Below are 109,981 nucleotides of genomic sequence, written 5' to 3' on the forward strand. Positions count from 1 at the left end.
TGGGTAATAACTGGTGTTAAGTCTAAGTCTAGTATTTATGGGTAATAGCTGGTGTTAAGTCTAAGTCTAGTATTTATGGGTAATAACTGGTGTTAAGTCTAAGTCTAGTATTTATGGGTAATAACTGGTGTTAAGTCTAAGTCTAGTATGTATGGGTAATAACTGGTGTTAAGTCTAAGTCTAGTATTTATGGGTAATAGCTGGTGTTAAGTCTAAGTCTAGTAGATTATGGGTAATAACTGGTGTTAAGTCTAAGTCTAGTATTTATGGGTAATAGCTGGTGTTAAGTCTAAGTCTAGTAGATTATGGGTAATAACTGTGTTAGTGGATACAATTTGACTTCTTGATCACAGAAGATAGCCTTTTTAGCTTCGCACATTCAGCCACTTTCACATGATTTGCAAGGCACATGCAATGAACTCGACTTGCCCCAATAATCATCCCATTTTGCAACATGGATACAGAGAGGAATAGCTTTGGAAGCACTTAGATTGTACTTGTACATGCCCACCTGCAATAGGTACCCGAGGGAGAGTGTGGAAGGAGCCATGCAAGTTTAATGTTTCTGGTTTGTGCAGCAGAACAAAGCCCGCGGTGTTGGTTTTCATCTGTTCTCGGAGCGAGTGGAGCATGAGGAGAAGGTAGTGATAGGGAAGGTAGGTAAACACTTTGTGCCCAACTGGATCAGATGTGTTGGGAAACCACAGCGGCATCACACGGGTCACCCAGTAGGCTGTGAAATGACTTGTTGATCCTCAGCGTGCGTGCGTGTGTGTGTGTGTGTGTGTGTGTGTGTGTGTGTGTGTGTGTGTGTGTGTGTGTGTGTGTGTGTGTGTGTGTGTGTGTGTGTGTGTGTGTGTGTGTGTGTGTGTGTGTGTGTGTGTGTGTGTGTGTGTGTGTGTGTGTGTGTGTGTGTGTGTGTGTGTGTGTGTGTGTGGAAGATAGAGGCAGTGGTGCCTTTATCTGCAGGTCAGAGAAACCTTTTCAAGTCAGACCCCATTCTGAAATGGCCCTGCAGCGTCGCCGTGGAGAGTGATGAAGTAGAAGCACAGCAGGGGAAGGAAAACATAAAGAGAAAGACGATTTGAAGGTTCAGTGGAGTCTGAAAAGCAAGGAATTATCAGAAAAAGAGGATGCGAGGGCCCCCAGGAGCCACACACCACTGCCCAGATCTCTGCTGGACATGAAGATTGACTCAATGTTCTGCTCTGACGATGACAAATTAGATCAGAGGAAAGAGAAGTGAGTGCAGAATGAATGAAGAGAGGACCGAGTGCTGTCCCTTGCATGAAGGCAAATTAGCATGCACAGTATATCTCATTTGTAGCATTGGCGCTGTCCATTGAGCTGAAAATATGTGGCGACACAACGGATAATGTTCTACTTGGACGGCAAGAAGGAAGAGGGGATAAATCTCAGAGGAAAATTGAGATTTCAGAAAGCTATTCTCTCTGTGTTGGCCAACCTGGCAGGGACAGTGTGCTCTGCAAAGGTGCTCAGAGTGTTCTATTACCTCACATAACACATGACCAGCAGTTTTAACATCATCCAATTATCTCTTCTTTTTCTGGAAAATAATATTTTTGAAACTGATTAGTTAACTTATTATGCTCTAAATGTGTGTGTGTTATAGAAAACCTGCTATTGGGTATAGTGCAAGGGATGAGTACAATGATATAGATATGGCTAAGAGATTCTCCACTGAAATGCAGACAAACTAAAGTCAACTCTGAAAACTCATTTCGATATTGGATTGTCTATCTCACAAAAAATGATTCATCAAATGAATACGGGGAATATGTGATTGGTTGTAGTTTAATTTCTGAATGCACACATTACGGGCGAATTCTCCCTGGGACCTGAATAAAGCGGAAGGAAATGTTGAATTAAAATTCAACAAGAGGCATGCTCCGTGAGAGGTTAGATTATTGGCCGGCAGGCGCAGGAACACACACACACACACACACACACACACACACACACACACACACACACACACACACACACACACACACACACACACACACACACACACACACACACACACACACACACACACACACACACACACACACACACACACACACACACACACACACACACACACACACACACACCCTCTCACAGCTGGTGTGCCTTCCTCCAGCAGAGACTGACATAAGCGGGGCGACCGCTCTAAGCTGTGCGCGCTCATTTCTCCCCTCTCCACCAGCGCGCCTTTTATTGTTGACATTAAAAACTTTGAAGAGGTGAGAGCCGAAACATCAAAACGCCGACTAATCACCGTCGACAGCGCGCATCAAGAAATAAAAAAGGGGGCAAAGAAAAATACCCAGCAAGTCCGAGGAAAGCGGTGGAGCCGGGAGAAAGAGGGAGCTATGCCATCTCCCGCCGAGCAGAGCCCAGTCCTCCTGTGTTGTGTGTCGGAGCTGCAGCATGGTGTCTCTCTCTGGACTCTGGACCTACTGCCTCGCCCCCGGGAGACTTCCTCTCCTTTTCCTCTCCGCCAGACCGCTCCTGCTGCTTCTTTTATTCACGGTCTCTTCCTCCCCGGAGTCCTGCTTCCCGCACTCGCAGACGTGTCACATCCTCGCCCGGATCGGACACACCGTGCGCCTCGGTGCGCTCTTGCCGACCCGGCAGCCGGCACGGATACAAAACGCGCTCAACCGCGCCCTGGCTAGCCTCCGGCACCAGGGTGGAGGGGCAGACTCCTCCACGACACCCTCCCAGACACCCCCCCTGCTGCCCTACAACCTGAGCCTGGAGGTGGTGGCTCGCACGCCCGCGGGAGGCGACCCGGAGTCGCTGTCCCGCAGCGCCTGCCAGGACTTGGTGGTCAGGGGGGTGTCCGCGGTGCTCGCCTTCCCCCGCTCCAGAGAGGAGCTGATCCAGGTGGAGTTCCTCTCCTCTTTCCTGGAGATCCCTTTCATATCCATCCTGGAGGACACAGAGCCGCTTGTGACTAAGGTATGGATGGATGGTGTGCGTTCTGCTGGCTGCTGCACCTGTAGCAGTCATGTTTGAAAGGAACAGAAAACATAATAACAGAAGGTTATTTGGGGTTTTATCATTGTTTTCTTGCGTTCTGCTCTCTAATAAGCATCACCCTCTGGCCCAAAATATTTTCCTTTGGACTTTTATCAGAGGAACCTTTGCCTGACTCACTGCCTTGTGGCGAGGATTTTGGTGGCTGAGCTGGTCTCACTAGCTCGATTTTAAGTCAGGCTGAAGGCAAGGGAATAGTGTAAAGAAAGATAATTGGGACAGGGATAATACGATCCGTTATACTTGAGATTCATTTTAATAATACAATTAGCAATAATACAAATACAATAAGGACGAATGGAATAGAATAAAGGACCATTTAGTGTCTCAGACTAAGTGGAGCCGCTAAATGTCTTCTCCCAGTAAAGTCTGATGTGCAGATTGCTCCCTGCTGGTGGACCTGCAGGCCCTTCACATGCATCCTTCATATCTGATAGCTCTGCTTTCGTATTGGACTGAACCCTCCAGCCCGCAGCAGCAGAGGCTTAAACTGAAATGCTTTTTTTTTTAAGCTCTCATCTTGTGTATACGTGACTCCATATGAGCAAGAGTGTATATGTGTGCATGTGAGTGTGCATGTGTGATTGAAGACGGCTGTGTTGTGGCACCTCTCCGAGTGAATCATTCAAACAGCAGAGTGGCTGATGGATGCTGGGGAGAGGTGAGGGGCCCGCTGCTGCCGCTGGTGCTATTTGTGCATGGTCATGTATTTTTGTTTGGCTTGTTGCTCGATGTGAGAACATTTGTAAGTAAGCAATAAGTGTATGTGTGTGTGTGTGTGTCATGTTAGTATTTCCAGCGGCAGTCGAGCTGCTTGCCAGTCAGTCAATCCAACTCCAGTCATATCGGCCTCTATCCAACTGAGCAGCCAACTGCATCCCCCTGACACACACACACACACACACACACACACACACACACACACACACACACACACACACACACACACACACACACACACACACACACACACACACACACACACACACACACACACACACACACACACACACACACACACACACACACACACACACACACACACACACATATTTACAAAGTGCCAACCACCACACACACATAAGGACAGAGGACTTCAACTTTGCTTTCACCAGTGTCGCTAAGACTTAACACACACTCGGGGATACACCTGCCAGAGACATTGATTTCCTCTCCACCTTTTTTCTCTCACACACACACACACACACACACACACACACACACACACACACACACACACACACACACACACACACACACACACACACACACACACACACACACACACACACACACACACACACACACACACACACACACACACACACACACACACACACACACACACACACACACACACACACACATAGGCAGCGAGGAGAGAGAAGGAGAGAGGAACGATCCATAGTTTAAGTCTGAAATCTCTGTCCTGTCGCGTCTCTTTGTCAACAATGTATTTCTTATTCGATGTCAATAAAGCTTGCATGAATGAGAAGTCACACCACTTGACGAATGTGTCGGCAAAGCAAGGAGATAAGCAACAGAGAGCAGAAGGAAAGGGAGATGAGGGGGGAATGAGAGGAAGGGGTGAGCAGGGGAGGAAGAGAGGGCTTCTTCTCTTCCTTTCTTTTTTATTGTGGGAGGCCTTTCAGATCTTCAAAACTGTGCCAAGCCGTCCGTGGGCAAAAGGGAAAGGGCAACATCCCTCTCTTCCTCTGTGTCCCTCTGTTTCAGTAGTCATTTCAAGCAGATGTTGTGTTTTGAATGTGTGTTGTTTGTGCTACAGAAATGTTCTTCAGCCTAATATTAAATTCATGATGTTTTTTTCCCGTGTCAGGCTAGTGCTCCGTGCTTCATAGAAGGTGATGTGTTCAGGTGTGAGGCAGCAGCAACATCTGTTTGTTTGTAAGCCGTAGAGGGAAAGCAGGGCAGCTGCGATGAGGAGGAGCAGACGAATAAAATATAGGGACAGAAACTCAGGATTAAAACATGTTACATACTCAGTATAATGTGTAAGAAAAAAGTGCAGGAAGATCAGCCTAAGAAGAAACTTAAATTGACACTTTCATGAACTAAAACTCAAGTAGGATTCCTTTCTGTTCTTGTGGTTGCTTGGGTAAACCGTTTAGTGCTGAAACTGTTACTTGGTTAATTAATGTATCAACTCTAATCGTCCTATATTAAGCAAAACATTTCATTTTTCCATCGTGTGATAGTTAAAGATTTGCACCACTTTCCCATTTAGATATAATTGCTATTTTTTTTATTTTATTTATCCTTTATTTATCCAGGAATGTCCCATTGAGATACAAGATCTCTTCTTCCAGGGAGTCCTGACCAACACGGCACACAACAAGTTTCAACATAAAACAAGGGCATTAAACAAAAAAAAACTAGATATTTCCAATTTAAAGACCTCCCCAAGTGAGGGGCGTTTTTCAGCATTTACTAACATTTGAGTGAGTAAAATAATTTAGCAATTTATTACAATTGCTGTATCGAAACAGACAGAAATGATATCCTTAAAACCTTATTATTTTCAGTAAATTGCCAGTGAAGACAATGCATTTCCATTTCTCACACTCCAAGGTGATGTCAATAGACGGAGAGCCATGGAAGACATACAGGAGGCAGGTAGGGGGTGGGACAGGTTCCTATCACACTGAGAGGGCAGAGACGAGTGGGCTGGGTCAGGAAAGCAAATTGTTACCCGGTATACAAACCGGGAAACGTTTCTGTGCTGATAGCGAAACACACAACCAGAAGATATCATTCTAATTAGAAATGCTATTTACATTTTAGCATCAGTTGGGGAAGAGCACTCCTCAGAGGGGGGGGGGGGGCTGGAGAAATGCAGAGACAAAACAAACGATCCTGCCAAAAATGTGCCGGATCCGTCACAGATCCAAATAGAGGAGGTCTTTTTGTTCGTCTCTGGAGAGTATTCCTCCCTGGAGTGTCTGCAATTGTGGAGATTTTTCTGCAGGGTGTTGGGAACTGAGCCCATGTTTTTTTAGGTAAATGTTTCCCCCCTCTAGACATCAGCGAGAGGTAGACACAGAGAGGAAGAGAAACACCTGCAGCAGGAAGCTACCTTCTAACTTTATATTTAATTGATACACAGGAACCACGAAGAAATAAAAGGGGACTTGTTGAGTGATTATATTGGAGGTTCTTCAAGGTCAAAGAACGTGGCGACGAGTCTTTCAAGAATGAATTAGACTCTGGGTTATTTTTCTTTACCGTCAGCTAATTTCTCCCTTATTTCACGATTGTGATGCTAGATGTTTCCCAGACTGCCTTTCAGTTCCCCCCAAAAAACCCACTGCTTCATAAAGGGTTCCGATTATGACGAGTGAATTAATTTGAATTATCGCATTTAGGGATGTCCCGATCACCTTTTTTTGCTCCCGATCCCGATCATTTGATTTTGACAATCTGCCGATACCGATTTTTTCCGATCTTTATGCAATGCATTAAGAGAAAAAAAAGGTAACAGATAACGGCTGGTCTTCCAACGCGATGAAGTCAGCTATCTTGGCTGTTATTTCTGTTGGCCTTTTCACTGTTTCACGGGGCAGTTTCTCTTTCCTCTTAAAAGTCTCTGAAAGTGTCGGTTGCTTCAGTGCCGTTACCTGAGTGGCCGCTGTGTACTCGCCGTGTTGTTGTTGGTGTTTGTTTCTCAGGTGGCGTGTTAGATTGGTCGTGTTGAACGTAGCTCTGTTCTTTCCACCACGCGGAACCTCCGCCTTGCAAACATTGCATCTGGCTGTTACACTGCCTTCGCTTTCAATTTTATAATACTTCCAAACTGCTGACATTTTCTCTGTCCCGACTCCCGAGTCACCAGCTGAACGTAGCCTCTCGTTAGCGTACTGCTACTATTAGACACTGCGCCCACTCTGTTGCCAGATTTCAGAGGAATAAGCAACCAGGTCTGAAAACAAGCCCAAAGAAGCAACACATACATGATGTTGTGTAATTTTAAACCAAAACTAAGTCCTCAGGATGACTTTAAGACGTGAACATGGTCATTTTTGTTTTGTAACATTAAATAATAAAAATATTTTATAATTTTTTTTTTTTTTTTTTTTTAAATCCCGGTTCCCGATTTTTTTCTCCCCATTCCGATCTTTTGAAAATCACGTGATCGGCTCCTATCCCCGATCACGTGATCGGATCATCTCTAATCACATTCCTACTTTGCAATACTGGTGACATTTTGGGACACTAAAGGACGCAGACGGACGGAGGGACAGGAAGGCAGACGGAGACAGAGGTTGGTCGTCCGTCTGCGCCCCCCCCCTTTGCTTAGTCAGAAGGAGCTGTGGGACTTGGTGATGCATCTCGGAAAGGAAGTGCTTATTCCTCCCAACCTACTTAAGCTAATTAGAACCAGTGTGTGACCCCTAACTGTAAATCTCTCCTGTTCATCTATAGCAGGGAGGATGGGGAATGGGAGAAGGGAAAGGGGGACAGGCGGAAGGAAAAAGTAAATGGCTTTCTAACTCCCATCAGGGCCATTATGGACATGCAGGTAATTAGTTCATCAGTGTCTTCTCATGGCACATGGAGAAGGAATTCAATTGAGGGTATTTGACGTTTAATTAAAAATAATCACAAATAACATTTCGTAACCGCCCAAAAAGAATGATATGGGTTTAAACATTTGTATTCTGCCAGTATGCTAGGATGTGTTTGTGGAGTCATTATGGATGAAATAAATTGTTTGCCTGCCGACTTAATCGAAAAAGACGTGTAAGAAATCTCCGCACGTTTCCAATGCCTGTTTCAATTGGGTCTAACCAAACCATTTTCGATTCGCTGATGGTATCACAGAAAATGATATTGTATTGTATTCTATTCTATTCTGGAAATGCATTAGCAGGGAGGCCTGAAGAAAATGGATTTGCTGATTCCTGAATGTGATTAGGTGCGAGGTGGTGTGAATTCATTATTTGTCATTTCTAGTGGAAGCTTTGTTCCTCACTGACATTTTACTCCCAGACCCTCATTTTGTCTGCACATATATCCATAAAGCAAAATGCACAGGGCTGGATTTCAAAGATTCTAAATACCACGCACATAAATGTTCTCTCTGTTCAAAAGAGAAGAGCTTTCTACCCGTGTTTTCAGAGTCGAGTTCTTACCTGATTTGGCTTTTACCCAGACCTTGATCATATACACTACAAAGGCATGTGTTTACTTCCTGTTGGCACCTTGCACTTGTTACTCTGATATTAGTCTCTACTTCCTGTTTAGTTTCTTTCTCAAGTGCCTCTGAATCATGGCATTAGCTGAATGACTAAACTGCAGATGTCTTTGTCATCAACCTTTTCCCCTCAAATCAAGTCACCACTTAAATACGTCCATGTGTTGTGTTAGTCACGATCCTTTCAGAGATGCGGCGTAACCGTTATCGTTCTACTTCCCCCTCTGCAACCTATTCATCCTGCATTCTTTTATTAAGTCACTTCTTTTTCTTTTGCATGACATACCTCATTCTGCTTAGTGAAATGAAGATTAGTACACTAAGAAACCCAATTTGCGACTTTGAATGAAATTACATTTTAATCCAAGGACCCTGCTGAATAAGAAGCATTGTGGCTCTGAGCTAGCGCTGGTCTCCGAAGACACGCACACTGAACACACACACACACACACACACACACACACACACACACACACACACACACACACACACACACACACACACACACACACACACACACACACACACACACACACACACACACACACACACACACACACACCCACCCACCCATCTACGAATGTATGCAGAGAAACACATGCACAAGCCACACCAATCTATACCTGCATGTATGTCTCTCACTCACACACACACACACACACACACACACACACACACACACACACACACACACACACACACACACACACACACACACACACACACACACACACACACACACACACACACACACACACACACACACACACACACACACACACACACACACACACACACACACACACACACACACACACACACACACAATTCTTTTTTGTTCTTCTTGTGTGTCAGTCAGCCACACCAATCAGAAGTGCTGTGCTCCACATGAACCAGCCATTGTTAACCAATCAGAGGTGGCCCATGATAGAAGGTGATAGACAGATTGATCCAATCACCTGCCAAGTATTTCTGAAAGTGCCTGCCCTTTCCAAATGGCTTCCAATGGAGCTTTCCTAGATGGTGAAACCATCTGAGTCAGGTTAGTGATGCTCCATCACATGTTTCTATTACAGGGTGAGTCTGAAACTGAAGCTTGACTTTAAAGCAACCCAACGGAAGTTTCATGTACGTTTAGTTCTTTCACTCGTAGCTCGGGCTGCGGGGGTGCTAGAGACGGGAGTACGTTGATGCGACCTTCCTAGCCGGAGATATGGCCGCATTTTACGATAAACCTCCGTCGGGTCGCCTAAAAAAAATATATCGCAAATCGCAATATCTGTCAGAGAAATCGCAATTACATTATTTCCCTAAATCGTGCAGCCCGAACACACACACACACACACACACACACACACACACACACACACACACACACACACACACACACACACACACACACACACACACACACACACACACACACACACACACACACACACACACACACACACACACACACACACACACACACACACACACACACACACAGTGTGGAGTGTGTGGACTGTGTGCTCACTAAAGGTTATTAAGCCTAATGAGGCTTTACGAGGCGATGCTGCCTTTAGTGTTTTCTTTGAGATGATGAGGGGATTTGTGCGCCGACCACAGTGGAATAAGAGGGACAAAACTTTCTGCCAAGCCGGAGCCTCAGGGAAACTGACAGTTTGAGACACGCCGGCCACTTAATGCAAGCAGCTCAGAGCGCTTTCTTTATTAGTATTTTGATGACAGTTCGGCACCGTCTTGACTGAGCCAGATGAATTGAGCAGAGCAGAATCAGCGTAGTGTGTATCACCAAAAGGACTGTGGGCTTCTCTGAGCGGCTCAGTATGGCATTTGAGTTTCTGTTCTAATGTTTGGCTTGTGTTTTTGCCTCTGGTGAAGCAACTGTTTCCAGCAGCTCAACACCAGTATAATATTTCTCTATACTTCAAAAAATACAGCATCTTCTCAGCAGTGGTTTGAGGCAGAGTGTAATGTGCACGTACTGGATAGGGGAGAGAGGGAGTCATTATAGGGAGTTAATGGAGGGATTGAGAGAGGTATGTAGAGATCAGGGAATGAGGGATCAAGGAAGAAAGAAGGAATCAGTTCGTAGGGAATGCTAAAAGAAGGGATCAGGAAGGAAAGGGGGAATAGGGTGTTTGGGACGAAGGAAGAAACATGGGAGTATTCCAACAGTATCGAGAAAGGACGGAAAGATATCTGACACAGAATGTGGGGAAATGGATAGAGAAGGAAAGGAGGAATTGTATACAGTTATAGGGAACGATGGGAGAAGATCTAGGAAATAAGAAAGTGAGACATATGGGGAAATAGAGAAGGAGCAATAAAGCCAGGAAGAATTGGAGTTATGAATCGGGCGTGGGAGAAGTACAAATGGGATAGATTGAAGGCTGTGGGAATGGGAGAAGGGATGATGGAAGATGGTAGGAGATGAGGGATGACGGGCAGCCGGGGCCTTGTGCTTCGCTTCCCACTGGCAGTGGCAGTTTTATCTAAACGTTGCCAGTTCATTAGAGGATTAGCGAGTGATAACTTCCTGCTATCTGTGATTGGAAAAAACACCTACCTGCACACAGCCATACTGATAAGTGGATGCACACACACACACACACACACACACACACACACACACACACACACACACACACACACACACACACACACACACACACACACACACACACACACACACACACACACACACACACACACACACACACACACACACACACACACACACACACATACATTCTTTGTGGTACTTGCACACACTGTCTGCACCTAAGACTATAAGCAAACTTATTTCAAACATACTGATGAAAAGACCCATTTTGTCTTTAGAATACTTTTAAAAAGACTACTATTAGAGAAACTACTGCTATTGAATGGGCAGTAGTTGTGTGTGTATAAGTGTGTAATTGTGGTACTTTAGGAACTGAGGCATAACACCAGAAATCTAGGCCAGGTGGTCGTTAGTGATAGGGCAGGCTTGGAGACAACACGCATATAGGGCCCTATAGAAGCTCCCACAGGTCACAGGTGAAAGACGGGCAGACAGGAGGCGAGACAGGTGGGAGAAGGTGAGAGAGACATGTGCTGATGTGAGATTAAACAGATGCTGACAGATGGCTAAGAGACACGGTTGAATGAGTGCCAAGGTGACAGCTTCGCCAAACACCCGCGGGTGACGTCGAGGAAGTGGGGAAAACAACAAGAAAGGGGTAAGGCAAAGTAAAAAGTAGCAAAGGATAAAGAGTAAGCAAGATAAAGAACGTGGATGGAAACAGAATGACTGAGAGAGCGATTCAGAAAAGTTTCAAATAGGAAGATTAAACTGAGAGAGACAGCATGGTAAAGTGTGCATGCTAGTAAGAGATAAAGGAAGTGAAATTGGACCAGGAAGTGACAAAGAAAATGTGACGGAGCGAGAAGCCGTCAGAGATGAAGCCCTTTGAGAGGCGAGCGATGCGCAGACAGCAGGATTGAAAGATGGTAAACCCCAAGGTAACTTCTGTGTTACTTCTGGGATGTTTATGTTGGGAGTTGGCAAGGAAACAGGGATGATTTAGAGCCCATCTGGAGGGGCTTCAACACCAGCTGCCCACAGAGGAAAGGCTGGGGAGACACCAGTGTACCGGTGGCACTCACACACCAACGCACACCGATACATCGTTTACATGAGGCACATGTGTAGAAATGCAGCCATTTTCACACATGTGGCTCTCTGCCAGCTCGTTGGATGTGAAATTAAATAATCCTCATGATGTTGGTTCTGGCTTTTACGACATTGTAATGATTTAACCGCACGAGGCAGGCCACCAGGGAGTTCTTTTAGCAAAGCAAGAAGCAGAGAATTGAAGTAAAAAAGGCTCCAGCGACAAACAAAGTGTTTGCCTGTGTCCATGGGTCACCGGTTTTCTAAAAGATTACTTTGCTCAAAGTTGATTTATTTATTTTATATATTTATATATTTATTTGACAGGGACGGTGCACATTGATTGACATTTCTGTAAATGCGCCAGAGTTAGCTAACAGGCTATTTTTCGTCTGTAGTCTCTGGACAGATGTTGAAAGTCATCCTAAAAACAAAAATTCAATTCAAATAACAGGTAAATATTCAACAGAGATACTTATATTATGATAAAAGCATATATAAAAACTAAACTAAAATACATATTCACAAAGCAGACAGATAGCAACAGGTCAAGGCGCATAACAGAGCGTTATGAAGTACAGATTGTGACAGAGCTGACTTTCCACTAACCATGTTTTTAAGTTGGATTTAAATAAACTGCAGGTGTGTTGTTCTCTAATCTTTACTGGGATTGAGTTCCACTGTTGTGCAGTTTGTGCGGTTACACTTTTTCGCGCAAGCATAACATATTATTATCGGTCTACTCGAGCTATTATAGCACTCCATTAAGAAGAAAGGGCTGGCTTTGCTAGGAGACACGCTGCCACCTTCTGCGGCGTGCTGCTGACTGATGGCCGTCCACAGATCATTTAAACTGCGGGGGTTTCAGAGTCTGACACTGTAGACCCCCCCGCAGACAAACACCCTCTGTCTACTGAAATGTAAGAAAGTAAAGTAATGGAGAAAAGTGTGTATTCATGGTTTTTCACTCTAAATCAATATTTCTTTGAATTGGTAGATATTTTGTACGGCAGTTCCAACAGTAGAGTATAGTGATGCGATGGGGTTAGTTAGTTAGCTGTGATCTACATTAAAAGCCCCGTGTCGTTACAACATCTTTACATATTGGCAAACTGACACATTTAAGTTGTTTCTGTTCGCAATATACCTATAGAGACACTGAAACCATTTTACTGGATTACTTTGACGAATAAGAAACTATGATGATTATACAGAGCATCCTTTTTGTTATGATTCCTAGATGTATGGATCTTAATTTGTAATGCACCAAAAATAATCTTCGCTACCTGCTTTCTGCCTCAACTGAAACCCTTGTGAACAAATATAAATTCACAAGGCCTAATGCAGGAACACACACTTCTCCTGTAACACACACACACACACACACACACACACACACACACACACACACACACACACACACACACACACACACACACACACACACCACACACACACACACACACACACACACACACACACACACACACACACTCAGATATGATACTCACAGCTCTGTTTCCTCACCACACACAGCATGTGCGGTGCCGTACAGACAGATTGTATCCTGCAGCATCCATCATGAACACAAGCAGTTGTCATGTGTTGGGACGTCTTGTTTCTCTTTCATATTGCTCTCCCTCTATCTCTTTCCGAGTTGACCTCTGTGTTCTAGCCGCCTCCATAAAGCAGAGCAGAGCGGAACAACGGATAAATCCTGAGTGATATCCCGGGCTGAGTGCAGGGGAAACGAGACGACGTGATATTCATATGCATAACATCTAACACACAAACACTATTTATGGGCTGGAAGGAGAATTGGGGACACGGTTCCACTGATGGAGAGTCACGACGACGAGACACCGGGAGTAAGATTTAAAGAAGGGAAAGGATTGAAGGCAATGGATGGGTGAATCGGGCAAGGCGATAATAAATGAAAGCTCACGGTTATGGGGACACAGACAAAAAAGAAGATACATCAAATAAAGGGTAAAGAAGTGTGAGCGGAGAGAAACGGGATGTGATCAATTCCCCCTTCTCATTGCCCTTCCTACAAAGGACAGACTGTCCTGCAGATAGCGCTAAAGCAGTTTCCGACGCATCTGGTGCCAAGTCACGCAAGAGAGCGGAGCAATATTTCACAATAATTCAGGTTAGCATGCATATATCTCACATCCATCCCCCATTTACTCTGCTTTATTATAAGGAGAAACCAAGAACGCAGCGAAATTACGATTATTTATAACACTTTTGGAGATTTATTCAACGGCCGAGATCTGGACTATTTGGAAAGAGGATGACATCTGTGACGAATAGCATGAAACAGAAACAAATTACTTTTTTCTCAGGAGAGTATAATGCATTTACGGCTGATAGAAAACCAGTCCGTGCTGTATTGAACGACTTAACTTTTTAGTTGTGCTCTTGGGTTATTGATGTAATAATTGATGAAAAACACGAGTGTTGTGTTCCTGGTGTAAAGCAGAATCAATTAGTTCTGAACTACCTCAAGCGTGGAAAAACAGATTTTTTTAATTAAGGAAAGGGACAGGCATATAATTTTTAAAGGTAAAATGACTGGGTTGCAATGTTTATTTGTCTGTACGAGCAGTTGAGTGCACTAACACCAGGGTTTGTCAGGTTGATGTCAGGGCAGAGTGGACAGGCTCTGAAGCGTGGAGGTGGAATGGTTTGGTTGAAAAGTCCCTTCCAGCAGTAGATATATTGTTCATGCTGCCGGACTGCCGAGAGAGAATAGTATCAAATTGAACTAAAGAAGAGATCTCTCAGCTTTGGTCGAGATACGGCAGAAGAATGTCCTTAATTGAATTTCTTATGTAACATGGTTTCCATACAGCATGTGATAATGTAACAGCATTAGAAACCATAGAAACAGCTGCACTCTTAGTCTCACCCAGGTGGCTTTCTTCCCCCAGCGTCCTTTCAATGTAAAGTTTAAAACTGAAGTTATTCAGCCTTTAAAAACGGCACTTTGCACTTGCTTGATGTAGATAAATGTCATGTGGAAGGGAATAGAATTTAGACCTCTGTCTGTGACCGAAAAGTTCACTGGCAAGTCATGCTGGAATACCGTTATCTATCAGTAAATATAAATCAAATGCATGCTTGAAGGCGAAAAAAATAGTGCCAATAGTAGGCCTATATGACATTTTAGAGATGTATTGCACACGGACAAACTTGCTTAAATGTTGGAAAACCATCCCCAATTTCTTTAGCTGGAAATAGAAAATAGGATATTCTTTGATGGATTAGTTCACAGTGGTTCTCAACTGGTCAGGTCTCGGGACCCGCTTTTTACTTGGTCAATACATCGCGACCCAACATTTTGAAGCACTCAAATCTATTCAACAAAAAAACGTGCTGTAATATATACGCTTTTCAGCATACAATATTAATACAAGTGAAGTACAGTGCATATATCCCTTATATCCCTTCACAGAACTAAAGTATGCTTTTAAAAAGGTTTAATGAGATGATGGAATCAAAGCTGAACTATATAAAAAGGCACACATGCTGAAAACCCAACCCCAGCAGGGGGGTCTGGGGGGATTATCCCCCAGGAGATTTTTAGAAATACTAACATAAACTATGCATTCTGGTACTCTGAGAGGAAAATAAATAAATCTATTACTACCCGACATATTAATAATATTTTATGCCATTGTTTGTTTTCCACTTTGTTCTGACATCTTGCTGCGAGAAGAGTAAAGAGGAGATAGTCTGTGTGACTTACTTTAAATTGTGGGTAAGGGTAGATAGCCCCCATTGTTCTGTGACCTGTCAGTCATCAGACCGGGGGTCATATTTCATTATGTGTTCATTTGTATCTGAAGTTGTACCCATGGATGTATAAAGAATAGTTCAACCGCAAAGTTATTCTCCGTGGGGACTTCCGGCAACAATCTTGATTCTGATTGGCCAGAAGACTCGAAAAAACATCAGCAAAGATATTTTATTGGGAAGATGATCACTACGTGACAGAAGTTTTCAAACCCGTTTATGGTCTCCGGTACTTCCAGTCCAACGCCGACTGCATGCACAGCGTTAGAAAATCGGGCCTTCAAAATAAAAGTTTGACTCCCCCCCCCCCCCCCAAAAAAAATAAAAGAATTCCAATATATATTTTTTTCTTCACTCACACATCCGCGACCCACTCGAAACGGGTCCGCGACCCACTTTTGAGTTGAGAACCACTGGTTTAACATTCATTTGTGCTTTTATTTTTGTTAAATGTTCTGCTACAACTGAATTAATAGACAGGCTTAACATGTTCGTAAACTGGGAGCCTATGGACTGCTTCTTATCCGGCCACTGGTGTACATGATCATCCAGTTATGGGGCCATTTATTTGTTCCATACAGCATGTGATAATGTAACCGCATTAGAAACCATAGAAACAGCTGCACTGTTAGTCTCACCCAGGTGGCTTTCTTCCCCCAGCTGTCTAAAGCTATAAAATGTATTCAGCACAAAGTCTAAAACCTTCTTTGCCGTCCTTTTAATGTAAAGTTTAAAACGGAAGTTATTCAGCCTTTAAAAACTGCACTTTGCACTTGCTTGATGTAGATAAATGTCATGTTGAAGGGAATATAATTTAGACCTCTGTCTGTGAGCAAAAAGCTCACTGGCAAGTCAGGCTGGAATGCCGTTATCTATCAGTAAATATAAATCAAATGCATGCTTGAAGGCGAAAAAAATACAAAATCGAAGTGAAAAAGTGTTAATGTTATATAACATATTAGAAATGTATTACACAGGGACAAACTCGCTTAAATGTTGGGAAACAATCGCCAATTTCTTTAGCTGGCAATACAAAATAGGATATTATTTGATGGATTACTTGTTTAACATTAATTTGTGCTTTTATTTTATTTTATTATTACCTAAATGTTCTGCTCCAACTGAATTAATAGACAGGCTTTACATGTTCGTAAACTGGGAGCATATGGACTGCTTCTTATCCGGCCACTGGTGTGCACGATCATCCAGTTATAGTGCCATTTATTTGTTGGTTTGTTTGTTTGTTGGCATAAACAAAGCTGAGCTTATGACTCAGCAAAGCACTCGTTGTTTTTGGACATTCCGATGGCGGTCACTCACTCGCAGACTTTGTTTAATAGTGCTAATTTTCAAAATGGCAGCTTATTACAGTTACAGGATTCATTGGCATGCCTGTCAGCTCTGGTTATTAAAGGATGCTTGATAGACTAGGACGTGCCCAAAGGCTCCATTCCAGTTCTCTGTCAATTCTTTGTCAGTTTCAATCAGACGACGATGACAGGAGCAGAGCTGGGCTACATGTCCAATGCCAAGACTTTCCCAGCAGCAATGCAGCAATGCCAATGTTACGGTTGTGGGCATGTGTGTCTTTTGTTGTAGTGTTGGCTGTGAAAGAATGCTTTGTGTGTGTGTTTGAAAGTGTTCCAGTCATGTCTTCAATGGCTTAGTTCCTGATTTCTAGTCGGTGAAATACTTTGATTTATCAAGCAATGAGTGTCGCCCATTGGGGATCACATCTGGAAGGACTTTAGTAGCTGCGTTCATTTATATGGGGCCACCATTACAAAACCCAAATCCCAATGTTCTTATGTTAAAAAGTTGTTATGGTAGATGTTCTTCCAAGCTGCTACCTATCTACACATTCAGCAACATCAGCATAGGTCAAATATTTCTTCTTTTTGTACGTGTTTTCATCTCCTCCATACATACATACATTACATTGCATTTAGCTGAGGCTTTTATCCAAAGCGACTTACAATAAGTACATTCGACCAGGAAGACACAACCTTGAAGAAAACAGAATCATAAGTACATCAGGTTTCATAGAGCCAAGCATTTCAAGTGCTACACAACTGGCTTTAGATAAGCCAGTCCTTTATTAGTATATAAGTGCTCTGTTAGTAATTCTATCGCTCGAAGTGGAGTCGAAAGAGATGAGTTTTCCGTCTGCGCCGGAAGGTGTGTAAGCTATCTGCCGCCCTGATGTCAATGGGAGCTCATTCCACCATTTTGGAGCCAGGATAGCAAACCGACGTGTTTTTGCTGATGGGAACTTGGGTCCCCCTCGCAGCGAGGGTGCAGCGAGCCGTTTGGCTGATGCAGAGCGGAGCGCACGTGCTGGGGTGTACGGTTTAACCATGTCCTGGATGTAGGAAGGGCCAGATCCATTTGCATCATGGTACGCAAGTACCAGTGTCTTGAAGTGGATTCTAGCAGTTACCGGAAGCCAGTGGAGGGAGCGGAGGAGCGGCGTGGTGTGGGAACATTTAGGAAGGTTGAAGACCAGACGAGCCGCTGCATTCTGGATGAGCTGCAGAGGTCGGATGGCACATGCAGGTAGACCAGCCAGGAGGGAGTTGCAGTAGTCTAGGCGTGAGATGACGAGAGACATGTGTTGTTCGTAGGATACATGCTTCTCTCATCATCAACACTAGATATGTGCTGAGTTGTCGATCCTCTGTTTGGTGCTGGACGAGTAGGGCTGAGCTGGTTTACCAGACTTTATTTTGTAATATCGACTTTATAAACTGTGGCCTTAAATCCAAAACAAGAGATTCCCAAACCTTCCCTGGTCCAGTTGTGCGTGAACAAACGGCTTGAGTGAACGAAACACTGGTTCCCCATAAGGAGAGCTGGTCGGATGTAACTCCGTGCTGGCACTTAAAGGATGAGATATTGATCGCAACACACACAACTTATTCTCCTGCTCTTCGTAAATCACTTTGTGATTGACAGGTCCCGGACCTGGAGCTGTCCGTCCCATTGACTGTTGATGTCATCAGCATACCTTCATCCATTCAGGCATCCAGTGGGTTAACCCTGCTTTCAAATCAGCAGCTTCTCTGAGAGCATTTATTAACAGTGGGTATTTTCCGAAGCCTAATAATATCGCCGGTTGTCTTTCTATAGCATGCCTGAGATTGCACAAGCTTAAGTGATTAGTTTTGCAGTGGCCCAAATCGCTTGGAGGTAGATTGTCAGCAAAGAATGCAGAAGGTCCTCGGGAGGAAAGCATTCAGTCCTCTCGCAATTTAATTATGGGGGCGGCAGACCCCTGGGTGCACGGCTTCATTCTCCCACCACGGTGGCTCGCTAACAAACTCTGTTGAGTGCCTTTGATTGATCTGCAGCCATTTGAGGTGGCTGTGAAAAGACAAAGGCCGTAACAGAAGGAGGGAAGAGGAAAGGAGGGGGGAGAGAAGTGGGCAGGGAGGCTGGTAGAGGGATGGAGGGACGAGAGATGGAAGGAAAGAGAAGGGGACGGCGAGCTGCAGGGAGGGAAGCGTGAAGGCAGGGAGAGGGAATGAGGGATGGAGGGAAGCAAGGCGTGGATGAATGGCTGGAGGGAGGGAGGGGTGGGGGGGGGAGGCTGGCTCTTTCCTGCACACACAGCTACTTACCCTGGAGGAGCACTGAGCCGAGCGCACACAGACAAACAAACATATACACAAAAACACACTTGGCTAAAATGTTTCAGAGCTTCCACATGGGAGTGGAGATGTGGAAGTCTTTGCATAAATGGGGATTATACTCTGAGCCAGTGGACAGTAGCGATGGCTAAAGTAGATAAGATAAAACTTTCATTATCCCCGCCCCCACCCCTTTCCCACACACAACCTCTCCATTTACTGCTTCCTCTCTTTTTTTCGCTCGGGACAGAAACAGTCTCTCTTCCTCAGTCTCCTCCTCCTCGGTCTCCCGGGAAACACTCTTCCTGTATATTTGTTGTGCAGCTAACGTCCACCTTCCCTCCTTATCTGCCTTACTTAACTCCCGGCGTGAGAACTTTTTCAATTACCCCTGCCTCTTCCTCTGTGGGTTAGGGACGACGCAAGGCACTGTTTTGGCAGGATAAAGCGTCCGCAGAGGAAAGAGAGGGAGAAAAGGAGAAGGGTGGAGGCAGGACGGAGGGAGGGAATGAGAAGTTGAGGGAGAGATTCCGCAGTGACTCCGTTCCAACAAGTCATCTTTCATTTTTACGACTTCAATCAAGTGTCCTTGAAACCTAAATATACTCATCATGCTCTCTTTCCTTGGCGGGAAGCCTGGGATACCTTAAGGTATAATACCTGCTCTGCCCATTGTGCGCACACATTTTAATGACTGCCACTCTAATGCTGTTAGCAAACACTGTCCTGTCCCGGCTCGGTCTTGGCACAAAAACAAAACATTTCCTCTTGTTTTTTCTCGGCCATTGTCTCTCGCCGGTCAGTCCCTCTCCCTCTCTCCTTTATCCCCTCCCACACCTTTTACTCTTCACCTTTTCTTCCACCTTCACACACAGTCTCTCTATATTCCCTTTGGCAGGAGACCACTGCAGTTTGTCACACACTGAGCAATATGGTGCCGATTGGAATCACTAACTGTGTGTGTGTGTGCGTGCGTGTGTGTGTGTGTGTGTGTGTGTGTGTGTGTGTGTGTGCGTGTGTGTGTGTGTGTGTGTGTGTGTGTGTGTGTGTGTGTGTGTGTGCGTGCGTGCGTGCGTGTGTGAGATTGCTATGGATGTACTGTAACCTTGCCCAGAGATCTCTGGCTTCAGAAAGTCAGCTGTCGCCTTTGTGTGTGTTCCAGGACAGTTACAGAGTTATAGGAGTATGTACTTCCATCTGTGTAACTCACTGGGATGCGCTCTGTCTGTGTGTGTGTGTGTGTTGGTGTGTGTCAGGGAGTGCCCAGTGCACGACTGCCTCCTCGTCCCATTTCCATATTTATTTTTCTCATTAAGACTTGTCGTCCCTCTGTCTGTTTCTGTCCATTTCCTCATGTGTTTGTCTTCCTATGTTCCCCCTATCAATCTCCCTTTCTCTCCATTTTTGTTCCTCTCCCCCTTATCGCTTGTATTCCCTTCTACTTTCCTCCTACTCATTTTCCACCTGCATGGGATTGCTGTTCAGAGCCAGCGAGCGCGGCGCTTGCAATACCCTGACCAGAGTTATTTAGCCGCGTTATGACAGGTAGGGACATGAAATCACCACTTGGCTGTGTGCGTGTTTTTCTTTTCGTTCGCCTTTACTGTTTCTCCTTCCCGTTTATGAGACCCTGCTGCAGGGCTATTTTTAGTCGGCTGCCACCTTCTCAGTGGCTTGTGAAACCCAGCCGCCAGACGTTCACTTATGCAGAAATGTTTTATCGTGATTGCAGGATTGATGAATGATATTTTCTGCAGTTGTGCTTGGCATAATAACAACACTTTCCTCCCTGTTTTCTCTCTCCGTCTTTCCCGTCCTGCAAAGATGGTCCGTTGTATTTTCTCACTACTTTGATGAACGGTTCAAAATGTCAGTAAATCGGAGCAGACCTCCAGCCTGCTGTAGGCTAATGATGAATTGTTCATGATCGATACTCTGGGTCGTTCACTCACATGCACGTTAACTCCTTCTGTATGTGTTGAAGCCATGGCTGCAGCTTGGCTCTACTCTATGTGATAACGTCTGTATATCTGCACATAACTACGTTGGCCTAGCTTGGAGGATCTCAACAAGTATTGGACGGATTGCCATGAAATTCTTTACTGTCACATGTTACCCAGATGAATACAAATGAAACCTGTACAACTATTGGATGGTTTGCCATGACATTTGATACAAACAGTAGGACATACTTAGCAAACAGATACTTAAAGGTGGGGTAGGTAAGTTTGAGAAACCAGCTCGAGTGCGCTAGAATTTGAAAATACTAGGGCTGTCAAGTTAACGCGTTAATAACGCGTTAACGCAAAAAGAAATTAACGCCACTAATTATTTTAACGCGATTAACGCATGTGTATTTTTTTCCTCGGCCGCCCTGTAGTTTCAGATCGCATCGAGTTTAAAATACCATCTACAAGCTGATGCTGCTGACAGCCCCGCTCCTGCCGCCCGCTTGTGGCAGACCACACTTCCACGCTCACCGGCAGGCACCGACTGGCCATCGGGAGGACCGGGAGGGTGTGTGTGGCCCGAGCGAGCGAGAGAGAGACCTTACGTGCATTACCGTACCGCAGTGTGAACGCGGCTATTGTTGTTGTTAGCATCTGGTGCTAGCTAGCTGCGCTAACGGATATAAGGAGCTGTTTAAATGAAAACAGAGGAGCGCTCTATCCACACAACTGCGCCGAGCACTTGACTTTATGCAGGAAGCCAGACAGTGGGACATTGTACGATAAGTCAGCACACTCATGATTGCAGCGTCCAGGCAGCTCCCGTTCGAGCATATGCCTTGAGTTGCACATAGCTCCAACGATCACACACACACACACACACACACACACACACACACACACACACACACACACACACACACACACACACACACACACACACACACACACACACACACACACACACACACACACACGTACACACACACCAATTGTATTGTATGAGAGAGGTTCCAGGTTGTTGTGTTTAATATGCATGAGAATATTTGTCATTGTTCAAATGATAATAAACATTAGCATAAAGCATATTTGTCCACTCATATGTTGATAAGAGTATTACAAACTTGAAAAATATTCCTCAAGGTACATTTAGAACAGATAAAAAATGTGCGATTAATTTGCGATTAATCGCGATTAACTATGGACAATCATGCGATTAATCGCGATTAAATATTTTAATCGACTGACAGCCCTAGAAAATACACAACCGGAGAAAATCTGCCACTTCCTTACAGAGCCCCTCCTCCAACACACACGAACGCGCACACGACCAATGAGGGCACGAGATAAGTTTGTGCCCCGATGGTAGGCTGACAGGCAGGTAGGCCGACAGGCAGGTAGGCCATCCAGGTTGTACTTTTTACAGTATTACGGCTTCTCCAGGTGAATTTTTTTTATGGATTTTTTGTCAAAGCACTTCAGATATTCATTGCTATCGGGATGTTAAGAGCATTCCATGGAATATAACAAAAAGTGTATCTCGAGCCGGTTTCTGAAACTTACCTACCCCACCTTTAAATCATGGCATTTTAAATGTAAGACTAACTAGGGCTGTACAAATTGTAAAAAAATAACAAATTGGGATGATTCTTGACTGATCAACTGTAATTTATGATTGATCATTATTGAATACTTTGTACAAAAATATATTCAATTATCCTGTTTTTTTCAAGAGAAACTGTATCAAACACATGTGTTTTGTTAGGCGTGGGGAATACGATTGGTTGTCAAGGATACGATCTGCAGCTCCATAACGCTTCATTCAAAATGTGTTTTGACACATTAATATTATTTTGTTTCAACAAACACTTTGCTCCCTGTGAGTTGAATATTGCACCTGTCCAAAATGCAATTTGGTGACATTTAGATTTAGCTGTCCTAACATATTGCACGAAACGAATAATAATATATTATTTTGCTTAAAGAGTCATGAGCTCTGTGGTCTGTTGTGTTATACAGCACCTATAAATAACCATCAAAGAAAGCTCCTGATTGTACTCACAGATGTAGCTATGAGATTTAAAGGAGGACACTGTTGACGTTTTTTTATCCGTTTTAAAATATGTGTCTAAAACGGCTTCAGATAAGCCAGAAGCGGGGCTTTAGTGGGTGCAGCCAAAGGCCATTTGTCTCTCATGCTTTCCACCCTCTGATATTGTATCCTCATCCGTGGCTTCATGCACACAATTTGTAGAAAATGTTAAACTATTGTCCCCTTAACTCTCCCATGACTCCATGTTTTGTTACTTCCCCAAACAGAAAATGAACCAGTGGTGCCAGGTTTCTCGTATTTCATTCAAACATTTCACACTCTCTGAAAGAATCCCCATGCTGCGACCATAAAACTCCAATGTGGATCGATTTGCTCATGCGTCCGAAAGAAAGTGGGGGTAGTAGTGGTAGCCTAAAGGTTGGAGAAGCAGGGGGGGATGTCATGGTTGCTGCTGGGAAAATGCTTTTTAGGAAAAGGATGGAGGAAGGGTGGAAAAGTTCCTCATGAGAAGTGTGGTGAATATGACAAAGCTTCTTCACGGTTAGTTGATATTCACTGGGAAAAAATCTAGTTTCAAAGAAAGAAACTTTTCTGAAATGGCTCTTTCCGACGACAAAAACACTTTTTCTAGGATTCAGAAGAAGCCGGTATTACTTGAGAGCACACTATTTCCATCTGCGTGTTTCTTGCTTAGCTCAGGAGCCCAGCTCGGGTGACAGATCGGTCCCAAGGAAAGGACACGCTGGCTGGCTGATGTTCAAAAATGGAAGACGTGTGATATTCTGATCGGTAAAAGTCATTTTATCTTTTGGCTATCTTTCAAGAAATCATTCACTTGGTATCTCTCTTAAGGGTGTACTTTCCCCCACACACATTCCCTTTTACTCTCCCTCCCTCCCTCGTCTGTCAGATGCCTAATCTGATATTAAACATGCTCTCAAATGCTACACTACCCTTCAAAGATCCCTTTTACCGGTGAGACACATGTACACCTGCCAATGACATTCCCCTCTCTCAGTCTCTCTCAACTATGGGGACACACCTGCGGGAGACATTGATTTCTTCTCCATCTTTTACACACACACACACACACACACACACACACCGACCTGCCATTGCCACAAAGCACCTTCCCTCTGAGCAGCCGCCCTACAAATGTCAGGCAGGGGGTGAAGGAAGCGGAAGGAGGTTTGTTGGGGATTGAGTGAGAGATGCTTACATCAGACACGAGGAGGATTTTACTTTTGCGTGAAATCACGTTATCAGACCGGCACAGGGGATGCCAGCCGGGGAGAAGGAAGCAGGGGGAGGAGGGGCGGAGAGACAGGAGGGGGGAAGGACATGTTCTAGACACTGTGGGCTTTCATTGCATGCCTCCGAAATATAACACATATTGAGAATCAGAGAATTTATATTGATGAATTATAACTAGAGAGGCTCACATTCTTTGCCAAGGACTGTTTTTAAATGGTTCATTTGTATGTGGATGTGGACCGGCCAACAGGATTGGGTGTGCATTTCATGGTTACTTTGTCTTGTACACCAACCTAAGCTTCAAAGAAATGTCTTCGATAGAAAGAGGAGCGTATAATCGCCGACATAATACGCGCTCACGCATGCTCACGCATACTATACACAGAGTGTTGGCATAATCTCCCCTGCCTGGCATGTGGATTCTCACTCTGAAGCGCTCTCACTTTTATTCTATATTAGACACGGCATTTTAGTGTTCACATGCATGGGAATCAGACACTTGTTTTAAAAAGGAAGTAGCACACACACTCAAAACCTGCACACAAACACTTCCTGATATTTATTATGTTGTTATTTTTCATCTGTGGCTAATATTCATTATTCATTCTGTCTGTTTGCCCACAAGTTTCATCCCAGGAGATTAATCTGAAATGTATCTGTCCCTCTTCCTCCCCGGCGTGCTCACTCACGCCCTGCTGTACCTGACACTGAGCAAGAAGCCTATTTGCTATGCAGGGGAACCTCCGACAAGTCGTAGACCTAAAGTTGAGTTAATTAAACATTAGGCATTAATCAAAATCAGATCGTTAATCTCGACACGATTATCTCTTATATTTTGTAAATTATGTGTTCCGCCTCTAGCATACTGAGTGGAAGAAGGACGCACACTGGAGTGGGGCATGCACACAAGCTGACTGACGTATACACACACACAGTGAAGACAATTTACATAGCGCCGTGTGTGTGTGTGTGTGTGTGTGTGTGTGTGTGTGTGTGTGTGTGTGTGTGTGTGTGTGTGTGTGTGTGTGTGTGTGTGTGTGTGTGTGTGTGTGTGTGTGTGTGTGTGTGCTGACAAACTAGCTCTCATTGCTCTTTGATGCCCTTTACATGTTTCAATCAACGCTCAGAATTGCAGCTCTTCATTTTAATTGAGACTGAAATGCAGCTGCAGAGAGAGGGAGAGAAGAGAGGGGAGATTTGACAGATCAGTGAATATTGCTTTCATTCAGTTACAGTAGAACATAACAGGGTCAAATGTGACCGTACACCACAGCAACTTCGCCCACCCAATGCACACACACACACCCAGAAGTACACACTAATCATACTGGCTGACATCTGCTCCGTCCTAATTGAGGTATCGCACATTGCCGAGGTGTTTGCCAAAAGAGGAAATTAACTTTGGCTCCGAAAAGTCCCGCTACTTAGGAAGATGTGACGCATGCAATCTCTTTTATTAATCTAAATTGGAGGTGACTTTTGTTTAAAACTCTGAGCTGGCATTTACAGAAAGATTATTGCTTTTTCTTTATTCCCTTTTCTTTTCCTGCTCTTTAGCTTTGAGCAGCAGAACTGGAGCTATCGCTGGGTTTTCCAAGAGGCACGAGGTCTCTGGCTCCGAGGCAAGTCTGGGTTTTATCTCTGGCTGACTTTGTCTCTGGATATGTCTGTTGCATATTAGAGTACACGCCCGTACAGAAGCACACACGCTTCCACACACACAGTAGTGTTGATGCCCTTTTATACACGAACACAAACAATAATGTTCCTGCATTTTGTCCAGTGGTGGAAGAAGTACTCTGATCTTATACAGTACTGAAGTTAAAGTATACCGCAGTGTAGAAATACTCTGTTATACCGCCTGCATTCAAAATGTTAGTAAAAGTACCAAAGAATTAGCATCCTAAAATCTCAGTGACCATTTTGGGAATAATATATATCACTTGTTTATAATTAGCGATGTATTAATGTGTCTATCAATTTCAATTTTGCAAATAGTAGGATGAGATTAGTAACTTTTTTATACTGCCAGATATCTCCATCCAAAATAGTAGATTATAATGTATTAGTTGATTTATGTTTGGTTATAAATAATTCAAACCTGCAAAAGTAACTAGTAATGAATGTTGTCAAATAAATGAAAAAAGTACAATGTTTGCTGCCAAATTTGAGTGGAATAGAAGTATAAAGAAGCATACAAATGGAAATACTCAAGTAGAGTATGTGTACCTCAAAATGAACTTAATAACAAGACTTAAGTAAATGTACTTAACCAGTGATTTTGTCATACATGCATGACATGGTAACCTAATTGCTTCCCACACACTACCCATGTGTACATTCATCATGAGCACCAGAGAAGTTGCCATCTAATCCCTGCTGTATCCAGCAGACATAGTTCCTTCACTCTAAGTGGGCCACCCTTGTGCCTTTGTTGATGATAACACCAAGTTATTTTCCACGGCTATGAACTACTCCAATTACACCCCCTGGCTAGAAGCACTAATGGCAGATAAGTGATTAGGACCTAGTGCAGAGATTTGCCCCATTTATTTGATGCCGCAGTTAATACTGAATGCAGAGGTAACAGAGAGCCAGATTAGTGAATTATTACTCCTGCAGTCCAAAGGAAGGAAGCCAAGTAAGGTGTAGTGATTACATCAGCACGTAAATGGGGGGTCTTAAAGTCCTGTTGGCTTATAATCATGAAGATTCTGCCGAAACATCTGTTTTTTTAACTCTGCTAGTGGTGCACGATAATTATCGGCCCGATAATTATCGGTCCGATATTAGGAATTATGACGTCAACCCGATAAACCCGATAAAAGTATTAATAGCCCCGATAATATACAATATATTTTTTGGGTAAAAAAAAGAAAAGATACTGCGGGCATGGGTGTAGGAAGCATCCTGAAAGTGGGGGGGGACATTTTTAAAGGGGGAGGGGGGGGGAAATAGATTTCCTGTATTCTGGTGCATTTTAACAGGTGGTTTGATACTTTTATGTGGCTATACTAGCATGAGGAAAATGATGGGTACATTTTGTAATTTCATCCAGTCGTAAATAAAGGAAACATATTTGATTATTGATTCAGAGTAGGGCTGAACGATTAATCGATTTTTTTTTACAATCTTTTTTTTTTTTAATGTTTTTTTTTTTTTTTACAAGTTGTTTTCTTTTTTTCTTGTGTGTCAGTCATCCACACCAATCAGAAGCGCTGTGCTCCACATGTACCAGCCATTTTTAATCAATCAGAAGCGGCCATTGATAGAAGGTGATAGACAGATTGATCCAATCACCTGCCAAGTGAATTTGAAAGTGCCTGCCCTTTCCAAATGGCTTCCAATGGAGCTTTCCTAGATGGTTTGGTGAAACAAACCGTCTGAGTCAGGTTAGTAATGCTCCATCACATGTTTCTATTACAGTGAATCTTAAACTGAAGCTTGACTTTAAAGCAACCCAACGGAAGTTTCATGTAAGTTTAGTTCTTTCACTCGTAGCTCGGGCTGCGAGGGTGCTAGAGACGGGAGTACATTCATACGACCTTCCTAGCCGGAGTTATGGCCGCATTTTATAATAAACTTCCGTTGGGTCGCTTAAAAACAAATATCGCAATTCGAATCGCAATCGCAATATTTGTCAGAAAAATCGCAATTCAATTTTTTTCCAAAATCGTGCAGCCCTAATTCAGAGCCGTCTTTAATAAAAAGCAGTTTAAATGCCCATTTTTTGTATAATTATATACAACAATAAATATTTGTTAGTGCATTGAGAGATATTGTTGTGGAGAGTCATTTATGTATAAATCGCAAAATACATTTGTGAATCCTTCTGTGAGCATTTATTAATATTGAGACTGATCTGACTCCATACAGATGTTAAGTTCACCTAGGAACGGTATCATTGATTATCATGTTCAAATAAATGTTGCTCTTCTGTCTATATTGGTCACATGATGCCCCTTGACTGAAATGCTTCCTGTTCAATATCCCCACTGATTTCCTTAACATTCTTGGATGAGAGTCCACATCACAAATCACCTCAGCAATGAACTTCTCTCCACTGTCCCTGTGTTCTGCCTCTGACTCACTCTCAAGCGCCTAGATGTCAAGAGAGGTGGTGAAGTGATCATTATTTATTGAGCAGTATACTCTTTCACATTGAATCATAACAAGTCAAACTGAATGTAAATACAACTGACTCTAAAGTAAGTCCCAGTCTGTGACATTGGACATTTTGAAGACTCAAAGCCCCAAGCAGTAGAATATTAGCTAGTCTATGTAATGTGCACAGAACATAAATAGTTAACTGAATACTGGGATGGAAATTGCCTATAAGCACTCACTAAAACATAAACACACACAAGCTTCTGAATCACAAGTATAATTAAAACATAATGCACTTACAGAGAGATCGGGTTATTCATGTTCCCTGTTTACATGATAAATACTAGTAACCTGGCATTTCGATGCCTTTTCTCATCTAAACTATTCAGTATTTGTATCTCTCTATCATGACATAAAGACGAAACTCCTCTCCAGAAGTGAGACGCTTTTGCCGCCATCACTGTTAACTGATTAACTGCTGCCAGCTGAAGACTTACTTTCCTCTTCTTTGAATTTTTTTTTCTTATGTCCATGTTGTCTGGGGGAGAAAACATATCAAACCAAGAGATCGTCAGCTTTGATTTTCGCTGTATTAACCATTTCCTGAACATTTGGTGTGTGTGCCTTCCTCCGCTACCGGCATCGCTTCATACAACAGATCTGAGCTGTCCAACTATGACAACACTCCTTGAACATGCACGCGCTATGGGAGAATCTGCCTTGGTGCAAAGTAGCAGTGAAAACATGGTACGGAGTTTCATTGATTTGGGCATTCTCTCAATAAGCAAGTGGAATGGATTTGATAGTGAAGCACTGACACAGCGCTCTACAAAGTGCGGCGAGTGGTTAGACCAATTCACGGACTTTCCACATGGTAAAAGTGGGTTTGTCTAAACTAATCATTTGAGAAAGTGGGGGGGACTTGTCCCACCCTCATATAATGGCTGCGACGCCCATGGGTGTGGGTGGATTGGGATGAGGGGCGCTTGTTTTTCACTCGGCTCCTCCCGTTTTGCCAGTACTGTGGTATTAGTGGTTTAGGAAGAGGGGAGTTTTTCACAAATCCAGCGCTCCCTTCTCATGCCTGGCTGTGACGTAAATGGCGTGCGGCCATGAAGCCAGGACAGTAAACAAACATGTCGTCGGTAGTATGGGACTATTTCAAAGTTTCAGAGTTAGTTAGTTCGCTTGCTATTTGTATTAACAAATACAATGCAGAAGTTCCACGAGGAGGGAAAAAGGCAACGAGCTATAATACTTCCAACTTGATCAGTCACCTGAAACATCGCCATGGCTACGATGGTGTGTTAACAGCGTACGAAGACGCCTGCGCTGCTAAACTAGCGGCGAATCCAAAGCCAGCTGCAAAGGCATCGGGGCTTTTACCTATCGACGAGGCTTTTGAAAAAGGCAAGAAGTTTATTTGGGAAAATAAATATGGTCACTTTGAAGAGTCAAAACTGTTCTTGGCTTTGTTTTGTTCATAGTAGTAATGCTCAGGTCATTTGCTCACTACTAGTCTTTTTTTACAACCAGGTGTGCAAAAACTACAGGTACATTTAATATATATTATATTATTATCGGTTATCGGTATCGGTCTTGAGAAGCAGGAAGTTATCGGTATCGGTTTCAAAAAACCAATATCGTGCATCCCTAAACACAATGCAGCCTTACATCTTACCTCTGTAAGACGAAAGGAAACTGCGCGCTACTGGCTAAATCCTCCAGGGTGTCCGAATGCCCCAGGTAACTGTTTTCAATATTACTTTGTTTGTGTCAATTTCCCTCATGGCAAATTTGCATTACTAATAACATTTAAATAAAAACTAATACAGGTCATAAAGGGGCTCCCATTTGTATCAGTCTTTCGGTCCTCTTTCTTCAAAGGGCTCTTTGTGGAAATCTAGATGTAATACCTTCATTAATTAAATTGGTATTATGCCTACATGGTGGATATTTCTCAATTAATTATAGTTTATTCACTTTATTACCTAAACAGACTGACTAAGGGGAAGTGTAATGAAGCGAGTGTGAGCCTTCCATCTTGCTCCTTGGTCTGTGCCTTCAACTGTTACAAATCAGTGTTGCAAGGTTACATTTTTTTAATGTTATTTAGCCTTTATTTATACTGGTGTAAAATGTCATTGAGACACAAGATCTTATTTTCAAGAGAGACCTGTGTTCAGTGGTAACACTAACACACCAAGTTACAGACAGACAGGACACTAAACACAGAGGCAACACTCAAATACAACATCGTAAAAAGTAGTCAGATATAGCAGGTGCAAACACCCACAGATGATTTCTCCAGCTTTTTTAAAATGAGTTTAAAATCTGTGATGATCAAAGTGGTCAGCTTAAGTTCCTGCTGGAGTGTGTTCCAGGTCGAGGGGGCAGAGTACGATATGGCTTTTTTCCCAAGCACCGTGCGTACTGAGGGGACGGACAGAGTGATGTCGTTTTGAGATCGTAGTGTATAGTGTAGGGATTAATTTTGTCTTTACTCCTAGACATTTAACCTTATCTTGTGTGTTGACATGTACGACCATCCCTCAGTGTGAGAAAAAGTTTTTAGAGAGTACTTGTCCATGGACAAGTGAGTTTGGCAATTTACTTGTCCGAATACATTTTTCACTTGTCCAGAATTGACAAAAATTGGGGCCACTGGAATCTTCTTCCTCATCGTATTTTTTACATTTTCCCACAGTTTTTACAACACCGCTAACGTAAGTGAGCGGTAACATTTTACTGCATCACACATAGGGTTGGGTATCGTTTGGATTTTAACGATTCCGGTTCTGCTTTTCGATTCTGGTTATTTTCGGTTCTCGATTCCGGTTCTTTGAGAGGGTAAATCAGTCCCATGACAAACTGGGAGAAAAATATATTTATGAAAACATTAAGTCAAATCTGTATTCCTATTTACAAATCACTTCATACTGTTGAATTTCTTACGGTTATTGAATACAATTATATAAAAATAATCTCTGCATTGTTTAGTTAGTTCTAAGTGGTGCAGTTTGAGAATGTACAAAGACTCCAGCTCATTAAAAACTCTGCAGCTAGACTACTGACTAATACCAAAAGGAGGGAACACGTTAGTCCTGTCTTAGCTACTCTACACTGGCTTCCTGTAACTTTTAGAATTGATTTTAAGGTACTTCTCCTCATATACAAGGCTCTAAAAATGGACAAGGACCCAGCTACATTGCTGACTCTCTAATGAACTACACACCTGCCAGAACACTGCGATCATCAGATGCAGGTCTATTAGAGGTCACCAGAAAGAGTCATAAAAGAAGATCGGTGATGCAGCCTTTGTAAACTACGCCCCAAAACTGTGGAACATGTTACCCAACAATATTAGGGAAGCCAATACATTAGGCATTTTTAAAAGGCTTAATCTCTTTACCAAAGCATTTTACTGATTTTACACTATTATACTGCACTATTCTCTGTGATTGACATTGCACTATTTCTCTGTTTTATTCCCCATGTTTTTATTTTTAATTATTTTATCCCACTTTATGCTTTGCTCTTGCTGCTTGTTTTACACAGATGTTATGTCTTATTTTTTACTGATGTAAAGCACTTTGAACTGCAATCCCCTGTATGAAAGGTGCTATACAAATAAAGTTATTATTATTATTATTATTATTATATTTATAGCCTATAGGCCTAGCGCTTTTCTACAACTCAAAGACACTTGCACGCTTACACATGTCCTGCAATACACATGCTGCAGCTGCCCAGCTACTCACTGTTTGTAAAAGTTAATAAATAGTATAAATAGCATTTCAATAATGTACTTTCTATACCCTGCTTCATAAACAATACTGACATCCCTGTGCTCCTCCGAGCCTGGGGGTCCGGGGATGTGAGGACAGCGCGAGGACACAGACAGGGAGGCTGCTTCACTTCATAAAGGAAATGGTGGTCAATATTAACAACACAGGAGCTAAAACGCTTAATAACCTTCATTACGTGTTAGAGAGAGAACATAAGAACGTTTGACAAAGATGAGGCTGTCAAACAGGCAGCGGATCCGCTGTGTGTAGAAAGAGAGAGAGAGAGACGCTGAGCTGCACCATGCAGCGATCAGCTGATACGGAGCATAGAGAGAGAGCTGCAGTCCGCGGGGCTCGGCCTCCTGTCCTCACAACTCTTATTAATCCCGGTACCGGACAATTGTTATTTGTTCCTACTCGGAACCGAGTTTTGCTTCCCAACCCTGCCACGGTGCTACACTTCCCGCCCCGCCCCCGTCTAACTGTACAGAAAGCGGCGAGATGCATTTCCTTAGGAATCGACAAGCAGAACCGAAACTAACATTTCTAAACGAACAATGGCGGACACGGACAATTTGCGAATGAGTTCTGCCTTTTGTAAACTGAATGTATCAATAATTTGTCAATAAATCGGGGCGAAAAACATCACTTGTCCGCCGGACAAGTCAATTGAAAGATCTACTTGTCCGATATTGTAAATAACACGTCCCGGACGGTGGGACGTGTACTTTTTCGCACACTGTCCCTGCTTCTAATCTCCCGTAAGGAATGTGTTGACGCAGTCGTATGTTGATACTAGGTTTTACAGCTTGACCTACAGGGCATAGGGAGGTTTTGCGAGTGTGAGAATGCTGGCTTCTAAGCTCCAGAGATGTGAGAGACATCTCCTGTGTCTCCAGATGTTTACGCCCATCCCCAATATGTGGATTTGACTCTCTGTAAACTAGTTAAAGGGTCTACCAAGATGCGAGGCTGATCAGATTTGACATGGCAAACCACCCGTGCAGTCAGACCCTTTGACTGTGTGACTTGTGATGTGAATTTCTCCGGCCGATGCTTGTATTAAATCTCAGTGTTTGACATCAGAACTCCTGCTCGTCCCGTGTCTCCTTCGTGAGTCGGTGACTCCCACTGCATTGCTACACAGAAGTTTCCTCCTCATACAGTATAGCTGTACTTTTAATGTTTTAAATTTAAACGTAATTAATTTCTCCATGACATTTATGAGAGGGACTGCTCGAAAGTAGGATATTTGGGATATCCGTCGTAGCCAGGGTTTACGATCAGTTTTTAGGTGATTTGTACTGAGGAACAAGTATCACAGCACCGACGGGTGAAAAATAGTGTTTTGGTAACACGGGGTGTTCAGGTAACACTTAAAGACTTTGTTATGGAACGCAAAGCAGAGTAGGGGGCTAGTACACCCCCTGAGGGTCCGATTGTGGATGCCATGCAAGCATAACATGGTGAAAACAATCAGTCTAAATTAACAATCGGGACGGAAATGTTCGGATTTCCAAAGGGAGGTTCTGTGAATAAATAAAAAATCAAGAACCGAAATAATTGAACTATTCATATCTTAGACTGCACTGTAACTTGTATCTTTTAATGTTTCTTTTATTATCTTTTACTGCTTTTAAATGCCTTTATCTGAATGTCTTTCATTTTTGTAAAGCAGCTTGAATTGCCTGGTGCTGAAAGGTGCTATATAAATACACTTGCCTTGCCTTACTGTTTGTGTGATATGTAAGTGGAGATGTAGAGGGGCAGCAGTCCAAGCATAGCGGTATAGATGAGTTTGTACCAGTGCAGTGATCTGCGCATTGATAGCGATGTCCAGTTGACTAAAGAGTACAGCGTGCAATGGTGTGTGAGGGGTTTAGAGTTGGTTATGAACCTCAGAGCCCCATCAGCGTCCAGCAGTAAAATAACAAGTATAGGTTAAGATTAGAGATACATTGTGGTATTGGTTTGAATACTATTTTGTTAAATAAACCCTGTGAACTCTACACCTCTCAGCCTTATAGACAACACACAACCCTGGGGTCTTTCTTGGAAAATGATCATTCAGATACAAATAGATGAAAATTATTATTATGTATTTATTTCAACAAGCCCCATGCATACAAATACATTCATCTCAGAAAAGAGATTAATTAGACCAGATTTTAGCTAATATCTTATTTCCATCTGCACTCCAGGTAGGTACATAACAATCAACAAACTCTAAACACTTTGCATAATCTCTATCACACAAACAATTATAACAAATGATTTAAGTACAGGTCAATAAAATAATACATATAAATAAAATATAATATTACAATACAGTTCAAATGTAAAAACTCAGATTACAGTGTAATTAATGTTGGCATGACTGGTTGCTTAAAGGTGGGGTAGGTAATGTTGGAGAAACCGGCTCGAGTGCGCTAGAATTTGATAATACACAGTTGGAGAAAATCTGCCACTTCCTCACAGAGCCCCTCCTCCAACACACACGAACGCGCACATGACCAATGAGGGCACGAGATAAGTTTGTGCACAGATGGAAGGCTGACAGGCAGGTAGGCCATCCAGTTACTTTAGCCGGGCCGGCTCAGGTGATTGGTCGTGCTTTTTACAGCGCCACGGCTTCCACTGATGATATTTTTTTTATGGATTTATTGTCAAAGCATTTAATGTATTCATTGCTATCGGGATGTTAAGAGCATTCCATGGAATATAACAACAAGTGTTAGGGATGTCCCGATCACCTTTTTTTGCTCCCGATCCGATTCCGATCATTTGATTTTGACAATCTGCCGATACCGATTTTTCCCGATCCGATCTTTATGCAATGCATTAAGAGAAAAAAAAGGTAACAGATAACGGCTGGTCATCCAACGCGATGAAGTCAGCTATCTTGGCTGTTATTGTGTTGGCCTTTTCACTGTTCTGGGGCAGTTTCTCTTTCCTTTTCAAAGTCTCTGAAAGTGTCGGTTGTTTCAGTGCCGTTACCTGAGTGGCCGCTGTGTACTCGCCGTGTTGTTGTTGGTGTTTGTTTCTCAGGTGGCGTGTTAGATTGGTCGTGTTGAACGTAGCTCTGTTCTTTCCACCACGCGGAACCTCTGCCTTGCAAACATTGCATCTGGCTGTTACACTGCCTTCGCTTTCAATTTTATAATACTTCCAAACTCCTGACATTTTCTCTGTCCCGACTCCCGAGTCACCAGCTGAACGTAGCCTCTCGTTAGCTTGCTGCTACTATTAGACACTGCGCCCACTCTGTTGCCAGCTTTGAGAAGAATAAGCAACCAGGTCTGAAAACAAGCCCAAAGAAAGCAACACATACATGATGTTGTGTAATTTTAAACCAAAACGAAGTCCTCAGGATGACTTTAAGACGTGAACATGGTCATTTTTGTTTTGTAACATTAAATTAAAAAAAAATATTTTATAAAAAAAAAAAAAAAAATCCCGATCCCCGATCTTTTTTAAATCACGTGATCGGCTCCGATCCCCGATCACGTGATCGGATCGGGACATCTCTAACAAGTGTATCTCGAGCCGGTTTCTCAAACTTACCTACCCCACTGTGATGGGGCTCTATTTCTCCGTTCAAAACACTGGCCTAGTCGGTTGGGTTAAGCTCCAAAACTTTAATAACAGCAGCAAAAAAATAAAATAACGAACCAGCACAACTTAAACAGAATAAATAAATGTCCAAATCAAACGTCCATCACTCCCGGAGAGTAAACGTGTTCAGCTGTTGCCTTCTCTGCAACGATCTCTCGAACATGTCCCAGCTGTTGCCTTCTCTGCAACATTCCCCGAGTCCCCCTTCCAGGGCCAACCCCGTCCCTTATTAACCCGTAGCCCCTCCCACCAGGCTTACCGTCAACAGGTGACAACAATTACACTCCAAACCACATTTCAATATAACAATCCGACCCAAACATAAACAGGTTAACCACCTCTTAACATAATCATTTAACAAATTAACAAACACACAATAAATAATACATTGCATGGTTTCTTTTTAGGAAGAGAGCAGGAAATGTTTGGTGTGTGTGTCGGCTGTCAGTGGCGGAGTCAGTCACTCATGTGATCCGCTCCGTCACACCCACCTTTAATATAATTAGTTTTGCACCATAAGAGAATGAGTTAAAGTCAGTACAGGTTTTAAGTTCAACTGGAAGAGTATTCCAGTGTTTGATGGCCGTAAATTAAAATGCAGATTGTAACAGAGGGACGGTGATATCTGCATTTAGTGCAGATCTTGAGTTTCTGCATCTCTGCTCACGGCGAAGCTGAAAGAAGCTCCTTGTGTTGTAGCATTGTAAATCATCCTGAATACCAATCGAACTCTTGAAAGCAGCAATGAGGCTATGCTTTAGGATCTACCTTGTGTCTTGTGTTGGTGTCAACAATCCAAGATGGTGATCGCTAAAAAACCCATACAGAATTCAAAGAAACAAAGTCCACAAACCAGTGGATGAATCCAAAGGATGTTTGTTTTTAAACAAGTCTCACAAAGAGAGGGTTAAAAAGACTGCAGAAAATAAGTAAAGGCATAACCTTTGTGATGCCTCAACAGCCACAGGGAACCTTTAAAGGTTTCGAGACTTAGATCCCAAAATAGCTACGTGGTTAGATCTGGGGAAGAATTATGATCACGGTAGAAAGAAAGCAACAGTGACTGTCTGTCGGAAAATAGGAGTCGACAGTGATCTCCTGTCCTGTCAGACTGATGTTTCGCTGACCCATCTAACCACCCTGACCTCCTCCCTCTGCAGAGGTCTTGTCACTTGAACGTAAACATATTTCGCTACGGTGCATTTGCTGAAACAAGTGATGTTGTCATTTCCTTTGGATGATTGTCTCAGCCGTGTGTTGTTCCCTCTGGATTAAAAACAGGCACACGGCTCGTTTTTTCAGACCATGCCGAATGCATCAGCAACCAAAGTGCCAATAAACAGGGTCGGGTGCAATAACAGATGAGAATTGAAGCAGCAGTATTGACATTTTCCTCCAGGCAGGCAGCTTTATGTGTATGTTTGTTTCATTCTAGTGTTATTAATAGAAATAAAACAATGGTACCTTTGTGAAAACCCATATGCGTGGCTCCTTAAGGTTGCTTAAAGGTTACATCTGAAGGGAGAGGTTGCGGCATAACATTAGACCTCTGTATTGAGGGATGAATCATCAACATGACTAATGGCATATTTACAACGAGGGCTCAGGGGCTATGCTAAGTGCAGAGTTCCTGTAATATAACTTCCGATGTTGTAAATCTGTATCATCTCCCCCAGGGTATGTTCAGTACACTACGTTAGTCCTGAAAAACAATCCTAATGTTTATGTGATGTTCCTTGAGTGAGCACAACGACAGCGTATTATCCCGTCGAACTCATTAGATACATTCACCATTCATGCCTTTAGATGGAGCTCGAATGTGGTGGTGGTACTTACTGGAAAAAACTGCAAATGAGGAAGGGACTCACTGCTTTCCTCTTGATAGGGACGATAAATGCATGTTAAACTGTTTCTGAAATCTTGTTCTTTGGTTATCCGATAGGATCTGAAACCACTGGGGTCCGCGGCAAGCGATGTTATACTGCATCAGAAAGTTTGTTTCTTAACAACATCACCATGTTTAAATTGCATCAGGCATGCAGGTGAGCCTTATTCTGTAGTGGCGTGACTCTGAGATCAGCCAAGAGAGATCTGTCTTCCCTCTGTTCGGGTGAATAATCAAGCAACCTGCAAACAGAAATGCGGTTTACTTTTACCCATAGGAAATGAAAGGACACATTATTTTGATCCTGAGAGACTTTTTCTTCATTGTGAAATCTGCATTCGACAGCTGCACGGCCGTTGTTTGTGTTTTGTAGTTTCGGCTCTGATGAAAAACATAGTGAGAGGCATGCATAATCATAATGTAGCAGCTTATGGGACAAACAGCTGGCTGCCAAGGTCATTGGTTTGAATCCCACAACATGTTGGTGTGAAATAATAAGAATGAATGCACACTTTCCTTAAACATCCCCGGTACTGTCCTTGAGAGTAGCACTTACTCCTGACAAGGTTAAGAGGATGGGGTGTGCAGCTCACCTACCTCATTCACACCAACTGTGTTTCAGGACCGGTTCGGAGCTGGAGCTTGAAAAGCACCGGGTTTTCCTCTTCATACCGCAGCGGAGCAGCCTCTTAGCTCCGGAATCCGGTTCGTTTCAAGCACCAAAAAATTGTCCGGCCAGAGCAAAAGCACCGCATACGTCACGCTTACGTCGAGGCGGGGGCAGGGGCAGATCAACTCCTGAACAACAACAAAAAGCCCGCGTTGTATCCAGTTTGTACACAACGATGGAGAAACTTAACAAGAGTTTCAGTGTTTCTGCCATAGACTGTATATATAAAGGTTTCTGCTCATGGTGAAGCAATGTGTCTGCGTGTTAAGGTGGAACCTGAGCATTCACGTTGATCACCTCTCATTATAAATGTATAAAACTATAAATATTAAACTTTACTTCACGTGTTCATTTGAGAACAGCTGTTACATACCTGGGTGAAGGTTACAGTTCATTTAAATGAAAGATACAACGTTACTCCACACTCATGGTTCAGTCCACCTTAAGAAATAAGACCGACCTCGGAAGCAGTTGTGTTTTTAAAAAACCTTTATTGACACGAGTACACTTTTTTATAAGAATATAACTAAACCACAGAAATGACTCCGGAAAAGCTGCAGATAGAGCCATAAGAAATGAATGCAACTGATTTCATCCGCGAGGTTTGGCTTTATGAAGCAGGCACGCAAACGATGACGCAACGATTACCAGTCGGACTCTGGGCGGTGTGAAAAGAGCCAGAGCTAAACCGAAGAACTGGTTCTGAATCTGAAAAGCTCTAGCACGGAGCTTGAACCGGAGTTGCGTTGGTGTGAATGAGGTATCTGACTGCTCTCTGAGCAAAGTGTCAACCAGTCCGTGCTCTAAAAGAACATGCATGCTCAGCAAATCATCCCAGGAGAAAATAAGGTTTAAATATAGACATTACAATGGTTGATGTTGCGAAAAATTTCTACATTTATTTTTGAATTAGTGCTGCAGCAGCCACTGCAAGAGTGAAGATTATTAATTAGAATAACATTAGCACAGTTCACTGGCAGTCTGAGCTAAGGACAGGCACAGAGGCACAGGGTGTTTGAGGCCATGCGTCAATGTGTCTGGATGGGGAAGTAGAGGAGACTAGTCCAGTCTTTTTTAACACAACCTGGATCAATAGGTTCTCAGTTTGGAGAGTATCTCCCTGGATACACATGTTGTGACAGTTTACCTCTCAGTGAGGAATTGGTATCACTTTCTAGTGCTCTCACTTTAGGTTTTACTACATAACATGGTTACACCGTTGGTTTGGGTAAACACTTTTCCCAGATCTCAACAGTAACTTTGGCGAGTAGAATTGTATACATTTAAGAACAAGACCCAGTTTGTTCTAAACTTTAATTGTTTGTGCTCTCTGTATCTCAGTGCATCTGCTTGCATTTGTTCCTATTGTATCTAAATCCATGTCCTTGTCCCTGCTTTTCTAATATATCTCATGTCCTTAAGAATGACTTTCTCTGAAACGTTTTCTCAAGCCTTTTCCCCAAAAACCAAAGTTGACATTGAGAACAAATCAGTAATCTTAAAGTGATTCTCCTGCGGGGGGTGGGGTGCAGGGGTACGGCAGCAGAACACCGCAAGGACATTTTGCTGCAGGATTTAATTTCCTGCAAAAATGCTACGAATCTAGTAAACAAAACAATTTGCTAAAAGGTATTCAGATGACTCATGTTTCTAATAATAATTATACAAAATGTGCCTCGCATTGATTCCTGGTATCATTTTGAGAGTAAGCGTCATCACTTTTAGATGAGTTGATACTCCACTGTGGAATGAAACGCTCCATTTCTATATATTCTGCTCATTTCCTCCCCAGCAGCAGGAGGAGGCCAAACAACGTGTGTTGTTGTTCATCTGTGCCCCAAATCAACTCACCCCAAATGGCCCCGCAATCGACTGGAACTCACAGTCACATTAGAGAGGCACTTCTGGCATGAACAGGGTGCCGTTTGTCATACAAATGACCCCAGATTCAAATAGAGTCTAATAGTCTTTTTGTTCACTCTTTCCGTGTCCGTCGCTTTCGCTCCCACATTTGTTCCCTTGTCTCTAATTAGCCCCTTTTATGCCCGCGCTTGCACTTGAAACCGTTCACACTTTTCTTTGCAGTTTCATCTTATCGCCCTCTTCACGTCTGGCCCTCCATCTCTCCGTCATCTCCCTTTTATAGAGATGGACGGAAGGGGATATCAGGGAGTCTGGGCGAAGAGCTCAGCTGATAGGCTCAATCAAGGCAGGTCATTTACTCCCCTCCAACCTATCCATCCTTAAACCTGCACGTACCCACTCTTACCCTCACACACCCTCCACTCAACACTCTCTCCTTGCACAAACACACCACCCCTAAATGACTTCCATCCCTCTCGGTGTATTATTTCACTCCTGGGAAGTCGGGTCTGAGATTCAGTATTCAGTGCGACCGGCGCAAAGGGATGTTTTCCATTAAGAAGTTGTTCGGTCACACATATGAGCAGACGCGCTCACCAAAACAAACGCACACACACTTCAACAACATCACATATACTCAAACACACACCTGGAGCCAAAAGCTCTAGACGCCTCATTACGGGCATGGCGTGTTTTCACTGTGTGGGTGTTGTGAATAAATGCCCCCCCCTTGAAGTTCTTTCTGTTTGCCGCTATGCTCCCCGTGGACTGACTGTTAATGACATCACGCCACTCTGCGTCTGTACTTGGGGAACTATTGGTACCATTCCCATGGTAACTAAATAATATTGTCCAGCTTCCTGCTGGTCCAATTAGAACCCAGCAACAGGCCATTTTCCACCCTGACAGCCGCTGTGCCAGCCCTGGAATACCATAAACAGCTTATTTTACCCCCGACATGATGCTATGGTTACTGCAATGCTTGACGCCACCTCCAGCAGGTCGGCGAGAGAGGAAGATAAAACGGGGTTGTGCAGGAAAGGAGGGAGAGTTATGAGGCTGAAAATCGTTGTGGTAGAAACTCAGCAGCAAGTGTTTACAAAAGAACCGGCGGGCTGAGGCGCCATCGTGCTGTATTTGGTATTGACAGATGTGCGGCGTAATCAGAATCGGGCATGCATGTTCTCCTGTAGAGTGGATGGATGAGTCAGGAGAGAAAATGCGATTACACCGACAATCATAACTCAGATTAGCTTTCCACTGCACCTCTCTCCACTGTTTAACACGGGAATCAATCACCATCACATTGAGTACCCCGCCTCATATCACACACAGGGCCACACGAAAGGGACACATATTATTCTCCCCGGCAGAGAAAACAACATTGTCTACAGAGCAAGGACAACAATCGCTCTCTTTAATAAATAACAGCAGCTATTATGATCATAAATAATGAGAGGGCCATAGGCTGTGTGTAGGGGGAGGATGATGCATGAATCCATTCAGCATATTTCTGCTGTGGGCCTGTATCCCTGTAACGGAGGGGATCAAAGCATCTCCTGACAAAAGAGGCGCCGATGCAGCACGCTGAGATGACAGCCTTCACCTGTGCTAGCCGTGCACTCAGCACTAACATTGGCTGACTAGAGACCTGACTAACCAGTCCAGAACAGCACATTCAGCCCCCCCGCTGCTCCCTCTATCAGATTATTATTGATGACATCAGGATACTCTCGGGCCGTAGAGGCTCATTAAATCACAAGGCATCTGATAATGAAAGTGAACACTCTGCACTAGATGACTTCCTTGACTTTACTCTACAGAATAGTGGGGAACCATTACATGCTTTGATATGCATTTTGTTAATTACCCATGCTTTGCCTTTTCATTTAACTGTGTGACTTGGAATTGTGTAGCAAAAAAACTTCTTCATTTGACAAAGCCCAAAGCACTTGGCTGGTTTGAGTGTGTGATCAGTCAGTCAGTCTGGATGTGTGTTGTAATATTGAGTGTGTGTGTGTGTGTGTGTGTGTGTGTGTGTGTGTGTGTGTGTGTGTGTGTGTGTGTGTGTGTGTGTGTGTGTGTGTGTGTGTGCGTGCGTGCGTGCGCGCGTGCGTGCGTGCGTGCGTGTGTGTGTGTGTGTGTGTGTGTGTGTGTGTGTGTGTGTGTGTGTGTGTGCAGTAGCTATCTGGTACTCTCAGTTCTCCAGTAGCCTGCAGTGCTCCAGGCAGGAGAATGCTCTGCGTTTTGATCATTCAAATTAATTTGAAGCCACACTGAGAACAATATTCCATCAATTTGTAAATCACAGGCATTCACATTTACACACTCGGCACATAACATTCCTCTTGAAGACACTCTAACACTCATGGACAGACACACACTTTGTATTCACAAACACACACACACATCCACTTCGTTATGGTTGGTTTGACACCGATGTACAAAATGCGTGAATCTCATTTTCTCTCAGCCTCCCATTTGGAATGATCCCTATAAACTCTCAGCCCGGAGGAAAAGAGGAGACATGGCCTGTGAAGTGTTTCATGGCTTTTCCCACCATAGCTCAAGACGACAGCGGTGTTTTTACGATGTACCTGTTAACCCCCCAAACTCCCCACTCACCACTCCACCAGAGAAGCTAACAAGGTCCTTACGTATAATGGGCTCGACACACACACACGTCAAAGAGTTCCCACATTGTCACAGCAACGAGCCAACGCTTCCCTCCAATCAAATGTAATTCTTTGTGCTCTATACATTTTCCGCCCGCTGTTTCATCGCCCGCTCCCCCATGGGCTACAATCTCCCGCATGATATTCTGCTCCATCGTTGTATAGAGATGGTGGGCGGAATTTGATCGAGTCAAGGTATTTGCATATGTAATTTACCAGTTACAATCAAAGAGACACGGCTCCATCATCTGTTAACTGTGAAACGAGATTTAGCCACTTTTTCAATCTGCGGCCATTCCCGTGGCGGCGGCTAATAGTGTGTGTCTCACTGCTTATCACTGTTGCTGTGTTCCAACAGGCTGGTATGCTTAGATAACAGTCATCTGCTGTGTTAAGAAGTGGCTGATTGCTTCTCAGTTGGGTTCTCCGTGCAACTGCGAGTGTGTGGCATACTGTCATGCATGTGTAAGCACGTACATGTAATTGTCTGCCGATGCCCTTGTGTTTCTTGCAGTCTGGTGTGTGTGTGTGTGTGTGTGTGTGTGTGTGTGTGTGTGTGTGTGTGTGTGTGTGTGTGTGTGTGTGTGTGTGTGTGTGTGTGTGTGTGTTCGCCCTACTGTATGTGTGTTCGCCCTATGCTGCTCATGTGTGTAACAGAAGCAGCCTCTTTCCCCCCACAAAGCTTAGCTCCAGTCCCCGGCAGCATGGCTGAGTAAGATTAAAGTCACCCACATTACACTTAGCGCCAGGAGACGTAAGTAAATTAGGAGAAAATTAAACAATGCTATTTGCATACAATTACGCAACAGCACGGCAAACAAGCTTTGTTAGCCACAGCATGGTCAGCGCAAGTATTACTTATTTAACTCTGCAAACAAATCTGGCTGGACTTATTCAATCACGTCTGTTCATTTGATCTGCGAGAGAAAGTCAGAAGAAATTACACACGTTCAACAGTTTCTTTATTTATTATGAATGGGCAAATCCGAGTGGGCGAGTTGTTTAACTGCTTTGACAGAAGCCCGTTCTTCACTGCAGATTGAAATGATTTTTAGTCTCACTTTGTTACGATGTAGGCTCAGTGCTCATCACGGGTGTTTCAACTATAAGACTAAGACCCCCGCTGATGCGACTTTCACACCAGCGCTTTTCCCTTTCTAGCTCCGAGCGGGAGCTTTTCTGGTTCAGCTCCGGTTTCCCTTTTCTGCTCCCGCTCTGTTCACACCGCCCAGAGCTGCCGCTGCTGCGTCATGACGTATGGAAGGCACGACTTTACAAGGGACGACTTTACTTGGAACTTTACAAACATCACACGCAGGCATTTTGTTGTTGTTCAGGAGGTTGATCCCGCCCCTGCCCCTGCCCCTGCCCCCGCCTCGACGTAACGGCCCGTCCACACTACAGCTTCAAAAAAAGCTTGGAGCTGGGCGTGTCTGAAGCTCGACCAACAACCAATCACATGAATCTCCCGCCCCTGACACACAAGCAGCGGTTTGATTGGCTAGAGCTTGTACAGGCATATGATTTGATTGGCTGACGCTTCCGCCGAAAGCTTCAGAAGCTTCAAAAGTTGAACATTGCTCAACTTTTGCAGCCTGAAACGCCGGGAAAGCTCCGCTCTGCTTCCCACAATGCAGTTCGGCGAAAAGTGACGTCACCCCATTCAAAGTGAATGGGCAGAAGCGTTGGAAACCGTTTTTGAAGCTGTCGAAGCTGCAGTGTGGACGGGCCGTAAGAGAGACGTAAGCGACGCCGCCTCTTAGCTCCGAAGCTCTTGCGTCTAGACGGACAATTTTTTGGAGCTGGAAGTGAACCGGATTCCTGAGCTAAGAGGCTCTGCGGTGTGAACAGGAAAAAACAGTACTTTTCAGCTCCAGCTCCGAGCCGGAGCTGAAAACGCGTTGGTGTGAAAGGGGCATGAGAGAATCTTTCACATGCTTCCTCGAGCGACGGCAAACTGCCATCACCCCCTCCCCTGCTCTCGGCCACATTCAGATGCAAACCATCACCTTTTGCGTCCTTTCACAAATACGGATATTAAACCATGTATCAATTCCTTTCTCATCTTTCATCTCAAACACATATTCACACACCCATCTCCCTCCGTCTGTCTCTCTTCCTATCTCTGCATTCATCCTCCTGACACCCAGCCAACTCACCTGGTGAAATATTAATGTGTGCAGTGAAGTGTTCTTGTTTGGAGTGCTGCCCTGGCCGTGGGCTTTGTTTCTGGACAGAATGAGGATCTAAGCAGCCATTCAGAGGCTCAGGCAGAGGTCCACATGGCTGCAAGTAACAGCGAGGAGGACTCAGAAACATGCCCTCAACCGTCTCAACTGCGCCTTGCACAATGTAAACAATTCATGATGCAACGATAAGCCTGACCGGGGCAAGCTGCAGCGAGTTAGAGAGATCCATAGCCAGAACCTGTGGAGGACCGACTCGCTTTTCCACTAAAACACACACACACACACACACACACACACACACACACACACACACACACACACACACACACACACACACACACACACACACACACACACACACACACACACACACACACACGTCTCACATCTTTGTTTTCTGCTCTGTCTTGCTTCTAATAAGCTACTACGAAGCCGGTTCAACCTAACCTGGATATGTTTGAGTTAGCCGGTTGGCTTAATCCAAAACATACGCGCTCTCGCTAAACTGTACTACGACGCGGGTTATCAAGTGGATCGCTCAAGCCAGCCGTGGCCTTGATCTAGTTAGGTGCGCGTGCACAGGAAAGGGGTGGTATTTGGAGCATTCGACCAATCACAAGCATGGAGAAGCGTACTGACAGCGCAGCGTCATACTTCCTGAATGAAAAGTCAACTATATAATTAGACAAATATGAAGACGTTAAACTTTAAACATCCATGACTTAAACACTTTATCCAGGATCAAAGCCACAGAGCTGCACCTGCAAGGTGAATACAGCTGGCAAAAGAAAAAGTGTTTGAATGCGTACATTAACAGGTTTATGATATCACTGCCCGTCTAAAACACGATCTGACTTCAATTACATTTGTCTCGAGTGTTTCTTCAACTTAATGTGTTGCTTAAAATAATACTTCTGCATACAGTCTGTGACACTGTGAGTGTTGCACGGCCAGATACGGCTCAGCTGACTCAGATAAGGAGATATGTGATACATTATGAAGTGATATGCCGCGGACTGTACTTAATGTACTCTGATCCGGTTACTTATGTTGTGGCCGATATTTAAGTAAGCTTTCTTAACGCTAATGTTATAATAGTCAGATTGCTCTGAAGATGGAGGTGATATTCTATTCATGTTCACGTTCACACAGTCGGTGATTTTTGCCGGCCGTCTTTCCTGCGACGGCAGCTTTTCTGTATTTCCTTTCTCCTGTAATATGACTTGATCGCTTTAAACTCCGCACACTGAGCTCTGATTGGTCAGCAGGCGGTGCTTTCACTGAGTTGAGCTCTTAGCCTGCAACCTAACCTGGTCCCGACCAGGTTAGCCGCTAAGCATAAGTTACCATGGAGATCTAGCCTGCTAAAAAGAGAACCAGCTTCGTAGGACCGGAAAGCCGGAGTTTTCCCTGCATTTAGCCGGCTAAGCGAAAATCCTGCTTCGTAGTATACCCCCCGGCTGCTATTGTTTCTTCCGTGCCCTCTCCTTTGTACAGGGGGATCTTTTTTTCCTTTAGCATTGTGAACTTGCTTGCACACCCAAGTGTTGATGCTTTTCTTTCGGAGGCCTAAATAAGGAATGAGCTTAGTAACTGCGAGCTGCTCTCTCCTGTTCTGATTCAACACACTGCTGTCGGATTGCTTGCTCCACATTGCCCACAGATCCCTCTGGGTTTATGCTCGAGTATTCACACCATGTGTTTGTGCGTACTTGCACTGGTGCCTTCTGCATGTGCGTCTGTCTGCTGTCTGTGAGTTTCAGTGCATGCATTTGCACACATGCAATTCATTTGAAGGCGTGAAAGTCTTTGGGCCAGCGCATCAAACAGCACTCCGGATTTGTTTAGCAGAGGCAGAGGTTCAGTTCAAGGCTTCTAATGGGCAGATGTGTAAGAAGGGGTATGGATTTTATATCTCATACCTGAATAATGCTGACATCCCTTATCTTGCGTTCCTAGTTCAGAGCCTTTATAATCTCATGCATGCGGACGGAGCTTTTACCTGAGAAGAGAAAAAAAGATAAGGGCAGACAGACAAAATTACACATACGCACACTGGAGATCCTTACGGGTTCAAAATGTGTCACTGCTTAGAGAAAACAGCTATTACATTCCTAACCAAGCCTGAAAAAGACGTGTGCAAAAGATCAGGCTGGGTCTGTATTGGCCTGAGCAGCAGAGCTGGATTTACACAGCACCATGTCTGACAGCATCAAGTCTGTGTCTGTCAAGCTAGTCCCTGAATACTGTAAAAGAAAAATCATAGAAATACTTCTGTGTTTCAGGGGAAAACTGCCAATAGTTTGAAAACGTTCCAGTGGAAGACGGTACTGCCATCTTTTATCTTGTCTAGACTGTGACATCATGAAAAAACATCCAGCTTGCATTCCTCTCGAGAGCAAAACTCAAATAAGATTCCCGAAGGTCTGCTGGAAAACAAAATTACATTTTAAATTAAAATGACGGATAACTGCAGCAGCTAACTTGACCCCGACCCAAGGCAAAAGCACACACATTCTTGCAGACATCCTCAGCGGACTTGAAAATCCATCATAAGCATTCTCGCAAGTACTGAATACAAACATACACAAATACATTACATATACGTTTTATCCAGCATGGCACAGGGATACACACTGATGCTGCCGGCTTATTTTTAAGACATGCTGGATTAAGCTGGAGTGATGAGTGGCGGGGATTTCATTGTTCTTATGAAATACTTCAAGATGCTTCTATACTGTACATGTAGGGATTTGTCCTTGTTTGATTATAGATCATCCAGCCTGTTTTGAGAACGAGTGGCAGACGTTTCTTTATTTGTTTTCATAAAGAACAGTGATTGTATGTGTGTACAAGGAAAGAGCATTGACTATGGGATAATATAGAGGCTGGCTAGTTTGTAGCTTGTTAGGCTGCTTAGACGTTATTTTAAATTGGCGATCAAAGGCTAGCTGAACACGTGGCCTACTCAGCAGCGAGCCAACAAGAAATGTGGTCAAAAACATGCTTTTCAAATGTCTTGTTTGTGATTGGTCTAAAATGTACCAACCTAGAGATTGTCGGCTTAAGCATGCGTTCAGACTGAAAACAGCATTGTGTTAAATTCAGATACAATGGGGCTGCCTTGATGGGAGTGAGTTGTCAAAATTGCAAGTGGGACAATGAAATCAAATCCAGATCCAGTTTGGGTGACAGATGGATGTGTTGAAAGGATTACCAGATGCCTACGCGCAGCACCCGTTTATGACTGACAGAAATGGAAAGAATTTTGGAAAAGTATCACTACGGCAATCAGCAGAAAAGTTAAAAGAAAATTCAACTGACATGTATGAGGTAGTTTACTATTCTTTATTCAGTTCTGTTTTCACTTCTCAACACAACACACATAGGCAAACGAGCGTAGGATCTCTTAGTCCAACGGCAAAACTACACATGACTTCAAAGGGGTTTTTGTGTTTAGTGTCTCTACTGTGACATGTCTACATTCTTTAATATTCAAAAAGCACTTTATTTCTCTCATACATGCCTGTGCTGCAGCACCTCTTTTCACCCTCTGTCTGAAACCAGAGCCCAGTCTGCTCTGATTGGTTAGCTGGCCGGATCTGTTGTGATTGGTCAGCGGCTTAGAGATGTCCCGCCCCTTAGCCTACCACAAACAATAGGTGTGACGGAGCGTCCACACTACAGCTTCAAAAATAGCTTGGAGCTGGGCGTGTCTGGAGCTTGGGGATTTTATTCAAGCAACAGGACCAACAACCAATCACATGAATCTCCCGCCCCCGACATACAGAGCAAAAAACCCCGGGGATTTTATGGGAGCAATATATATATAAACTCCCCAAACAGGCGAAAACCTACCAGTTTCCCCCACTGTCTCTGCCACCTCCCTCCATGCCTGGTTCCTCCGGTTTGTATCCCGGTAGGTGAAGAGGGTCTGGTCATACAAAACCGGGTGATTTGCTACGGCGATAGTTAGTTTCTCCTCCGACTTTTTTTGAAATATAGAAATGAACGGCGGGATATCTCTCCCAGTTTAGACGCGGTTTGATTGGCTACGGCTTCAGCTGTCAGATTTTGGGAAACGGGATTTGATTGGCTGGCGCTGGCTACTCCGGCGTCAGAAGTTGAACATTGTTCAACTTCTGACGCCGGAGACGGCGGAGACGGACCGCTCTGCTACCCACAATTCAGTTCGGCGAAAAAGCGAGGCTACGTGACGTCACCCCATTGAAAGTGAATGGGCAGATTGGAGTTTTCGACGCTGTCGACGCTGTAGTGTAGACGGGCCGTAAGTGTTACATAGTGATTTTCACTTCATTTCAAGCCTTTATTTACCCAGGTGTATCCCTTGAGATCATTGATCTCTTTTTCAAGGGAGACCTGCTCAAGTAGGTTCCACATGAAACATAAAACAACAGAACAACACAAAGGACATCATACAGCATCATTACAGGGATTACAATTTACAATAACTATCCACATGAACAGGAACCAACAGCATCCGATTGAGTAGCATCCGACCGAGCTTTAAAAACCTTTAGTGGCACCAGGTTGCTCAGTGGAGCTGCGCATCTAAAAGCTGTCTTCCCTAAGACAGTCCTAGCAGTTGGCACATTTGATAAAACCACAGCATGCGATCTCAGGCAGTAGCCACTTACAATTCGCCGTGAGATCAGGGAGCAGATGTAGGATGGAAGTTTCCCTAACATGGCTTTGTGTATAAAAATGTACCAGTGATGTCACAGGCATTGGAGGAGTTTGCGGGAGAGATTTTACCCTTTGCAGACTATTTACAAAAACCTATATGACACACTACAGGAAAGGGAAAAGCCCCAAAAGCACAATAGGGCCCCTTTATTCCTAGTTGGAGCCGTATTCTAACATAGGTTGAAACTATAGTTGAAACATATTCCATACAATTCCAATGCACAGAACTATTGGTTTGTGTTAACTAGCTACATTTCATACTTTATGCTGTTTTTCATTATTATTAATGCACATCCCCCGGACAAGACTTTTTTACATCGCATTTGCACTTACAGTATAAGCACAGCAGAAAATGCTGTAATATATCAGGAGAATTAATTGTGCCAAAACCTTAAAATGCAGCCAAGAAGGGACTGCAAGGGACGGCAATAACTATCTCGTTTTTTATGTGCTTAAAAAAAAAAAAGAGTCCACTTTGGTGCTGGTCACGGTGGATTGCCCACAGAGACTCTGAACACACCCTCCGTCCTCTCGTCCTTTCCATCCTATGGGCGAGAACTGCCGTAGCTCCCTCCAGTAAATGAAACGAGGCTGAGGTCTTGATTAAATACGGGGTTTATTCTCTTGGGACCTATTCCAACCCGTGAGAACTGGGTTGTAAGACAACAAATATATAAAAGGTAAACAAAAAATAAATATGGAATATATGCATGTCATCACTGTTAATGCCGCTAAATAAAACAATAAACGGCACACATATCCCACACAGCATGTAGCACAAGCTAGCGCATAGCATACATACATATAACAACCCAGTCTCACGGCATTTCGTGTTCACCAACACGATTTTTAATCTATTGATTTGTGTTCACCATCACGATTTGCCCCTTTTTTTCGTGTTGCACAGCACGATTTTAAAAGCAATGTATTTCTACTGGTAATGTGTTTCGTGCCTGCAGGCTGCAGCACGTCTTTTTCTCCGGTCGGGTCGTGGAAGACCGGAAGCTGTGTGGTTCATAAAAACATGTTCTTACTCAAGATCAAGCCACAGTTATTGCTTTTATTTTAAATCGTATAATATCGGACTTTTGTTGCCGTCTGTGAGGAAAATAAATGGGGCTCAGAGCCTCTGGTTACTGAAATCTGTATTTTTTTAAATCTGTTTTTCCTTCTAATTTGTTATTCTTTTCAAAATAACACACTGTTATTTATTCACCAATAACACACAATTATCCATGCTTTTATTTATTGGTTTAATTCCATAATCTCGGGCTTTTTTGGTGTCCATCAGGAACTGAATTTCAAAATAAATATAACCGGAAACAGACGTAGGCATTTCGAGCGATTACCCAAGATCCTCAGCTATGGTTTTAAGCTCGCTGATTGGATGTGTTAGCCGCAATGCATGCTGGGATTTGGTGTTTATATTATATGTACCTTGTGTGCACCTCCTAGTGGTTAAAGCACGTTATTGAATTATTGTTTTTATGTGTTATATTTGATTAAAAAAATATTAAGAGTACATACTTTCATAGGGGGAAAGTATAAATATAGAAATATAGAATATAAAAAATCAAGAAGATACTATAAGTGATCTCTACAATAAAACAGTTTAGTGCAGGATGTACACAGATATTAATAGGAGGAGGTGCAAAACAGAACAACGGATTAACCTTTATTTAAACATTAAATAACAGATTAAGGTCAGATTAAGAAATGTGCAGAATATGACAGTTTAATGGTGGAGGTACACACATATTGATAGATGTCTTGTAATGCACTGTTGAGGAACCTGTGACCCAAGTTTTTCATTCATTGCATAACTACACCGTAGTTGTGTATGATATGTCAATAAACCTTTGAAAATCTTGAAAGGGATGTGCAAAATAGCCATAATATACAGTCTTTAATTAACTATTAGTAGAGAATAACGAGTAATGAATATACTTTATTACTCGTTTCCATTAATGTCAATTGCAGATACATGTTTAGTCTTCTCAAGCACCAACTATCAAATATCTCTCCTGATTGTTGGCACTTGACAATCACCTTACCTGAATTTTACTCAGGTGTAACTAAAGTCTGATTTAATGGTTGTTTATATTTCACATAATTAATCAGAATCTGCAAAGTAACTCAAATAAATGCAGTGGAGTAAAAATACCAGGTTAACCTCTGAATTGTCGTGGAGTAGAATTACAAAGTAACAATTAGCTGTCATGTGGGTATATATTAATGCTGCGCATTATGGACACAAGCGATTTTCACCCATTTATTAATTATATGTTTTACATTTGATAACACCAATGTGTTTAATACTGGCAACTTCTAATTGTGGGAAAAACGAAAACGTTCAGTAGAGACGTCTCATAGAACATTTTGCGAAACACAATAGCCAGCATGTGTAGTTCTGGGGGGGCGTTCGATTCCAGTTTTGGATAGTCTGGCGTGGTTTCGTTCCATTTCACAGAGCTGTTTGACGCTCTGCGTAACCTTACGGGGACTGTAGTCCTAAACGATAGCTGGGGATTCTGGGTAGTGTAGTGTCTTCGGCCATCCTAAACTCAGAAATGTTGACAATCGCAATGATGCTCGAAATGTCCCTTATAGGCCTACGTCTGTTTCCGGTTATTTTTATTTTGAAATTCAGTTCCTGATGGACACCAAAAAAGCCCGAGATTATGGAATTAAACCAATAAATAAAAGCAAGGATAATTGTGTGTTATTGGTGAGTAAATAACAGTGTGTTATTTTGAAAAGAATAACAAATTAGAAGGAAAAACAGATTTAAAAATACAGATTACAGTATCCTGAAGCTCTGAGCCCCATTTATTTTCCTCACAGACGACAACAAAAGTCCGAAAGTATACGATTTAAAATAAAAGCAATAACTGTGGCTTGATATTGAGTAAGAACATGTTTTTATGAACCACACAGCTTCCGGTCTTCCACGACCCGACCGGAGAAAAAGACGTGCTGCAGCCTGCAGGCACGAAACACATTACCAGTAGAAATACATTGCTTTTAAAATCGTGCTGTGCAACACGAAAAAAAGGGGCAAATCGTGTTGGTGAACACGAAATGCCGTGAGACTGGGTTGCATATAACCTGCAGCTCAACCACACACATTTAGACAAATAACCATCTCTTCACAATCACATCACAGCTCCCACATCTTCCTGCTGTATTCACTTTAATTTGCTTTCTCTTCTCCCAGCGGAAAATACAACTGCTGTTATTCTCAGGTTAGCTCTTATTATTATTCTCACGTCCCCCCACTCTTGAAGTAATTCTACCGTTGCTCATTGTGAGTCTCCCTGGATAAGGGCGCCGGCTAAATGCCTCAAATGTAAATGAAATTGTAAAAGAATCTCTCTAAAAGTCAAGCAAGTGAGCAGTAGTTGTCAGTGCAATAGAAATAATAAAATAGCGCCGGTTTGAAACAGCTGACATAGCTGTGGGACGTACCGCAGAGGATCATTATTACAATTAATTTGACAATGATATAATGCAATAATCCATCTCTGATTCTCTAACAAGCGGCATTCACTCTGAGCATGATTTACAGACACAAAATGACTCATTTGGGTGGTTTTTTTTCTTTAATGTATACTGTCTTCAGCAATATAACATCTCCATTTATTAATATGTGGCCAAGCAACTTAGAATAGAGTTGTGGCTGAACCCGTCTCTGCGGTCCTGCCTGACTCTCATCACTACTTTCCTGATGGCTCCCGCAGGATTGTTGACATCCTCCTGGATCCATCTTCCTATTATAGACACATGCATTTCCAAACATTTGGACTACCTATGTTGTAAATGTATTATCTATTGCACGTCTGTCCGTCCTGGGATAGGGATCCCTCCTCTTGCTCTCCCTGAGGTTTCTCCCATTTCCCCTTTAAACTGTGGGGTTTCTCTGGAAGTGTTTCCTTGTCCGATATGAGGGTCTAAGGCAGGGGGGTCAAACTCAATTTCTTCGCGGGCCACATCAGCATTATGGTTGCACTCAAAGGGCCGGTTGTAACTTTAAGACTATATCAAAATACATATATAAATATTTAATATATATAAAATAATGTATTATATGACATTATTGCCTCTGCATTGGCTTATTATCGGATAGGGTAATAACTTCAAAATTAACTACGTCTGAAAGCAGAAGTCTAGGGAAAATCATTGCAAGTCTCTTCAGTGAGAATGTCACAAAATGATTTTAAAAAAAATCTAATTCTGAGGGAAAAAAAATATTTTGAAGAAAAAAAGTGAAATTCTGAGAAAAAAGTCAAATTTGAGATGCATTGTGGGATATGTAGTTTATGGGCAACGAGCTTCTGTAAATTGGCATGTAACCATATAATAAACATATTATATTATTTGCAATCTCTTGAGGGGCCGCATGAAATGAAGTCGCGGGCCAGATTTGGCCCCCGGGCCTTGAGTTTGACACCCCTGGTCTAAAGACAGAGGGTGTCATATTGATATGTAACATTTGTGATATTGGGCTATATAAATAAACATTGATTGATTGATTGAGAATAAGTATGCTAGTTCCTCCAGCTGCTCTGTTGATCTGCTATCGTCACAATTCGAGCTCTTCGGCATCCTTTGTCAAAATAAGCATGATCACTCCTGACAGGGATATGGTGAATAACACTCGCACCTGTAGCTGCCACCTCCTTGGTATCTCTCTCTATCCCTCTCTACCACCTGCTGCCGTCTCATCAACAACCCTCTCCCCCACCCCATTACCTCCCTGGCCCCCCCGTCGAGTTCAAACGAAGAGGCCTATTTTCATTTGTCCCCTCACCCACATCCACCCTCTCTCGGGAAGATAAATACACACTGCATTAATTCAGCTGTGTCTTTGCAGACTTCAGTCAAATATTTTCTCTTTTTTTACTCTCTTTAGGGACTCGAGGACTTTCAGCAGAGGGTCCCTCTGCTTACTTTGTACTCCCGGGTGGGATATTTCCATTTGAATGAACGCGTACGGGTTGGGCTTAGATATCTCATCTTCAGACACACGTGTGTATTCCTGAAGTTTCTCTACCTGCATGGATTTTTGAACAGCAGATGTGCAGACTTCATTAAGCACTGTATGTGCATGCATCTGCATATGTTATGATGCTAAACATGTGTATGTGCCGGAGGGTATTTATGAGCGTAGTGTGTAATGCATACCTATCATCTCAGTTCAATGAGGTAGTGCCAGTCTTAAGTCTCTAAACTTTGGAGTCTCTATATAAAAGCAGACTCCGAGTCTCGACCTTGCCTGGAGCACTGATGGGATGAACAATGGATAGAGGTCCCAAAGGAAGCGGGGGGAAAGGTCCATCTGTGAGCTGCATTCAAGGACAACAGTGTTATTCATTTTGGAACAGCATGAAACAAGCCAGTGTTTTCAGTGGGGTTGTGGAAATGGAAGCTTCTGGATGAACTGTGGCTACCACTGTTGTCTTGCCAAGCCAACTGTGATGTTGCCGATTAGATGCGAATCATTGACTCCTTGTTGGTATCCGCGCGGCTCTTCTCATTCAGAGTGAGAGATAATGAACAAATGTGACTGATTGTTTTTGATCAGTATCGCGGTGAATTACTGCAGCAACAGGGATTGTTTTGCAGCTGCGTTTAATGTCATGTTATGTGATTCAGCCCGGAGGTGATGGGGTTTGGTTAAACCTATTAATCTCTGTTTTCTCTTCTTCACGTTTACCCCCTACGTTCTCCTTTCTTTCCTCTCTTGTAGAACCAGTTCAACCTGATGATGTCAGCCCGTGTCCCTCCGTCCACCCTGGGCAGTCTGCTGCTGGCGGTCCTGCAGGGCAGAGACGGGGACCGGGACAGAGGGGGCCGGGGGGACAGCGGCTTGGGAGGAGCTGCAGTGGTCTGCCCCGGATGGGAGGAGGGGGGTGAAGGGTTGCTGTCTCACCTGCAGAAGCACAGCGGTCCTAACTGGCATTTGTGGGACATCATCAACCTGACCCTCATCTCTGGGGGTGGGGACAGAAGGGTGGAGAGCGGGGAGGAGAAGAAGGAAGATCAGAGGGAAGAGGAGGCTTTTAAGATCCTATCTGGACGCTTCTTGCGCTCCCCCTCCCCTATCTCCTCCGTCCTCCTCCTGGGATCTGACCCCGAGTGTCTCTCCTCCGTCCTGCGGGCTGCTCAGCGGCTCGCTCCATCACTACCAGCGCTGCAGTGGATCATGGGATATCCCTTGTCTCCAGATTCGCTCCACACTCTGGGAGGTCCCCTTGGACTACTAGCCTACGGGGAGGTAGGCCGCAAGCCAATCAGCTTCTACATCAGGGATGCTTTGCAGTTGATTGGACGTGCGGTCACTGCGGCAACCATGGTGAAGCCGGACCTGGCGCTGATTCAGAACACGGTGAATTGTTACGACAAAAACCGGCATGAGCTCCCCTCTTCAGGACAATATCTGGCCAGGTAAATGCACACTCTACTCATTAATGGTCAGTCCACCCGCATTACAGGAAAACAGATGTTCTCCCTATAACCTCTGGCGGTATCTTCCTATGCAGATAATTTTTGTGAAACTCCAATTAAAAAGTGCAATTAAATCAAATGTTGCAATGAAAAAATCAGCATATGTTACGAAACCCTGTAGGCGTATGAATGCTGGTAATGGAAGCATCACTCTGCTGATGTATTGCTAATCGTTCGGTGCCGATGAAAGTAAAAGTTACAGAGCGACAGGCTTCCTGCTCATTACCAGAATACAAAAGATACAGAGAAGGAGAAAAAGTTAGGGGAGAAACAAAGACAAAGGCTGCAGGTGACACTAAATCTTTAAACAAAGAAAACAAAATATGCTTCCGAAGCTATCATATTACCACCGACTCACAACAGCTGACTGAAAGAAATGTAATCAAAACATCTGGCAGCATTTGTCGAAAGGAAACACACTCTAGCAAGTAGACAGTCAAATGAAATACGTTTGTTGCCGCCATAATGAAAAACTGAACCAGTTATACACGTACCAAACGACTGAGTTAACTTCTACAGAGACTTTGAGGAGGTCGGCTCAGTTTAAATCACAGCCTCCCCCCGGGCGCTTTCAAGAATCAGCTTTTATCAGCTTGGGTGGTAGATCAGAAAGAGCCGAAGGACCAGCTAAAGACGAGAGAGACCGGGGCGTAAATACTGGCGAGAGGTCCAGAGGCGTTAACCGTGGGGGGGGGGGGGATATCTACTGTGGAGAAGGCCGTGGCGAACCGTGTCTATCACAACTGGACCTTCTGTAGACACACACACCCCCCACCGCCGCCCCCCCGCGGCATTATAATGTCCGTCTTTTCACTGAATTGTCGTCTTGAAAACGGTACTCACAACAATTCCGCAACAACTTCATCTTCACCTGTTGCTCTTGCCATTTCAACATTGAAAACAATAAAACGGCATGAATTGCTTCGTCGCATTCGTTCTAGATCCTCTGTCTCGAGCCAGTTAACTAGCGGGCCTTCTAGAACACCCTGGAACCGAGGGGAACTCTGAAAGAACACGCCCATTGGCTACAAATCAATATATGATTGGCTGATCAAACTGTCAGTCCAAACGTACGCTCTCATTCAGTGCAACGGCCAGGGCATTCGATCAAGGATGTAGAATACCTTGTTGAAGGATATTCTACCCAGAGACCCAGAACAAGATCTGATTGGTTGCTTTCTTTTCTAACACAAAACCACTGAAATGCGTAGTGCATGGTCCGAGAAGGACAAACAAATCAACGTAACACTGTGATATTACAGATCAACAACACAGATACCATTCTCATTTATTCATTTTATTACATTTTATTTATATAATTAAATCGATTTTTATTTTTTTATTTTGAGTGTTCCAGGGTATTCTCTGAATACCTTGAAGGCCCTGACGGTTCGCCACTGGGAGAAGGTGGCATGTTAACTACACTGTTGAGAGACAGAACATAATGGGTAGAGGTGGGAAGTAGTGGAGTACAAATACTTCGTTACTGTACTTAAGTAAATAGTTTCTGGTATCAGTACTTTACTCCACTATTTTTTCTTTGACTTCTTACATTTTTAACTCAAATACCTGTACTTTCTACTTCTTACATTTCCAAAACCGGCTCGTTCCTTTAGTTTGAATGTGTGTTTGGTGGCATGATCAATATTATGTAGAGTCATTGCGTGCCTATTGATTTGAACACGATCCGTGTATCCATCATTTCCTGGTCTTCTCTAAAGAAGAGGGACCAATGGAAACGTTGTCATGTTGCCGTTGTTCAGCATGGAAACATTCATTAGCTAACAATGACATTATTGTTCTATTGATATAAAGGGAGGTCAGGTACTCTTTAAAACAGCTGCTAGCTATGGGTACGTTTTACTGAAGTACATTTCAAAGCCCATACTTCTTTACTTTTACTTGAGTAAAGAAGTTTAGTCAGTACTTCTACTTTTACCAGAGTATTTCTTAACACGAGTATCTGTACTTCTACTTGAGTAAAGGATGTGTGTGCTTTTGCCATCTCTGTATATGGGTATAATGTATGAGCATAAATAAGTTAAATTGTATTTATTTTTCTGACTTGAGTATTCTGTTCGCCCTACATCAGTGTTCTTAATTGTATTCTGTCCTGACTGACATATGAGCCTTTGCTCAGTGTTACTACATGACTATGCACATTACTCTTGTCATGTTTCGAATCACACAGTGATGTACTAAGTGCTGAGGTTACAGGTCTTTGTGCTCACTCAGTGACAGTCTGGTCACTTGCCATTATTCTGGCTGGACCCGTGAAGGAGAGACAGCTCAGGTTAGCTAGACTCCTTTGAATTATGTAGGGTGTGTCTGTGAAATATTAACTTCCACCCATCTACAATGGAGGTAAATACTTAAAATGTACTTAGTGTTGTCCCTGTATAATCAACAGTCCTTACTTCCCCACTTTTAGTATGTACATTTGCTTTTATAAAACCTACATTTTAAATGTAGTAACTGTGTACTTAAAGGTGGGGTAGGTAAGTTTGAGAAACCGTCTCGAGATACACTTTTTGTTATATTCCATGGAATGCTCTTAACATCCCGATAGCAATGAATATCTGAAGTGCTTTGACAAAAAATCCATAAAAAAATATCATCTGTGGAAGCCGTGGCGCTGTAAAAAGCACGACCAATCATCTGAGCCGGCCCGGCTAAAGTAACTGGATGGCCTACCTGCCTGTCAGCCTTCTCGTGCCCTCATTGGTCATGTGCGCGTTCGTGTGTGTTGGAGGAGGGGCTCTGTGAGGAAGTGGCAGATTTGTTCCGGTTGTGTATTTTCAAATTCTCGCGCACTCGAGCTGGTTTCTCCAAAATTACCTCCCCCACCTTTAAGATGAAGAGGGCCCTTCAATGCTTTATGATGTCTGCCCTTTCTTGTAGTGTGTGACGAATCACAACACAGCCGGCCAGCTAACCAATCAGAGCAGACTGGGCTCTGGTTTCAGACAGAGGGTGAAAAGAGGTGCTGCAGCACAGGCAGTATGAGAAAAATAAAGAGCTTTTTGAACATTGAAGCATGGAGACACGTCCCAGTAGAGACACAACATATAAATCTGACGAGCAAAATAGGCCCCCTTAAAACAGACCAATATTAGTTTTGTGGCACTTCTAAAGATCGGGAGGGATGTCCGCTTCAGAGTCGTACCCTGCAGCAGGGAGAGATTTGTGGATGTTAGAAAAAACATATTCCTCTTCCAAAAATGAAATACATAGCTTTAAGCCACATAGAATTGGTAGTGGCCTGATGGGGATTGGACCACAATTAATCTCTATAACCCCTGCAGCAACTAGGCCAAACGGTTTTTCTTCAATACCTCCTGGTCACGTAAAAATGCGTAGCTATTTAAGACACTGACAAACTACAATTAAATTCATCGCGTCACAACACTACGTTTCCTTTAAGCTCGTTAGCTTCCCGACTGACACATTGGCCTTTGTGTGAGGAGCTGCTGGCTCTACTTGTGGTACTGCATGCTCTGGATGCTGCCCTTGTCTGTCCTCTGCTCCACGGGGGTGGGTCTTTCTGAATAGCGCTGTCATCCTCGTTGTGGGGAGGAGGTCTTTATGGCATACAGATCCAAAGAGTGGCATCAGGGAGTTTTGTCTCTTCCTCTTCGTTCCTCTGCTGCTTCAATTCCTGCCGCTTTTAAAAAGGGTTCTGTCAAGGTGTGTTTTGTGATAACGCTTACACGCGCGCAGTAAAAAAAACACATTGAAATACCTATTAAACCATAAATATTGTCACTTAGAACAGAAATGATTTAATCCTGACATGTGTGCACAGTACAAATGGGGGGGGGGGGGGAACCCACTTGCATACATTACAACCCCTCCATGAGGCTGATATTGAGTGCAGCACAGAAGCCAAATGCCATAGACTCACTCCGGAGTATATCTCCTGCAGGTTGACATTGATATTGTATCGCTGTGCAAAGGATAAAACAGCATGTATCCGACTTTTGGTCACGTGGATCCGGTACGAGAAGGATTTGTGGTTTGAGCAAATATTGAACACACACACAGTGCCTGCCAGCTGAGAGCGATCATCAACACCACCCACATAATAACAAGCTGGGTTCTCACAGCCTTTCCTCCGTCTGCAGTTAACTTGCGCTCGGGGATGCCAAGACAATTTGGCATGGAGGTGCTATAGGCGGAAATAAGTGGAATGTGGTTACAAAGCAATATTATTGGACATTTATTATCCAAGTTTACACATCTTGATTAGCTTTAATGTGATTAAATTGCCCAATGTTGGCCATGCTAGCAAAGCACAGCCTAATGGATAGCAATGTCTGATCAGGTGGCGCAGATACAAACATTTTAAAAGCTCTTAGATGGATTGTTTTTTAATTGGAAGGACATTAATGGTCCCTAGAGGTTGAAGCTTACTATTTGGTAATCCGCTGACTTTTCCTGTCGCGCATTAACCTTAGGATGACCTTTAAAATGTGTTGGTAAAATGTCTTGATAGCTATTGACAGAATTGCCATGACATTTGATATTCAAGAGCAACACTGGGTGAATGGTATTAAGATTGTTTATCCCTTGACTTTCAATGTAGTGGCATCATCTGACAAAAGAAAATATTTATCAAAATAATTGGTTTTGACCAAATCAATTCAGATTGAACTTAATGATCTTCATTGAAGTGCATCTTTATGGTTGGGGCTAATCAGAAAATGTTTGCACGCTAATTTACTAATCCAAGAGATTATCCAAGGTGAATATAATATACCTGCTAAATATCGGTATCTAACATTGTCTTCATGAGCGTTTAAGAATGCCGATGTTAGCAAAAACATTACATTTTTTTTTTTTTTTTTTTTTATTAGCTTTTCTTTTTTAATGCTTAATGTCTTTCATTTTTTTTTGTAAAGCACTTTGAATTGCCTTGCGTTGAAAAGTGCTATATAAATAAACTTGCCTTGCCTTGCCTTACGCCCAAGTACGGCCTTACAGAGCAGTAAGTGTGGCTATACATTAAAGAACACAAAAGTAATGCTTTTAAATTCACTCAAACTTCCTGAGGACACGGTTGTGGGCCAATTAGTACGAGCCACAGAATAGACCATTTATTAAAGAGTCCTCCGCAATTTAGTGACCTTTGTTTCTGGCCTGTGAAAGACTGATAAAAAAGGTCGTTCTATCGCATTATTCATACGGGTCCAGTTAGAGTCCACCTCCTCCAGTGTACTGCCCGATCCTTATCCCACCCCTGCAACAGCCTGACATGCTTTTGCTCAGGAGAGCTCTGACAAAGGAAGTGAGCGACTTCCACAAGGAAAAGGCAATTAACAGCTCAATGCCGTAGGGACGGAGCGATGAAGGCAGGGAGGGAAAGAGGATGTCTGGAGATAGAAGGATGAGAGGAAGGTGAGAGCGCGAGCAAAAGCTGCACAATGGTACTGATTCAAAGCAGTGGACATAGGCGTTCGAGCCACAGTACAAATATGAGAAACTATCCACTTTTGATGTAGTTCTTCCGAATGTCCAGAACACAAACATCCCGAGGGGCCTATTCCCAAACAGAGAGAAAGTAGTCAAAGACAAACAGATGGATGAAAGACAAGGGAAGAAGGAAACAGCAAACGGAAAATAGCAATAAAGTCAAAGAAAAGGAAAAAGAAACTTGTGTGGGAAAGGATGTGAGGGAGGAGACGATGGTTGGAAATGGACGGGGGGTAGTTTATTATCAGAGTGAGATCTGCCAGTCAGTGCCATCTCACTCGACACATCTGCCAGCGCTGATTCCATCTCCCTCGAAGAGATTAAAAGCATCGAAACAAGCAAGCTTCCTATCATCCCCGGCAGACAGAGTAAACTTTCCTCCAAAGTGAAGGAGATGTAGTGATACGGGAGTGAGACACATGCCGGGGACTCTCTTATAGAGTCATCGTTTGCCGGGCCACTCATTTACTTCCTGTGTGTGTGTGTGTGTGTGTGTGTGTGTGTGTGTGTGTGTGTGTGTGTGTGTGTGTGTGTGTGTGTGTGTGTGTGTGTGTGTGTGTGTGTGTGTGTGTGTGTGTGTGTGTGTGTGTGTTGTGTGTGTGTGTGTGTGTGTGTGTGTGTGTGTGTGTGTGTGTGTGTGTGTGTGTGTGTGTGTGTGTGTGTGTGTGTGTGTGTGTGTGTGTGTGTGTGTGTGAGCCGGGGCCAGGTGTTGGTGAGAGGAAACCATCCCTCTCTGACACCACTCGGCTGACTTACCAGACCGCTTCATTCTTTAGATGCAGCCTCTGGCCCGATGCACCACAACAAAACCCCGTGACTAACAGGCGGCGCTTCTTGAAAGTGTGCGGCACTTCCCACACCCCTGCTCTGATGTCTGTATTATCTAGCACTCCTATCTCAAACTCTTATCTCCGGGCATGAATCCAAAAATGTGACAAATTGCAAGAGAAGGGGGCTTGGCACTTCTCTGCTCACATAAGAGATGTAAAGTGAAGGCTATGGGTAATTTTTTTGTGGCCAGCCGCAGCCATTACGGTCTAGTATATGAGTCTGGAGTGGGTCGGCTTGATGAATCTGCTGTCTGTGGGATATGATGATTCAGCCGCGCTATTACCATGAGTGATTTCAGCTCAAGGCAAGGCTAGCACTTCCGCTTTATGGTCACAGAGACAGACGGAGCTGCTGATGAGGAAACATAAGTTAGCGTGCAAACGGGATGACTTTCAAATCAGAGGCATTTTTTAATCAGCTCTTTAGAATGATGGTGCATTGAATGGGTTTGTAAATTGATACTGGGCTGTTGAAGTAAATCATAATGTAAAGGAAAAGGGTAATGATCAAAAGCATGAGTCGAATACTCAAAATTGTACATACTTTGACATGTTTTAAATTTGGCGCAGGCATGCTTTAGTCCAGCCTATGCTTGGAGGTGAAGTTAATGATCCTCATGATCGATGAAGTCTTTTTATTTCCCTCACATATCCCATATATGATGGGGAAAGTTCCCGTGCTCAATTCGCCCCATCAATTCAACATAACTTGGGCATGAAAGAGGGAGAAAAAGAAAAGTGCGACTAAAACAAAGAGAAAAAGGGAAATCTATGTTCCTGCTACGGATTTTCTATTAACAGGAAGAAAAAGTTGCCGTTCCTTTCCGTGACTCAGACATAATCAACAGTCGGTGCACGGATCAACTCCCGTACAGAATGCAGCGATCCCCGCATGCTTTAACATTTAAACATCTGATGCACAATGACCTCCTGACAATCCCCTACTAATCAAGACATGATCAAACAGTACTTGAAGGGATTCACGTGGAGACGACATCGCCTGGAGACGTCCGTATGATCAAATGCTAAGACGCGAGCTAACAATCCCAGCGCGGTTCAAGAGGCCAGGGCAGTTTTATGTGCGAACGGGAATTGCTCTTACTAATTTATTCCGCTGTGAGGTCCAATGTGGGGCCACCGGGCGAGTGAGACGAATGGCAATGACTGCCGGTATGGACTGGCAGATAGGAGCGCACCCTCACTGCACTGCATTAACTTTTAATTATGACTTTCTGTGAGACGCAATTACCCATCTGAGACCAGGCGAAAGCTCCATGACCAGATCATGATCCATCTGTAACATCATTTGTAACATTTTCCCAGCCTCTCCCCCATGTGTGTGTTTATTTTCCCGCCCTGATAGTTAAGTGTCGTCAGTGATGGAGGAAGATCCTTTACTTGAGTAAAAGTAGAAATACTATGGTTTTTAAATACATGTAAACTTAGTTATTCCTATAGTACAGTGTTTCTCAAACTTTTTCATACCAAGGACCACTTAACCAATACAAAAACACTCGCGGACCACCTAACTTCAAAAAGATCCCAAAACACATCGTTTTTCTAGAACAGATTACAAATTGCCTGAAAATTGAATACCAACATGTGTGAAGAAGGTATTGCGCTGGGCTATATCGTGCAATTGAAAGTGAAGCATAAGCTTGCTCCATTGCAGAGATATTCCCACCAGAGTGCGGAAAACTTTTATTTATTTATTTAAAATGTTACCAATATACTCACGGACCACTAGGGGGCGCTCCGCGGACCACACTTTGAGAAGCACTGCTATAGTCGTACAGAATTATTATTGCCGAAATGTACTTGAAGTATCAAAAGTAAAAGTACTCGATTTGAATGGCTGTAGTCAGAGTATTATACATGTATAGTGTTGTAATGTCAACAGGGATCCAGTTTTAAAATATTGGGTACATTAGTAGTACATTACATCACAGATTCAAATCACATCAGCATGGGTTTTGTATGTAAAAAGTAGCTAACGCCTATGAAGGTTATATTAATGTTGTGGAGTTAAAAGTAAAATATGTGCCTCCGAAATTCAGTGGAGTAGAAGTATGTAGCATTAAATGGAAATACGTAGGTGAGTAAAATTCCACCACTGAGCATTGTGTGTGACTGCAGCCTGTATTTCTTAATAAAACAACATGGATCTTTGTTGTCTCTTGCTTAGTGTCGGTTTTTCTCTCTGTCCCTTGAGGTTTCTCTCCAACACTTCCTTCACCGGGGCCACGGGTCTCATCCAGGTGGATCCTGGCCTCTCCAGGGTCCTCTCCTCGCAGCTGTTCCACGTGTGGAGCCTGAAGAGGGGCGCGCTCGGTCAGCCGGCCTGGGTGACAGTAGGCCATTGGACCCGGGGCAGACTGGAGCTGGAAGGGGGGATTCTGGGACTGGTGGGAGGGTTCGGGAGCAGCCAGGGCCAAGGCCTCGGAGCCGGGGTGAGGGGAGGGGACGGCCAGGGGGACAGTAGCGCTGGGGGTCGCTGGAGGCCGGGAGATTCGGTCGCGGGTCACCGTCTGAGGGTGGTGACGCTGGTGGAACACCCGTTTGTCTTCACGCGGGAGGTGGACGAGGACGGGTTGTGTCCAGCGGGTCAGCTCTGCCTGGACCCCAGAACCAACCGGTCCGACCTTATCCAGAACCTCTTCACTCAGCTGCACAACCCCAACGCCACCATCACAGACTGGGAGGGAGCAGGTGAGTTTTGCCGTGCCATTTATCCTTAAAATACCTTAGCGTTTAAGTAATGCTGAAACCTCCTGGAATACCTGTCCAAAACATATGTCAGCTTGAGGTATGAGGCACCAGTTATAATTTATGAAAACCTGAATCTTCTCTAATGTAAACTGTTAGATCTCTCTGCTTAGATCTCATTGATACATCGCTGTGAAATTCTGTACTGTTCCTACTCAAGATTGAAGTGGATTTCTTTAAAGAGAAATCAATAAGGGATCATGGCTGGTCAGTCGGGCTCAAAAATATACTAGGTGCAATGTCAAGGCTCAGCTCCGCCGCTACAGCTTAATTTCTAGGATTAAAGGCATTTTATAAATAAGTGATGAACACCATCGTGTCAAAGAAATACAAGGTTCTATATCTCTGAGTATTGGCAGTGCAAACAGGCAGTCTACCGTATAAGTAAACCGTAAAGTATAAGGCGTTTTTTTACTTTAATCGGCAAATGGAAGTTGGCTAATAAAACTTCTATTGAGGATGACATAGGAATTCACAAAATAACAGTCTCTGTGCCAAGTTTCAAGAGTAATTGGCAAACTGCTGAATTTTGATTGTCTGAGTTTGCGAAAAAGGTCTGCCAGAAAAATGTAAATGGCATAAAGTTTAAATATATATATATATTTTACAGCCTCTCTATCTTGCCAACTCTTTTTTTATTTTTATATATATACGTAGTTCAAAGGTTGTTGTACATTCTGTACATCTTCTCCTAGCCCAGTTTAAGAGTGATTTAGTGTGTGGTGTAAATAAAAGTGTCTTTTTTTTTTTTAAACTAATTTTACATGAGCGATAAACAACAATCAGCAGTAATTCTCAAATACTGTTCTTAAGTACAATTTTAAGGTGCTTGTACTTTAACTGAGTATTTTTATTTCATGCAGTTTACTCTTCTATATTTGAGAAGACAATATTGTGCTTTTGAATCCACTACATTCATTTGACCACTTGGTTACTTTCAGATTATTGCCTAATACTAAATATATATCATGTAATAAATAAACATTGATACATAATTATAGGTTAACATATTCAGCAGCAGTGTATACATTAATTACAATTAGCTCCACATTTACCAGCTGTGATGAGACTGATAAATGCATCCATTATTATAATCCAGTCATTTCCTTTCTATTATTCTGAAATGGGCCATTAGGTTTCACAGGTACTTTTGGTACTTCAGTATATTTTGATGCTTGTACTTCTTTGCTTTAACTGAATTATGATGTATACTTAACTGAGTATTTTTTTTACAGATTAGTATTCCTACTCTACTTAAAATATGAGTACTTCTTCCACCTCTAAACAGACATATCAGATTATTATCGTGTCTTTTCTGTCAGACCTACCGGAGGACCTGAGGAAGTGCTGCTACGGTTACTGCATCGACCTGTTGGAGAAACTGGCAGAGGACATGGGTTTCACCTTTGACCTTTACATTGTGGGAGACGGGAAGTACGGAGCAGTGGGCGGGGCGGGGCGCTGGACGGGGCTCGTCGGGGACCTGCTGGGGGGAACAGCAGACATGGCGGTCAGCTCCTTCTCCATCAACTCAGCCAGGAGCCGAGTCATCGACTTCACCTCGCCCTTCTACTCCACCAGCCTGGGCATTCTGGTACAGTCACTTGAAGTCATAACTACTTTGTTGCTTTTACATTTTTAAAGGCTCTATTGTGTGTTTGGGGGATTTCCTTTGCAGGTAGTGTGTTATATAGAACTGTGTGCATGTAAATGGTCTGCAAAGGCTAACATTCCCAAAGTGTATCTCCCACACAATCTGCCTGAAACACCTCGATTGGACCCCTTTGTTTACTCCCATAACATAGTGACATCACCATATCACTATCGCGCTTCTATTGGCTAGCGCTCTAACACATTGTACGTAATAGGCTAAGGGGCAAGTAGTTGACCAATCAGGGCAGACTGGGCTCTGGTTTCAGACAGAGGGTGAAAAGAGGTGCTGCAGCACAGGCAGTATGAGAAAAATAAAGAGCTTTTTGAACATCAAAGCATGGAGACACGTCCCAGTCGAGGCACACACAAAAATACACCTGAAAATCAGCATAATAGGGTCCCTTTAATGATTGTAGAAGACATGGGCTTTATCCTTAAAACATACTGCACTGTAAGTCAGTGGCAGCGCGGCAGTCTTCCCATTACTTTGATTTGTTAATATATCTCTCTCTGGCTGACAATTTCTGTATGATTGGACGATGTGGTCTCTAAGTGCTTCATTTCCCCCTAATGCGCGGCTCACACAGTCTTCTGGGGAGGAACACGGGATCATTAGTTTTGAATAATTAGGTTGTTACAGTTTCAGTTGACAATTATGAAAGTTCAGAATGAAAGGCACTTTTAAGAGTGTCTAATGAGTCTGAGAGGGATTTTGAGAAGCCGTCTTTGCAGAATCCTCAAACATGCTGCAGTTATCCTTTGATTTGTTAGCATCTCCCTCGGTGGCTGACAAACGGCAATGCATAATATGATCTGAGAATACGAAATGATGAATAGCCCAAAGTTAAAACAATGTATGCACTTGTTTTTCAAACTTAAGTATGCCTACGAGTGTTTAAGAAGAGTTTACTGACAAGATATTGCCACTGAAGGTTCAATTATTATCACGATGTAGCACAAAATGCAAACTTTTGAAGTTAAAAAGCCGGTCCCTTTTTCTTTCTGACCCTCCAGGTTCGCAGCCGGGACTCTGCAGCCCCCATCGGAGCCTTCATGTGGCCCCTCCACTGGTCCATGTGGGTGGGTATTTTTGTCACGCTGCACCTCACCGCGCTCTTCCTCACCTTGTACGAGTGGAACAGCCCCTTCGGCATGACGCCACATGGCAGGAACAGGCTGCGAGTCTTCTCTTACTCCTCCGCCCTCAATCTCTGCTACGCCATTCTGTTCGGACGTACCGTCGCCACCAAGGTACAGTAGCTTTCCTTTGTGTGATAAATAGGCATTGTGGGAATAGGAGAAAGGAGTGGAGGGGGGCAGTATTATTAAGAGTACACAAACAGTGAGTGGAAAGAGGAAGTGATAGGGGAAGACGATAGGAATGGCCAGGGAGGGGGAAAGATTGATAGGGGAGGGGTTAAGAAGGTAGGCAGTGATGAAGTAGAGAGGTGCAGGGAGGATAATGCCCATACAGAGAGGGAGAGGGGAAAGGGTAAGTGGGCCGAGAAAGATTGAAGGAGTTATGGCAGGGATGATGGGGATGGATGAAGGGGAGAAATGCGTGAGCGAGTACAGGTTAACTCCCCAAAGTAGTCAGATAGAAAGTTGAAAACAAGAAGGCAGGGGAAGAGGGCCAACGAGAAGAGGAAAGGTGAGAGTGCAAATTGGGAAATGGGCTTCAAAAAGAAAACATTAAGGATGTGGACAGAGAATTGTAAGACAGGGCTGAAAGGGTAAGTGGGCAAGCAGGGAGAAGCTTCAGAATGAGGGGGACATGGAGGTGGGCGGACAGAGGAGGGTGTAAGGGAGAGGGCATTGGGTTGGCATGATGGAGAGCCAGGCTGAATTCGAGAGAAATGTGAGAGAAAAAGTGACCGCCCGACGAAGACAAATGGAACTCGAGTTAGGCAAATCTGTCAATTTTAAAAATGTAGCAAGATGAAAAACGATGCATTGCCTTTTAAAGATGAAAAAAACTGTACTTTCTTGCAATTTGTTTAGCATGAATACGTTGGGAGATTAAATGTACCCTTGCGGGAACAGCAATCTTCAGAAACCTGTCACGTTTGACTGATGGCGTCACACCGCCGCACACCGCCGACCACCACGCCGATGGAAAACTGTCCTCTGCATGCTTTGTTTTATAAACAGCCATACACAGTGCCAACATATCCACCATTACGATAGCTTATACTTGCTGTCTAAATGTTCATGCGGCACATTCTGATAAATATCTCAAACGTCATTTGCTTAAATTATTCCCGTCTATCCCGGCTCCGCTAAGTAAGGACACTCCATTATGAAAGGTATTTAATCACACGTTGTCCCTAAAGACAACTTGAAACAGAAGTTATTAGGGCGACCTTCCCATAATTGAAAGGTCACGGGTTTGATCCTGGCAAACTGGCAATGTGTCAATTAACTGACTGGGACAATTTTCTTCAAGAGGGGGAGGGCAAGTAAATCATTTGCTCGACTGCTCACAGTAACGTATTTCCCAGGTGACACCTGTTCAAAGTCAAAGCAAACAAATCAAATGGAAAACTATTCTGGTCTAACGAAAGGCACACGAGCAAGAGCGAGGAATGGAGTGTTTCTCTTCAAATGTAGCAGTCGTACGCGTGTTGTCCGACCACTAGCTTACTTCCTATTGCACCGTCGCAGACAAAGGGAAGACAGATATTAAATATATGCACATTTTGACAGAACAGTAGCGAGAAACAAAAGAGTCTGGAGCGTGTCCGACTGCATGCACAGAGTATTACCTGGGTGTGTATGTCGGGGCTAATCATGATGAGTGGCAGCAGGTTGCCCAACTCTCACACACCTGTCTACAATTAGACACGCAGACACATAAGAGGGAGGGGGAGGGGCTGTTGGCTCGGTGGAAATAGAGGTAGAAATTGAGGTCGTGACACAAGGCCATGGAGCATATCATTATTTGTAATTGATTTATTTGAACGGCTTAAGACTCATTGGTTGGAAGCTGGTCCTGGATACGAGCAGAGGCGGACGAAGCAGCTTCGTCTCGTTACACATTACAGAAACCTTGAACTGTGTTAGCAGAAGTTGCTCTATTTGCCACTTGCGGTAGTGTTGGTCCTTGAAATTTGGTCTCTTTAAACGTTAAGATAAAACACTTAAACTGTGTGGAAATATGAAGACATGTGTAAGCTAAGCGGCAAAACCTGATTTAGCAAGAATGGATTAACAGTCTGATCTTAGCTTTTTCTCTTTTAAACAGCTTTGGTCTCAATATTTCAAGGAGCAGTGTGTAGGGCTTGCCTCGCCGTCCCTTTCCAAGCTTGTCAGAAAGATATGTTGGCATTTGGGTAACATGAAAGCCTATCTTAGAGCCACTGCTCTGCAACATAGCGCTGTGAAAACCTGCTGCCTGTGTAGACATGAAGGCAAGGCAAGGCAAGGCAAGTTTATTTATAGAGCACTTTTCAACGCAAGGCAATTCAAAGTGCTTTACAAAAAAAAAAAAAAAAAAAATGAAAGACATTAAGCATTAAAAAATGATGAATTTTGAAGGGCGAAGTATATGCTAAAAGAACACAATGACTATTATGTTCAAGGAATAATACACACGTGAACACACAGTTATGTTACATTCCCATTTTCCAATGAAGCCCCCCAATAATCCTACATCCTGGTCCTTTAAGGTTGATAGCATGTTCAGAATATAGTCAGCAAGTACTGTAAGACCCCTTTCAAACTAATCTGGGGTTGTTGATTCAGCATGCATAATTAAAAATGACAAGCCCTAAATTAGAAGCCTGTTTGTGTCGAGCCTGATCAAGTACTGTAGCGCAAAAAAGGAATCTTCAATTTCCCTTGGTACACAATAATGTGGTACAACACAGTCACTGAAGACGTTTAGCATATCGTGAATGCCATCCTCCCTTTCTCGCCTTTCAAATCACCGACTAATTATACAGAACGTTGAAAACATACCCAACACCCTCGTAATAATGGGTTACAACCTTGTTTGTATAATTAATGTCTCATTAATTCTGTACCTTTGAAACACTAGAAATCCGTCTCGTTTCCTCAGTTAAGTGGATTTTAATCGGTGGAATAACACTGCTCAGGTAGATCCTTTCCCCCAGGCAGGCAATTTCATGCAAAGATATTTCTGATGCGCCTCAAGAACAGTCACGCTTGCATTAGCTCCTGTTTTGATTGACTTGATAACTCTTATTTGGGTTCGGTTTTGAGGGGAATGAGAGGGGGGGCATAGAGCCTCGGCGGGTTCTCCATTTGTAAAGGCATCTTTTCCCACACAGTTGTATTTGTAATCAATTGCACCTCTCTTATCTCAGTTCTTATGTTGTTTCCTGGCATTCTGACACCTTGGTATTTTTAGATTAATTTGTCATCAAGATCTGCTATTTTTCTCTTCTCTGATCTGTGAAATGATTATTATAATTTGTTAAAAACCGAATCACCTAGTTTCGGCTCATCATTACCATCACTTCAGTCACATGCTGTTATCCCATGGCAATACTGATGATGAGGTAACATCTTGTATAATGTTTCTATAATTGTAATGCTATGGCGTTTTGTTTTTGGTCTTTGTACAGTGTGATTTTGGGTTATAATAAGACATTTAGATTTGAACACAAACATTAGATTCTCACCTAGTATGCTTCTCCACTCTGCAGACTCCTAAATGCTGGACGGGGCGCTTCCTGATGAACCTCTGGGCCATCTTCTGTTTGCTGGTGCTGTCCAGCTACACCGCTAACCTAGCCGCGGTCATGGTCGGGGAGAAGACCTTCGAGCAGGTGTCAGGAATTCATGACGACAAGGTCAGACTGCAAACAAGGACACAACACTTGCAACTGCATTGACCCCCAGCTACACACACACACACACACACACACACACACACACACACACACACACACACACACACACAGACCCCCAGCTACACAACCACACAAGCTAATCTCACACAAGGACGGTCTAATTAGTATGAGTGGAATTATTTGTGGAGGATTATCACTTTCCGTATCCCTAAACCCTGTAGGGCAGGGGTGTCAAACTCAAGGCCCGGGGGCCAAATCCGGCCCGCGACTTCATTTGATGTGGCCCGCAAGAGCTTGCAAAGAATATACTACGTTCTTATACGGTTACATGCCACTTTACAGACGACATGTCCCACAATGCATCGCGCACTGTGACATGCGCACTGAGGAGAGAATGATTTGCCCTGGACTTCTGCTTTCAGGTGTAGTTAATTACTAAGTTATTACCCTATCCGATAATAATCCAGTGCAGAGGCAATAATGTAATTATAATACATTATTTTGTATATATTATATATTTATACATGTATATTTATATGGTTACAACTGGCCCTTTGAGTGCAACCATAATGCTAATGTGGCCCGCGATGAATTTGAGTTTGACACCCCTGCGTAGGGACTTCAGGGTTGTCACATGAGCTCCATATCCTTTCCCCTTTTCTGTTTGTATCACAATCTTCACCTTTTGTCCGTCCATGTCTTCCTGTTTCATTTCCTCAGCTGCACCATCCGTCCATGGGCTTCCGCTTTGGGACGGTGAGGGAGAGCAGCGCTGAGGATTACATGAAGAAGAGCTTTCCGGAGATGCACGACTACATGAGGCGCTTCAACCAGCCCACCACCCCCGAAGGAGTACACATGCTGAAGTAAGACACACACGTATACGTGAACACAATGCACACAAACAAGTCAAATGTAAACCCAAAACAAATCCAGTCACATCTGTTTCCTGTGGTTGTCTCTGCACTTGCTTTCATGCGCACCCTGCATAACAATTGTGTTCCTGACAACAAGAACAAAGATTTACAGACAAGACTCCATTATATTAAAAAGGTCTTTTCCTTTATTATCCTAGTGAATATAACGCTGACATGATGTCAACTGGAGGTCATCCATAGACAGTGAATAAGGAACACCTATATTTTTACATCCTTCAATCAGATTTTGATCGGATATTTCAATCAAAACTTCTACAAGCACATGTTGATCGAATGTCGGTGTACTAAATCAAAAATGATACCCGACAACATCATCAGTTCAAATGTCTGGGTTCTCCTATTTCCAGGTCAGGAAGCCTGTCGATGGACATGCTGACTTTTCTATGTAGCATCAATGTCTCAGCAGCAGTTGTTTTTCCCCTTTGATATTTCCCCACCTGCAGTGATGTCGTGTCAAACCCGTCGGTTGATGATTTCTTATTATAGAGAACACGCCGTTTGCTTTTGCATCTGACTGAGATAGCATCACAAGTCATCACTTTGTGAGCTGCTTGTGTTAACACCCTGCACTAGTAAGAGCTTTCTCTCATCCATCCATAGACACTACCACATGTTGTCCGTGAGATGAAAGCCAATGAATACAATAAATTACTTTTGAAAATGTCCTCCCAATTGAAGGGTAAACATTTTTGTTTATTAAAAGTGTCGAATGTAGAGATGAGGGCCAGGGACAAAATGAATGGATGTCGAATGGGGATTGAGAGAAGATGAAAGTATTAGACGAGGCAAGTTTAGTTATATAACGCAATTATTCACAAAAGCAGTTTTTTTAACATAATGCATTAAACATTGAATTCCAAGCAAAACACACATTTAAGGGATTGAAACATTTCAAAAGATAAAAACAGACAAATAAATAGAAGGTTGTTCAGTATTTCTAGTTAGGGTTTATCAAAGGCAGTGGAGAAAATAAAAAGTATGAACCCTGCATGTTTCAAAGGTAATTCAAGTTGGGTTAAGTTTAACTGTAGTTTGTTCCCTCCCTAGTGCTCCAACACGTTGTACGTGATAGGCTTAGGGGCGGGACATCTCTAAGCTCTAAGTTCAATTCAATCTCACATCTCTAATTTTGTTTTGTTTTGTTTGTCTACCCTACCTCCCAAATGTAAAGCGTCTTTGGGTTCAAGAAAAGCGCAATAGAAATATAATTTATTATTATTATTATTATTATTATTATTATTAAGCGGTTGCCCAATCACAACAGAGCCGGCCAGCTAACCAATCAGAGCAGACTGGGCTCTGGTTTCAGACAGAGGGGGAAAAGAGGTGCTGCAGCACAGACATGAGAAAAATAAAGAGGTTTTTGAACATTAAAGCATGGAGACATGTCACAGATTACAAAATACAAATATGGACCTGAAAATGAGCACTCTGTCCTTTCTAACCAGCTCATTTGAGTTAGGTCACATGCACAGTATTCCTGTTGTGGATTTAATGAAAGTCTTATCTTGATTCTGATTATAATTTCGCAAATGATGTTTACTTGGAATTTAGTACAAGACAACAGCGCTCACAGATAAAGTCTTCTTATGTATTGTGTGCATACAAATCATGTTTCAGCCTGGAAGTGTCCTTAATAAAAACGGAATGTCCCAGACTGGAACAATATTACAAGAGACAGACCATGCAGATACATGTTTGAAAATACGCATGAATTTAATCAACGTTGTACATAATACAGAAAATGATCTAAATACATTGATATTAAGTCTGACATTTATTGAGGAATAACAGTAATGCAATTATTCCATGCTTAAAACTGTCTGAAATGGACTAATGAGTGCTCTGTGTCTAGGAAGTGCTCAAGGTTTCCACTTAATGCATACATCTCTGAAAACATATGTTATAATGGGGACTAATAGCATGCACCTGTGAAAAAATATTCAGTTTCAAAGATTAATCTATTTACTTTGAGCCCTCTATTATTAGTAGTAGTGCATTTTGAAAAGTTTCACGCTTTAACTAATTGCATTACTTTTTGCCCCTCAAGTTCATAATAATAAAGGTTTATTTTCGGTATTACATAATATAATTGATGTATCTGTTGGGTAAAGCGCTTGCCATGTGGGTCCAGTGTTGTGCATGCAGTATATATTACTCCTCAGCCTGTGACTTTCAGACTAACGCAGTCACACCTCCTTCATTAGGAGAGGCTGTGTCCGCTCATTCACGGATGGGTCCTTTTTATGCAATTATATTTCTCTTTTTATGGTTGTCTGAACCTAACCTCTGTATATAACTTAATGGTCTGAAGGTCTATCATCGCTGAAGATGGCCTCTAGCTGCGACGTGTTTGTTGCCCACCATAAATTAGAAGATTTGTATGTGTGTCTGCAGTGTTTTGAATCCTTGCCACTACTGTTCGCCATATATTTAGTATTTGGAGCCGTGTGCGCTGCTGCTTGTCAGAACTTTGAACATGCAACCTAATATTTCAGCTCCCTGTATACTCAAAACTGATATCATTCATGTTTCTGATTGTAATGGAAGACATGTGTATTAGTAACCTCAGGATCTGATGACTATCCCACTTTGGTGTCTGGCTGCCTGAACTCTAATGCCTCTAATGCTTTTCTCTTCGTGTGATCACCAGTAATGGAAGAAAAGAGCAGCAACAAAAGTATCCTGCACATATTCAGGCTACTCCAAAAGCTCAATTATAGGTACTCGTGTTCATGTTATTGATGCAGCATCTCGTGGATTCATCTATACTCCAGTGGTTTTTGCAGAGAGGGATGAGCAGCACATATAGAACCTGGTAGTTAAAGAAATGCAATATATTTTTTAGAACTTTTATGTCTTTTTCATTAAACTGAAATTAAAAGATCATGTTTTTATAGGCTCTTTTTAAATAACTTTAAAGGGCCCATGTCATGCTTTTCCGGTTATTACCCGTCCCCTTGTGTGTTATGAAGGTTTTTATGCATGTAAACGGTCTGCAGAAACCCTCAAAGTACACCCTGTAGCGAGTACAACTCTAACACAGAAAAGACCTGTCTGTGCTGTACCAAAACGCCTCTTTGGAGATTTCTCATTTTCCATTGTTTGCTTCCCGGGTTCTGTGACGTGTGAACACCCAAATCAACAACAAATTACCGGATTGGCCCAAATGGACCAATCCGCGGAGCGCCTCACACACCAGGATCCCTTGGCTAACTAACAGGGAGTCCCATTGACTTGCATAGAGCTCCCTGAACGCTGGTAATAGACGAGTTGGGATGGCGGAGAAATGCTCTCCGCAGACCCATTCTCACAGCGTTAGAAACCTTTTTCTTTCTCAATATCAAGCCACACTTATTGTTTTTACTTCGGCTGCGAGTGTTTGTGTGTGCTCAGGGTGAACACATGTGATTTATAATTATTATTAATATGAAGACTTTTTTTTTTTTTTTTTTTTTTAATATACAAATATTACCATGAATGTGGATAAACTGTATTATAACAATACGGTATTCTGTTTATCACATTTGTTATTTTTTAATCTGTTCGAAATAAAGACTGAAAGAAAGTTTCGCTTGTTCTCGCTGTATCGCCAACCCGGAAACCTGTCCGCTCCTCGCAGCAACGAGCCTCGCAACGTCCCGACCAATCAGAGAACACTGGGCTCACAGGGAGGGGGGGGGGGGGGGCAGGAGCTCCAACAAGCCGTGTAGGGCAGAGAGTGAATACACATACTATACAGAGACGCTATATGAGAAATCAATGGGATTTTGGAAAATTGCACAATTTAAATCTATTCTAGTCGACCTCAACAGTGGAAATATGATCAGTAGAAATGGCCATGACACGGGACCTTTAATAACTAGCTTAAATCACTTCAATGACACACATGGGTCATATGAACTGGTATATAAAACATTAAACTAACAATAGAGGAGCATTTTAATTCTTAACTACTTACTGCAACATCAAAACTATAAATACCATTGAATAAACTTCAGTGCTTGCATATGTTATATTATTACTTTTAATTATGTATTTGCATAAGGAACATTTTAAATGTAATAAATAACATGTTACCACTGTAATTCAGACGCGCTAACAGACATGTGTATTATCCTGGCTTATCCTTTGTTCCGACGCACACAGATATTCTGTACCACACACAGAAACACACACTCACAGCTATAACCACATTCGCCTCTCAGACACAATGCAGCGCCACAGAGCACCCGCAGAGATGCTGAGATACTGCATGTGCTGACTGTGTGATACAAGTAGGAAAATAGAAAAGCGCTTGTTCAGAGAAAGAGGACGAGTACAGGGAAGATGAAGGCGGCGTTTGTTTGCGTGCGAGGCAAAGCAGGAGTGGAGAAAAGTCACAGCAGTGCAGAGGGCCCGGGTGATAGAATGAAATACTGTGTTGGCAGAACTATCGACCCCAATACTGAGCTCAAGCCTTAGAGGAGAAATATCTCAAAAGCCTGGAGAGACAAAATGCCACATACACAGCTACACATCAGTGGTGAAAAGTAACTAAGGACATTTACTCAAGTACTGTGTTTAATAACAGTTTGATGGAATTGTTCTTTGCTTGAGTATTTCAATGTTTTGCTAATTTGCACTTCTACCAAATATCTTTAGTTACTTTGGATTTATGATAAGAAATAAAAACAACACTTAAATAGGACTTTAGTTCCACCTGAAGTAAATCCACAAGCTACCCTGCAGTATACAAAGTACTTAAAACCAGCTGCACCTTTACCAGCTTTGAGAACACTTTGATGATCGTTATAAAACACATCGTATATATTATCCTGAAACTGATCAATCTGCAGAATGAGCACTTTTACTTTTGTTAATTAAAATATATTTTGATGGTTATCAAATCAAATCAAGCTTTATTTATAGCACATTGATAAACGATTTTTGGTCGAGCCAAAGTGCTGTACATATAATAAAGATAGCCTACAGTAGAGTACTTTACAGCAAATACAACAACACAGATTGTTCAGAATATCAGTATGAGAAAAACGACACCCTCTGTCCTTAGACCCTCTGTCCTTAGACCCTCACACCGTACAAGGAAAAGCTTCCAGAGAAAACCCACAGTTTAAAGGGAACATGGGAGAAACCTCAGGGAGAGCAACAGAGGAGGCATCCCTCTCCCAGGACGGACAGACGTGCAATAGATGCCGTGTGTACATCCAAGAGATAATACATTTTACAGCATATAGACCGAATGTTAGGAAATGCATGTGTCTGTAATAAGAAGATGAATCCACGAGGATGTCGGCTACAATCCTGTGGAAGCCATCAGGGAAGCAGCAAGACGAGACCCAAGGCAGGACCGCAGAGACGGGTTCAGCCACGACCAGAACGTCCACGACTTAATCCAGAACTCAGGATAGAGGATCCAGGACACAGGACCACAGCAAGAGGATCAGCCTCGACTCCGGATCCCGGCGTAGATTTAGATACAAAACAAGAAAAAAGCTTTGGCTGGGTTAATCGGAACAAGAGAATACACAGACACAGAGGGAAAAGGTCATTGGATACAAGTTGTTCTTGATAACCCTCTAGAAAGATCTCATGAACTTCCCCACTCAATCTATCAAGACCCGAGCAGTTCTATCTATAGAGATAGGGAGCACAACAACATCTCTTCGTCAGATGCACTCCCCCGCTATACTTTTGTGTTAAGATTTTAATTGCAGGACTTTCACTTGTATCTGAGTTCTTCTTCCACCGCTGAATAATATACCTACACACTGCCCTATAGTCTAACCTGCACACTTTCATGCCTGTATTATACCTGTTCATGCTCACACACACACACACACACACACACACACACACACACACACACACACACACACACACACACACACACACACACAGGGGCGCCGCCAGGGATTTTGGGCCCCATGAAAATATATCACATTGGGCCGCCAACCAAGCACAATTGCTGTAACCACACCTCCAGAACCCAACCGACTCATTTATGCTTTAAATAACTCTACCTGTACAGACTTGCATCTATCTTGTAGTCCAATACTAACTGCACAATATTTACTGCAAATTCTACTGCAACATTCTGCTGCAGTAGAATTCACTATTTGATATAACACTAACATTCCTGACAATAGCCCTCAATAGTCATCTTTTATGGTGAAAATGCCTTTTTAATAACATGTTTTAATGGAACATTCATAAATTAAAAATATATATAACTTAAATATACATGACCTCAAATTAAAATAAAGTAAACATTAACACCAACATTGTCATTTATAAAATGCTATAACAAAAAAAATAACATAAGCAGCATATTTTTTTATTAAATATACCAACTACAAAATAAGGGGTATTAAAGTGTAAATGGACAACAAAACGGAAATGGAAGTGTAAAGGCGATGGTGGTGCTAAATCAAATCAAATCAAGTTTTAGTTTTTAAATCAGAGCCTATTACCTGTTCTCAGTCTTTTTCTCATCATGCATCTTCTGTGTAGTGATCCAATATCGTTACCATAGCCTTGCCCTTTAACAGTTATTACGAGCCCTTGCTCAGCCTTACTCACCAAGAGCCCAGCGCCTAGCCTTCTGCAAAGTCACTGATCAAGTCCTTGAAGTCCAGCTTTCTAGCCAACTGGCTTTCAATGGACAGCATGGCAAGACTGCAAAGCATTATGGGGGGACAGGGCTGCTGAGCCTAAATATGGATCTGTTGGTCCTGGCACCAGGGGAGACACAACTGATGTATTATGAATAGCTGCTAAAAATGTAACTGCATTTATTGAATGTCAGCTAAAAGAGGAGTGAAATGAAAAACCTCAGCATTTTCTGTGAAGATATTAACAATACTTAATGTCAGCAAAACATTAAAATTATTATTTACAATGGACTAGACTTAGCTAACAGACTAATTTCCCCCAGTCATGGACCACACCCACCTTTTCTTTTGAAAAACTGGGTGACATACTGTCGCCCTTTAGTCCCTCTCTCTTCTCTTTCTCTCCTTTCTTTTCTTTCTTGAAAGCCTGACTTTGTTAGTCGTTGAGACATCGTACACACGTAAATACTAGCATCCCTCCTCACATGCTCTCACTCTCTGCGAGAAAGTGCGGTGCCACACAGCGTTTGGAGGCAGGACCAAACCATTACATGTAAATAGAGGGGGTGTACAGAGGCTTTGGATAATTAACTTTTGGAAGAAAAAAAGTGAAATGAATTGTAAGTTTAGTGAGTACATTATCAATTTAACGTTATATTAATGTTAGTTGTTGATGATTGATGAAAGGTTACTTACATTTTTTTTCTTAATGTTCTAAAAATGTTTGGGCCCCCTTTCAGTCACGGGCCCTTAGAATCGTCCTAACTTTTCACCCCCTTACGGCGCCCCTGCACACACACACACACACACACACACACACACACACACACACCACTTTTATCCCTAGGCCTTCCCACCCTCTTTTATCCCAGATGAAGTAGTTCCTCTCTCTTTTCCTTCAACCTCGAATTTGACTGGCCTCGACAGAGAAAACCAGACGTTTCTGCTTTGCCAGCACAGACTTTGTAAAAGTCAACCTTTTTGTTTAGCAGTAAACGTCCTGAATAACAACAAGTCTCGGTAATTTGATCAGCCTTCTCTATTTTCTCCATTAAGCTGTCTATGTGCGGTTGTGCATTATTTCCCCAATTCATGCATTACAACGCCTGGTGATTCGTCTGCCGTCGAATTTGGTGTATGGGTGTGCTCAAATATCTTCATGTAATTTGTACACATTGGGCTGTCTGGGGAGTGTGTGTCAGGAAATGTGTATCTTTTTCTATTATAACAATTCGTTTGGGTGTAGGTATATCATTAAAATCCAGCGTGTTGTGCTCCATAGCCTGAAACGTATCTCCCGTCAGCGGCAGAGGCTGCACACAGAGGAACGGTCCAGAATTACGAGTCAATTAGGGTCAATGGGATCGATATAGCGGAGTAGGAGAGTCTTCAGCAGTGTGTGTAATGCTTATCAGTCCACAGCAGAGCCTGTTGGTTTAGGTAATGATGTATGTGTTTACTCAGTGTATTAGAATGCAGTTAATCTCATCCTGTGTTTAAATGACAGGAACAAAAACAAGAATCCTTCATGGCTTTAGGGTGTGTGAGAAAGTTTGGGATCTGATTTAAAGGTCCCTAAAGGTTTTAGTTGAGTTGTCTTCAATTAATGCTTTTCTCTTAAATCTGTGTGTGTGTTTGTGGTGAAGGACAGATCCTCCGGCCCTGGATGCCTTCATCATGGACAAAGCCCTTTTGGATTTTGAGGTCTCTATCGACGCTGAGTGCAAACTACTAACAGTGGGGAAGCCTTTCGCCATTGAAGGTAAGCATGAATACTTGTTTGTATTTCTTGTGAGGACATTGCATTGACTTGCAGGCATAGTAAAAAAAAAAACGTTTTAAACCTTACAACTAAATCGTTGGTTTTTACTTTTTTCATGTCTGTGTCTTTACTAACAGTTATTCTCTTCCTATGTGTGAAGCACTTTGTAACACATTCTATACAAATCAAGTTACACTTACCACTAAATGTCTGACCCCAAACCTTTACAAGAAGCTTAACCTAATAAAAGTTTAATTCTTCACCCTCAAATCACGTCTTAAAATCCCAAAATAAATTGAACTTGTGGGGACCTACTTTTTGTCTCGAGTTGGCCAGTGAGTCCCCACAGTGTGACAATGTACTCACACAGAAATACACACAAACCAAAAGTGATTCACACACATCTGCATTAGGGATGCCAGCGATTATTCGATTATTCGAACAGTTACAGTCAGTTACAGTCTCCATAATCGAATATTATTTTTAAAAATCGATTTTATTTATATATTTTTTTTTATTATTTATGTATTTTTTTTTTTCTGGCTTAGTTTCAACCAAAATATATATAAATATATATATGCTAATAATAGTAATAGTATTAATAATTGTAAATGGCCATTGGTCACACCACCAGTTTGTTTTACTGTAAACTTGGAGGAAGCCTGCGTGCAGAGCAGACTGCTGCTGCAGCACGCTACACACCGACCCCACCCCCCCTTTCCCTCACACGTGCGACTAAAGATGAACAAAGCGGCAGGTAAAAAGAGTTCCTCCTTGTGGAACTACATCGAACATACAAGTCCAAAGGAAGTTAAATGCAAGCTCTGCGAAAAGACGTTGGTCTATCACAACTCAACCTCAACAATGCGTTCGCATTTGAGTGCGAAGCCAGAGAGGTTACAGAGAAAGACGCAGCACAGCCGGCCATTACCAACTTCACTTCAAGGCCACGTCGTTGTGATGACATGCTTGTTTGTTGTTTGTACTGTTAAACATGTTACAGTAAAGAAAACAACGGAATTCCTTTTGTCTGAGTTTTTTTTTCTTTCCTTTTTTTTTCTTTTTCTCCCGCGGGGGGGGGGGGTCGAATAATCGATTATTATTCGCCAGGGCTGCCGAATAATCGATTTTGATCATGGTCAGTTTCTGGCAACCCTAATCTGCATACACACTTACAGCGCCAATGCTGTACCTGTATGGCAACCTGCGCTCTTGTTCATGCAACACAGAGAAAGAGGCTCACGTATATTCGATATTCACCTCAAAGCATGCACATCTACACACACTAAAAGAGATATATAGTACGCACATACTCACACACGCATTCAGTAAGGAGATCAAATACTGTTGTTGGCTACCTGACTGACAGAATAACACAGTGATTTACTGTATGAACTTTCAACGCTGCAGGGTTCAAGTATTCAACCATCTATTATTAACAACAGCATCCAGTCAGAAGACTTTGGACTCAACCCACACAGGTCAAATTAACTGCAGGAGAATCATGAAGTGTAAAGATGGATCCACTGCCGGTCAAAAAGCATCTAATGATCCACAGAGGGAGTTAGAATAATGATATGAGATCTACATGGCTTGACAAAGGAGTGAGCTTACATATGTGTGTGAGAGAACGGCAGCTTGTATTCTGTGTTCTGGTACTATTGTAAAAGAAAATTGTTTTCAGTGGGAAGGCAATGTTTCCAAAGTAAAGTCATTGCTCATTCTTCCATCAGAAAAATATGAGCCAAGGCAAGCAGGGACAAAATGAAAGCCATCAATTGAAGTCCAGAAGCTTGCGGAAAAACTTTTTACACTGCAGTTACATGTTTTCATGTTTAACAAGATATCCTTCCTTCTGCTCATAATCTTTTTTTCTACACCTATAACTTTTGGATGTTTACTGTCTATACCCAAACTACTTGAAAACAAGTTTATATGCATACATTAATAATAGCCTGTTGAAGAATGTGTTTAATATTACCGTAATATATATGCAGCGTGTAGTGGAACATGCTGACCTAAATGTTTTGACTACAATATCTTGCAAGCAGTGACATGAAATCCTATAAAACCTAATGCAGCATTTCTTTGTTGGTCGATACGCCTGTAACTCAATAACATCTTATTTCATTCTGTTTTGAGATGGGATATTGTGTTTACAAGACTAATTGCAATTGTGCTCAACAGCTAATGACAAATAACGAGTAATAAATCATGTTGTTTTTTTTAAGTAATTAATTGCTTGGTAGAACCACAATAGTTATACGAACATTATAATGACTATAGCTGCAGTAATGATGGTTGTAGAAGAGCAGTTTCCCTCGTGTGTGTGTGTGTGTGTGTGTGTGTGTGTGTGTGTGTGTGTGTGTGTGTGTGTGTGTGTGTGTGTGTGTGTGTGTGTGTGTGTGTGTGTGTGTGTGTGTGTGTGTGTGTGTGTGTGTGTGTGTGTGTGTGTGTGTGTGTGTGTGTGGTGTGTGTGTGTGTGTGTGTGTGTGTGTGTGTGTGTGTGTGTGTGTGTGTGTGTGTGTGTGTGTGTGTGCGTGTGTGCTATATGCTGCATATGAGCATTTATTTTTCCGAACAAGAGCAAATTGGATCATTTTTAAAATAAAGCCTGCTGACTACCTGTCAAATGAAATGATGTCTTAGTCCCAATAAAAGTCTGGTGCTCCCTTTCATTGAGGTGAATAAAGGCTCCAGCCATTACAGTGACTTTTATTGTATATATTATTACATGTCATGTGCACATACTCGCCTTCTGGAGGTGACTTTGGAGAGCACATGTATTGCATGTACCAAGCGTTTAACCTATAACCCAAACTCAGACTCACTTCGATGTTTCTTCAGCTATAGCAGGGGGGTCAAACTCAATTTCATCGCGGGCCACATTAGCATCATGCTTGCACTCAAAGAGCCGGTTAAGACAATATAAAAATACATATATAAATATTTAATATATATAAAATAATATATTTTATTATATTATTGCCTCTGCATTGGATTATTATCACATAGGGTAATAACTTCATAATTAACTACGTCTGAAAGCAGAAGTCTACGGCAAATAAGTGCAAGTCTCTTCGGTGAGAATGTCACAAAATTATTTAAAAAGAAAAGCCAAATTCTGAAAAAAATAATAAGTCAAAATCAAAAAAAGAAGTGACATTTTGAAAAGAAAGTAACACTTAAAAAAAAGGCAAATTCTGAGAAAAAGGCATATTTGAGGTGCATTGTGGGACATGTAGTTTATGGGCAACGTGCTTCTGTAAATCGGCATGTAACGTATAATAAACATTTTCTTTGCAAGGTCTTGTGGGGCCGCATGAAATGAAGTCACGGGCCGGATTTGGCCCCCGGGCCTTGAGTTTGACGCCCCTGAGCTATAGAATTAGTATGTGTCTGGCGCTGATGCATGTGTGTATTGTTTCGGTTCCCTTTCATCCCTCACCTCCGAGACAAACAGAGAAACAGTAAACATATACTTGTAAGAGTGCCACATAGGACCGAACACTTACTTTGATACAATTTCCCTGTCAATCAAAGCATAGCCTCCGAAAGACCCCACTCCCTTGTTCCCTGCTCACTATCTTGTTCACTGGAGATTGTCTCCTACTTTCTTCCCTGCATAAGAGAAAATAAGCAAAGAGACATCATCGTAGCGGCACTCGTGATTTTTAGGCTGAGAAAACGGGTCTCTTTGGTATGTACACAGGTTGAATACTGGATTCAGTGTCCACAACAAGAGGCAGTGGAAACATCCAAGCTGCTTCGGGTAGCTATTCAACCCCACGGCACGCGTGAGGAAGAATGAGATGGGAATGAATAACTCAATAAGTCTGAACGGTTGAGGAAGAAAGAACAGGAAATGACCCAGACAGGAAATGTGAGAGAGGAAATATACAGAAGGAGGAGGAGAGGATATAGGAGGAACCAGAAGACAGAACACGAGACGGGAAAAGTAAGAGGAAGAACGGGAGGGCCGGTGAGGGGGTGTGAGCGAGGTGGGAGTTGAGCACAAGAAGGAGATAGAGGGCTTTCATTTGCCCACTGCCAGTGTGCGCCTTTCTGCACAGCGAGTGATAAAAGAGGCAGCCAACAGAGTCTCCTAATCAAGACAAACCTTCACCCCAAGCAGATGGAGTGAGGGAGGGGGGAGGAGAGGACAGAGAGAGCGAGAGAAAGGATGGAAGAGGGAAAAGAGTGTTATATGCTCCATGTGAGGATGCGGGCAGGATTTATAGAGCGGTTTGTGGTGGCGAGATACAAGGAGCCGGAGGAATTGGGACTGGACACGCCGCCGCCGAAACCTTCTGGCTACTTAAGGGGGGGAGAGATGCGGGGCGACGTGGCTGTGCGTCTGTTTTCACTGAGTGCTGTTGGGAGATGTTTACGACAGCCGAGACACACCCCATTAATAATATTGCCATCGAACATGCAGCCACTCGCTGCTTATTTGTATGTGTGTGTGGTGTGTGTGTGTGTGTGTGTGTGTGTGTGTGTGTGTGTGTGTGTGTGTGTGTGTGTGTGTGTGTGTGTGTGTGTGTGTGTGTGTGTGTGTGTGTGTGTGTGTGTGTGTGTGTGCGTGCGTGTGTGTGTGTTCCTGTGGACATAAGTGTTCTACACACAAGCTCAGTGAAGCAGGACAGAGTGCGTCTGAAGATCAAAACGAGGCTGGCAGAAGAGTTTGTTGTGGGGGAGAGGCCGCTGTTGGTCAGGCAGCTCACGTCTGGCAGGAGTGACATCAGGACGCCCTGTACAGATATGTGTGTGTGTGTGTGTGTGTGTGTGTGTGTGTGTGTGTGTGTGTGTGTGTGTGTGTGTGTGTGTGTGTGTGTGTGTGTGTGTGTGTGTGTGTGTGTGTGTGTGTGTGTGTGTGTGTGTGTGTGTGTGTGTGTGTGTGTGGACTAGCATTGCTATACTTGTGGGGACCTACATCTGTTTACATAGTCACGTGTGGGGACTCGCCTCCCTTATGGGGACAAATTGGAGGTCCCCATGAGGGGGATCATTCATTTTAGGGTGAAGACTTGTTTAGGATTAGGTTAAGGGTAAGGCATGTGTTGGTTATGGTTAAGGTTAGGATAAGTCTCCAGGAAATGCATGTAAGTCAATGTAATGTCCCCTGAAGTGATGTATACATGGTGTGTGTGTGTGTGTGTGTGTGTGTGTGTGTGTGTGTGTGTGTGTGTGTGTGTGTGTGTGTGTGTGTGTGTGTGTGTGTGTGTGTGTGTGTGTGTGTGTGTGTGTGTGTGTGTGTGTGTGTGTGTGTGTGTGTGTGTGTGTGTGTGTGTGTGTGTGTGTGTGTGTGTGTGTGTGTGTGTGTGTGTGTGTGTGTGTGTGTGTGTGTGTGTGTGTGTGTGTGTGTGTGTGTGTGTGTGTGTGTGTGTGTGTGTGTGTGTGAGCATGAACAGGTATAATACAGGCATGAAAGTGTGCAGGTTAGACTATAGGGCAGTGTGTAGGTATATTATTCAGCGGTGGAAGAAGAACTCAGATACAAGTGAAAGTCCTGCAATTAAAATCTTAACACAAAAGTATAGCGGGGGAGTGCATCTGTGTTGTTTACAGTATATCTATAACTCAAACATACATCACAGCTTTAAAGGGACCCTTTTTGCAGTGTGTTATAGGTTTTGTGAATTTAAATATTCCGCAGAGTCTAAAATCCCAAAGTTCACGCCAGTTTCTCTCCCACACACTCGATGAGTTTAATACGTCCTCTCTAACTTCCTACATTTGACTTTTAATAAGTGGGTAATTATGAAATAACCTTTTAGAATTACGTCCCAAAACATTGAAGAAAGCAATAGTATTAGAACGTATAACATATTACATTATAACATAATACCTTACGCTCAGATAATACGTTCTTTGCTCAGAAACCACCTGTGATGCGTGTTTCAAAATGAAGCCTTTGTTACAAGTCTTTGAATTCAACTTGAAGTGCACAGATGTGTGGCTGTGAGCGAGGGAGTAGGTGTGTGGGGGGGTTGTAGTGACAGCTGTGGGACTTGTGATGGAACATGTGTATGCCTGGGGGAAAGAATCAGCACAATTGACAAGTAGCTGCCCACTTAAAGTTCACTATTTGACTGAGTGCTCTAAAGAAATGCGGACGGCGATAGGCCGATGACAGAAAAGTGCTGTCTGTCTGAGAGACGTACTGAGACAAAGCAAAGGACGGAAGAAGAGAAGAATGGAGTGTGGCAGAAATTGAAGGGATGATAGGGGGGAGGACTAGCAGAAGAAGAGACTAGCGGCAACGGTGGGAGAGAAAGGACCTCGGACAGGGAAAGAGGAGGGAGGAAGAATAATGAGGAGAAAAGGGAAAGGATGGCGAGAGCAGAGGGAGGGAGGCGTTGTCATGTGGGAAGCAGACGGTGACAGTTACGTGAACCTTTGCTATTCTCTGTGTGTGTCCCCGTCAGGTCACACACCTCGACAGCCAACACACACATAAACTCACTCACAAACAGCTGCCAAGAACGTGACAATCACACGCACACATCAGAGCGCTGTTGGCGTGACACCGTCTTTCACCGCAGTACAGATGAAATGAGAAAAAACAACCCCAGGAGGTCTTGTGTAGCGATAAATCTCTGAGAGGGTTCTTTGGTGTTCAGCTAAAGGACACATTTCTCTCGTTTTGTACCTGTCGTGACGTGGGGTGCAACGCAAAACAGATGCAGCTTAATCTGGGAGGGGAAGACAACATCGAGCTTCCAAGTTGCACTGACACATGAGGGTGCCACTGTGGAAAATGAAAGCCATGAATACCAGGGGGAAAGTACTTACATCTGCAGCTTAATTAAACATATTGTAGTTATATAATGTTATTGCTTTGTATGGTGTCGTTAGTTCTCCTACTCGCAGTGTTTACTTTTAACAAGAGGGAAATAAGGAAGTTTAACGCAGTCGCAATCAACTGTTGGGTGAAACTATTTCTACGAATCAAGCACGATTAATACTTAATGTGACTTAATGATTTGCATTACTGATTGCGCAATTTAAATATATTTCGAAGCTATTAAATCCATGTCAGTGACAGTTTAAATCTCTAATTGCACATCATATTTAATTGCATGTAAACATCAGCATGCAGAGGTATCAATACCAGCAGCTGTCCTTTTTTCAAATGGTAGATGTTTGAATGATCTCAAGGTTCAGTGGAAGAGGCCATATTATGCTTTTTGGAGTTTTCCTGTGCCTGAAGTTTGTTATCGGTTTGTGTGCATGTAAATGGTCTGCAAAGGCTAACATCCCAAAGCTCCCTACAGAGGGAGTTTCTCCTCCACGCTCCCTCCCTCCCTGCCAGAAACCCCTCCCCTTTGTTTACTTTTATAACATCGTGACATCACTATATAACACTCACCCTTCTAATGGCTAGCACTCCAACAAATTGTACGTGATAGACAAAGGGGCGGGACATCTCTAAGTGGTTGACCAATCACAACAGCTAACCAATCAGAGCAGACAGGGCTCTGGTTTCAGACAGAGGGTGAAAAGAGCTGCTGCAGCACAGGCAGTATGAGAAAAATAAAGAGCTTTTTGAGCATTAAAGCATGGAGACATGTAGAGACACTACATACTGATATACACCTGAACATCAGCAGGAGAGGACTCTTTAAAGTAGAGACACTACATACTGATATACACCTGAACATCAGCAGGAGAGGACTCTTTAAAGTAGAGACACTACATACTGATATACACCTGAACATCAGCAGGAGAGGACTCTTTAAAGTAGAGACACTACATACTGATATACACCTGAACATCAGCAGGAGAGGACTATTTAAAGTAGAGACACTACATACTGATATACACCTGAACATCAGCAGGAGAGGACTCTTTAAAGTAGAGACACTACATACTGATATACACCTGAACATCAGCAGGAGAGGACTCTTTAAAGTAGAGACACTACATACTGATATACACCTGAACATCAGCAGGAGAGGACTCTTTAAAGTAGAGACACTACATACTGATATACACCTGAACATCAGCAGGAGAGGACTCTTTAAAGTAGAGACACTACATTCTGATATACACCTGAACATCAGCAGGAGAGGACTCTTTAAAGTACAGACACTACATACTGATATACACCTGAACATCAGCAGGAGAGGACTCTTTAAAGTAGAGACACTACACACTGATATACACCTGAACATCAGCAGGAGAGGACTCTTTAAAGTAGAGACACTACATACTGATATACACCTGAACATCAGCAGGAGAGGACTCATTAAAGTAGAGACACTACATACTGATATGCACCTGAACATCAGCAGGAGAGGACTCTTTAAAGTAGAGACACTACATACTGATACACACCTGAACATCAGCAGGAGAGGACTCTTTAAAGTAGAGACACTACATACTGATATACACCTGAACATCAGCAGGAGAGGACTCTTTAAAGTAGAGACACTACATACTGATATACACCTGAACATCAGCAGGAGAGGACTCTTTAAAGTAGAGACACTACACACTGATATACACCTGAACATGAGCAGGAGAGGACTCTTTAAAGTAGAGACACTACATACTGATATACACCTGAACATCAGCAGGAGAGGACTCTTTAAAGTAGAGACACTACATACTGATATACACCTGAACATCAGCAGGAGAGGACTCTTTAAAGTAGAGATACTACATACTGATATACACCTGAACATCAGCAGGAGAGGACTCTTTAAAGTAGAGACACTACATACTGATATACACCTGAACATCAGCAGGAGAGGACTCTTTAAAGTAGAGACACTACATACTGATATACACCTTAACATCAGCAGGAGAGGACTCTTTAAAGTAGAGACACAACATACTGATATACACCTGAACATCAGCAGGAGAGGACTCTTTAAAGTAGAGACACTACATTCTGATATACACCTGAACATCAGCAGGAGAGGACTCTTTAAAGTAGAGACACTACATACTGATATACACCTGAACATCAGCAGGAGAGGACTCTTTAAAGTAGAGACACAACATACTGATATACACCTGAACATCAGCAGGAGAGGACTCTTTAAAGTAGAGACACTACATACTGATATACACCTGAACATCAGCAGGAGAGGACTCTTTAAAGTAGAGACACTACATACTGATATACACCTGAACATCAGCAGGAGAGGACTCTTTAAAGTAGAGACACTACATACTGATATACACCTGAACATCAGCAGGAGAGGACTCTTTAAAGTAGAGACACTACATACTGATATACACCTGAACATCAGCAGGAGAGGACTCTTTAAAGTAGAGACACTACATTCTGATATACACCTGAACATCAGCAGGAGAGGACTCTTTAAAGTACAGACACTACATACTGATATACACCTGAACATCAGCAGGAGAGGACTCTTTAAAGTAGAGACACTACACACTGATATACACCTGAACATCAGCAGGAGAGGACTCTTTAAAGTAGAGACACTACATACTGATATACACCTGAACATCAGCAGGAGAGGACTCTTTAAAGTAGAGACACTACATACTGATATGCACCTGAACATCAGCAGGAGAGGACTCTTTAAAGTAGAGACACTACATACTGATACACACCTGAACATCAGCAGGAGAGGACTCTTTAAAGTAGAGACACTACATACTGATATACACCTGAACATCAGCAGGAGAGGACTCTTTAAAGTAGAGACACTACATACTGATATACACCTGAACATCAGCAGGAGAGGACTCTTTAAAGTAGAGACACTACACACTGATATACACCTGAACATCAGCAGGAGAGGACTCTTTAAAGTCGAGACACTACATACTGAAAATGGGCATATCAGGGCCCCGTAAAACAAAAAAATGAAAAGCTAACTGTTACAATAATACAATGAGAGGCTCGCTTCCTTTTATATCACAGGAACGTACCAATTTCAAAACTAATGTGCAGAAAATAATACTTTACATGTCACTTGTTAGACGCTTTTATCCAAAGCGACTTACATACTCAATATGTGGACAATCCCCACAGGAGCACTTTGGGGTGAAGCGTCTCAGGGACACAACGACATGCTGACTGCAGTGGGGTTTGAACCTGTGACCCCCTGATCCCAACGCACAACCCACTGCACCACATGCCTCCCTAATAACACTGTATGCCACTATGATGCTTTAGACAACGTTGACTCAGTGTAGGATTACTGTCCATCACTCGCAGAATCTAGGTGCTTTTGTAGAAAAAGCCTTTTATACGAATGGATTTTGGAATCGATTCAGAGTCTTTGAAGATAAGAAACTCGATTCTCACGTGCATTTATTTTTCTCCACCCACCTTTAAGCGATGGTAAAAAATAATCCTCAGATATTAGATATCTAAAAGAAAGCCTCAAAGCATTTGTAGATGTGAACCATGCTTCCTATTAGTGTTGCATATCTTACATGTGTTAACAAAGTTATAATATAATAAACAAACAACACAACAATATGCTAAAAAAAAAAGTAGTAAGTTATAATATAATAAACAATATGCTAAAAAAAGATACAAAAGTTACATAATTTTCAAAAATACAGATCAAAAACAAATCAAACCTACAAATCAAATCCTGTAGCAGTTCTTAGGATTTAGCAGCCCGGTATATATTACAGTTATTAAAAATGGCATATTTTACGCCCCAGCAAAACCCTGGACAGGCTCCAACACGTCCAGAACTCTGCCGCCAGGCTTCTCACCCGCACCAAGCCATGGCACCACATCACCCCCACCCTCATCCACCTCCACTGGCTGCCGGTCAAGACCCGGATTCAATACAAAACACTCATCCTCACGTACAAGTCCCTCCATTCCCTCGCCCCCCAGTACTTATCGGACCTCCTCCATCCCTACACCCCTTCTCGGAGTCTGCGGTCCTCAGACACGGGCCTGCTCTCCATCCCCCGCTCTCGCCTCCGAACTGTTGGTGACAGGGCGTTCAGTGTTGCGGCCCCCACCCTCTGGAATGCACTTCCTGCCGAGACCCGTAATGCTGCCTCGCTGGACATCTTCAAATCATCACTAAAAACACACCTGTTCACCCCGGCCTTCGGGCCCGAGCCCTTTTCTGGTCCCCCGGCTTCCTTTATTTATTTATTTGGTTTGCCCGTTGATTGTCTGTTTGTTTTGTTTGTCCACCATGTACAGCGACCTTGGGTCCCTTGAAAGGCGCTATATAAATATCATTTATTATTATTATATGTATATAAAGTATATATTGCACATAAAGCACATAGTTTGACGGTATTTAACAACAAAGGTGTTTTTAAATTAAGGTAATACACCCTGCCTTAACACATTAACAGTATTTAACACCATCGACAGAGGAACAAGAATAAAGAAAAGAAAAATCTTTAAGTTTAAAAGGTTTCCCTGCAAATGGAGTGAAACTAATCTTTGTTTGGCCTTTGTACAAAACGGAGTCTTGTTTCTGTAACTGGAGGCGATGTGTGTGTAGTGAGCGGGGAGTGAATGCTATGAGTCACGCGCTACGATTAGCTACTGATGCGGTTTTATTCTATTATTATTTGATGATGCTTTTTTTGACAAAACAACATTTTCACCTGGAGAAGGGTGGTATTCTCTCTTTACACATTCAGATTTTTAAGTATGTCATAATACTGCCAGTAAAATAAATTAATGAAATGTCTATTATACGCTGATGGCTGCATAGAGTATCATATTCCTCTTAATACTTTCCAGGGATGCTTCAGGGAACACTGGCTAAAAACTCAAATGGAAATCTAACCATGTAACAAATTAAAAATAACCATGCACGCAGGAAATACAAAAAAACAATAACCATAATTGAAGGTGACAAAGCAATGGGGGATTGTGTACAGGTGAGAAAAGAGTCATTTAAGGCAATCAAACAAATTTCACTTAAAGGTGGGGTGGGTAAGTTTGAGAAACCGGCTCGAGATACACTTTTTGTTATATTCCATGGAATGCTCTTAACATCCCGATAGCAATGAATATCTGAAGTGCTTTGACAACAAATCCATAAAAAAAAAACATCTGTAGAAGCCGTAATACTGTAAAAAGCACGACCAATCATTTGAGCCGGCCCGGCTCAAGTAACTGGATGGCCTACCTGCCTGTCAGCCTTCCATCGGGGCACAAACTTATCTCGTGCCCTCATTGGTCATGTGCGCGTTCGTGTGTGTTGGAGGAGGGGCTCTGTGAGGAAGTGGCAGATTTTCTCCGGTTGTGTATTTTCAAATTCTAGCGATCTCGAGCTGGTTTCTCAAACTTACCTACCCCACCTTTAACATAAAATTGACATTAATGATATTGATATGGGAGGCTGTGGCTCAGTGGATAGTGTGCTGGACTATGAATCAGGGGATAACAAGTTCGAGTCCCACTGCAGTCAGCATGTCGTTGTGTCCCTGGGCGAGACACTTCACCCCAAATTGCTCCTGTGGGGCTTGCCCACAGTACTGTAAGTCGCTTTGGATAAAAGTGTCTAATAACACATGATGGTCCTGCACCCTCATCCCTCCCACATAGTGTTTTCATTTTCACAGAAGTAATTTATATTACACTAATAAATCACCACAAGGTGACCACAGCCATGGGAGTGCATATCCAAAGGGAACAGCCTGTAAGGAGCACAGACGGGTACTAGAGTGTGTCTGATCCACTAAAGAGATAAAGGGTTGAGTGGAACTTGATCCCACTACAACCTCAAAGACTACTCCATGTCAGCCCAACAATGTGATGGATGTGAAGTGTTGGAAATGGAAAAGAGTATCGGGCATGACAATTTGTCATTTTTATCATGTGAAGTGTTTCCATAATGTAGGACAACTCCAGTCTGGGTGTAGGATGCTTCACAAGGCTCCAGTGTGTCGTTTGACATAGTGTACAGCATGCTCCGTGATACTCAGGCATGCACTAATCCATCTTTTTCCACCCTGACACCAATTCCAATACCCCAACTCAAGGTACCGATAAGATACGAGTGCTCTCTTTTTAACAGCTTTAAAGATTTGTACAGTAAACCTCACTGCTTGAAACTCTCTGCACCATGTTTTGATGTGAGGTGACTTGAGGCCAGGGATGGCGTTGGCACTGAAAACCGATGTGACAGCCTGCTGTGATTAAATATAACTGATAGCGGAAACACTGCATTTTTTATAATGGCACTGACAAAGAAAGTGTATTAATATGGACGGGTCACATCTGGCCAATATCCGATCCACTTAGTAAGGACAATGTTGGCGTGATACCAATCGGACATCAACTTAGCAAGTCTTGTCTCATAAAAGACAGCAGGCTGATGTCCTCTACGCAGGGGACACCTCCGACGATCAGTGGGTTTGTGCTTTGTTTCACCACTCAAACACTAAACCAGGGGAAAGCCCGGGGCAATGTAGTTGCACTGCATATGCACTGGGAGAAAAGCAGTTGATCTTGATTCCCTCTGAAGCCTGAACCCTTCCCTTTTCCAGAGGGCATCAGCCCTTTGGCTAACCTCACCTGGCTGTGGTTAGTTATGCACGTTCGACAGTTTTTTCTCGTCTCTTCCTCAGGCCTGTTCTTCAGATTCTGTTACATCTAGCATATGTATTTACTCCTGTGTGTGTGTGTCTCCTATTTTAGGTTACGGCATCGGCCTGCCGCAGGGCTCTCCTCTAACCCGCAATGTGTCAGAGTTTCTGAGTCGCTACAAGTCTGACGGCTTCATGGACATGCTACATGACAAATGGTATAAGGTGGTCCCCTGCGGGAAGCGAGTCTTCGCCGTCACTGAGGTAAGTCATTGGTGGGAGAGTGTGCTCATGTGTTGTGTACGTGTGTGGTGTGTAAAGCAAAGCCTTGTGCTGCTGTACTCCTATAAATGAGTTTCCCTTTGGGACACAGGCTGGATTGCCTGCCAGCCAAGCACACATCCACTGAGACCCGTTCACATACACACACGGACAAATACCTATCACATCATCCCGGGCCTATTTACTGACCTTAACCTGAGTTACAGTCACCTGGTGTCGGAGTGTCGATACCTATTTGAGTGCTGCGACAGGGAACTCGTCGTTCTTGCCCTCCCTTTTTAAAGAACTGGGGATCTGTAAAAAGAGCCAACCATCTTTCTCTCTTGTTTGTAAATGGAGAAGCTCTTCAACTCCCTTTGGCCATGTCTTTTAAATCACACATAGTCATATCATCGCAACAAACAGTTACACAGTCATAGGTTTCTCCAGTGAAATGAAAACCTTAACTTCTCCCTGCATCAGGAACCTATTACTTTTCATCGCATTTGAAGCCCAGGGAGTGGACTGCTCTCGAAACAATGTAGGCATTAGTGCGATCTCGCCCTCTGGATTGGGAGCAAAAGGAGGTCAGTATTGTCGCTGATGAATTTGCCGAGTCAGCAAAGGGCTAATTGCCATCGGAGGCAATGCAGAAATGAGTCGGGTGAAGGAAACATTATTAGAGAGTATTGGAAAAGCTCCCCATTGTCTCTTCCACTTCCTCCAGGCACATAGAAATCCTCATGAGAGATAGACACAATGTCAAGGGGAATGTGGGCGACCCAAATGGGAACAAACTTCTCGTCAATTAGCCATCATCTCTTTTTACCGTCTCCCTCTTTACTGCTGTTCCTTTCTATTACCCTCACTTTTGCTTCCCCCTCAGCTCTATATGCTTTTCTGTTCTCCATGTCTTTTACGCTGCTGCCCTCTCCCCTTTGTGTTTGTTCTTATGGGCGTACACAGACAAACTAGATGCAGAACAGCAGAATATCAATTGCATATTCACAAAAAGTGGCCTCAATGGTAATTATGTAATTTCGGCTTAAGTCTTTACTAATCTGCGTTACTCCCCAAACCTCCCTCCCTCCCTCTCCCCTCTCTCTCTCTCCTCACCGCCCTCAGACTCTACAGATGGGGATCCAGCATTTTTCCGGTCTGTTCGTGCTGCTGTGTATGGGGGTGGTCGGAGCCCTGCTGACCTTGGCAGGTGAACACACCTTCTATCACCTGGTCATCCCTCACCTCCGACGCACACACTCTCTGCAGTACTGGCTGCACACCAGCCAGGTGAGTACAGACATCATGATTGGACACACACACACACACACACACACACACACACACACACACACACACACACACACCAATATACAGCTGTCCCCTAGTTAAGGCTTATTTAACAGGTAACCAACGCCCTCTACTGTTTAAAACTCATAACAGGAACAAGAACAGGACTATTATTTTATTTAAAACTGAATGCAATCATGTTTTAAACGACAATGTAACAATGATTTCTCATAAATATTAATAACCTGAAGCTAAATGTATTGCTAATTGTATACTTTGTTAATTAGCTCATTTGTTTTTTAATTGTGCTGCATAAAGTTACTTGGACAATTCTTGAATTAATATGTTAATTAAGTAAAAAGTTATTAAACTGTTCCCACTGGCAGTGCTGTATTCTTTTTTTATTCTATTCTAAGGCGAATCATTTATAAACATCTTACACGGATCATTTAATGTACGTTTTCATTCCATCTATTATCACTTTTTACTTATTTAAAATGGATTTAAATATCATAATAGAGGATTTAAAGAAAATTAAGATAATAAAAGACATACATGGAAGATTTACTTTTGCATTAGGGCCTCTAGAGCAGTGATTCTCAAATGGGGGTACGTGGACCCCTAGGGGTACGTTGGGGTACTGCAGGTGGTACGTGGACCCCTAGGGGTACGTTGGGGCACTGCAGGGGGTATGTGGACCCCTAGAGGTACGTTGGGGTACTGCAGGGGGTACGTGGACCCCTAGGGGTACGTTGGGCACTGCAGGTGGTACGTGGACCCCTAGAGGTACGTTGGGGTACTGCATGGGGTACGTGGACCCCTAGGGGTACGTTGGGGTACTGCAGGTGGTACGTGGACCCCTAGGGGTACGTTGGGGTACTGCAGGGGGTACGTAGATCCCTAGAGGTACGTTGGGGTACTGCAGGGGGTACGTGGACCCCTAGGGGTACGTTGGGGCACTGCAGGTTGTACGTGGACCCCTAGAGGTACGTTGGGGTACTGCAGGGAGTACGTGGACCCCTAGGGGTACGTTGGGGTACTGCAGGGGGTACGTGGACCCCTAGGGGTACGTTGGGGGTACTGCAGGTGGTACGTGGACCCCTAGGGGTACGTTGGGGTACTGCAGGGGGTACGTGAGATACAAAATAAAAAAAGTTAATTAAACAAATGGCATGCATGATTACAAAAATTATCTTAGTACAACAAGTTATATAGAAAACACAATTGTATATAAAATATTCCTAGAACCACCAAGGGGGTCCTCATATAAACATTCAAATGTGTGTATTGTATTTTATAGTTTTTCATAATATATCATTTCGATTCACTTCAATTGAAAAACTCCTTGGAAAAATCTGTTTTAAAAAAATGCATAATTGAGAAAATATCCTTAGTTTGTTGTAATTCATGCATTAAGGAGTTAATAGATCACACACTGATGGAACATCACTATTGTAATGATTTATATAGGCTTTTTCTATCAAAAATGTTGGGGTTCGGTCAGGGGGTACTTGGCTGAGAAGATGTTTCAAAGGGGGTACATTACTGAAAAACGTTTGAGAAGCACTGCTCTAGAGAACTGGTGTCTCGAATACGACGCATCACAGGAACCAGAAATTGGGGATTTAAAGGTCATATTGAGTTTAAGAAAGTCTAGCCATTCCCCCAAATGAGGTGCCTGTAGCAATATATTTGAGGCAGCAATGTATGTCAACACGCCTCCCATTAGTTTACTTCATCCTTCTGAAAGGGCAACCTTTCCCAGGCAGCCTTTAGCATTCATCACCAAGCTCCGTTATCTGAGAGGAGGACGTCTGAGTTAGTCCCTCAAGATAATCCCGACCTAGAGTGAGAGGCTGTTTCTCAATCTCGAGTCAGAGCCACTATTCCAAGCATACTACATCATCGAGTCCCGCCGAAGTACTGTTCCAATGTCCAGCATACTTGGAATTCTACCGAGCCCGCCGTACTTCGTTTGGAGATATTTCGAGGCTGCACATGTGTAGACTCCGCGGTCTTAAAATCCCCACAATGCTTTGCGCACGGACCAATTTCCCCAAATCTAAAATGTAAGGCGGGGCTTCTCATATGACGCACACCTGCACACTTGCTCGCCTGTTCCACTCTTCGTTTTCCGAATGCTAGGAAGTATTCTTGCCTAGCTTCTGAAGCAAGACGCTCGGAAGACGTGTGCTACCAAGCAAGCGTACTCGACATTGAGAAACACCCAGAGTCTCCCTTTCTCTCGACAACACATGTAGCTTAAAATAGCTTTGGAGCGATTGTTTTCAGTCTAACCAAAGCACTTTGGAACCAAAATGGGCTTTAGCAAAGACACATTAACCTAATAAAATGCTGTCTCTCTGAATATACAATAGTTTAGTTAAATCCTTCAGAAGAACACCACAGCATGATTTTTAGGCCCTATTGTGCTTTTTGGGCTTTTCCCTTTCCTGTAGTTGTATAGGTTTGTAAATGTAAATGGTCTGCGGAAGATAAAATCCCAAAGTTCCCTTTACGCAGCGTCCACACGGCGGCGTGCGTTGAAGCTTGCCGGCGGGCGTGTCTGAAACTCGCCCAACAACCAATCGCATGAATCTCCCGCCCTGGACACGAAAGCACGCGGTTTGATTGGCTAGAGCTTGTACTGGCATAGGATTCGATTGGCTGACGCTTCCGTCAAAGCTTCAAAAGTTGAACATTGCTCAACTTTTGAAGCGAGCAAAGCGAAGCGAGCAAAGCGAAGCGAGCAAAGCGAAGCGAGCAAAGCGAAGCGAGCAAAGCGAAGCGACGCTCCCACAATGCAGTTCGGCAAAGCTTGGGCAGAAGCGTTGAAGCTTCAACGCACGCCGCCGTGTGGACGGGCCGTTAGAGGGAGTTTCTCTTACACACACTTAGGCAGCATGAGAGAAATAGAGACCTTTTTGAACATTAAAGCATGTAATCACGTCACAGTGGAGGCACAAAATACAAACCTGAAAATGAACATAATATGTCCTCTTTAAATAATAGCTGTCACTGATGTTTTGTACTTAGTAGACTAATGGATGTTAGCAGCTCTAAGTAATCATCTTTCCTGCTCTATTTCACAGCTGATAAATTATTTCACATTATAATCGCTGGTTCTCTTTTCTTCTTTACTTCCAGAAAATTCACAGAGCCCTCCACACCACGTATGAGGATGTTGGGAAGGAGCTGACGGACCTTGACCAAAAGTAAATGACGTAATCTACTCACTTCATGTTCACCGTTCTCTTGAAACGGCTCGAATAAGCCAGTTCAGATGCATGCAGAGATATTTAAACAAGATACACCATTCATGTCGAGCGAGAAATAGCGTCTTTCAAGAAAAAGTCCTATTTTGACATTTTGAGAAACACACTTTCTGCTTTTTTCCTGATAGTAAGGTGATAAATAACTTTCATGTCTGTGCAGGAAAAATGAAGCAACAGCCAGAAACTGTCTAGCTAAGCAAAAATACCGGAAAACAGCTAGCCTGGCTCTGTCCGAGATAACATCTGCCTACCAGCACCTCTCTAATTAACACGTTATATCTCGTTTTTGTTCCAAGCTGCTGACAGTTTAATATTTACCGAACAGACTGTTATCGATCTTCTTATCAAACGCTCTGCAAGAAAGCGGATAAGCATATTTGTTAAATGTCAAACTGTTTCTTTAAAACAAGTCAATTAGTGTGATTTTTTCGCTTTTGTTAAAATTAGGATATCTTGCACTGACAGCCTCGTGTTAGATATAAAACGTGACTTATTTGTTTATATTTAACCCAGAGCAATTCTAATCTAAAACAAGTGATATTAAGAGGTTTGAGTCGGATAGCCCTGCTTACTGTGCATGTTATAAAACAGTATTGTGTGTTTGCATTCAGTTATAGGAGAATGTTTACTGCTGTACAGTATATCTCACTGGATATATGCCCTTTGCTGTGATCTTCCTCTCTTTCACTAGCCCCTCCTCTTGTATCTCAGAGAACTGCACCCTCCACAGGAAACACCATCAGCCTTCTCCCCCATCTCCTCCCACATCCCTCCCTGCTTCCACTACAGCTGGAGACACCTGCAACTCCTCTCCATCCCATGAGCCCAAGGAGAAACGCGTGCACTTTGACCTGGAAACCCTGCACAGCTACCGCCTGCACACACACACCGCCTCAGTGCGCGGCCGGCCCGGGATGGTGGGCCGTCCTGGACTCGGTGTAGGAGGGTGGGGGATGGGGGGTTTTACCGCCCCTCCGCCGATTAGCCTCCAAGCCAACGGAGGCCCTGTCTCCTCCCTGGCTTCCACAGGCTTGGTGCTCTCTCCTCTGGGGAGCAGGGTCGCTCAGACGAGCCTGTGGGAGGGGGAGCTCCAGGACCTGCAGGGGAAGATCGAGACGTTTCGCACCCAGCTGAGAGACGCCCTGGCCAGGAGGGCAGAGATCCAGAGCAGCCTGGAGAGAGAGAGGAGCGGACTCGTACGCAGGGATACCAGCCTGGAGAGGGAGAGGCAGAGGATACAGACTATAAACACGGACAGAAGTAGCTCCACTCAGCCCAAACTCCCAGAGAGAGACAGGACCAGCCAACTGCAAACCCTCAATAATCAACAGACAGGGAGGCCTAACCAATCAGGCGCTCCTGGGACTCAGCCAAGCAGCCAATTAAACACAGTGAACAGTTTGGACAGAGGGAGAGCCAACCAGATACGCACTGTTAATACTTTGACCGGAGAAAGGACTGTCCATTCGCGCACTTCCACCAGTTTGGAGTGGAGTAGAGTCAACCAACCAGGTGCTGTAAACATCACTGTCCAATCACGGAACACTTCTAGCCTGGACAGACAGATGGTGAACCTATCACGCACTCTGAACGCTTTGGAGAGGACAAAAGCCAACCAATCAGGTGTGAGCAGTGGGACTTGATCGTCGTTCTGATGCTGCTGGTGTGTAGGATTTCAAAGGGCAGCTGGTATTTGCATAGCCGTGGGAAGATGGCTTTTGTTGGAATGGGCTAAGTTTACGGGGTGCTTGCTAAAAAATGACAGTATATGTTGACTCACACTATTACTTACTGCAACCCTAATATTTTCACACTCGCTTATAATTACAACTAAACAACTCTATAACTGTAATTGCTGTTAAAATGTCTACATTGTCCATGAAATCATAAAAAGGCAATGCAATCTTGTTGAATGAAAGCCAATATACATTTGGGACAGTATCAGTGTATTTAAAGGTCAACCATGACTGTATGGGTAATCTAACAATGCTGAAGTGTGCTTGTGGAGACCGGTTGAAACCATTAACCACTGTTATCTAGACACCAGAACTTAATTACAGATATGATCCATTGTCCTGGCTAAAGAGGCCTACAGTACAAGAGCACAGAATAATCCACATTATGTGAAAAAAAACAGCAAACAAAACTATTTGAAAAAGCGCATTTAACATCCGTTTTTACAGAGGGCTAATAGCAGGAGATATACATGCACAACATGTATGTATTCAAAGTCATTCAAGTCATAATTTCCCAGTAAATGTGAATAATAAAGGGATAGAACTGTGAAGAAGGAGTGTTACAGCCCCGAATTGTTTTACCTAAATACCCCATGACATAAAACAAATCCTTCTGTGTTGATACCTTGTGAGTATTGTCCCGCCATCAACACGACAAGACTGATGACAGTATTTCAAAAACGGATATTTTTATAGCTAAAACCCACTCTCGTAAAATGTGTAAAAACTAAAAAGGTTTTTTGCTTTTGGAGAGACGCGATGAGATGCTAATTTTCCCCTTTGATGTGAAGGTCTTTCATAAACAGAATACCAGGGCAGGAAAATGCACATTAAAGGAAAACCTGCTTGTTATACTGTCTGTAGTGAAATGGATTCGAGCCATTTAGACTTAAATACGTACCTCAAACCCCTTTCGGCTGCTGCTGTAACTAAATCGAGGTGCAATGTCATTTAAATGGCTTTGTCGATGTTGTTACCTTGTGTCGTTACGGGCAGTCTGTGAAAACAGTACTATGATTTTGTTCTGTGGCTCCCAAATGTCTCCTCCCTGATTGCAGAATGAAACTTTCTAAAAACTTGATATAAAAAGGCGTAAGTTAAGGTGGGTTTCCTGACAAGGGGATGCTATTTGAACATTTAGAGATCAGTGTACTACAGACTAAATATCAGGACATCTATGACTCCCCGAACTCGATGAAGGTGGAATACTAAATCCCTGCAGTACCACTTTAATGTGAAACTTGGCCCTTTTTGGGTGTATTTGAGGTGGAAACACAGATGACCCCCTCCCCTTATTACTTGTTGGACTACATTAACATTTAATGTGTCCATCAGTAGCTGCGGCACCATGAGTCAGAGTTGGCCGTCAGTGTTCGAAAACTCTTTCCATTTTCTAAAGTGCTGTAGCTGGCATCATTTCAAAGACAGGTTCTTTATATCTGCTTCAGACTCTGAGTAATAATCTAACAACCCAACATGGTTTTACATTGCAGCAGTTAAAACTAAAGAAGTATTTATTTATCTGAACCTTTAAAGGTCATCGTGGCCATTTAAGGTATAATAAAATAGATTTATATTGTGCAATTTTCCAAAATCACATTGGTTTCTCATACAGCATTCTCTATATAGTATGTGTATTCACTCTCTGTCCTAAACGGATTGTTGGAGCTCCTGCCCCCCCCCCCCCCCTGTTAGCCCAGTGGCCGTCTGCGAGACAGCGAGACACAGCGAAACCCAGCCCGAACACACACACACACACCCGCAGCCTGGCTGGGAGTTTGTGTGTGTGCTCACACACCGACTCACAGCAGACGGACCCGGTGGAATCTAGGGGTCAGGGAGGAGAAATCGGCGGAGCTGCAGCTGAGAAAACATTGAGTGTGTGTGTGAGGAAGTCCACGGATTGGTCTATTTGGACCAATCCACGGACTTAACGTAACGGCTCCGCGGATTGGTCCATTTGGATATCGGGTCGTCGTTACGTCACTTGGTTCCCTGAAGAAAAACATTGAAAAAGAAAATCTCCAACGAGGCGTTCTGGAACAAATCTTTTCTGTGTTAGAGTTCTACTCGCTACAGGGTGTATTTTCAGGGTTTGTGACTCTGCAGACCGTTTACATGCAGAACAACCTTCAATAACCGGAAAAGCATGACATGGGACCTTTACATTGTCCAAACAAATCCACAAACAGCTCAAAACAGTTATCAGCATCAAATGTCAACAATTTGAAATGAATTTGTTCACCATATACATCATGAGTCGTTGACTGTATTGCGCATGAATTAACACTGATAACAAATAACTATTTCCTGCACATCTGAACGAGTGTTTTTAGTGTTTTCTATCATTACTAATCATTAAAAACATGTACAATTTAAAACAGTTTACACTCAGATAAAGCATAATCATTTTGTTTACTACTTAAAAGGAAATAGGTGTCATGCCAATGATAAAGAGAGAAGGCTCTTTTGATGTTGACTATATTGGACTCTTACGCAGTTATTCAGCCAACCACCAGAGGGAGCTGCATCCCTGCTTCCCACGGCTAAGGACAATGGAGAGTTTATAGATTGAGGCTTATTCCAACAAAACCACTTAAATAAATATGAAAGATTGATGGTGTGGTTTATGCTGTTCTCATGCAACGGCAGAGGACCTGGGGAAATAAGGCCTTTGTGAAGCCACTCCAGCACTATACAATGTGATGTCTGCTAATAATATTGTGATCCTTAATCTTGTGCGGGGACACTTTAAACAGGTGTTGGGAATTTCACTAAATATTACTAAAAAAGATAACTTTTATGATGGTACTGATGTACATTTAAACGTTGCTGTGGTGTGAAGTGGTTGTGTTCACATGCCATGGTGTCTATGAGGAAAAGATATATATATTTTAGGTCTTTATTGAGAAACAGCTTGTGGTACTGGATATTTAAACAAATACTTTAAAATCTACCCCTTGTAAAAATTGTATCTGCATATTATTGAATTTTATCATAAAGATCATTCACATGTTTTGAAATAAAACATTTATATACTTATTTTCTTGTATAATCTCATATTTCTTAGTGAACTGCGAAGAAGCTACACTTTAACCTCCTTGGATTATTTAAGAATATTCCTCGAGGTGAGCACAGACTGTCCAGATCGTTGTGGTACATTTAGCCCTTGTCTCGCCCATTTAAAGCCGTGAATTCACTCATTGCATATCTGTATGGTCATCTCATCAAATGTTGTTTTTTTCAGATAGAAATCCATCCCATATTGTCAAGGCCACTTCATACGTGAGTACAAAATCACACATGTACCACACATTACTCTGTGATAACAGCCAAGTGTACACATGGGAAATGTGTTAAATGCATATTTAACTGCAGCTGAGCCGAATGTGCAAGATCACGGCTATTTCAAACTCTCAGTTCCCCACGAGTGTTGAAACAGAGCATCTGCCCCACTAGCTAGTGTACTGGATGAGCTTTAATTGGTAACAGGTGTTAGGGGCGCATACTTCCGATATTTCAGTAAATGGAAACCTCGCCATTCGGCTAAGATTATTTTATTTTTTTAAAGAAAGTAAATGGGTTTAAATTAATTGTCGAATGCGAAGTCAACTGAGAAAACCCAAACAGAGCAGGATTTTTGTATCTTTGGATATAGCCCACAACACCTGTTACCTCGGAACAAGTATTGCTCATATACAAATGTGTGTCTGCTCTGATTAGCACTGGTAAGAATCACAAGGGCCTTGACCGATCTGCATTTTTTGTTTTTGCGGGGGCACTGCTTTTGTACAGTACGTCTGCTATCACAAGGGTTTTACAAATAGGCAGCTTTCACCTTTATAGTACAGTCTATGCTTCACCGTACCACTTGGGTCCCCGGCTGAAAAACGGAGTCTTGTTTACAAGCTCTAGCACCTGTATAATGCTCCTTCAGAGGGGGGAAGTCTGTGTTCCACGCTAATGCTTTGAGGAGCACCGTGTTGCATGATAAAGCTAGCATTACCTTGAGAAGATAGCAGCTCAGAAACTAAGTCAACTACAAAGAACTGCAAATATCTCCTAGCTCAAACATGTAAGAAATGTTGACACAATAGGACTGTACAGTTTAATGCTGCTGCACAATGCAATACAATTCAGAATGCATGAGCTGTATCCAGGGGCGCCGTAAGGGGGTGAAAAGTTAGGACGATTCTAAGGGCCCGTGACTGACAAGGGCCCCACAATGTTTAGAACATTAAGAAAAAAATGTAAGTAACCTTTCATCAATCCTCAATAATTGACATTAATAGAACGTTATATTGATAAATTACTCACTAAACTTACGATTCATTTAACTTATTTTCTTCCAAAAGTTAATTACCCAAAGCCTCTGTACACCCCCTTCTATTTACATGTAATGGTTTGGTCCTGCCTCCAAACGCGCTGCAGCACCGGCACTTGCAGAGTGTGAAAGCATGTGAGGAGGGATGCTAGTACTTAGCCTACATACTGTGTAGTAGGCTACCATGTTTCAACAACCAACAAAGTCAGTCTCTAAGAAAAGAAGAGAAAGGAGAGAAAGACAAGAGAGAGGGACTAAAGGGTGACAGTATGTCACCCAGTTTTTCACAAGAAAAGGTGGGTGTAGTCCATGAGTGGTGGAAATTAGTCTGTTAGCTAATGTTTTTTTGTTTACTAAGCTGACATTAAGTACTGTTAATATCTTTACAGAAAATGCAGAGGTCTTTAATTTCACTGCTCTTTTAGCTGACATTTAAAGGTATGGTAGGTAATTCACTTCAGAAACACTTGTTATATTCCATGGAATGCTCTTCACATCCCGATAGCAATGAATATATTAAATGATTTGACAAAAAATACATAAAAAAAATGTCATCTGTGGAAGCCGTGGCGCTGTAAAAAGCACGACCAATCATCTGAGCCGGCCCGGCTAAAGTAACTGGATGGCCTACCTGCCTGTCAGCCTTCCATCTGGGCACAAACTTATCTCGTGCCCTCATTGGTCATGTGCGCGTTCGTGTGTGATGGAGGAGGGGCTCTGTAAGGAAGTCTGAAGGAAGGGGCAGATTTTTTTACGTTGTGTAATTTTAGCACACTCGAGCTGGTTTCTCCATTCTTACTCCCTCCCCCAAGACCTCTGTGAGTCCGAGTCCCTCACTCTGTTCCAGTCCCGCCTCAAAACCCATCTTTTCACCTCTCTCTATCCGTAAAACACCCCCCCACTCATTTTCGACCTCCTCCTGACTGCCACTGTGTTTTGTTTTGTCGTTTTTGTTGTTTTTTCTTAGTCTGTTGTCTACCTGCCCCAGTCTATCTACCCCCCCCCCCCCCCCCCCCCCTCATATTGTAAAGCGTCTTTGGGTATTATAAAAGCGCTATATAAATCCAATTTATTATTATTATTATTATTACCTCCCTACCTTTAATAAATGCAGGCACATTTTTAGCGCCTATTCATACTAAATCAGTTGTCCCTCCCCTTGGTGCCAGGACCAACAGCTCCATCTTTAGGCTCAGCAGCCCTGTCCCCCCATAAGGCTGAACCAGCTTTTCTCCCAACTGAAGGAGGTGAGCAGCATTGTGTTGTGATGCGGACCGCTAGACCATTTGGTATGGCCCTCGAGGTAATTTATAAACAAAGTGGCCTGTGCCTGGTGGTGGGGCCCAATGTGATATATTTTCATGGGGCCCAAAATCCCTGGCGGCGCCCCTGGCTGTATCTGTCTTTAGTTAATCTACACCCACTGTAGCAAAGTGTTACCGTGGAGTGCTTTGGAGAGTAATTGGTTAGTGACTTGTGGCTGATTATGGTGTTTATCTTGTCAGGAAATTGATATACTTAGGTCACATTTTAAATTGTGAAATCCATGACATAGTTATATCACCTATAATCTGTATTAGAAACAATTACAGTCAATGTCAAATGTGGGATTTCAGCAGAGTAGTAAGGTTTGAACGTGTTCTTGGTTCATTTAGGCACAGATCCAGAGACGTCACTTTGACATGTCTTAGTTTCTGAGGCCACTTGGGAGGAGGTGTAAGCACTGCTACTCGACCTGAGGGTGTAATGGTGTTGTTTAACTTATCATGTAATGGCAGCGTTCAACCACAAAGAGGCACTTGAACCTAACATGAGTGTGGAGTGAACATACCTGCAGAGAATCAGAGGATATTTCACTGTGTGTGAAGGATCCCTGTATAGGTAGCGAGGTGTGTGTGTGTGTGTGTGTGTGTGTGTGTGTGTGTGTGTGTGTGTGTGTGTGTGTGTGTGTGTGTGTGTGTGTGTGTGTGTGTGTGTGTGTGTGTGTGTGTGTGTGTGTGTGTGTGTGTGTGTGTGTGTGTGTGTGTGTGTGTGTGTGTGTGTGTGTGTGTGTGTGTGTGTGTGTGTGTGTGTGTGTGTGTGTGTGTGTGTGTGTGTGTGTGTGTGTGTGTGTGTGTGTGTGTGTGTTGCCCTCGTGTATATATGTTAGTCAGTCACACTTCAGTCACCCCATGTAGCAGTGGCCTAGATAACATGGCAGAGTAAATCACGTTTCACATTTCATCTGTATTGATCGATTGTGTTTCATATCACGGTGGAATGTTTTCTTAACCATATAATCATTGTAACATTAATACACCTTTAAGATAGCATTTACTATCTAACACTGAAAATTGAGAGCTTAAATGAAATGTGACACTTTGTGAGGGAGAGGAAAAATTGATACTGCAGAAAATAATTCTTCAATACAGATGAGAGCTAACAGTGTGTGGGTTGTTTGAAGAGGATTGGTGAGAGATAGCATGCAGATGATGTAGTGCTGGTGCATTGACTAGACTGTATAAAGTGAAGATAATCGCGCAGTTATGGATCCGATCGATCACATGTTCTATGCAATGCACATGGCTGGATTCTCCTTGTTGTAATAAAATAAACAATGGGCTCTTTGTCAGCTGACGAGGTGCACACAATGGGTTGTTAAAAAAAATCAATCAGAATCCAATTTCAGAATCGTGTGTGCTCGGTGGACGAGTGTGTGGACGTGCAGAGATGCTTTCATGCAACACATGTGAGGTGTGTGCCTCAGCCTGTTAGTCTGCACTAGCTAAATGTGTACAGTGTGTGTGAACCTGCATGAGTGCCTACCTGCATTAGCCGTGCACATGTGGTTGTCTGCCTGTGGTTTTGCCCTGAGATGGCCGTCCTTTAGCTCAGACAAGTAATTGGGTCACGTGTGTGAACAGCAGTCGAGAAGAATTCTAATCAAACTTAAGAATCCCCAACGCGCATAACTAATTCTGAATTAAAGAAAATACAATGGTGGCGATTTCTGCATCTCAGGGGTACCAAATCCACCATGTTGAGAGGCGTGTGAGTATACTCTGTGTGGAGCAGAGGACAGTGTGCATCCACCTCCACCTCACATGTCTCTCTCTCTCTCTCTCTATAACGCTTTGTCTAGTAGGTAAATAGGATCCAGACCCTGTGAGTGATGAGTTTATTAGCTCCTGCCAGCTGTGACCAACCCTTGGGTGTTGAGATGGTGGCGGTGTGTGTGAGATGCTGTCGGGGTGGGGGCCCTGGGTAGGGAATGAGAAGGGGAGTACGAGGGAGTACCCCATGAGAACCAGAGAAACTCCCTGGCAACCGGAGACTGGATCAACACTAAATGGAGCGCCCCCCATTCATCTAGCAGTGAGCAGTGACACAGAGCCAAATGACAGAGATTGAGGGAGAGGCGGAGGGAGAGGGAGGGTGGGGGTGTAGAAAATCTATGAATGAGTGCAAAACCCTTGCAGGCTGGTCAGCAGGCTACTTCCTCCTGCTCTGCACACTCTAAGATGTGCATACACTGTAAATAAAATACAAGTGTCCCTGACTATGTGTCAACAATGATTGGCTTAAAGGTGGGGTAGGTACATTTGAGAAACCGGCTCGAGATCGCTAGAATTTGAAAATACACAACCGGAGAAAATCTGCCACTTCCTTACAGAGCCCCTCCTCCAACACATACGAACGCGCACATGACCAATGAGGGCACGAGATAAGTTTGTGCCCCGATGGAAGGCTGACAGGCAGGTAGGGGCCGGCTAAACGGATTGGTCGTACTTTTTACAGTATTACGGCTTCTACAGATGACATTTTTTTATGGATTTTTGTCAAAGCACTTAAGATATTCATTGCTATCGGGATGTTAAGAGCATTCCATGGAATATAACAAAAGGTGTATCTCGAGCCGGTTTCTGAAACTTACCTACCCCACCTTTAAGAGATTATTTAGGGATGGAGACAAACCCGTGGGTATTGAATAGATTTGTAAATTCAGTTTTCAGCTCCATTAAGAGCTGATAAGTGTGGGAGCAGAGGATATAGATCTCCAACAGAGAACACCTTCAGCAACCACAAAAGTGCACATGTAAAAACAAATGGTGGTTCTAGACCGATTTTCTGGTCAG

At 43.1% G+C, this 109,981-nt stretch overlaps 1 protein-coding gene across 2 annotated transcripts; it reads left to right on the top strand.

The window, feature by feature from the left end:
- The first annotated feature begins 2,124 nt into the window (after nt 1-2,124).
- grin3ba (glutamate receptor, ionotropic, N-methyl-D-aspartate 3Ba) lies at nt 2,125-103,200 on the top strand. Of its 2 annotated transcripts, none has more exons than XM_034110939.2 (12): nt 2,125-2,970; nt 55,859-56,556; nt 65,131-65,627; nt 67,007-67,278; nt 68,352-68,588; nt 72,008-72,154; nt 72,875-73,020; nt 81,353-81,468; nt 95,093-95,244; nt 96,367-96,531; nt 99,679-99,746; nt 100,498-103,200. In XM_034110939.2, exons 1-12 carry the CDS (start codon nt 2,437-2,439, stop codon nt 101,447-101,449), a joined length of 3,984 nt encoding a protein of 1,327 aa, XP_033966830.1. In that variant the 5' UTR covers nt 2,125-2,436; the 3' UTR covers nt 101,450-103,200. The 2 variants fall into 2 exon arrangements, with proteins under 2 accessions (XP_033966830.1, XP_033966831.1); XM_034110940.2 differs by having other exon boundaries at nt 100,518-100,703.
- The last annotated feature ends 6,781 nt before the right edge of the window (nt 103,201-109,981 follow it).

The sequence above is a fragment of the Pseudochaenichthys georgianus genome, chromosome 22 (assembly GCF_902827115.2).
Source record: "Pseudochaenichthys georgianus chromosome 22, fPseGeo1.2, whole genome shotgun sequence".
Taxonomy (NCBI): Eukaryota; Metazoa; Chordata; class Actinopteri; order Perciformes; family Channichthyidae; genus Pseudochaenichthys; species Pseudochaenichthys georgianus.

Bases quoted from the DNA above. Each gene is read 5' to 3' on its own strand.
- grin3ba (XM_034110939.2), top strand. From the start codon at position 2,437: ATGGTGTCTCTCTCTGGACTCTGGACCTACTGCCTCGCCCCCGGGAGA. The intron at 2,971-55,858 runs GTATGGATGGAT...CCTCTCTTGTAG, and splicing joins CAGAGCCGCTTGTGACTAAG to AACCAGTTCAACCTGATGAT. The intron at 96,532-99,678 runs GTGAGTACAGAC...CTTTACTTCCAG, and splicing joins ACTGGCTGCACACCAGCCAG to AAAATTCACAGAGCCCTCCA.